Source organism: Acomys minous (assembly GCF_964271855.1).
Source record: "Acomys minous genome assembly, chromosome: 13".
Taxonomy (NCBI): Eukaryota; Metazoa; Chordata; class Mammalia; order Rodentia; family Muridae; genus Acomys; species Acomys minous.
Genome location: NC_140495.1, coordinates 34,259,942 through 34,404,120, shown reverse-complemented (window position 1 = coordinate 34,404,120; position 144,179 = coordinate 34,259,942). Strand labels below are relative to the sequence as shown.

At 43.3% G+C, this 144,179-nt stretch overlaps 2 protein-coding genes across 5 annotated transcripts; both read left to right on the top strand.

Annotated features, from left to right (window-relative positions):
* The first annotated feature begins 77,472 nt into the window (after positions 1–77,472).
* RIPPLY2 (ripply transcriptional repressor 2) lies at positions 77,473–82,993 on the top strand. Its single transcript, XM_084754969.1, is given in 4 exon segments — positions 77,473–78,411; positions 78,414–78,721; positions 79,006–79,070; positions 82,717–82,993. Coding segments are annotated over 4 exon segments (786 nt in total). The 5' UTR covers positions 77,473–78,155; the 3' UTR covers positions 82,874–82,993.
* On the top strand, positions 79,049–141,813 carry LOC311582165 (cytochrome b5 reductase 4). 4 transcript variants are annotated; one of them, XM_084754968.1, is made up of 16 exons: positions 79,049–79,070; positions 90,393–90,546; positions 96,020–96,120; positions 97,489–97,570; positions 103,201–103,233; positions 106,480–106,540; positions 108,074–108,131; positions 110,430–110,523; positions 113,432–113,464; positions 114,655–114,777; positions 125,599–125,739; positions 126,970–127,122; positions 128,848–128,998; positions 129,307–129,393; positions 136,991–137,155; positions 141,370–141,813. In XM_084754968.1, the coding sequence occupies exons 2-16, from the start codon at positions 90,420–90,422 to the stop codon at positions 141,422–141,424; spliced, it is 1,464 nt and encodes a 487-aa protein (XP_084611094.1). In that variant the 5' UTR covers positions 79,049–79,070; positions 90,393–90,419; the 3' UTR covers positions 141,425–141,813. The 4 variants fall into 4 exon arrangements, with proteins under 4 accessions (XP_084611094.1, XP_084611092.1, XP_084611091.1 ...); XM_084754966.1 differs by lacking the exon at positions 79,049–79,070 and adding an exon at positions 85,126–85,352 and having other exon boundaries at positions 103,204–103,233; XM_084754965.1 differs by lacking the exon at positions 79,049–79,070 and adding an exon at positions 85,126–85,352.
* Positions 141,814–144,179: the final 2,366 nt, after the last annotated feature.

Below are 144,179 nucleotides of genomic sequence, written 5' to 3'. Positions count from 1 at the left end.
TTCCCTAGTGGAAGGTTTAGAATATTATTCGCATAAATAAACAATACTAGGAGTCAAGAGAACGTGGCCAGATCGCCTCATGACAGGGGCCTTGGTTATTGCCTCTACGTGCTAATGGTTCTTAGAATTAGCTACATATTAGAATTTTAAAAGGGAAAACTCAGGCCTTGGTGAATTTCATGGATAGGGTGGTTTCCTAGTGCATGAATGTGTTGCTTAGTTTTTGTCAATTTGACACAAACTAGGGTCACCTAGGAAGGAGGGACCTCCACTGAGGAGCTGCCTCCGCTACTGTGGACTTGTGCAGTCTTGTATGTAGGCATTTTATTGATTAGTGATTGATGTGGGAAGGGCCAGCCCACACTCTTGGGCTTCCATTGGTGATGGACTAACCTGTAAACCAAATTATTAATTTTTCTCAAGTTGCTTTTGGTCGGAGTGTATTATTACAGCAACACAATCACAAAACTGCAATGCTCAGTGTAGGAATACAGTCTGCACTCTGTGTGCTAACTTTTTTTTAAAAAGATGTATTTATTTTATGTATATGAATGTTCTGTCTTCGTGTGCACTAGATGAGGCATTCAGATTCTATTACAGATGGTTGTGAGTCACCATGTGGTTGCTGGGAATTGAACTCAGGACCTCTGGAAGAGCAGCCACTGCTCTTAACCACTGAGCCATCTCTCCATCCCTGTTGTGTTAACTTTTGGGATCAATATAATTTCTATGAAATTATCTTTATGACATATGTCATAGTTTGTTTTTTTTCTTATTGTAAAAATCTCACCATATAACTATGTCATAATTATTCCATTCTGTTGACAGTTATTTGAGTTGCTTCTTGTTGGGGTTGCAACAGACATATGACGTGTAATCCTGTTGGAACATTTGGATCTGGTTTTCAGATGACAAGTGACCTTTCGTTGGGGTAAGTACCTAAAAGAGGAATTACTAGATCGCAGGGGCTTTTCACATTTAACTTGAACAGATTTCAAAAATTAACTTTCCCGCGTGCTTCTGCCAAACCTCGTTGTGTGTGAGCTCTAGTTGTTCTGTGTTCTTCTGACTCTTGATAATATCACATAAAAACCACATCAGCCGGTCTAGAAAAATCCATCAGGATATCATCAAGATGCTGATTTACACTTTCCTACTGGCTGTCAGTGTGGAAAACATCTTTAAAGCTTTTGTTTAACTTTTGTGTGTCCCCTTTTATATCTTTTCATGGCTTTTGCCTATTAAATGTTTGTTTACCTTTTGTCATTATGCAGCAATATTTTTGTTTTTACGTTTATTGATTTGTGGATGCAGGTGGGTACACATGCAAATAGAGGTCAAAGGGCAGCCTGCAGAGTAGGTCTCTCCTTCCCACGATGAGGGTCCCAGGGGCTGAGCTCAGGCCATCGGGCTTGGTGAGGAGTGCCTTTCTCCACTGAGCCATCTCGCTGACCTGCAGTTGTTCTTTATGTGTGTTTTGAGTAGGTCTGCGGAGGTTTGTGTATTGACTCAAATGGTATATTCTCACTTATATCTGCATATTAGCCCAAGGGGCATGTCCCATGAAAGCCTTCACTTACCAGGAAACTGAGACAGAGGGGAGGACATTCTAATGGGACTCTAGATGAGAGAAGCATGGGAGAATAGCAAAGTAGAAGGATCCAGAGGGTCCTAGAAACCTACAAGTAGAACATTATGATAGGCAGATTTGGGCCCAGGGGTCCCGCTCAAACTAAGGCACCAGCCAAGGACAATACAGGTGGTAAACCTTAAACCCCTACCCAGATCTAGACAATGGTTAGAACATTCTCCACAGTTGAGTTGAGAGTGGGATATGACTTTCTCATGTACTCTGGTGCCTCACATTTGACCATGTCCCCTGGAGGGGGAGACCTGGTGGCACTCAGAGGAAGGACAGCAGGTTACCAAGAAGAGACTTGATACCCTATGAGCATATACAGGGGGAGGTAATCCCCCTCAGGAACAGTCATAGGGGAGGGGAATAAGGGGAAAATGGGAGGGAGGGAAGAATGGGAGGATACAAGGGATGGGATAACCATTGAGATGTAACAAGAATAAATTAATAAAAAAAAGGAAAAAAAAGAAAAATTCTTCCTTTCTGTAACTTTTTTATTTTATTTTATTTTTGGTTTCTCATGACAGGGCTTCTCTGTGTAGCCTTGCCTATCCTGGATTCATTTTGTAGACCAGGCTAACATCAAACTCACAGAGATCTCTGTGCCTCTGCCTCCCTGAGTGCTGGGATTACAGGTGTGTGCCACCACGCCCAGCTGCTTTTCCTTTTCTTAATGCTATCTTACAAGCCTGCTTTATTTTATATAGTCTAATTTATTATTGTTTTCTTCTGTCCCTATTTCAATGTCTTATTTAAGAAATATTTGCCTTGCAACAATCAGTAAATGTTTTACATTCATGTTGCATAGCTTTATTATTCTTAATGCTTTTAGAGTTAAGTATGTACTTGGAATTAATGTGAATTAGGGACCAATATCATTTTTTCCCGTATGGTCCCTAACCGTTCCATTGTTTTTTGTTTTTGTATTTTGTTTTGTTTTTTATTGTATTTCTGTTCTTGAAACATATTATATATAATTTACTTTTAGTCAAATATTGCCAAGGGTTGTTATCTAGGTTATGCTGACCTCATGAGCACACTGGAAAGTGTTCCTGTCTCCCTGAATGAAGAATCTGAGTAAGACTGGCATCCATTCTTCCATCAGATGCTCAGAAGAATACACTAGTAAAGTCACCTAAGTAGCTCCCTGCAGCAGAGTCCTGCCGGGTCACCCCACCTGCCTTCTAGTCTTCCTCTAACTCACTGTGCCTCAAGGCTCCCCTGCCAAGCTCTCTCTCTTAAAAAAAAAAAAACCTTTATTACATTTTTCAAGCCACTTTAAAGCATCAAAATAAAATTAAGTATCATTATTGAAAAAACATTGGACTGTATTTATATTACTTTTCCCACATAAAATTCGCGTTATAATTTAACGTATCAGGAATCAGGTTATTCCTCCACGAAATACATTTACATGGATGCCGTGGAAACGTGTGCAGGTGTGATAATCATCCCTTCCTTTCCTATATGAACAGAATAGGAGTTCTGTGTCTGAGAGCCAAGGACAGATTTGCCTATTTGTCAGCTTTCTAAAAATTCCCTCTCCCTGATAGGCCCCTGGGTGTTGGTAAAAATAAGCATTGTAATTAAGCAAAGGAAAACAGTGTGGCTCTGCTGGAGTGTCAGGGTTTTGTTACAGACAGAGATGAGTTCCTTCTGCAAGGAAACAGAACAAACAGACTGGCGGTGTGTGCTTGTAACAAAGATGAACACCATCATCTTTCTACAGGAGGAAGAGAAAAGTGACTCCCGCCACCATCTCATCAATACAGTCAGAACCTGGAAGGGCTCAGCAGCTACAAAAATACCCTCTCCTCTTACACACACACACACACACACACACACACACACACACACACAAAGGGGGTGGGGTTTTAACCTTCTATGCTGTCTTTAGCTCCTGAGACTTCCCTGACTTTCATCTGTTCTGCCAACACAACTTAGAAGATTGCAAAATAACCACATACCTCTTGACAAAAGAAAATGAGTAGCCAGTTCGACAACTGAAGTTCTGAAGAGGCCCAGTGGCCATGTTTCACTCTGTGGGGTAGAGAATATAGCCCAAAGGAGGAATCAAAATATGGGCTCTCTGGGGGCTAAAGAGACTATAGGAGGTACGAAAACAAAACAAAACAAAACAGAAAAATCAGAGACAAATATAGAGGCTTTTAGGGAAAGTTTTAGAGCAGGAAGAAGTAGTTTCAACATGGACTGCTTTGGGATATATCATTGGGATACTTTTTATAAGCAAATTGACAGCTCATACGGACTGAAACAACTTGTGGCTGAAAAAGAAGGGATTCCACTCTCTCCCTAACCAGGAAGCTGACAGAAATAGCTACGGTTCACCTGAAGCTGATAGTATCCATAAATTAGGAGAGGGAGGGCCTGTGCAAATGCTGTGAAGTGCCTTTGCACTTGTCAACCTTTGCTAAAAAAGAAGGCACAGGCCCAAATCCATGTAGCTCTGACACCCCTGCATTAGGTGGAGTGCAGAGTTTGTGAATTCTATTAGAGCTGGCTGAATGAGTAGGTGGGGGTGGGGGTGGGGGTGGGGGATGGGGTGCACGGGAAAGCCTGTGGGGTGGGGGATGAGGTGCACGGGAAAGCCTGTGGGGTGGGGGATGAGGTGCACGGGAAAGCCTGTGGGGTGGGGGATGGGGTGCATGGGAAAGCCTGTGGGGTGGGGGTGGGGTGCACGGGAAAGCCTGTGGGGTGGGGGATGGGGTGCACGGGAAAGCCTGTGGGGTGGGGGTGGGGTGCACGGGAAAGCCTGTGGGGTGGGGGTGGGGTGGGGATGGGGTGCACGGGGAAAGCCTGTGGGGTGGGGGTGGGGTGCATGGGAAAGCCTGTGGGGTGAGGGTGGGGTGCACGGGAAAGCCTGTGGGGTGGGGGTGGGGTGCACGGGAAAGCCTGTGGGGTGGGGGTGGGGGTGGGGTGGGGATGGGGTGCACGGGAAAGCCTGTGGGGTGGGGGTGGGGTGCACGGGAAAGCCTGTGGGATCGTAATTCAAGCCTTCTGGCGGAAGCTAGGTGAAACTTCAGTTGCTCTTACAGTTGTCCGTGGCACAATATGTTGACTTGACGTAGCAGCCAAGATGGAGGCTGTCAATAAAACTGCCAAGGGAGACCTGTTTGACTGGCTTAAGGTTTCCATGTGGAACCTCATATCAGTTTGACCTGGCACGCAGGATATGTAGCTTTGCCTCTCTGTAGGTTTTGCATGTTCTAGCCTCAAGCTGACTCCACTCTATACACACACACACACACCACTCTCACTGAGAGAGAGAGAGACAGAGAGACAGAGAGAGAGAGAGAGAGGAGAGAGATAAAGAGTGACACACAGAGAAAGAGAATGACACATACACAGAGAGACAGAGAGAGGAGAGATAGAGTGACTCAGAGAAACAGAGTGAGGAGGGGAGGATGAGCTCTGACGCCACGTGCTGGGATTTTGTCAGGTGTTAGTGTACCTCAGCTGTTACCCATTATGTTAAGTTGTTCTCAACTGCGTTTCTAGACTTGCTGTGCTTCATCAAGCCTGGACTGCCTGCCCCAGGAGCCTCTCCAGTTTGTGTAAAGCCAGTGCTAAGGGGCTCTGCTACTCCTCCTCCTCCTCCTCCTGGGACTTGTTCATCATGTGACCTGAACATGCACAGGTTCCCTTCCTCTTAGAGACAGACCAGAACCTTACATGCTGCTCTTGAAGTGAAGTGCCTGGGAACACAGGTAGATGGAGTTTGATGATGTCACCCCCGAAGCTGGTCTAACATAGTCCTAACTCTTAGTGCTTCTTCTTGACCATTACAGTCAGACTAGAAACAAAAAGTCAGTTGGCATGAAGCTGTTAGGACTGAAGACTAAGCTGAGCTTGGAGCAAGCAGTAACCAGCTCTCTAGACTTCTTAGAGAGGTGGTTAGCAGACATCTACTTTTCAGCCCTAGATGCAAATTTTCTTTTCTGTTTACATAATGGGAAATGAAAACAGATTTTTAAGAGACTCTGCAGATGAGATGGGCTAAGAGACCCCCCGCAATAGCCAGAGGAGGACACCAGAGAAGGCAGAGGGGTCAGGCAGCGTCAAGAGCTTGCCCATACCCTTGCTATTGGTCATAGGCCACAAAATCAGGACGCCTGGAAAGATCTTGTTTTCTTTCTGCAGAGCGAGTGTGGGTAAAGCATGGGCCCACGTGCACGTCATTAGCCTTGCTGATGGGTCCACGTCCTGCTAGTCTCTTTACACCTATGTCCCTCCAACCTGCTCTGCTGTCTTGAAGATGCAAGTGCCCGTGGATTCCTGGAGAGATTCCTCTTTGATGGTTCCTCATCTCTGACCAAGGTAGGAAATGAGCAAATGTTGGCTGTTTAGAGGAGTCAGGGGACTATTAGTAGCTTCTGGTCCAAAGGATGGGGGAAGGTAGCAAAACAAGAGAGTGGCTGAGAGGTCAAATGACAAAGGAGTTAGTGATCTGAATATGGAAAGAGAGAGAGAGAGAGAGAGAGAGAGAGAGTAGAATTCTTAAAATATTCTCCATAGATGCTGAGATGCTGTGCGGGCTAGATTTATGTCAACTTGACACAAACTGTAGTCTTCTGGGATGAGGGAAGCTCAACTGAGAAAATGCTTCCATCAGATTGGGCTGAGGGACAACGGTAGAGTATTTTGCTTACTTAGTGATTGTCTTCCCCATCGTGGGTGGTGCCATCCCGGGGCTGGTGGTCCCGGCCTACACAAAAAAGCAGGCTGAGCACGCCATGGCTTCTGCATCAGCTCCTGCCTCCAGGTTTCTGCCCTGTTTGAGTTCCTGCCCTGACTTTCTTTGATGATGAACAGTGATTTGGAAGTGTAAGCAAAATAAACCTTTACCTCCCAACTTGCTTTTTTGGTCCTGGGGTTTTGTCTCAGCAATAGAAACTCTTAACACAGATGCTAAGCAGGAAGCCGAATGCCACCCCTGCTGCTTTTCATCCACTTGTGCATAGCAATGGGAAGATGCTAAAAGAAAGAGATGGATGGTTGTGTGGCCCTGTGTCTGGAGTAGAGGCATTCAAGGAGATGAGATGTAGGGGGGCTCTATGCCAGCTGGGGGTGGTGCACACTTTCAATTTCAGCACCCAGGAAGCAGAGGAAAGTAGATCTCTGTGAGTTTGAGGCCAACCTGGTTGGTCTACAGATGCAGTCCCAGGACAGACAGGGTTACACAAAGAAACCCTGTCTCAAAAAAAACAAACAAACAAACAAACAAACAAATGTAGAACCCTGGTCTCTCTCCCTTTAGGTCCCTTCCAAATTGTCTCAAGTCAACATTTCTCCACCTCAGTCATATGCCTCAGTTCCAGTCCTTTTTCATCTTTTGTGTTGAAGCCTTACTTAGTCTTTTACTTCTTTCCCAGACTCTAATTGAGTGTGTACAACCCACTACCAAAAGCGCTGCCAGTACCTCCCAGCCACTCCAACTTTAGTAACCACATTTTACTATTTTTATAAGATAAGCATGTTATTACACACATGTTGTGCCAGTTCGAATTGCAGTGCCTAGCTTATTCCACATACATTAAATCTTCCAGATTCTTCATGTTTTGGCAAGTAACAGTACTTTGTTTTTTTCTTATGGTTAATTGGTATTTCACTGTATGTAAGGACCAACCACATTCTCTTGGGCACTTGTCCACTAGTGGACATTTGGGGTGTGTCTGTGTCTGAGCAACTATGGATTTTGTCACAGTGGATATGAATATTGCTGCAGGAAACATAATTTCCTCTGGAGACACTCTAGTAGGGAAACTGCTGAATCTCGTATCTGCTCTAGTTTTACTTTTTAGTGGACGACCATAATGTGCTCCGCAATGGTGGTTTAGCACATTCACACTCCCACCAGTAGTGGGCAAGGGGTCTCTTTCTTCACACCTGCGCCAATACCTGCCATCTTTATAGCTTTAAAAATTAATAACCATCCCAAAAGGTAGAAGGGGATTATTATCCGAGTTTTAATTTGCACTTCCCTCATTCGCAATGCTGACAATTTTTAGTCATCTAGTTGTCTTTTGAGAAACGACTTACTTTATATCAATGACTCTAGATGGGCTTCTGTCCCTTCTAAGTAAAGGACTCAGCATCCAAACACAGAAGCTAATGGCAGGGAGGGATGTATAGGGAAAGAGAGGCAACAGATAAGACCTGCCTTCAGCTGCCAATCTCTGCTGGGCCTCTGTTTGCTTTAGTTTGTTCTTCATGCTCGGAAGGGCGCCTCTCCTCTCTGCTAACCCCAGCCTTCGGCAAAGTCCCATCAGGATCAAGGTCCCATCCTGGCCACTGCTCCATCGTACTGTCATTGCAAACTCTAGAGACATGAACAGAAGTCTGAGGAACCGCTACAAATCCTTGGTGCTAATATGAAAAATAAAACTAAGGAAGTGATAACTATGTCATTAGGATCCAGATATAGGTCATAAATGCCAAAATTCAAGAACAAGAAGATACATGCAGAAATAGTTTTTGGCTTTAGAAAATTGCATGCTAGGGATAGGAAGTGAGGCCTCATAGTGGAACTTGACTTGCTCAGCACGGGCAAGACCCTGGGTCTCACCCTCAGCAGCACTAAATAACAATAAAAGAAGTAGAAAGCTCCTCAGTGCAGGTTTGCAAACATGCATGGATTATGTAGCAATGCTGACAGAAAATATCATAAAATAGTAAAGAAAAGGCAGGTTGTTTTATTGATAATTCTGTGTTTGAACTATTTTTTTTTAATTAGTTGCTTATTTGGCTATGGACCTGACCCCCTCTTCTGACCTCTGCAGGCACATGCACTCACATGTGCGTACACACACTTAAAAATAAAAGTCCTTGGCATTTCATTATAGCAAATTGACAGAGTTTTTTTTTCAAAATAATTTTTTTTAGTAATTTATTCTTGTTATATCTCAATGGGACAGAGTTTTATAATGCCAAAAGAGAACACTCCTTGCTAGTTTCAAGAATTAACAAACGCAATTTCTTTAAAAAGATGTTCTACAAAAATTCTCAATACTTTCAGATAGTCCTTGGTAAACACGAACTAATATACTTATGTGAGACTCAAAATGTTGAGAAAGGGGAACATTTCCTTGTAGTTCGAAGCATGGATAATCCTCATATACATTTATAAGAAATAATTGAGAGTCCATGATGCTGCATCCCACTAGCTAGAGACTCATAGGGAAGAGTTTCCTGAAAAGAAGAAACAAGGTCTCTAAAATATTTTGGAAGTGACCAAAATTTCCAAAGCATAATTTTTTTCTTGTTAAATAAAAGGTAGATTTATATTCAGTTCTTGGACTTTCATATAAAATGCAGAAGTTTAGAAGTTGCTGTCTAAAATGACAGATAAATAATATAAATCTGCTGTTATTGGCAGGGGCAGGGGGAATTCCATACGCTTCTAAAAGTTTCTTTTAATGAGAAACAGATCAAAGTGATATTTCCCATTACACAGGAGTATGAACTCAACTCTTCCCAGGAACAAAAGCAGGAAGTTATTCTTTAAGAATGGAAAACATACCATCATCTCCTATAACTCTATGTATGTGTATATGTATGTGTATGCATGTGTGCATCTGTGTGTATCTGTGCACATTTGTGTACATGAGTGTGTGCATGGGTGTATGCATGCATGTGTGTATGTGTGCACATGTGTGCATGTTTGTATGTGAATATGTGCATGTGTATGCATGCATATGTGCATGTGTGTGTATGTGTGCATGTTGCACATGCATGTACATGTGTGTATGTGTGAAAGTTATCATAAAACTTTAGAAAATCAAGCCAATCATTGGAGTAGGGGTGTGGCAGAGCGTGTATTTAACATATTCAATCCCCAGTGTGCAAACAACACAAACCAAATAAAAAAATCTAAGAAAAGATGAAAGCTAAAACATATTGTACCCAAAGCATAAAATGTTAATTAGATATCTGAAAATTAATTGAGGCAATTCACCATATCAACAAGCTAAAGAAGGAAACCATCAAAACATACTAATAGGCATAGAAAAACACTTACACAATCCAACACTCCCAAAATTAGGAATAGATGGGAAAATTTTGATTGAGTAAAGAATTGCTACAAAACTCCTATAGCTAGCATTGTATGTAATGATGAGAAACTTGGGCTTTATATTTATTTATTTACTTACTTATTTATGCTAAGAATAGGGAAAAGACCAACTACCCCCCTTTACCATTGCTTTTTAGTCTTGTATTACAAGTCCTAGCAATGCAATCAGATGGGAAACGAAAGGTATACATATTGGTTAAAAAAATCTTTGTTTGCAGCTCATATAATGAATATGAAAAAATATCCATGTAGAAAAAATTGAAAGAATGGCCAGAAACACCCCTAAATCAAACCCTCAGAATTGATTAAACAACGATTTGGAAGATACGGGTGATAGAGAGCAGCCCTTTGCTGGGACTGGAGAGACGGCTCTACGGTTAATAGCAGCCAGTGCTTTTCCAGAGAGAGAACCAACTCCCAAAGACTGTTCGCTGATCTCCATGTAGGTGCGATGGCCCGCGCATGCCGACATTTACATGTACAACACCCCCCACTCTCATGTGCCTTAAAAATCATGTTTAAAAAAGAAGGAGCACACAGGATGTTACAGGGTAGGACTTTTTTTCTTTGATGCTCTATTGATGGGCTGATGTATGCCATTATACATCTGCAAAAAATCTAATACAAAAAGTGATATAGACCACGGCTTCTAGGTGTAATGCGTCGCAGTAGACTCATGGTAACAACTGTACACTCTGATGATGTTAGCATTGCCAGTGGAAGATGTGTGTGCTTGTCTTTGGGAGAGTATGTGGCAACTTGTGGTTTGTTTGTTTGTTTTTTCCACTGAGTTTGTCTGTAAGCACAAAATATCTCTAAAAATTTATTAATTCAAAATCTGATTAGAGATTTGTACTCAAGGAGTGTGGGAAATGTGGCATCACTCTAATAAATTACGAATTATAACAGACTCAGGGGGAAGCTGCCCCGTGTCACTGCTTCCCTTTGATTCATTGTCAAGGCTCTGACTGCCAAATCTTACACCACTCTCTGCTCCTCCCCTGGGTCAAAACCAACAACGATGATAACAATGCAAGACCAATGATACTAACAGAGCAAAAGCATGAGGAGGCGATTATACAACACGCACGCCAGTCCTGATGGTTAAATGACAAAACGCTGCTGCCCTTCGGAGATTTGCCTGGGAGGCCTCTGTAGGCCATATGGAATTCAACTGCTCAACAAACCAAATCATGCCTTCATGTTTTAGCGTCATGGGGCTGTTTGAATCTAGGAAAAGTTAATTTCCCCTGGCACTTACAGATCTCTAGATAGCTTTTAAGTTTTTGTTACCTTAATATATTTCACGTATATGGGCATTTTGCCTGCATGTATGTCTGTGCACTACATTTGTGCCTGGTGTCCATGGAGGCTGGAAGAAGGCATTGGATCCCTTGGAACTGGAGTTACAGACAGTTGTGAGCCTCTGTGCGGGTTCTGGGTATCGAACTCGGGTCCTCTGCAACAGCAACACATGCTCTTGGCTGCACAGCCATCTCTCCAGCCCACTGAAGAGTCTTAGTCCAAACCTGGTCCTAAGTCACGACTTACTTGTTAGTTTATGTGTCATGACAAACATACAAAATCACTAACTTACGGATGTTTGATTATTGCGTATGTGGCCCTCAGAAGAGAAAATGCTTCTTAAAGGTTCATGGTTGGGTGAGACTTTTGAAGTACGAAAAAAAAATTTAGATAACATTTGATAAAATACATTTTATGGATTAGAAAACCGGGTGAGGCAGATTTGAGCCCAGGGGTCCCGCTCAAACTATGGCTCCAGCCAAGGACAACACAGGCAGTAAACTTCAAACCCCTACCCAGATCTAGCCAATGGACAGGACATTCTCCACAGTTGAGTGGAGAGTGGGGTCTGACTTTCACATGTACTCTGGTGCCTCATATTTGACCACGTCCCCTGGATGGGGAGACCTGGTGGCACTCAGAGGAAGGATAGCAGGCTATCAAGAAGAGACTTTATACCCTATGAGCATATACAGGGGGAGGAGGTCCTCCTCAGTCACAGTCATAGGGGAGGGGAGTAAGGGGAAAATGGGAGGGAGGGAGGAATGGGAGGATACAAGGGATGGGATAACCATTGAGATGTAATAAGAATAAATTAATAAAAGAAAAGAAATGAAAAGAAAAGAAAAGAAAAGAAAAAAAGAAAACTGGGTGATAGCTCATTTGGTAACCTGATCAGCCATGGACAATTAAACTGACTCTGTAAATGACGAGTTCTGAGTCCACAAAAATATCTCATGGCGGTTTCAAAGAGGGCATGAGAAGGTTTGACGCTGTGTGATTTTGTCATTTACTGAGCGATATAAACTCCGACCTTGACTAGAAAGAGTTAACAGCGCCCCTCCTCCCCATCTCTGCTGGGCTTGGGTTTGCTTTGCTATAGCTTGCTTGCAAGAACAATCTACTGTAACAACACAAAGAGACAAGGAATTTATCGCAGGATATGACTTCAGTTTGGTCTCCCCTTTAAATAGAAACCAGTGCTATTTAGAGAGCAGGGGGTGTTACTGAAGAAAACACATCAACTTTACCCTCCAAGTATATTCCAATACTCAGTTGCTGATGAAATGAGAGAGTAAATGTGCTGAATATTTCATAATGCTGCTTTGTGGTTCCTCCCAAGCCTCAACATGACGGTGGTGGCATCTGTCTTGAGTGACAATTGTACTTGAAGCATCACGTTCTGTTTTGTGGGCAATCTGCACCATGCCAATATCCTTAATGCAGAGAGAAGAGGCACAAAACAAAGCCACCACTGACTTAAGATGCGCATTTGGCTTTGTGGTACCGGAGATGGATCTTACAGCTTCCTACCTGCACTGAGCTGCCTGATGTTTTTTGTTTTCTTTTTTTTTCTTTTTTTTTTTTTTTGAGACAGATCTCACTGAACGGCCCAGGTAGGATTCAAACTTAGGATCCTCCTGCCTCAGCCTGGAGTATAGGCCTGGTAAGACACATTATTTTTATTAGTGCATGAATCAGTTTTCAGAGATAGAATGAGTCTTTACCAGTCAGGCAGGTAAGAAATGACTGCCCTTGGGTGAACAAACCAAGGGGTCCTTTCCCTGAGAAAACTGTTCTTTCAGGTCAAAGAAAGATGGCGTCTCATTGTTTCTTCTGCTTTGCTCAGTCCATTCATTTACTTTCACCCTCTTGTTTCACTTTAGGCTTTGCTTTTATGACAGAGTCTTGCCTTGTGGTTCAAGCTGAATTTGACCCAGTGATCCCATGCTGGGATTACAAAGCATGTACTGCCCCTTCGCAGCACATGTTGTAATTTTATTCATGATTGAAGATGTTTTGGTACAATGTTTTTTTATTTCTCTCCATAATTTCCTTAAAACATTTGAAAGAAATTTCTTTCCACTCCCCAAAAGCCATTTTGATTTTACTCCGCCAAACTCCTCAAAGAAAGGATTTTTTTGTTGTTGTTGTTGTTAATGGGTAGTTTAAGAAAGGAGTGTATCGATTTTTTTTTCTCTAAGCACTCCTTGCTTCTTCTATTCAAGTTAATATTGGCATTTGGAGAGTGTACCATCACCTCTTAAAAACTCAGTGCTGAGAAAAATTTCTTTTGTCAGTTGTGATGAAGCATTAAAATACATTTTTCTTGTTAGCCTGGAATATTTGTTTATTTCCATAATGTATATTCTTTACACTTAAGTGTAAAGGATTTAGATGAGGCATGCAGATTGCTTTGCAAAACCATTAGATGGCAGAAAGTGTGTATTGATTGGCCACTCGTAACACTGACCGTTTCTTCTACACACTCCGGCATGTGCAGCAGTTTCTTATCGGTAGTGATGGCTATAGCAAGATGTTAGCAGAGCGGTTACGCCTAAATCAGGCACAGAATCTCAGGACCCAGCAAACCAAACCAGAAACCAGCATGGCTGTTCAATGAAAAGTGAGGTCATTTCTACAGGAGGAATTTGTCCTTGCATAATAAGAGGGTAAGGTGGCAAACTCAAAGCAATTACTATTCAGAACTGTTGAGGCAAGCACAGTGGACCGGCACAATTCATTCCTAGTCTCTTCTATGTGTCATTTTGAAGATCGGGCCATCACCAAACCTGTCATGTTACATAACTATTTGCCTATAGCTCTTTTCATACTGGTTAAAACTATACCCTTCATAGAGACAAAAGCCAGGCTGAGCACTCTTCCTCCATAACTCAGGCCTAGCCCATTACAGACACTAAGAAAGTATGGCTGATGAATATAAAACGTAACCAATCAGTGCACCTAAAATGCTATGCGATGTGCCATGGTTTATTCCCACGAGGCCTGTATGAACTTGTTGTTGAAGACCCTATGTACAAATCCCGCTGGGCGTTTCCACATCTGACTTAAAATAGGGTCTGGCTATGGAAGTGAGGTGTGGCATGGAGGATCCTTTGACACACAGGCCTCTGTGGAATGTTAAGAAGCAGCCCTGCTCAGGGGAGGCATTCCACAAGGTCTCTGTCAAAGTTTACACTCATCCCTGGGAAGCTACCAGCAAAGGGGGACTTGCATGTGTCAGAGTTTTCCAAAACAGAGCCTATTTCTGTCAGGTGACTCACCTCCCACGTGAAAACTGCCAGCAGTGACCGCACGGGCTGCTTCCTTAGCGTGCCGTGAGAGAATGCTTTCACGGTCTCCCTACTGCTGTGTCCATTCTTCACACCGAGATGTCACCTGAGTCAATGGCATTAGGTGGCTTGGCGCTCTGCTTAGAATCGTTTTGGATCCGTGTCTACATTCAGTAGAAGAGTATGCTCATGAGAGGATGCCGAACGTCTGCCCCTTTGTTGGCCGAGCTTGGTAGCAACAATGTCTACTAGTCATTAACCAGTGGCCCAGGCACTCCTACAAAGCACTTTACAGATGCTATTTCATTTGATAGTCTTCTGAGGTTGGGGGAACATCACTGTTTTACAGACTAGAAACCTCTGATGCCAGCAATCTACTTGTTCATGGCCACATGTTTGCTCAGTGGCTGGGATGCGACCTAAACACAAGCAGTCTTTTTACAGACCCAGAATCCTTGGCACTGTGGGTAATCCCTGATAGTTCCTTCTAGTAACAACCAAGATGACACCAACCTTTACGAGACTGCAGAGGCTCTCAGCTCTCCGCTTCATATTGTGGCCTTATCTAAAACTGACAGACCGATTGTAACGAAACAGGGGAGACTCTGCCTGCTTCCTGTGAGTAGGCTTCAAATGGTATGTCCCCGACAGGCTGTTTTTTGGAAATAGGGTTTATTAACTACAACTGGCCTAGAAGTTTCAGTTTGACCAGGATAGCTTCAAAGTCACATCTTTTTAAGGTTCAAGTGTGGAGGTTTTAAGAGGTGGTGGGCTAATTGAGGTCTCCAACAAAATCACTAGCTGTGATAATATATTATGAGTGTTTTAGCTTTGAATGTATTTTTAGTTTCTTTACCACAATGCTAGGTGTGGTGTGACTACGTTGTTCATTAACTGGGCAGCATGTCAGAATTTCTGGACTTGATATAATGTATGGAAAAGGACAGAATTTTGTCAAAAAAGAAAAAAAGCAAAGAAGATTGTTTTTTTTCTTTTTTTTTGTTTTTTGTTTTTTTGTTTTTTTTTTTCCTAATAAAATGCAACATAGAGCCATCCTGGAAATACCAAAGACATCCTGGAACAGCTAGACCACAACCTCAGACCAGGTTCTGATAAAACGAATGAGTGCTCAGACATTAAGACCAAGTCACTTGCTTAGCCCCCATGTTGCAGTTTTTACACATGTATTTGTTTCCCTGGAAAATAATGTTTTTATACTGGACTCTAGCAGAGAGAATACTTTCAAAAGCCTTGAATACTAAACTTCTTTTCAAAGATCTTACTGTCACATAATACACTTGCGTATGCTTATTTGAATAATATGCAGGGTGTTGTTGCTCGCCCCACCATCCCACGCTAGTCACTTTGGGATTAATCAGTTCTGTGACTCCCAGCAACTTGGTTTATATGCCAGTGTGTCCTCAGACCCTATGTTTAGTCCTTTGGTATCTTTGCTCTAGTCAGTCTCCCTGGGCCACTGGTTCTCAACCTGTGGGTTGTGACCCCTTCAGGGGTCAAATGACCTTTTTACAGACCATCATAAAACACAGATATTTACGTGACAATTCATAACAGCAGCAAAAACACAGTTATGAAGCAGCAATGAAAATAATTTCGTGGTTGGAGGTCACCACAGCACGAGAGGTTGTATGAAAGAGTCGCTGCATCAGCAAGGTTGGGAACCACTGCCCTAAACTCTCACCCTTTTCTTTGTAGCCTACGGATTGGAAAGCCTTTTCCCATCTTCCTCCTTCTCCCTTCGTTTCTAGTCTCATTGTGATGGTCTGAGTTCAGGCTTTTATTACATGTGCCTCAAACTAGTAAGGGCTATTCAAATTGGCCTTCTAAGTCTCTCTCATTTTCCTCTTTCAACAAGTGCTTCACACTGCCACAATTATTACCTGTCAAAGAGATCTTGTCATCACTTTATAGCTACGGACATTCAAGGACACCTCCTTATCCAGAGAGTAAAAACCCATGGTGCACGGGAGTCCTTACTGTCTCAACTGTACTCCACCTTCTGCCCCACCCAGTGACCTTCCCCACCAGCTCAGGCCTGGGATGGTATTGGCTGCTTTTCCTCTTGTCTTGGTGGAGTCATTCACTGCTTATGGACCATTCAGATGCTACTTCAATAACTCGTGGAGGGCAGGCTTTCCTGGGCCGAATGAACACCTCATTGCCTTTACCTGTCTTTCTCTGGCAAGCATTGCGTGGTTTTGATGTAGCAGTTCTAAGAGTCTATCACACGGGGACTTGTCTATTTGGCCTTCATATAGCCTGTGCATCCTATAGAATGTGAGCGCCTTCGCAAGAACAATAGCATCTCTCATGTTTACAGCACATATTAGTTTAGTCTGATGAATGGGATATAGACTTGGGATGCAGATAAATTGGCCCACATCCCAGATCTATCACTCAGTGGCTGGAGAACCTTGAGCAGAAATCCTTTCTGTTTTCCTGTCCCTATTTCTTTTTCTAAAAAGTAGAGGCTAATTGTATCGACTTCATAGGTTTGTTTTGACGATGAAAAGAGATGATGGTTGTCAATCACTGAAGATACATGAGCGATGGCCTCAGCCTAGCTGTCTCTGCAGCATCCTTTCTGCACTAAGGGAATAATAATGGTAGAAGGTTCAGGAAGGTGAGCCTCCTACATCTCAGTGAGCTGAGAATGGAGCTTCAGCCAGCCTATCCCAAGAACTCACCAGATGGCTCCAGAGTGGGTTTGCATTAGTCACACCTGGAAAAGAACAGCTTGTTATTAAAGGGGAAATGGAAGAATCTTCAAATGAAATAGCAACTTAATAAATAATGATATGAAACTGCGGGCAATGATGTTGAATTGAATTGTACTTCTGTCTCCAAACCATTTATGAAGAGAGGTTGCATCAAGCCATGGAGAAAGATTTCTCTTTACATCTGCTTCAAATAGCACAGCCCATAGGACATTAACGAAGCATAATCAAGTTGATAAGCAGACACATTTTTGAGGGTGTGATGATCTATATCTTCTTTGGGTCATTTATTTATTGTGTGTGGGGTGGTGGGGGTTACATACATGCTATGGTGTGCGTGTAGAGGTCAGAGGATGGCTTTGTGCATTTGGTTCCCCCCTTCTACCTTTATGTGCATTCTGAAGATAAACCTCAGTTCACCAGGCTTACACAGCAACCTCTATATCCTCTGACTCATTTCACTGGTCCAAGACCTTTGTCTATTGAAATCTGGAGAAGATATGAATTTTTAAAATCAATACACTGTACTTGTCAAATATGGAGTGTTAATCATTTTTGATGTGGCTAGAGTCACCTTACTCGTCTGGGGTACTTCATGTTGGTAGCCATTGCACTGATAGAGCTATTAATAGGACCACATTCTACTCTAAAATATCCCTGGTTTAGATGGCAGATTTAATGATTATCTAAGTATTAGCATGTATCAAAACACAATAGCTTGGCTCGTTACACTCGGTGACTGAACAGTAAGCTAATGTGGAATAAAGAAGAAACTCGGGATGGGAAGGGAAAGGAGAGGAAAGGGGTTTCGAGAAAATCCTTGGGTGGGATGCTTGGGCTATAAATGGTGTAATTCCAGAGCAAATACAGTAGATTGGACCAGCAATAATTGATGCTCAAAACCAGCCAAATGATTCAGGTTGGTTTTGGAGGAAAGCCCACATGGGTGACGTGCAGAGAAGAGTGGGTTGCTGTTGTCACGGTGGAGCCATACCAAAGGATCTGGCTGAGTCAGAGCTTGCAACGCTGCATTCCAGGTTTGAGACTGAGATTGGGGTAGCTTGCTGGGAAAAGGAGGTACAGACTTTTAGTGTGACATGAGCCATGGAGTAGCAAGAGGAGGCTGGAAGGCAGTGGTTCATTTCAAGTAGAGTACCAGAGAAAAACCAGCAACAAAACCAGCCTGTTCTTAGTGCTGCATTGGGCCAAGAGCTGGCTGTGACTGGATAGCAAGTGGGAACGTCACAGTGACTGTGCATGCAAGTGTCCCAGAAAAAGGCTAAACCTTTCTTTGGGGCAACTAGATCTCAAATCAGGGTGTTTGTCACAATTGGCTGACTCATGCGAGTTTACCCAGTGAAGAATACCCAAAAAGCATGAAGTTCACAACTGAGAAAAATCTTTGCTGAAAGGTGCTGTTGGGATACACGCAAGCCAGAGTCCCCACTGGGGAATAGAGGTGAGGTCCCTGAACTGAAACGTCTTGAGGTTGGAAATGCGATCTGAGACAACTGAAGGAAACAAGAGCTGATCCTAGAACATGTCAGAGGAGGGAGTGTGTGAGCTGGGCCTGCATGGTGATAAAGTGAGAATGCTTGTGTTACAGGTGATTGGTAGGCAAAAGCTGGTGGCTTTGTCTTCTGAAAACTGACCTTTGTCAAGAGGGACAGAAGGAGACCTTCTCTGTGCCAACTGAAGTCCAGTAACGTCGGACGTATTTCCCTGTGTACAATGATTTCCTAGTTTGTATGTTGGGCTTTTAGTAAAAATGTTGAGAGAGTTTTAAAAGCTTTAAATTGTGACTGCATTGTCTCCTATAGGACTCTTGTCTGTGAAGTGAAATTGGACAAGAATAAAACATCATTAGATACTAACATACATAATGTACTAACAGTCAATGGTAAAGAGTTCAACTGTAAAGCTGTAGAATACCGATCAGTTGGTTAGAAATAAAACAGACATCGTTTTATCAGAATACTAAGTTAAAATAGATTTTTTTTAAATATGGGGAAAGTAGTGAGTTTTTTGATAAGATACAGACTATGTTTTAGTCTATCCTGTGGATACTACATCCCAAATATTTTTCCAGATTAGATTACACACACATACACACACACACACACACACACACACACACACACTGGTTTCACGATCATTCTACAAGGTGACAATCACCGTTTTATAAGTGAGGGGACTGGGGATAACTCACCTAAGCCTAACATTGAGGTAGCAGTCCAGGACTTTACATCCCCTACCTGTCTCACAGTCTATTTTCATTTTTTACTCCAATGCCTCACTGTGCACTTCACTCTGATTATTTTACCACATGTCCTGACTCTATGGGTTTGCCAAGAATTCAGCCAGTCATATTAAGTTGTATAAATAGACATGAAATGCCACCAAAGTTCCATTCAATATACAAATCTATAAACCCATAAGAACATAAATTCTTATTTGTGCTTATGCCCTATATATTTAGCATGCATTAAGTACTCAATAAACACTTGATAGAGGAAAGAGAGAGGAGAAGAAGATGGGTGTGGGGCAGTGAATGCAGAAGCCAAGCATAGTAGTGCTCATCTCTGATCTCGGCACTTAGAAGGCTGAAGCAGGAGTCCAAGTGTCAGATCACCTGCTGTGCATTTTTTGGTTGACATATCTTTACAAGGAGCCACACACATCAAAAGCGATCTAAGGCGTCAAGGATCGATACTTAAGAGCATCAGAAGCCTAGAGGACTAGCACCAGGAAGACTCACGTGTAGGATGTGCTAAATCCTGTACAAATGGTGAACAACATTTTCAGAGAGTTCGGAGTGGTCCTTTTCTCAAGCTAAGTTCCGAATAAGAACAGCCCAGAAGCGGCATGGCAAGGCCTGGGGCAGATGGTGCAGTATTAACAGATGGCAGAAGGAAGGACTCAGCTGCCTTCTGTATTTCTTCTATCAAGAAAAACATTACTTAACCTGGAACTCATAAATTAAATGCTATTTAGAGGCACTTTCTGGCCCATATACATATCCATGGTATGTGAGGCAATCCTTGAAAATAATCAGCTGCTTCAGATGGCCTTAGGGCCCTTAGGAATTGTACCCAGAGTTCTTGGTTACAAGGCCTATGTTTGTTAACGTTCAAGCTCGTGGGGAAAGAGTTCAGACGGCAGAAGTAAAAAATACTGTGATTCTGAAACAGCCAGATTTTGAGGAGTGGATTCTTTCCTATGCAGATCAATGAGCTGAGGCCCAGCAAATGCTTGCATAAATTATTAAAAAGATGAGAGTGAATTTTAGGGAAATTCCATCACTAAGCCTCAGCCAGGCAGAATATTGACAGGAGGAGGCAGGGTTGAGGAGCTTTTCTGATTGTCAAGCCTAAGTGAAAAGAAGGAGGGGAGGTGGGAGAGGGGGAGAGGCAGAGAAAAAGAGAGGGGGGAGAGGGAGAGAGGCAGAGAGGGGGGGGGAGAGGGGGAGAGGGGGGAGAGGGAGGGAAAGAGGGAGAGAGGGAGAGAGAGAGGGGGGAAAGCGAGGGAGAAGAGAGAGGGAGAGAGGGATAAAGAGATAGAGATAGGGAGGGAGGGAAAGGAGAGAGAGAGAGAGAGAGAGAGAGAGAGAGAGAGAGAGAGAGAGAGAGAGAGAGAGAGAGTCAAAATCCCAGCAAAGAACAGTCATGGAAAGTCAAAGAGAAATCCATCAAAGGGAGCGGATATGACAGCGAGGGCAGGCATAGAGCTGAAAGATATTTGAGCCAGGCCAAGGCCAATGAAGACAGGGCAGTTTGGGCTGGCAAATCAAAGCAGAATTTACAGAGCTAAGCTGTCTCCTCATATTGTGAGACTTTGGAAGTTTCTGGGCTGCTAAGGACCACGTACCTTTGAAAACCCTGAACACCCCCCCCCCCCTTTCCTATTAGGCAATACCTTCCAGATGCTTTAATTTCATTCTGTAGAAGAAAGAGAGAGAGATGTTTGGTTGGAGGAAAAGAATTTCTTCTTAATGTACTGTGAGTTAAGAAGCTTGCTATGAATGTTGTATTTCATAAAACCTGTATAGTGTAAAGGTGATGATTGTAGGAAGTGGGATTTTTGATACTATAAGCCACATGGACATCAGTAGGACCTCTAAGAGAGCTCCACACAGACCCCTGAGAACTTCCACTACAGCCAAGAGAAGGTGCCCGTTAACAAGAAAGTGTACCTCACCGGTCAGTGAATTTGTTGGTGCCTTGGTTGCAGGCTTCCCGGGGTCCAGAACTGGGATAAACTTCCATTTCCAAGTTTGCTGACACAGAAGCTTGAGCATCCCAAACAGTCCTGCCTCAGGGAAGGTCCAAGCTTTTCATGGTCACCAAACATGAGGCCCCACAAAGAACAAAAAATGTTACAATAGGCAGAAGGTGAATGTTCTAGAGGAAGTCGTGACTGCCCATGTGCTTTGAATAAAAGATGTTAGAAAGAAATTGGCTCGTTTTTCCTGTATGCAGGCAACTCTCCATTAGTATAACCTCATTATACCATCAGTAAAATGCTACAAACATGTATAGATCCCTACGCATGGGCAGCGTACTTTATATTTATAAAAAATTTTTTTTCTTCTGACAGTTATGTGGCTCTTTCTATTCTTAGGTCACTGTTCTTCAGATTAAATTTCCTGTTGTGGCATCTTTGAGTATGTTCATGGTTAGGAATAAAATTGATTTTCTTTTCTCCACAGGAAATGGCTTTATTTATAGGACTTTTCATTTGTGAGCTTCTCAGGCTTGTAATCAACAATCAGAAAGGAAATATATATATGCTGTTGTGTTTACCACTGGGACTGAGAAGATGCTCATGATATATTTGCCACGAAGCATGATGACCTAGTTCAGCTCTCTAGCATGCAAATAGAAGCTGGGTGTGGCTATACCTCCAGAACTGGGGGACAGAAACAGGAGGCTCCCCAGTGCTTGCTAACAGTGACTTCTGGCTTCTAGATGTACACACACATGCCCACAAAGAAGTTATCTATTGTTAAGTTAAACGCCCTCCTGGATTTTATCAATTCGGTCTCAGCCTCTTTCCTCTATACATCTCTCCTCCCTGAGCCCCAATCTCTAATTTTATTAGTTAAGTTGTTGTTGTTGTTGTTATTGTTGTTGTAGTAGTAAAAACATGGAACATGTGCAGATAGGTCTTGCACGCATACAAGTCCCGGAAGTTGGCAGTCCGAGCACTTGGCAACTCGATTATTTCTTCAAGGAGCTCAGCTACTTCTTTCTCCCACATGATGCCATCTTTAGCATGCCAGCTTTCAGCCTCGTGATTACTGCCTCACAGCTGCTCCACCTCTTAGCACCAACAGCGAGAACGGCAAAAGTCGCCTGTTGCTGTCTGAAAAAGCCTTTCCTACTTCATGGAGCTTGAGCGAGTTACACTGCCGTCTCCACGTCAGTCACTGGAAGATGCCAGAGGGATGTTATGAGTGTGACTGGGAAAAAAGTATTCCCATGCTTTTCTAGGAAAGGCGTTGTGGTGATGATTCTTGACATACTTAGAGTATGCAAAGCATGCTTATATACATACATACAAACACACACGTGTATACACGCTCATAAATATATACACACATATGTTCATTTAAACCAAACAGGATTCCATGCAATAATCTGTATTCTTCTTGTTTTAAAGTTAAGAAAAGAGAGGCTTGAATAGTATAATTGCTTCTGAGTGGCTGAAAGCACAGACTTCACTATTGATTTGTCTGCCGTGCTGTGGAATACATTGTGAAGAGTCAGCGGGGACATTGTTTTCCTTGTGAAATTAGTAATACATAATCCTCTCTCATTAATGCACTTGGCCTGCCCCAATGCCTGAGCCTCTTAAAATTAAGTGAACCTCTAAGAAGAGATGTCAAGGAAGGAAAGAAAGCAACCGACAATAGTGTGCAACTAACACACCACCATGTGGCATCCCCATCCCAGAGATAAAATGGACGGAAATAACCTCAATCATAGAAAATGTAAAATAATCAGGATGTGGTGAGCTTTGAGTATCATTTTTTGCTTTCACTCTAATTTATTTACTAAGAGATGTATAAAAATCGCATTGTTAAAGGTTGTATTCAACAGCTGGCTCAAAGGATGTCTAAAAATGTAATAGCTGGTTCTGCAGGCAATGTGTATGAACACAAGGACCCAGGTAAACCATTTTGAGTCAGTTTCCTTAGCACAAAATGGAAATAAAAGTCTTTGCTTTGTCTAACTATGATTATGAGACTTATATAAAGCATTAAATTGGATGAACAGACTTTATAACTGATGAAGTGCTGTGTAAATGTAGGGAGAAAGATGAGAATTATGACCTGGAGAAATGTATATGTTTTTAAAGAGAATAAGTGAAAAATAACATTTCAAAATAAGGCAATATTTTATCAGTGAAGGTATCTTGGCAAACTATAAGCAGTAAGAGAAATGATTTGAAGACTCCTATGAACTTAAAAATACCCTCAGATTCCTCATGCCTCCTCCCCTCAAGTGCTTAAATGTGGACTGACCTTGGGACTTACTTTTATCAATAAAAGGGAGCCAGAAACTACCTAGGTACAAGCTCAGAGACTGGGCATGCTCCATCTGCTGCTGCTGAGCCCCTCTGGGAAGAAGCTTGGGCTAGCCTGATGGAGGAAGATAAGAGGCACGGAGAGAGGGCCCTAGGTACTGTACCCAGTAGTTGGCTAGCTTCCAGATGACTCAGCGGACATCTGGAGATGCTTGAGGGAGCCCCAGTCGAGATGAGTCAAACCTGCTCAAATCGCCGTAATGGCCCAGTTGTGTTCAGTCTAAATAACTGACCTTCAGGGCTGGTGGCTGTTGATAGTCAGTAGCAACTGAGGCCCTACCGCACATTCAGGGGGTTGTATTAGGTTCTTCCTCATTTTTTTTTTTTAATCTTAGTGAATCTTTATAAGGACCCTGTGATGCTCCTAATTATATTTTCATTTTTAAGAGACCCAAGGACTCTGGTTAGAGGAACGTGGTAAATATCAAACTGAAGAACGCACGAAAGGACAAACATGATTTGTGTAAAACTTCCCAGAAGGCGTGCTGGAGGACAAGCCTGGCACCTAGAAGGGAGAGACGAGACATAAGGGTGTCTGTTGGCTGAGTAACTAGCCGATGTTCATGCTTGTACTTCCAAAGCTTAGATGACTTGAATATGTGGAGACATCACTTTTGTAATTCCTATCCTTAAATTTCAAAATCAGGACAACAGGGGGACCTTTTCTCTTCATCAAGCTCCGAGCTTGTCTTTCATAGTCACAACTAGCTAATCTATAGCCGCCCTCCGTGGCTTTTAGAGTGTAAGATGCTTTCTGCACCTCGTGATGCTCTGTGTTCACAGCTCTTTGCTGGTCCTGTGACTATTAGTATTTACTGTCTTTAGCTAGGATACACTGTATCTTCTTCATTTGAACTGATGGATCAAGAGAGAAAGTTTAAATCACTCTAAATTACGTAGAAATGTAGAGATGTCTTAGTGATGAGTTATCATGTATGATGTTAATATTGGAATTTATAATGGCAAAATTCTGCAATGTCCTTACTCATAAAATGTACTTTTGTATCCAGAAGCTGAATATAAAAGTTTAGAATCCCCACCATTTTCTAAATTACCTTTCATTCTCCCTTTAAAATAATCCCCACTCACTCTTTAGCTTTGTAAATTTATTCATTTTTCATCTCTCTCTCTCTCTCTCTCTCTCTCTCTCTCTCTCTCTCTCTCTCTCTCTCATCCTCCCTCCGCCCCCCCCTCTGTGTGTGTGTGTGTGTGTGTGTGTGTGTGTGTGTGTGTGTGTGTGTGTGTGCATGTGTGCAGGGGCATATGTGTCATGATATACATAGAGGTCAGGGAAAACTCTGGAGTCTGTTGTCTTCTGCCTCCTTGTGAGTCTGGGGATGGAACTCAGCTCTTCAGGCTGGCATGGTTGCACCTCTATCCTCTCAGCCATCTCTCTGGCCCTCTTCTTAACTTGAGATCAGCTCTTAATGGTTATAGAGAAACCAACAGAATGGACAAAGGGGAGTGCAGACATCTCAAAGATTATTCTAAAAGTGCAGTATTGGCACAGAATAGGCTCTTTTGTCTTTGGTACCCCATCTCCTGAATGGCTCATTTCCTTCTGTCACTCCAGCTTTCCCAGCATCCTCATGTTCCCTTCTGGGTGTCTGGCTATATTGCTCTCTCTTGTTGCCTTGAGACAGAGTCTCTCAGTGAACGTGGTACCTGCTGCCTTTTAGCTAGGTTGGCTGGCCAGCAAAGGCCTAGCAGTCATCCTGCATTTGTCTCCTGCAGAGCCGGAGTCATAGGTGCAGATACACGTGGCCATGCCCAGCTTCTTCATGTTGATGGGGATCCAAACTCAGGTCCTCGTGTTTGCACAAGTACTCCTCTTACCCACTGAGCAATCTCTCCAGCCCATATTTCCTTCTCTTTGTAAGTCTAATTTAGTAGCTAGAGACTTTTTTATTTTAATTTTATTAATGCATTCAGATTACAACTCAATCGTTATCCCATCACTTGTATCCTCCCATTCCTCCCTCCCTCCTGCTTTCACCCTATTCCCCACCCCTAGGTCTATGACTGAGAGGGACCTTCTCCCCCACTATATGGTCACAGGCTATCAAGTCTCATCTTGGTAGCCTGCTTATTCTTTCTTTGAGTGCCACCAGGACTCCTTACCAAGGGGAGGTGGTCAGATATGGAGCATCAGAGTTAGCTAGAGACTTTAAAGACTTGATTTTATTGGCAGACATGCCACCCCAACGTTACTCTTACCCTGTCTAGCTTTCTGTATTACATACACCTTTAGATGACATCAATATGCCGTCTCTATCAGCCTGCTGGGAGAATTCCTAAAAGCCGGAATGTCTCCACACGAGGCCCACTGTGCTTGAGGCATAAAACACAGCTTTTCAAACAGGTATCCAGGCAAGGAGCTGTAATCCTTAGTTCTAACCCTCTTGTAAGACCCCCTCAAGAAATCTTCAGGAGGACTTTGGGTATAGTGGTCGTCTGGAAGACAAGCAAGCCAGCAGAAAGACACAAGCTTAGGCCCTCAGGAACCATAGAGGTGCCAAGATTAAAGGGAAGGATTAAAAAAAAGGAGATGATTAAGCAATGTGGGAGTCAAGACAAATTGTGTAGCGATAGAGCAAGACCCGGATACACAGAACAACTCATGCTGGAGGAACATTCCAACCCACGGGCTCCTGTGGACAGGTTGGGAGCCCCTGTGAGGACTGGGCAGGATGAGGAAAGAGCCTCGGGTGGTGTGTTCTGACTGCAGAGTCCCTCCAGTTTGCCTTCTGCCCCACTTCACACTGAGCAAAGTGGCCATTACTCAAACACACATACATACATCCTAACTTATACCAGGGACATGAACCTTATGGGCATTCTTGTTTAACTTATTGCAGAATAATTATAGAAGGTTAGGAAGGCACAAATAAGTAAAAAAGAAATAAGAATAATTCATGAATATACCACTTCGTTATAAGCGTAGTTAACCTGAACTAATTTTGCTGTGTCTGATTATCCTTGCACTGTGCACAAGGTCACTATACCTACCTATAGCTGTCTACTGATTTATCTATATCTATTAAAATATATAGGCCTAAGAAGCTGGGCATGGTGGTGCATGCCTTTAACCCCAGCACTCAGGAGGCAGAGGCAGGCAGTCGCTGTGAGTTCAAGGCAAGCCTGGTCTACAAAGCAAGTCCAGAGCAGCCAAGGCTACACAGAGAGATGCTGTCATGAAAAACCAAAATAATAATAATAATAATAATAATAATAATAATAATAATAATAATAATAATAAATATATAGACCTAGTGCATGTCCTGTTGGCAGGTTGCCCTTTTCCCTGCTGTGCTCTATCATAGATATAGATATATTCACTTTCAAGGAGTTCTTTTCTATTTTCCCTTTGTAGATTGACCAGACATCTCTTTAATTTTGTTTGTTTTATCGCTTTGATGCATCCAACAGAGTTTCGTTTTGTGGTGCTGCAGATAAAACCGAGGCCTTGGGCATGCATGGCAGACCCTCCATGACAGCAAAGGAAAGTGAGCAAGTGCTGACTTGAGAGAGAAGGTGAAATATCTTCATGTCTCCCCATTACTAATTTTATATGTGTGGGTGTTTTGCATGTATGCATGTATGTGCATCATGTGATACCTGGTATCCATGGAGATCAATCATAAAAGGGCTTCTTAGCATCCATAACTGTAGTTACAGATGCTTGGGAGGCACCATGTGGGTGGTAGGAAGCAAACTCAGGTTCTCTGAAAGAGTACCAAGTACTCTTAATCATCAAGCCCTTCTTCAGCTCCTGCTCTAGTTTTTAAATAAGACCAACAGTCCCTAACTTGTCTGAGAACTTTCATGACATCCACTTAAATGATCATGAACTGCCAGTGTTTGGCCTGGTGAGGTGGCTCAGCCGATAAAGTGCCTGCTATGCAAACATGAGGACTGGAGTTTGAATCCCCAACCCCCACGTAAAATATGGACAAACACGGTGATCCACTGAGAACCCCAGCACTCAGAAAGGAGGGGATCTCAGGGGCAAGCTGGCTAGCCAGACCAGCCCAATCTGTAAGCTCTGAGCTCAACAAGAAAGTCTATCTCATACGTAAAGTGAGGGGTCATCAAGAGAGACACTTGCCGGTCTTTGGCTTCTGCAAGCACATATGCCCACGCACACATGTGCCCCCACATATGTGAATGTGCATACACATGAAAGTAGAGGGCTACTATAATTGTATTCTTAGGGTGTATGACACTGGTCCAAGTCAAACAGTTCAATGTGATTTCTGGAAATGAGTCTGTGAGTCAGCATGGACTATAGTGTGTGATCTGTCCTACTGTGTGAATTATCACTGTGGGGTTCTTGCATGTGTCCCTACACAAGAGACTCCTCAGTTGTTTTTTATATGTACCCTGAGACATCGATCCCACCATGGGACCTCATGCCTCCCCTGAGAAATACTGTTTTTCCCAGTAGGCGACAGTGCTAAGGTGGGTGTATAGATAGCCTTTCAGCCAAATTTATAGACAACCTCCAGACTTTTTCAGAGTCTGTAGACTCCTATCTCTGTCACTACCTAGAGAGATAACCTTGAACTACCAGATAGTAAACATTTTCCTTACAAAATATAAGTCTGGCATCAGTGGCTTCAGAATCTTCAGTCTCATGCCCCACAGCCAACAATTTACACAGGATTATTTATTTCTTACAGTATCATGTCTAAGTCTAGGTCCCTTGTAAAAATAAGCACAGACATTTAATAATTCACTACTACTTCTTGGCTTGTGAGTTATGTGGCTCAGCCACTCGAGGATAAGGGCTAATTTTAAACTTGCAGGAGCATGTGCAGGTGTGCAGCTTACGTCTGTCTTCTTGAATAGTCTGTGCTGTTCGGCTCTTTGGTTCTCTTTGCAAATCCTTGGTATTTTTCACACATATGGTCCACTCAGCTGTTAAAGCCATGCGGCTGCAGAAGCATTTTATTTTTATGGTCCTTGACCACAAAACTTTGCAGAGTTCTGTGACCAGGAAACAGTCTGTACTGCCATCTCTTAGTCTTCTCCTGAACCTTAGCCAAGCTCTCTCCGCCCCTGAGGAGTGGTGCTCTCTCTCCTCCTGGGGGCAGGTCCTCAGGAGCCTGAACTGTCTCCTGGCCAGGTTTGGGTAACTGGGGCAAAGGTGAGTAGGAGCATAGCCTCTCCGATCCGGTTCATCAAACCCACTCCTCTTCTTTTTCTTCTTTTAAAAGCTCAACCATCTTTTCCCTGCTCTGGCCTGTTCTTCAGTATCAACCCTCTTTTTCCTCCTCCTCTTCCTCTTGCTGTTCTCCCTCCTCCTCTGTCTTTCTCTCCCCTCCTCATCCCCCCTTCATTTTGTTAGTATTTACAACACCCGCTCTCCAAGAGTTCATAGGGTGACATCCTGTTTCAGGGTTGTCACTTCCTTGTGCTTCCTGAGTCCTAGTATACTTTCCACTCTGATCTTGTTGGATCAGCTGAGCTTCCCATTTTCCTCATCTTTCCCATGGGCTCTGGGAGCACTCATCTTCTCGTGTAAGGTAACTTATAACTAGAACCAAGCTTGAGTTCCATATTTCTTCAGCCGACCTTGACTCCTGTCTCACCGTTCAATTTCTGATGCTGGGGTTTGCTTTCTTCCTTCACCCCGCATACACCTTTTCTTTTCGTTGGTATTCGGTCATTTGATGTCCAACAAGCCTTTAGTAAAAAATCTGCAGTATGTCACAGTCACTTCAGCAAATCTATGGTTCTTTATTATGTGACAGACCTGTTTGAATAATTTTTTTTCCTTTGAAAAGTAGTAATCCTTAGCCCAACTTGTTAGTGCAGAATGTTATATATTTAGCAAACATAAATCATGTGATCGTGTTCTTAAGAAGATTTCAAGTCACTGTTTTGTAATGTGAATGTTTAGTTAATATTCAGAAATTGCTCTCTGACCACCAGGTTTATGATTAATGTTTTCCTCTTGAGATTTTTTTTTAACTTGTTATATGGCTTTTGGGGTTACATGGTGCACTCTAGTGGGGTCTACTTGAATTACAAATTGTCTTGGCCCCAACTCTTTCCCACCATTTTTTAGGATTGGTCATGACTTACAGAAACAGAAATTGTTTAAAAATACAATGTCCCATAAAAACTGGAAAACTTTCATTGAGTAAAAGAAGCATGCATTTATAGAGGAGACTGGGCCGGATCCCTCTGTTGCCTCTGATAATCACTTTACTCGTGTTTGTCCAGAGGAGAGATTTCCACCCTACATATGTGTGTGAAGGAAAGAAATAAATTATGCAACACAACCCTGTTTATTTTGCTTGGGTTTCACATAGATATCAAACATCATGATCATCAAATATTTATGGAGTGTGGCTTGTATATTCGAAATTGTACTTGATGTTACCGTTTTTCCTGTGTTACTACATTATAATTACTGACTACTGCATAGAACTCTCTCTGTGTGTCTGCATACTTGTGTGTAGAGGGCAGAGGTTCACACTGGAGTTACTTCTATAACATTTTTTTTTTCACGCATGGTCTCTCACCTGAGCCTGAAGCTCACTGATTCACTAGATTGGCTGACCAACGAGCTTCAGGAATGGGTCTGTCTCCATGCCTAGCGCCCGCGTTACAGCAATTCACTGCCACATTTGGCTTTTACGTGGACTGTGTAGCTCTGAACGCAGGTCCTCATGCTTGTAAAGCAAATGCTTTTCCTACTGAGCCATCTTACTGGGCCATCTCTCTAGCCCTGGTTGTTTTGTTGTTGTTGTTGTTTGTTTGTTTGTTTTGTGTGTGTGTGTGTGTGTGTGTGTGTGTGTGTGTGTGTGTGTGTCTGCATTAGAACTCTTACATATGTGGCAACACCACTACCTTGTAAGACATAATCATACTCTTTTGTTAATGCTCAGGGACTGGAGACACCCAGGATGGGGATATAAAGTGCTGCACATCTGTCCAGGAAGCTAATTTAAGGGATCTGACTTTTAGCTTCTGTTGTTAGGAGACAGGATGAGCAAGCCAACGAACTGTCTGGGGCTCCCCTTTCTCATTTGTAAAATTAGAGGGCAGCCAAGCCTTTCTTCTTTGTTTGGTTCCCTTACTCGACACTATTTGTGATTCTGCATTGTTTGCAAGTGCAAAAAGTATTCATTAAAGTCCCTGAAAATCTACAAAAAAAAAAAAAAAACATATTCTAACCTCCATATTAAAGCTCCATCTGTACCTTGTCATTTCAACCCTACTAACACTAGATGTTTACTAAGGTGACTCAGGAAAACTAAGGCTGGCCAAATAATATTCTTTGAACATTTCTGTTTCCATTGTCTTGAACCATGGGCATGCAGTGGTCATGAAAGGCTGATAGACTTCTTACGATGTACTTGGATTGGGCATGAGACGTCATTGCTCACAGCCTTTTGTCATTATTGGCTATTGATTAAATCAATGCACACATTATAAAACTGGGCATTTTATAAGTGCCCAAAGTTTTGTATAGATCCATTCTAAAATGTACACAGATTCTGAGTAATAATTTCTAGTCCCTTCTTAAGAAATATTTTCTGCTGAATGAGGCAAAGTTCAGGTAAGAGTTGACAACATGGACGTTTCCTTGAGAACGATGAAGTCCCTTCTTTACCCACCACTAGGCTTTGTGTTGCAAAACTGAATCAGTTGGAGAATGCTGATACGATTTAAAAGTATCCATGCTTGTAGGTGCCTCGGTCCTCCAGCGTAGTCCTGCATCCCTGTGTCTAACTGCGTCTGCAGGCTCCACTCTCCTCTCTAGGGTACAGTGTTCAAAAGCATCATTGAAGGATGGGAAATTAAATGACATGTAATACATAATTTATGCTATAACGGAAATGACATTCTACGCTTGTGTTTCTATTTGATCTCGCTTTTCCTTTCGGCTGGCCTTGGCCTTCAAGTAGGTGTAGCTTCAAGAGTCAGCTCCGGGTTTAATAATAGTTATTAGCATCTGGTGAGCACTGGATAGCGTGTAAATGCCAGGGTGGGAATCTAGGGACTTGTAAGGTTTTAAGCGTGTGAAGTTTGCTCATTTCTTTTCCTACAGATTTAGCTGGCTGTGTGCCTGCTTCTCCTCATGTTCTCCCTTCCCAGAAAGTCTCTTTTGTGAGATATGCTTGTTTGGCCAAGTGTAAGCAGCAACCTGGACTTCCTGAGATGCCCAAGCATCTGGATGTAGCTAATTATGGATTCTTCCCCATCTTCCTTTTTTGATGAACCTTTGCCAATAAGGAGAATCCAAGCTTACTCTTTTTTTTTTTTTTGTAAAGATTTATTTTTTTATTATTATGTATACAGTGCTCCTGCAAGCCAGAAGAGGGCGCCATATCACATTTTAGATGGTTATGAGCCACCATGTGGTTGCTGGGAATTGAACTCAGGACCTTTGGAAGAGCAGCCAGTGCTCTTAACCACTGAGCCGTCTCTCCAGCCCCCCAAGCCTACTGTTGCCTTAGTGATAAAACAAAGGGACATCTTGGCCAGGTGTGCTTCTTTCTGCTATTCCTGGGTGGAACACTCTTAGCAAAAAGATTGCCTTACTGGGTAACTTTCACTTTGGTCATATGTTTTTTTGTAAAACACCAAAAATATTCCTTCTAACATCAGACCCAACCCTATCTTTTTTTTAAAAAAATTAATGTCCTAAGTTCATAAAATGAATTCTGATTAGTATCTTGATATTAAATAGCTGATCCAGTCAATATAGTGTTTGAAAATATGTGATCAAAATTTAAATAAATCTCAATTTGAGAACACAACCAGTTAAGGAATGATGTATCTTTTCATAAGAAATATTGTTTTTCTCTTCTTCTTTTGTCGTGAGATAGGACACCGTGGCTAAAGCTGGGATTGAGAGGATCCCAATCTTAACTCTGCCTTTTGAGCACAGACTGCACAGCCCTCAGCTTCTTACTCCATAACATTGTAATACTATTGAAAACCTCACAGAATCCCTCTAAGGAGTAAGTTAAATAATGTGTGTGAAACACTTAGCATAGTAATTGGCAAATAACTAAAGGTAACCTGTAGATAAATATTAGCTCAGGGGTGTGTTTAATGTGATTCTAAAATATCTTTATTAGTGGTTCATTCTCCCGCCCCCCAATGGTCCAGTCTTAAATATACTCTTTTTTTTTTTAATTTTTTTAAAATTTATTTTTTTAATTTTTATTTTTTTAAATTAATTTATTCATATTACATCTCAGTTGTTAGCCCATCCCATATATCCTCCCATTCCTCCCTTCCTCCCACTTCCCCCCTACTCCCCTCCCCTATGTCTGTGTCTGAGGGGGACCTCCTCCCCCTGTATATGCTCATAGGGTATCAAGTCTCTCCTTGGTGACCTATTATCTTTCCTCTGACTGCCACCAGGCATCTCCATCCAAGGGACATGTTCAAATATGGGGCACCAGAGTTTGTGTGAAAGTTAGATCTCCTTCTCCACTCACCAGTGGAGAATGTCCTGTCCATCGGCTAGTCTGGGTAGGGGTTCGAGGTTTACTGCCTATATTTTCCTTGGCTGTTGCCATAGTGTGCGGAGGACCCCAGGGCCCAGACTCGCCTGTAGTTTTCCAGGACCCGCTGGATCCTTCTATTTCCTCTTTCTCCCAGGCTTCTCACACCTAAAGTCTCAATAGGATGTCCTCCCCTCTTACCCACTATCCTGGTAGGTACAGTTTTTCATGGGGACAATATACTCTTAAAATAAAATTTCAAGGATTTTCAGCTTTAAAAAAAAAAAAGAAAAAAAAACAAATAAAACTGTATTTGGACTCATATCAAACCAAGTATATTATTACAGTGCAATGTAATTTGTATTATATTGTATATGAGAAAAAATATATATGTATGTATATGTATATATACATATATATCAAACTTTAAGTTGCTATAGTATTCAAATATTATTCACCTAAAATTAATAAAGTATTTCCAGTGACTTACTGAAGCCAAGAGGTGTATCTTAGGGCTGGCGAGATGGCTCAGAGAGTGAAGGTTCCTGTTGTCAAGTCTGATGACCTGGTTCTGCGCCCAGGTACCCACATGGTGGAAGGATAGTACAGTCTCCTGCAAGTTGTCCTTTGACCTCCACACATATGCATGGCATGTGCCATGCCCTGAATAAATGCATAAGTGTAATTTTTAAAAAATTTAAAGGTATGTGACTTAGACCATATTAGAACATTGCTGCTGTGGTAATGGGAAACCACAAATTAAGGAAAACAGTAAAAGTTATCTCATTATACTGGAAACTGATAAGGTCAAGGTCAAAGGGCTGATGTGGTGAGGGCCTTCTTGCCATCATAACGGCAGAAAGCATTATATATGAGCAGAGGAAACGTGTGCAGCTGGGAGAATTTCTTAATTTCTGTGTCTTGTATCCAATGTGAGTAACGTCTTTGGCAACAAGGTCTTACCATCTACTTCCAGTGGGAACCATAGCAACAGCAATTTCCTGTTTAGTTTGGATGGCCTCTGACATCCTCTTGGGCACTGGGGTTTTCATCTTAAAAGCTCTGATTTCTGAGAGGGGCATATTAGCCAGCCAAATGGGGATACTTGAATGGTAAATGCCCCTGTAGCCACTAGCATTTGAATAGTTGGACCCCAAATTAGTGTTGTTTGGGAAGGGTTAGGAGGCATGTCCCTTGTGGAAGAAGTATGTCAGTGGTCGAGGTGGGGGCTTTGGGAATTCAAAGACTCACATCATTCTGTGTTTGCTGTCTTCCTGGTGCTTTGGGTCACAGCTGTTCCTACTGCCACACCTCCCTGCTGGATGAGGAAGGGTTCTTGTCCTTCTGGAACCATCACCCACATAAGTCCTCCCTTCTATAAGTCGCCTTGGTCCTGGTGTTTTATCACTGCAATAGAAAAGGAACGAATACAGACATCTTGGTTCAAACTCTTCTTTTTTAAAAAAAAAATACTGTTATGATAGTAGTTAAATTTTAACATGAGTTTGGGGGAGAATGTTCAAGCTGTAGTGATATGCAGTGTCAACCCACTACAGAAGCTTTAATAAGCCGGGCTGCAATGCGGCATGAAAGAACAAGCCAAGTGTAATTGAAGAATTTCCCATATAGACACCCAGAACAAGTTTCTATATTTAATTAACTTCAAAAGACACTATATTTAGTTCTCATTTCTCAGGGTTCTTCAGTTATTATTATCTGTCTAACTAAAAATAATGGTGGAGATGAATAATTTTGATAATCTTTCAAAAATAGCCTAACGTGGCACACGCCTTCTAAAAATGGATAGCATGGTGATACGTAGGCTCACAGAGAAATTATGAAATACTAGAAGAGAATTTAGGTGCTGAGGAATTCATAGGCAGTCCATTTCAGGAAAAAAAAATTGTTCCAAGTCCAGTAGTAATTACCTCCAATAGAGTTCTTTTCTACCACAACCTATTTCCTTTCCTTGGGGTATATTCAAATGCTGTGAATAAAAGCATGCTTAGAAATGTCATATGTAGCATCCTCACTGGCGTTTGACCTTACTCAAACAATGAAATATAATCACAGACATTTAACTTTTCTATAAGCACTAAGCATCACAAGAAGGATAAAATCACATCCATGTTCATGAAATACTCTGCTGTCAGATATCCGTGGTGTCTTTATGGAGGTGGTAGCATTTACAGTAAGAAAGATCTTGGGGGAAATGCACTTACGCATGACAGAAGTTCTCGTTGCAAAGGAGCATGCATTTGCTCGAGTTGTTTTCTTCCTGTTACATAAGGACATGGGAGTCAGCCAATGGACATCTTGACACAAAGAATTGACAGATGTCTGCAGAATAAAACTGGAGAGAGGCCAGCAGTCTAAACTGGCACACTTCATATTGAATATGGACCAAACATTTGATTTAAGAAAAGATATTCAACTAGGTTTCCAGGTTTTGTCATAGGTCTTACGACCTTATGAACATATTTATTTTTCCATATCTTTGATATTTCTTAGTAATAATCCATACACTTGCATTTGTAAGCACAAAGCTGTATTTGTTGTATATAAAAATAAACTGCAATACGGTTTGTGGACTAAAATACAGTATCTTTGGGTTATAGGCATATACTGTTACTCTTTAATGTACATTGAGAGACCTATGTCCTCATGAGAATAAAGGGCAAGCAAAATTAGCAAAAGAAAAGGCATATTTTTTTGCGAATACCCCATCCCTCACAGTGTTCCATTTTATTGGAGCCCTGTGTGCTTACAGTCTCCACCTTGTTCTCATCAACAGCACATTTCCAGCTGCACATACGGTGTGATAGAAAGGGTCCAGGCTCTGACATCTGACAAATGTCTTCAGACTCACCTCTTTACTTACCATCTGGGTGACTTTGGGAAGTGACCGTCACTTCCATTATTACACAACAGGTATAATCAAGATAAAATCAAGATAAGCTTGTCACACTTATAGCCACCACTTCCCTTCAAATCCCCCTCCTGTCTTCATGAAACAAAACAATAAAGCCTGAGCTTGTTAGGGTGCAACCTACTTTTGGGTAGTGTTCTACTCAACAATACTAAGTCGTCTTTTAAAATACTCAGGTTTAAATGCATCCATAAATGTTATTTGCTAGAAATATGGTCCCTAATACAGCAAATGGCGGGGGTGGGGTTGGGAGGGGAGGCAGGTGTTTCAAGGAGGTGATAGTCCTGAGGCTCCTGCCCTGTTCATGGGTTAATCAGTTCATGAGCTAACAAGAATCAAGAAAATGGCTTTATTATAGACAAAAGCTTTCTTTGGAGTTCATGTTTATACCTCATGCCCTCCACCATGTCACGGTGGAAGCAGGAAGCTCCTCCCTGGATGCAAACAGGGATGCTCTTGGGATTCTTAGCTTCAAAATTGTGAGCCAAACAGACCTTTGTTGTTTATAAATTCTCTGGTCTGTGGTGTTCAGTTGTAGCAAGAATAAATGGAGTCATACAAACAAGAGCTGTTTATTTAAAAAGAAAGCATCAATCATGTTAAAGGTTTTTTTTTAACTAATTAAAAAAATCTAGAAGAAACATTACATTTTTGGATCACACAATCTGTCAACATTGTAATAATATGTTTTTATACCAAGAAAAGAAAAATAATTTATATTTCCTCCTCGCATAGTTAATGAAACATTAGTCATGTTAGATCTAGTTTGAGAAAAGCTTTTTCCTCAGAGTTATAATTCCACTATTACTACTGTTGAATTTGAGAATTGTTTCCAATTTTAGAAAAATTTTAAATCAAGTTTTTACAAAATAATTACAAATTTTAAGGAAATTTTCCTTTAAGTAAGAAGCTTAAATAATTGTAAACACTCGCTAAATCGGCAACAGTTGACCAATTTTTGGTTGATATTCTCATGTCGCAATGCTGGGCAGAATGGGCAGGTATTGATAGAAACTAGTTTGTATTTGGTTGGCAAGCATTTTGCCCATATTTTGTACTGCATAATTTCCAGGACATGCAAAGTTAATGTATCTCTAACTCACCTTCTCAGTACTTGCATCTCCTATCACTGGGGTGAAGTTAAAGAGGAAAGAGAATGGTCCTGTGCCCAGCTACGGGCAAGATGCTTTCCTCAGGCAAAGCTAGTAACCAGGTGAGCACAGAGCTGGGCCATGGATGCCAGGGGCCCTAAAGCCTAAACTGTAGAGTGTCAACTAAAATTCACCTTACCTTCTGATTTCTAGTCACCCCTTCTTCCCTTCCTTTCCCCTACTCTGACCACAGCTTTGGGTTTTGTTACTATGCTTGCTCCTTCCTTCCCAGCTTTCCCCTCTACCACAATATGGAAATCGCTGATTTGAATGTAAGCCAATCAACTTTCTTTCCATCCTCTCCAGACTTGATTTTTTCTCTTATCCCATTCCAGGCGAATATGGCCATACTTCTGTCATCTCTGCAGTTCTATTCACCTTCTACCTGCTACGCCCTGTGAGTGCCAGGAGCTCTTTCAGCTCTGCTGGCTGAGGCCTCTGCCTGGCTGTTCTCTAAGCCTGAGGCCCCATCTGACTCTTTCACTGTGGTCTAGTTTCATTTCCCCATCTTTCACAGCTTTCAAGTCAATGATTACACACCTCACAGTTGCTTGTCTTAAATTTACCCCCATTTGTGTCAAACTATTTGTAGACGCCTCCATTATCTACTGGAATGACATTGTGGTTTTTTTTTTTTCCTTAAAAGACTGTAAGCTTATGCCTCTTCCTCGACCCCTTCCTCTTCATTTTCCTATACATTCTGAAGCAGAGCTGATCACATGATGAACAACCTGTAAACTGGTGCCTTTAAATGATTTTATTGGAGACAAAAATTTTAAAAAGAGAGAAAACAATTTCAAAAATTAAATTAGGACTTTTCTTTAGAATATTAGGGTTGTACAATAGTCTGTTCCTGGTAGCTTTATTCATCTCTGTTTGCCTAATTGACTTTGCAAGCTTAATGTTTGTTAAACTTTCAGGAAATCTTGACATGTGGGGAGGTAACCACTAAGAATAGCAATGGCATCAGCCCAGTACTCAATGGGGTGGCCCTTCATTGTACGAGGATATCTGTCAAATGCTACCCTCTGCCTTCCAACAAACTGTAAAATTTAAAACCCCATTAAGGCGGTTCAATTGCTGACTCACAACAAGAAAACAACACGCTATATGATGAGTAATACAATATGAAACTACAGCATAGCTGGGGATAGAAGGGGAGGGCAAGGAGGCGGGGGAAGAAAGGAGGAGGGGAGCAGAGGTGGAGAACGGGGGGAGGAGGAGGAAAAGAAAAAGAGGAAGAGAGGGAGGAAGAAGATGGTGAAAGAAGGAGAGGAAAGAGTATGAGGAGGGGGAGAGGAGGAGGAAAGAGGAGCAGAGACAGTGGGGAGGGGAAGAGGGGGGAGGAAAGAGAGCAGAGACAGTGGGGAGGGGAAAGAGGGGGGAGGAAAGAGGAGAAGAGACAGTGGGGAGGGGGAGAGGGGGGAGGAAAGAGGAGAAGAGACAGTGGGGAGGGGGAGAGGGGGGAGGAAAGAGGAGAAGAGACAGTGGGGAGGGGAGAGGGGGGAGGAAAGAGGAGAAGAGACAGTGGGGAGGGGAGAGAGGGGGGAGGAAAGAGGAGAAGAGACAGTGGGGAGGGGGAGAGGGGGGAGGAAAGAGGAGGAGAGACAGTGGGGAGGGGGAGAGGGGGGAGGAAAGAGGAGAAGAGACAGTGGGGAGGGGGAAGAGGGGGGAGGAAAGAGGAGCAGAGACAGTGGGGAGGGAGAGAGGGGGAGGAAAGAGGAGGAGAGACAGTGGGGAGGGGGAAGAGGGGGGAGGAAAAAGGAGAAGAGACAGTGGGGAGGGGAAGAGGGGGAAGGGAAGAGGAGGGAGAGACGTGGGGAGGGGAAGAGGGGGAGGAAAGAGGAGGAGAGCCAGTGGGGAGGGGAGAGGGGGGAGGAAGAGGAGGAGAGACAATGGGGAGGGGAAGAGGGGGAAGGAAAGAGGAGCAGAGACAGTGGGGAGGGGGAAGAGGGGGGAGGAAGAGGAGGAGAGACAGTGGGGAGGGGGAAGAGGGGGAGGAAAGAGGAGGAGAGACAGTGGGGAGGGGAAGAGGGGGAAGGAAAGAGGAGCAGAGACAGTGGGGAGGGGGAAGAGGGGGAAGGAAAGAGGAGGAGAGACAGTGGGGAGGGGGAAGAGGGGGAAGGAAAGAGGAGGGAGAGACAGTGGGGAGGGGGAAGAGGGGGAGGAAAGAGGAGGAGAGACAGTGGGGAGGGGGAAGAGGGGAAGGAAAGAGGAGGAGAGACAGTGGGGAGGGGGAAGAGGGGGAAGGAAAGAGGAGGAAAGAGGAGGAGAGACAGTGGGGAGGGGGAAGAGGGGGGAGGAAAGAGGAGGAGAGACAGTGGGGAGGGGGAAGAGGGGGAAGGAAAGAGGAGGAGAGACAGTGGGGAGGGGGAAGAGGGGGAGGAAAGAGGAGGAAGAGACAGTGGGGAGGGGAAGAGGGGGGAGGAGGAAAGAGGAGGAGAGACAGTGGGGAGGGGAAGAGGGGGAGGAAAGAGGAGGAGAGACAGTGGGGAGGGGGAAGAGGGGGGAGGAAAAGAGGAGGAAAGAGGAGGAGAGACAGTGGGGAGGGGGAAGAGGGGGAGGAAAGAGGAGGAAAGAGGAGGAGAGACAGTGGGGAGGGGGAAGAGGGGGAGGAAAGAGGAGGAGAGACAGTGGGGAGGGGGAAGAGGGGGAGGAAAGAGGAGGAGAGACAGTGGGGAGGGGGAAGAGGGGGAGGGAAAGAGGAGGAGAGACAGTGGGGAGGGGGAAGAGGGGGGAGGAAAGAGGAGGAAAGAGGAGGAGAGACAGTGGGGAGGGGAAGAGGGGGGAGGAAAGAGGAGGAGAGACAGTGGGGAGGGGAAGAGGGGGGAGGAAAGAGGAGGAAAGAGGAGGAGAGACAGTGGGGAGGGGGAGGGGGGAGGAAAGAGGAGGAGAGACAGTGGGGAGGGGGAAGAGGGGGGAGGAAAGAGGAGGAGAGACAGTGGGGAGGGGGAAGAGGGGGGAGGAAAGAGAGAGGAGAGACAGTGGGGAGGGGAAGAGGGGGAGGAAAGAGGAGGAAAGAGGAGGAGAGGACAGTGGGGAGGGGGAAGGGGGAGGAAAGAGGAGAGACAGTGGGGAGGGGAAGAGGGGGGAGGAGAGGAGGAGAGACAGTGGGGAGGGGGAAGAGGGGGAAGGAAAGAGGAGAGAGACAGTGGGGAGGGGAAGAGGGGGAGGGAAAGAGGAAGACAGGGGGAGGGGAAGGGGGAGGAAAGAGGAGGAGAGACAGTGGGGAGGGGGAAGAGGGGGGAGGAAAGAGGAGAAGAGACGTGGGGAGGGGGAAGAGGGGGGAGGAAGAGGAGGAGAGACAGTGGGGAGGGGGAAGAGGGGGAGGAAAGAGGAGAAGAGACAGTGGGGAGGGGAAGAGGGGGAGGAAAGAGGAGGAGAGACAGTGGGGAGGGGGAAGAGGGGGAGGAAAGAGGAGGAGAGACAGTGGGGAGGGGGAAGAGGGGGGAGGAAAGAGGAGGAGAGACAGTGGGGGAGGGGAAGAGGGGGGAGGAAAGGGAGGAGAGACAGTGGGGAGGGGGAAGAGGGGGAGGAAAGAGGAGCAGAGACAGTGGGGAGGGGGAAGAGGGGGGAGGAAAGAGGAGGAGAGACAGTGGGGAGGGGGGAAGAGGGGGAAGGAAAGAGGAGGAGAGACAGTGGGGAGGGGAAGAGGGGGAGGAAAGAGGAGCAGAGACAGTGGGGAGGGGGAAGAGGGGGGAGGAAAGAGGAGGAGAGACAGTGGGGAGGGGGAAGAGGGGGAAGGAAAGAGGAGGAGAGACAGTGGGGAGGGAAGAGGGGGAGGAAAGAGGAGGAGAGACAGTGGGGAGGGGAAGAGGGAGGAAAGAGGAGGAGAGACAGTGGGAGGGGAAGAGGGGGGAAAGAGGAGCAGAACGTGGGGAGGGGAAGAGGGGGAGGAAAGAGGAGGCAGAGACAGTGGGGAGGGGGAAGAGGGGGGAGGAAAGAGGAGCAGAGACAGTGGGGAGGGGAAGGGGGAGGAAAGAGGAGAAGAGACAGTGGGGAGGGGGAAGAGGGGGAGGAAAGAGGAGGAAGAGACAGTGGGGAGGGGGAAGAGGGGGAGGAAAGAGGAAGAGACAGTGGGGAGGGGAAGAGGGAGGAAAGAGGAGCAGAGAAGTGGGGAGGGGGAAGAGGGGGGAGGAAAGAGGAGCAGAGACAGTGGGGAGGGGGAAGAGGGGGGAGGAAAGAGGAGCAGAGACAGTGGGGAGGGGGAAGAGGGGGGAGGAAAGGGAGAAGAGCAGTGGGGAGGGAAGAGGGGGGAGGAAAGAGAGAAGAGACAGTGGGGAGGGGAAGAGGGGGGAGGAAAGAGGAGAAGAGACAGTGGGGAGGGGAAGAGGGGGAGGAAAGAGGAGAAGAGACAGTGGGGAGGGGGAAGAGGGGAGGAAAGAGGAGAAGAGACAGTGGGGAGGGGGAAGAGGGAAGGAAAGAGGAGGAGAGAGTGGGAGGGGAAGAGGGGAGGAAAGAGAGGAAAGAGGAGAAGAGACAGTGGGGAGGGGAGAGGGGGAGAGAGAGGAGGAGAGACAGTGGGGAGGGGAAGAGGGGAGGAAAGAGGAGAAGAGACAGTGGGGAGGGGGAAGAGGGGGGAGGAAAGAGGAGCAGAGACAGTGGGGAGGGGGAAGAGGGGGGAGGAAAGAGGAGCAGAGACAGTGGGGAGGGGGAAGAGGGGGGAGGAAAGAGGAGGAGAGACAGTGGGGAGGGGGAAGAGGGGGGAGGAAAGAGGAGGAGAGACAGTGGGGAGGGGGAAGAGGGGGAAGGAAAGAGGAGGAGAGACAGTGGGGAGGGGGAAGAGGGGGGAGGAAAGAGGAGCAGAGACAGTGGGGAGGGGGAAGAGGGGGAGGAAAGAGGAGCAGAGACAGTGGGGAGGGGGAAGAGGGGGGAGAAAGAGGAGCAGAGACAGTGGGGAGGGGGAAGAGGGGGGAGGAAAGAGGAGGAGAGACAGTGGGGAGGGGGAAGAGGGGGGAGAAAGAGGAGCAGAGACAGTGGGGAGGGGGAAGAGGGGGGAGGAAAGAGGAGGAGAGACAGTGGGGAGGGGGAAGAGGGGGGAGGAAAGAGGAGGAGAGACAGTGGGGGAGGGGGAAGAGGGGGAAGGAAAGAGGAGGAGAGACAGTGGGGAGGGGGAAGAGGGGGGAGGAAAGAGGAGCAGAGACAGTGGGGAGGGGGAAGAGGGGGGAGGAAAGAGGAGCAGAGACAGTGGGGAGGGGGAAGAGGGGGGAGGAAAGAGGAGCAGAGACAGTGGGGAGGGGGAAGAGGGTGGAGGAAAGAGGAGGAGAGACAGTGGGGAGGGGGAAGAGGGGGGAGGAAAGAGGAGAAGAGACAGTGGGGAGGGGGAAAGAGGGGGGAGGAAAGAGGAGAAGAGACAGTGGGGAGGGGGAAGAGGGGGGAGGAAAGAGGAGAAGAGACAGTGGGGAGGGGGAAGAGGGGGGAGGAAAGAGGAGCAGAGACAGTGGGGAGGGGGAAGAGGGGGAAGGAAAGAGGAGGAGAGACAGTGGGGAGGGGAAGAGGGGGGAGGAAAGAGGAGCAGAGACAGTGGGGAGGGGAAGAGGGGGAAGGAAAGAGGAGGAGAGACAGTGGGGAGGGGAAGAGGGGGGAGGAAAGAGGAGCAGAGACAGTGGGGAGGGGGGAAGAGGGGGGAGGAAAGAGGAGAAGAGACAGTGGGGAGGGGGAAGAGGGGGAGGAAAGAGGAGGAGAGACAGTGGGGAGGGGGAAGAGGGGGGAGGAAAGAGGAGAAGAGACAGTGGGGAGGGGGAAGAGGGGGAAGGAAAGAGGAGGAGAGACAGTGGGGAGGGGGAAGAGGGGGGAGGAAAGAGGAGAAGAGACAGTGGGGAGGGGGAAGAGGGGGAGGAAAGAGGAGCAGAGACAGTGGGGAGGGGAAGAGGGGGAGGAAAGAGGAGAAGAGACAGTGGGGAGGGGGAAGAGGGGGAGGAAAGAGGAGCAGAGACAGTGGGGAGGGGGAAGAGGGGGAGGAAGAGGAAAGACAGTGGGGAGGGGAAGAGGGGGAGGAAAGAGGAGGAGAGACAGTGGGGAGGGGGAAGAGGGGGAGGAAAGAGGAGAAGAGACAGTGGGGAGGGGAAGAGGGGGAAGGAAAGAGGAGGAGAGACAGTGGGGAGGGGGAAGAGGGGGGAGGAAAGAGGAGACGAGACAGTGGGGAGGGGGAAGAGGGGGAAGGAAAGAGGAGGAGAGAGTGGGGAGGGGGAAGAGGGGGGAGGAAAGAGGAGGAGAGAGTGGGGGAGGGGGAAGAGGGGGGAGGAAAGAGGAGAGAGAGTGGGGAGGGGGAAGAGGGGGAAGGAAAGAGGAGGAGACAGTGGGGAGGGGGAAGAGGGGGGAGGAAAGAGGAGGAGAGAGTGGGGAGGGGGAAGAGGGGGGAGGAAAGAGGGAGGAGAGAGTGGGGAGGGGGAAGAGGGGGAGGAAAGAGGAGGAGAGACAGTGGGGAGGGGGAAGAGGGGGGAGGAAAGAGGAGGAGAGACAGTGGGGAGGGGGAAGAGGGGGGAGGAAAAGGAGAAGAGACAGTGGGGAGGGGAAGAGGGGGGAGGAAAGAGGAGAAGAGACAGTGGGGAGGGGGAAGAGGGGGAAGGATAGAGGAGGAGAGAGTGGGGGAGGGGGAAGAGGGGGGAGGAAAGAGAGGAGAGAGTGGGGAGGGGGAAGAGGGGGAGGAAAGAGGAGGAGAGACAGTGGGGAGGGGGAGAGGGGGAGGAAAGAGGAGGAGAGACAGTGGGGAGGGGGAAGAGGGGGAGGAAAGAGGAGGAGAGACAGTGGGGAGGGGGAAGAGGGGGAAGGAAAGAGGAGGAGAGACAGTGGGGAGGGGGAAGAGGGGGGAGGAAAGAGGAGCAGAGACAGTGGGGAGGGGAAGAGGGGGGAGGAAAGAGGAGGAGAGACAGTGGGGAGGGGGAAGAGGGGGAAGGAAAGAGGAGGAGAGAGTGGGGAGGGGAAGAGGGGGAGGAAAGAGGAGGAGAGAGTGGGGAGGGGGAAGAGGGGGGAGGAAAGAGGAGGAGAGACAGTGGGGAGGGGGAAGAGGGGGGAGGAAAGAGGAGGAGAGACAGTGGGGAGGGGGAAGAGGGGGAAGGAAAGAGGAGGAGAGGCAGTGGGGAGGGGGAAGAGGGGGGAGGAAAGAGGAGGAGAGAGTGGGGAGGGGAAGAGGGGGGAGGAAAGAGGAGGAGAGAGTGGGGAGGGGAAGAGGGGGAGGAAAGAGGGAGAAGAGACAGTGGGAGGGGAAGAGGGGGAAGGGAAAGAGGAGGAGAGAGTGGGGAGGGGGAAGAGGGGGGAGGAAGAGGAGGAGAGAGTGGGGAGGGGGAAGAGGGGGGAGGAAAGAGGAGGAGAGACAGTGGGGAGGGGGAAGAGGGGGAGGAAAGAGGAGGAGAGACAGTGGGGAGGGGGAAGAGGGGGAAGGAAGAGGGAGGAGAGGCAGTGGGGAGGGGGAAGAGGGGGGAGGAAAGAGGAGGAGAGACAGTGGGGAGGGGGAAGAGGGGGGAGGAAAGAGGAGCAGAGACAGTGGGGAGGGGGAAGAGGGGGGAGGAAAGAGGAGGAGAGAGTGGGGAGGGGAAGAGGGGGAGGAAAGAGGAGGAGAGACAGTGGGGAGGGGGAGAGGGGGGAGGAAAGAGGAGGAGAGACAGTGGGGAGGGGGAAGAGGGGGGAGGAAAGAGGAGACGAGACAGTGGGGAGGGGGAAGAGGGGGGAGGAAAGAGGAGGAGAGACAGTGGGGAGGGGGAAGAGGGGGGAGGAAAGAGGAGGAGAGACAGTGGGGAGGGGGAAGAGGGGAAGGAAAGAGGAGGAGAGACAGTGGGGAGGGGGAAGAGGGGGAAGGAAAGAGGAGGAGAGACAGTGGGGAGGGGAAGAGGGGGGAGGAAAGAAGAGCAGAGACAGTGGGAGGGGGAAGAGGGGGGAGGAAAGAGAGGAGAGACAGTGGGGAGGGGGAAGAGGGGGAAGGAAAGAGGAGAAGAGACAGTGGGGAGGGGGAGAGGGGGGAGGAAAGAGGAGAAGAGACAGTGGGGAGGGGGAAGAGGGGGGAGGAAAGAGGAGGAGAGACAGTGGGGAGGGGGAAGAGGGGGGAGGAAAGAGGAGGAGAGACAGTGGGGAGGGGGAAGAGGGGGAAGGAAAGAGGAGGAGAGACAGTGGGGAGGGGGAAGAGGGGGAAGGAAAGAGGAGGAGAGACAGTGGGGAGGGGAAGAGGGGGAGGAAAGAGGAGCAGAGACAGTGGGGAGGGGGAAGAGGGGGAAGGAAAGAGGAGGAGAGACAGTGGGGAGGGGGAAGAGGGGGGAGGAAAAAGGAGGAGACAGTGGGGAGGGGGAAGAGGGGGAAGGAAAGAGGAGGAGAGAGTGGGGAGGGGGAAGAGGGGGGAGGAAAGAGGAGGAGACAGTGGGGAGGGGGAAGAGGGGGGAGGAAAGAGGAGGAGAGAGTGGGGAGGGGGAAGAGGGGGGAGGAAAGAGGAGGAGAGACAGTGGGGAGGGGGAAGAGGGGGGAGGAAAAAGGAGGAGACAGTGGGGAGGGGGAAGAGGGGGGAGGAGGACAAAGGAGTGGGGAGGAGAAGGGAGGAAAGCTGGTGACTGCTGGGTTGCAATGTCCCTACAGAGCTAACTGCCAAGAAGATGAAGGGAAAATGACTAAACTTAGTGTCGCATATTTACACTTCAAGGAGTCTTCCTGTTTCGGTGGATGTGCTGACTCAGTGTGATTGATTGGGTTTCCTTTCTTGGTGAAGTGTGTGATCCACGGTGATCTAGGACAGGAGAAAGGGATGAAGTGTTGAGAAGCTGCAATGTCCTGTAGGAATGAGCTCTGCCCTAACAGGGCCTCCCATCCATGGCTGAGCCAGCTCTGGGCACTGGGGTAATTGTTCAGAGTTTCTTCACACAGAAGCCCCATGAGTTAGAAACAGCGCTGCAGAGTGCCAGCTTCACAGGTGAGGACACTTAGGCACACAGAGGTTACATAACTTGCCCAAGGTTTAAACAAATTGAAAAGAACAGAACCAGGGTCTGAAGCCGAGAAGCCTGCTTTCAGATTTCCTGCCCTAGTAAAGAAATTTTCAGCCTTGTTGCATAGTATACTGTAGTATGTTGTTGCACATTTTAGCGCATTTAGTTATCTCAGCAGCATAATGTGAATTAGTTTTATTGTTAAATATCTATAAATATCCATGAAGCTGAAGGTTCAGAGAAAGTGGATACAACTGTCACATAATTGCTTCTCTCTCTCTCTCTCTCTCTCTCTCTCTCTCTCTCTCTCTCTCTCTCTCTCTCTCTCGTGTTCATAGAGTTTTACAGTTAATTTGAAAATATTAGCAGGTACTTAGAGGTTTTTACTTTTGTTTTTGTTTTCATTTGGATGCATTGTTGAAGATGAAAGACTCCTATAGAAGCACTTGTTTCTTGGTCCTAAAGAGAATTAAAACAGACAAATTTTCTTTAGCCCCCTACCTCAAAGGGTTTGGAGAGGATTTTTGAGATTTCCATGTATAAAGTGTTTGAGAGTACCTGACACAAACCACATTTAAAAGGTTTCTTCTCGAATGAAACATACATTAAGTCAAATTTCTAATAAAAGCCTACCCTGTGGGACCACCCACAGAAGACAGGCTAAGATGATGATTCAAGTGCAGCTACTTTGGGAGAGGACCATGATCAAAGAAAGGGAGGGAGCAGCAGGGGGGAAAGGACACCCAAGAGGGATGCTGTGGAGCCTCAGCCCCCAGACCATGTGATCCAAGTAGACCAGACAGGCTGGAAGGGAAGGGCCACTGGGACATCTACCATTCACTCCCTTAGCTCATGCCTTCTGCGACTGCTCTGTGAGGGATACTAAGCCTGCCACTTGCCATACTTGTCATACTGGAGGCAGAAGAGCTCAACAGCAAGAGGAGTAGATGCTGCAACACCAAGTAGCAAGCCAGGAAGGCCTCCCCTGCCACCCATGCTGCTATCTTTCATGCTAAGGGGCATCCGTGTTCGCATAAATGCTTTCACCCAGACAGCACGCACTCTTGGAAACCACACGAAACTTAAACTATGGGATCTCAAGGTATGCGATGATTGAAACCCTTCAGCAAATTGCTGTGATGCCTTTGCTCCACCATACGGACTGTGACCCTCTCAAACTGTAAGCCAAATTAAACTCTTCTGTAGCTGTCTTGGCTTTGGTGTTTTGTCACAGCAAAGGAGAAGTAACTAATATGCTACTTAAGTTTGATTCCAGAACTCATGGTGCCAAATGCAGTCCTATGACATTCACGCTTGTGCTGTGGCACCTGTACATCCCTGCCCCCCAACACATACATTATATTCACACAATAATAATAATAAATTAAAATTTTAAATTAAAAAAAAAGAAAGTTGAGAACAATAAAGGAAGACACCTGATGTCAACCCCTGGCCTCCACATGCAACTGTATGCACATAAACGTGCAACCCTCCCCATACACACATGCACAAACACACATACCTACACCACCCATGCTGCTGTCTTTCATGCTAAGGGGCATCAGTGTTTGCATAAATGTCTGCATCCAAACAGCACGCACTCTTGGAAACCACACAAAACTAAAACTTTATGTACACATACAGAATACATTTACTCTTTTTCTAGAAATGTTCCCAACTCACTGTTAACCTTCAGTTTCTAACAGTGAATTATTTTCCCCATATTGGGAGCAAAAGCATTCAAGAAAGTACTGTTGCTCTCCTCCTTAAAAAAAAAAAAGATTAAAGGTAGGAAATTATTTTCTTAAATACATGTGATTTTTAACCCTCCTGCCCTCCTGTTGGATACTGGTGAGATTTCTTGGAAGAAGGGGTGAGTTAAGTATTTGATTTATATGCATGCACTTTGGAATTTGTCCCTAGCCTGAAATAGATCTCTGTGTCCATGCAGTCAGAAGAAAGGCTCACATTACTCACAGGGGACACTGGTTATTTTAAAAAAATAAGCAATAAGCATAGCACCCTCCTTGTGAGCATCCTGAACAGCAGGGTGCTAAGGGAAGGATGGAAAATGCCTTCCCCATGGTCCTCATGAAGCCCAGCAGAGGGCAGAAATGCTGACCAAACCCTGAAGCTGAGAGGATGCTGCTAGGCTTTCTATGGGCCTCGCCTTCAGGTTGGGTGTGCCTGTGTGGATGCGTGGGTGTATGTGAGAGGAGAGGACTGTCAAAATGGCTTGTAAAGAGTTGTAACTAGGTTCCTGTTTAGTTCTCTTTTATATGTCTAGAGAGAAAAACCACTAAGGTATGAAGTATATGAGCAGAGGTGGTGTGGAACAGAAAAGCATAGCACAACACCCCAGGGTTTTATTAAACCACCTTTTCCAGAGAGCATGCTTTCCTGTACAAATGTTCCTGGAGGGCAGCACGTGTGTACCACTGTGTTTTACATGAACAGAGCACTGATGGCAGTGAGCTCTTATTTAGGATTGCCAAGAGCATCCTGCTAGTCTTGGGCTTATTTATGCTTGCTTGGTTGGAAAGTATTTCCTTTATCTATCTAATGTTCTTTGAAATGTGTTCTCTAACACATGTCTCTGATTATACCCTAGTGCAAACACTGCCTTGGAGGCATGCATTTAGGACAGAGACTTTATTCATATCTATGCAACATGCTGTCTTCACGATAGAAGTAAATGCTCAAGTCAGACAAACAAAACAAATGCCAAGCCTTGCTTTCCTAGCAAATATTCATGGCTTTCTTTTCATGTCCTAAGCAGGAGCTTGGGAATTGAGGGATCTACATCTTAGATATGAATAAAATATTATGAAAAGATAAGAGCAAATTCATAGACATTTATAATTGTCAGAAACATCTGGGAATAGCTATTTCTAGTGGTAATTCACCAAGGTGAAAGTTTGAACGAGAACAAAAGAATAAAGGTGTGAGATTATTCAGGCATTACAGAGAGTCACTATAGTGTGCAGGCAGAAGACCGAGACCCACTGTTCTTTTTCTATGAAAACATACCCTCAAATCTGCAGAGCTTAAGGCTACCTATAGCCTTCCACCTGCTTTGACTGCTACACACAGTCACCTCCGGCCTCATGTGGCCCTTGGAATGTAGGCTGTAGAACAACAACAACAACAACAACAACAACAACAACAACAACAACAAACCAGATCTTTACATTTTGACTCATCCTAGGAAGCTTAACACGTCCACACATGGTAACACATGGTTACCATGGCTACCATATCGGACACTAGAGTTCTAGAGTGGAAAGAAACACACTTTTAACCCCCTAAAGAAAGTTGCAATGGAATGTTAGAGGAGAGCCAAGATCAGAGAGCTGAGAACCAATGAGTATAGTCTGGAAATATATATTTAATTTTAAAGCAGGATCTAATGTCAAAAGTTCAGAGACTCTATTGTTGGGAAAATATGAGGGGTTTTGGAGCTTCTGTTTTTAGGAAAGTAAACATTTTTCTGACCCTTTTGTCTCTCCCATAGGCTCTGTCAAACCTTCCCTCTCTTCTTTTAAGGTTTCTTGGCTTTTGGCTTTTACTTGGGCTCAGGTGATTCAAACTCAGACCCTAAGGCTTACACCACAATTGCTTTCCCCACCAAAGATTCTCTTTGGCACCGAGCAAAGATTCTTGAGTGGGCATCTCAGGGAGTGTCTGTCCGTTTTTTCCATCCTTTCTCTCAACTGTGGTTTCCTTGAAGGAAAAAAAAAACAAAACTACATCTTGAGCACACAGTAGTCTGAAGGACAGTGGCCCCTCAGTGAGAACTCATTTGATGCTTGCATCCTTAGCCCCTGGCTGAGCATCCCCCATAACTTCATCTGCATCTTAATTGCTGGTCCATTTCAGAGTCAGAACAAACTACTGTTCTGTAGGTAAGAAAGTTCACCAGCATACTGTGAAGTAGAAAGATGCGAATTTCACAAGCTTTGTATAGATTCCCACAGAAGCTTGGATACGAGTTTTGGGAAGTGGATTTGTTTTTTATGACTATCTGCCCGGATACACACATTCTATACTCTGCTAAAGGGACAGCCCTTTAATGATCTTTTTCAGGAATCCTTGATGAATGTGTAGATTCTAAAGTTACCAACCACAGCAGCCCCCTGCCAGGCATGGCTCTCCTAAACACGAGCTAACAGCAAACCACCATTCTCCTCCCCACACATAGTACTTTTCTCAACACACAGTAATTAACATGTCCATCAAGTTAAATCTCCAGTTGAATCATATGGTCCAAGCTACTCTCAGGCCACTCACCCATCTGGTTCATTATTTCTGCCATTTGCCAGCATGTGGGTCTGTGTGTGCGTGAGTGGCAAGGGGCAACCAGAGGCAGCAGGGTGTTTGGAGTAACACGTTACCACATGGGCACGGTCAGGTTTTAACTTGTAGCCATTCCCTCTGTCCTTCCAATGAAGAAGGACAGAGCAGCTGGCCCTGGTCACAGCACTCTGGGATCTCAACTATGAGCCAAGTCCTGCTCGGTGTCTCTGGAGGGCATCCCAGTATGGAAGAAATAAATGTCGGTCGTTAAATTAGGTGGAAAGTGAGGGCCTGCAAGTCTCTCAGCTGCAAAAGTAGATTCTAGAGATCAAGGAAATAATGGTGGTTCTGAATGAATGGCAGAAGTTTTTGAGCCATTGAAGCAAAAAAAAAAAAATATATATATATATATAGAAAAATAAATGTGAAATAGTCTCAACCTATGTGTGTATTCCAAAATTATGTGTATGCAGGTTAATTTGCACATAATATTCAAGCACTTACATCAAAGTTTAAACCTTTCAGGTGGTTTGGTTCTATGGCATTCTACATATAGGTATTTCCATCCAACTTTTCATTTTTCTTTAAATTGCTATGAAAGTGCATAAGTGTTACTTTAAAAAGTAAAGCTGTAAGGAGAAAGGATGGAATTCACACATCTGGTGCTGGATCCAGAAAATATTAATCCTAGAGTCTTGATTGTCTACAGTTACTATTTATCAAACTGATGTCCATAGACACCACTGGACCATGCCAGACACTTACTGTGATTTGTGAACAGCCATTATTATGCTGGTTGATCAATGGAATTGAATCAAAGACCTAGAAATAAACCCGCACACCTATGGACACTTGATTTTTAACAAAGAAGCCAAATCTATACAATGGGGAAAAGATAGCATCTTCAACAAAATGGTGCTGGTTTAACTGGATGTCTACATGTAGAAAAATACAAATAGATCCCTATTTATCACCCTGCACAAAACTCAAGTCCAAGTGGATTAAAGACCTCAACATAAAACCTGACACACTACATCTGTTAGAAGAAAAAGTCAGGAAGAGCCTTGAGCTTATTGGCACAGGAGACACTTTCCTGAACAGAACACCAACAGCCCAGGCTCTAAGATCAACAATTAATAAATAAGACCTCATGAAACTGTAAGGCAAAAGACACTGTCAATAGAACAAAATGACAGCCTGCAGACTGGGAAAAGATCTTCACCAACCCTACATCTGGCAAAGGGCTAATATCCAAAATATATAAAGAACAAGAAATTAAACACCACCAAACCAAATAATCCAATTAAGAAATGGGGTTCAGAGCTAAACAGAGAATTCTCAACAGAAGACTATTGAATGGCTGAGAAACACTTAAAGGAATGCTCAATGTCCTTGGTCATCAGGGAAATGCAAATAAAAATGACCCTGAGATTCCATCTTACACTTGTCAGAATGGCTAAGATCAAAATCTCAAGTGACAGCACATGCTGGCAAGGATATAGAGAAAAGGGAACACTCCTCCATTGCTGCTGGGAGTGCAGACTTGTACAACCACTTTGGAAATCCATCTGGCTCTTTCTCAGAAAATTGGGAATAGTCCTACCTCAAGACCCAGCTATACCACTCCTGGCCATATACCTGACAGATGCTCCATCATTCAAGGACAGTGTTATGTACTGAAAGAAAGAAAAGAGGAAGAAAGAAATAAAAGAGACAGCTACTCTGACACATGGTAATTATAACACTTTTGATGAATATCAGTATAGCTACACATTTTACTTGTCCTTGTTTCAGTGTACCACTTACATTAATTTCCATTAAGGAAAAATAAGAACCCAAACTAAAGTGAGCATTTGATACTGTCTTCTCACAGGGACTCCAGTGACCTTGTGTGGTGCTAATTGCGGCTGCTGAGCTAGGATGGGATGCCCAGTGACAGCGAGGCAGAAAGGAGAATGGTGTTCCACACATACAACATGTAGCTCAGCCTGCTATTGGCTCTGTCTCATTTGCTTCCATCTAACTAGACCTCTGTCCACTGAGGAGGATGGAGGGCATTACAACAAGTTCCAACGGGGATGTGGTAGCTCTGCAAGACTGGATTCTGCTCTACTAGACTGGGCAGCTTGGCCATATTGCTTCGTTTCTTTTTCCTTCTTTCTTTTTGATTTGCAAATTGTGGACAATAATGGAAAATATCTGATAGGCTTGTGAGCACACTGAATACAATAATCATAGGAAATATTACGTTTGCGAAGGTATTGGCTTTATTTTAGTTCTTGAGATGGCAGTAGATGGGAGATGGGGGCAAAGCTGCCAAGCCTACTCAGGACATCATCACTCCATCCATTTCTTCACTGATTGTCACACGCTGAGTGCCTGTTCTCTTAGTGGTACATAACTGCTATGGACAACTGTAAAGTCCTCAGGCATGAAACTGCCCTCTGGTGTTTTCTCACTTCCCTTTCGGCTGTTGTTGTTTAGTTTATTTCTCTCCTGCTGCTCCAGTGGATCAGGCCCATCCACTCAGGTCCTCAGAATCAGCCCAACTGTCACTTCAACTACCTCTCTTCAAAACGCTCCTGTGCAAAGCCAGATTGAGAAGGAATGAGTGATGAGTGACGCACTCACGCACATACGCACGCATGCATGCACGCGCGCGCGCACACACGGAAAGAGAGAGAGAGAGACAGAGAGACAGACACACAGAGAGACACAGAGACACAGAGACAGAGACCGTGTCTGTGGTGTTACTGACTTAACTCAAATTGTTGTGTTGGCACACACTCATAGCCTACAGTTCAAAGAGCTCCCATGGAGACACTGTGCCTGGTACAAAGAAATCTCTGAAAGGAGAGATTGTCAGACAAAAGGTAGGCTCACTGGGTGAAGAAAGGCCTGGGACAGACCAGGTATATTGCACCTGTCTAGTCACTTCCGGTAGGCAGCTCTGTCTACATGTGGGGACGGCCTGGCAGGAGGTAAGGTCTGTGGAGGGATCTAATGGTGTGACTGAGCATCCATCAATTAGATAATGACAGTACAAAGATAAATGCTTAATGACATTCTGAGAACACATAAAAAGGCCATAAGTCATTTATTAGTGATAACTGGTATTTGCTGAACACTTAAGAAGTGACAGAGTATCTTACTGTGGGAAAATATAGATGCTGTAAAACCGACCCTTAATATCATTGCATGGACTTGTCATGTAACAATTACCACTAGTCAGAGTTATTTCATCAAACCCAGAGGAACCTCCATGACAGTCCCCACTCTTCCCTTTAGTACCTGGGAACTACTTTCTACCTACACAGAGGCTGAATGACACAATACGTTCTTTAGCCTTGGCTTCTTATGCTTAGAAAGTATTTGTAAGGCCCATCCCTGTTGTAGCATATGTCAACACCTCATTTATTTTTATGGATGAATAGTATTCCACTTTATAGACATATTCCAACTTCTCTATCTGGTCATCAGTGGTGGACATTAGGATTGGTTCTGGTTTTTGTTTGTTTGTTTGTTTGTTTGTTTTGGTTTTGTTTGTTTCCTGTTGGGGATAGTGTTTCTCTGAACATTCATGCAACACTTTTCATATGAGTAACCTGTTTTCACTTCTTTGGGCTGTACATTCAGAACTAGAATCCTGGATCAGTTATAATTATTTAAGTTCAACTGAACCACCAAGCTCAAAAGTTTCCATTCAATTTATTATTACCACTGTATGAAAGCTTTAATATATCCACATCCTCTCCAAACTTGCTGTTCTTAATTTTTTCAAGATTTTAGCCATTGTAGGTGGAATGGAGTGATGCCTAATTATAACTTTCATTTTCCTTTCTTTGATGACACGGGACATGAAACATCTTTTTGTACGTGTTTAGTCTTGAGGTATAGTTTTAAAGATCCTTATTGTTTAATGGTTATCGTAGACTGGGCATGTCTTTTCTAGGTAAATGAACAGAGGCTTTGTAAGTAAGATCAAGTGTCAAGGGCCATGGCAGAATCGGGTTCACACTCTGGAAATATGGGAGCTTAGCCTGGAAAGTAAGGGAGTTGGGGAACTGGAGAAGGTTTGAACTGGTCAGATGAAGACGGGGCAGTAATGTAGCTGTAATGGTGATTGGCTGTGGGAAGTGTCTTCCCTATCAGGCAGTTACTTCCCACAGAGGTCAAGGGCAGCGCCCTCTCTGCACCTGTGCTTAAATAGGCTGCCCTGAGACATTCATCTTTCGTGGGGAAGATTCTGTGGGCCATCAGGAACTTTTGTCTTTATTATTTTTTAATTTTTTTATTTTAATTTTATTAATTTATTCAGATTACAACTCAATTCTTATCCCATCACTTGTATCCTTCCATTCCTCCCTCCCTCCCGCTTTCACCCTATTCCCCCTCCCCTAAGTCTATGACTGAGGGGGACCTCCTCCCCCACTATATGGTCACAGGCTATCAAGTCTCATCTTGGTAGCATTTGTCTTTATTTTTAAAAAAAGAAGTATTTTGTCCTAATTACACCAAGATCGAACAGCTTAACAGAAGACGTTGTTTTATTTGGTTAGCTAGCACACTGTGATCGGAATAGGAAAGATGAAGTTAGACACAAGTAACCCAACAGGAACGGAATCCAGGCAGTTTCACAGCGCTTCTACTCAGGTTCAGAGGCCATGGAGATAAGAGAACACAGGTCTGAGAGCCAGTGTTTCTCTATCCGTGGGCTGGCCCAGCCTGTGTCTGAGCACACCCCCGTGTCACCTGCATTATGTATGTGGATACCATGTGGCGGCACACAGTGGCCATAGTTCTCAGTAGGTGCTAAGACAGCACACATATCTTGAGATGATTCTCCCATTGATGATCATTGCTGGGGAATTCAGCAGGAATGCCATAAAAAGATGCCTGGAGGTATATGGGATGGTGTGAAATGTGAGACTGTTTTCAGTCTCAAGACTCTTTTGCTCCCAATACTGCATCCTCTGTGTTTTCTTTATGAGATAAAATTAAAGCGGTGGATGGGAGGCCTTTGTAAGGCAGGAGTAAAGAGAATAGAGACTCACAGGGATTAGGTAGGGAAAGCAAAGATTAAGATCCAGGTCACTTTAAAGTGTCTGGAGAAGCCAGTTTACTGGGACGCTAATTTGCTGCCCTGGCTCTGCAGCAGCCCTGCATTTTCTTGGGGACTGTGTGATTAACACTGGCCTGTCACATTGCCCTGGACCTGGTGGGTGTTTTCATTAGCACACAGAGGCAAGCCCCCAGCAACACCAGGGCTTTCTGTTTACATTAAAGGAAGTGCAAAATACAGATGTTTACCAACCTTAGCTTGTCTGTGATCTGTTACGAACTTAATGTGTTTCCCCATGAGTAGATCAATTCGGAGCAGAAACCTCCGAGGCTCAGTTCTACCACTTTTCTCCCATGATCTCCATGTCCCAAGGAATGCAGAAATCAGTGGGAATTTTTCCACGAGACCTGATGACTGTGACATGACCTTTAGTACGGAGCGTGATGCTTTTAAGAAATATATTTCAAAGAAAATGAGGTTTTTGTTGTCATTTTCTTTTTTCGGGCAACTGTGTTTTTAAAAAACATTTGCTCCAAGAATCTTCTCTCCTCTTATTTGAAAAAAAAAATTTCCCACAGCAAAAGCCACATTTGCACAAAGGCAGGCACTGGTGGAGACAACTGGGCAGCATTTGCTGATATCCTGACTGTATCTGCAGCATTTGTTGCCTGGAGAGCAGAGTGAGACAAAGTGAGATCTTCCAGGGACACCGCGAAAGCCTGTGCAGGGCTTTGTCTGCCGTGGATCTGACTTCCAAGGACACAAGCATTTCAGAACATGGTCTTTCTACTAAAGACTGGCTGGGACATAGAAGGGGCCCTCAGGTGACCCCACTGTGTGGATAGTGGTGGTGATGGTGGTGGTGGTGGTGGTGGTGGTGGTGGTGTGTGTGTGTGTGCACGCGCACACGTGTGAATCCACATTCAAAAGAATGCAGAGTATCCCACAGAAATGCATAGAGGAAGTTAGAAAAAGTGGACATTACTGGCTTTTTACATCTTCTTGCCCCTAAAGTATAGTTCACAAAGAGCATCACACTGAGCAAATGTGTCAAGCGCTTACCTGTATGATGTTAGGTGGAGATGTTTTTCACTTTCTAGGCTTTTGGTCATGGGGATTGGCCCCAAGTTTCTCTACCCACACAACGCAGGATTTCCCACAGACCTACATCTTCAGGATCTTCTGTAGCTTTTTATATTTTAGTTTAACTTCATTACTATTTTTGCTCTTCAGAGAAGAGAGGAACATGGTTGAAAAGTAGACCATTTTAAATTTAAAAAAAAAAAAAGAAAAAAAACACTGACAACTGCAACCCTAGTTACAGCGAATTTTTAATATTTTTCTAGTCTCCCGTCTATGGTTGTATGAATGCATATGTGTTAATATCTGGATATTGATTTACTTACAGGACTGAATTCATACCATTTGTATTTCTTGGTTATATTTTCATTAGAAGTTATAAAACTAAATTTTAGTCTTTCACTCAGTCTTCTTTGAGCATATGACTTGACTGTTTTGTTATTTTCCGTTTGGGGCATTGTGTTTTGGTTGCACTTAAGTCATATGAATATGTGAGCACTTGAGCGGGGGTCTGTTTGCCTGAGTGTGTACACATGGAGTGTGTACACATGGAGTGTGTGCACATGAGGACTAGAGGTCAATGTTTAGGATCTTCCTCTATCACACTTCATCTTAACTTTTTGAGATAAGGTCACCTCCTTAAACCAATTTGGCTGGGCTTGGTAGCCAGGAAGCTCCAGGGATTGTCATATCCCTGTGCCCACCCACCAGTTCTGTGGTTACACACGTGCACTGCTGTGCTGGAATTTTACACAGATGTTTGGGATCTGAACTTAGGCAGCCATGCTTGCATGTCAGGCACTTTCTTTACTGATCCATGTCCCCAACCCCCGGACACAGGGCTTTACGTGACTCGGGATCATTTGATGAGTATGATTTTTGTTTTTATGAATACTGAGAGTTTTAATGGATAAACTTTGACATAGGTCTTTGATTATTGCCTCCCTATAATTCCTTGGATGAAAAGTGATGAATAAAATATAAAAGTACGGTGTATAAGGGTGTGTACTAAATCCCGCTCTTGCTGAAGGAACACACCATTGACATTTGTGTAGATTCTCACATCACATTCTCTTGCATTCCATGCATGCTCAGCCTGGCTTTTAGTATTAAAAATGATTTCTAGTGATATGTACAAAACTAGAAAAGCAACTCAACATTCCTTTCATTTGCTCTTTTCACTTCTAGCTAAGTACACCATGGAATTGGTTTTTCGTCCGTAAATATACCATAGACTCACTGGATATCTTGGTGTATGCCTGTACTCCCAGAACTTGGAGAGTGGAGGCAGGGATTTGAGATGCTCATGTTGGCTTATGTGAAAACTTTAAATGCCAACTTGGGCTTCCTGAGAGTGTTAACAACAAAGGAACAATCCAAAAGAATACATTCTGTGTTCACTTGTCATCTCACTGGGAATCCTCGTTCATTTAAAAAGCTCTCAGTTCTGAAACTTCCATGTGATGTGGTTTGTTTCACTATTCGTGCACATCCTTGTCCATACATCTTATGCTTGTCACACATAAGGTTTTGATGTATTTCTGTGAATCTAAGTCAACGTAAAATGTGGACATAAATTTTTAATTTACTTCTTTTCTGTGGAAAGAGCTTCTGTATTTCAGCCTTCTGTATTGCACCAACTCTCTCACCAACTCGTTAGAAGAGCTAAAGGTAAGGGCTGCTGTAATATGTCTCTCTCTCTCTCTCTCTCTCTCTCTCTATATATATATATATATATATATATATATATATATATCATGACATCAGGGTTCCTGGAAAAGCTATGTGTGCATAATTGTGTGTGTTGGGAGGGAATGGCGAGAGGGGAGAGAGGGAGTGAGGAAGGGGGAGGGGGAGGAGTAACTTCTTTAGTTCCTTCTCACCTGAGCCAAGAAACATAAGCAGCGTGGTCACAGAGCTGGAGAGAGAGAGAGAGAGAGAGAGAGAGAGAGAGAGAGAGAGAGAGAGAGAGAGAGAGAGCGCTGAGGTTCAACTGCAGCCTGTCCTCTGCTGAGTTCATAGAACTAACTATCAAGCAGACTGTGCTGGCCACACATGGGACAAGGATGCCCCTGTTACTGATGTAAGAAACTCAAAACTCAGCATAGCTAGTAGGCTCTTGGTTTCTGCTCCCAGGAAACAGCTCCATGCCAAAAATCCTCAAGAGACCAAAGGATACAGAACTGTGCCCTCTCCTACTGTAAATACACCAGTTTGGTCTATCTCTGGGGAGACAGATACATGGACACATTAATGAATACATCTGCTCACTCACTAATTTCTTAAAGATGAGCATTACAATATAATACTTACTTACCTAGAGACTGGCACCTCTAGGTGTGAAGTCGGTGGTGGATGCAGAGGACCAAAAGTCCTTAGACATTTTGGTGGTCAGTTCTTTATACTGGTACTTTGAAAACAAATGAAAGATTTAAGAAAATTCACAAAAATTCTAATTTGAAATGTGAGTTTGACAATATGCACTATATATTCAACCATTAGACAGTGCCCAGATGTGGGTGAAATTATTTTAGTCCTCTGAATAGACATAATGACTTTCTATCAAATCTCAAGTAACTTAGAATAGTCTAAAATATCTCTCTAGCAGTTACTTAGAGAGAGGGGAGAGGGGGGGAGGGAATAAACATGTGTGGAGGCTGAGGGAGGAGTTGGGGAGAGGAAAGAATATGATTAAAATATTTTGTATAGAAAATTTAAAATGAAGAAGAAGAGGAGGGGAAGAAGAGGAAGAAAAGGAGGAGGAGGAAGAAGGACAAGGAGGAGGAGGAAGAAGGACAAGGAGGAGGAGGAAGAGGAGGAGGAGGAGGAGGAGGAAATGGCTGTCTCTATACTCTATGGCATGCCCACTCCATATGAACAAGCTGAAGGTCTGATAGAGTTCCTACAGTGTGAACTTTTGACCCTTTATGGAAAAAAAAAAAAAGGAGAGGAAATGGGAGAAAATGAAGATGATGGGAGGGAGAAAAGAATGGAGAGAAAGAATGAGAGATGATCTTTAATTGGTTTTTTAAGATATCTATTTATTTTATTCTTTATGTATATAAGTGCTTTGCCTGAACGTATCTATGTTCACCATATATAAACAGTGCGTAAGGAAGTCTGAGGAGAGCATTGAATTTCCTGGAAGCGCAGTTACAGATGGTTGCGAGTCACCATGAGGGAGCTGAGAATTGAACCCAGGTCCCCTGAAAGAGCAGGAAGTGCTCTCAATCACTGAGCAATCGCTACATCCCCTGAATTTTAGAACTCACTAATTTTCATAGTATAAACATTCCCCCATGTTGATTTTGAAGCTATCAGTGTCAGCTGTGGAAATTCCTGGAAAGTTGTCCATCGGTTCTTGAGCTAGAGGAGGCCAGAGATTCACAGCAAAACGCCAGCGGATTTTGATTTTGAAGCGGTCAAACTTCCCATGTTACCAAGGAGATGGATGTGATGCTGGGAAATTATTATCTTGTCATTAAAATTTACCTTTTCTATACCTGTGTATGGCTTATAAGCATGATATAACGGGCTTAGAAGTATTTTTAAGATGTTTAAAAGAGAGAGCAGGAATGCAGAGATAGTGTAGACAGTAAATTGCTTGCCTTGCTAACATGAGGACCCAAGTTTGATCTCCTGACCCACAAATAAAAAGCTAAGCATGTGGACACATGCCTGTACCCCCAGTGCTGGATATGAGGAGACAAAAGTGTCTCGGGGACTTCCTAGCTGGCCAGCATAGCTTAATCAGTGAACCCCAAGCTAGTGAGTGTCCTTATCTTAAAAGAAAAGTTGGAGTACACGTGAGGGGGCAACGACCAAGGTTGATCTCTGGCCTCTACACATGTGTGTACTCAGGTGTATGGGCACCCATACACACATGGATAGCTACACATGCACATACAGGACGGTCAACTAGCTTTCTGACACTGTCCCAAATTCCTGATGTAGACCATTGATGAAGATGAAGGCTAGGAAGGTGTGGTGGGGCAATTTTGTGGTGTTTGTGAAGCAGCGTGTGTGTGACTGGGAGGAGGTTGCCATCCAAACCACTATCCCTCTCAAAAGCAAGCCTCCACCTACGCCCCACCCTTTAAGTTTCCACCTTCTCCTGATAGCCTTTAAAACGTAGGCCTGAGGGTGGGAGGGCTGTATAGAAGTTTCTTCATAGTTAAAACCTTCCATCTTGAAGGGACGCTCTTTAAGGCATAGGATGTTAAGAGGGAGATCAAACAAAAGGGTGTGCCGAGAGGAGCCAAACATCCCATCCTCCTGGGAAGCTCATTAAGACAGGAAGTGAACAACTCAAAGGGTTCCGGAAATCCCTGAAACTGACCAGATTCACTAGCTCCCTCTCCAAGCATATATAAGCAGTAAGGAGTCAAGCTGCCTAGAAGAGGCTCTGGTCAGCTAAGCTACCCGAAGGAAACCGAGACCAGCCACACTGCTTGGAAGAAGCAGAGACCAGTTGAACTCCCTGGAAGAGGTTCAGACCAACTGAGCTACCTTGAAAGGATACCCTCTAACCTGTTATGCTGTCCTGTAGATTGTGCTCAGGGCTTCCAGGTTTCATGAGCTATCACCCTTACTGAGGTGGGTTTTGGAGATGCAAGTGGTCTATCTGCTCCTGTAACTAACCCTACACCTGTTCCTGTAAGTAACCCCACACCTGTTCCTGTAAGAAACCCCATCAATCATTGGTTCACCAAATTGAACTTTGGTGGTATCCATACTTTGGTCTGTTGTCACTTTCCTGTCTGGGGTCAGTAGACATTTGTTATACAACAGAGTGGCATTTAAGATTCAAACTATAGCAACAACAGACAATTTGAGGAATCTTTGACATAAAAATATTATAGTTGACTTTTTATAAACTTTCATTAGAATTTACATCTGTATGACAAAAATCCCCCCTCTGATTTTACTTATCTTTTTTTTTCTCATGAGCATTGGTGTTTTGCCTGCATGTATATCTGAGGCTGTTAGATCACTTAGAACAAGAGTGACCAACAGCTGTGAGATTCCATGTAGGTGCTGGGAATTGAGCCTGGGTCCTCTGGACGAGCATCCAGTGCTTTTTAACTGCTAAGGCATCTCCCTATCCCCTCACCTTCTGGTTTTAGTAATAGATAATTTCTGAGAAGATAAGGAGAACAAAATTAATATGTATTGCCATTTCGTTGTCTAAATGTATTTTGTAAAAGAGTAGCTTTTCCTTTACTCCATGGCCCCTTCCTCACTTTACTACAGCACTTATTTCTAGTATTAAATCTCCTCTTTTGAACCTGTTGACCTCTTCCAAGAATCTGTCATTATGAATCTATTCGGATAACCCAGGTTAATCTTCCAGCTGGACAACCCTTCACCACATCTGCATAGCCCATGGGACCATGTGGGTTTGGAAGGTTTGTATTTGGAGATCGTTTGTGGTAACCATGGGTACCATGCTGGTGGGGACTCCTGGGTCGTAGACTTCTAAGTGATGCAGAACTTGGAACAGTTTTCTCTGTTAGCAGATCACCCCTGCAGAATGAGAGAAGAGACTTGGGGAAGTCCAGATGAGAGATAGAAGACAACGAGGATGAGGGAGACTGACATTCAATTCTCAGCAGAATGTGGGTGTTTGGTCATTTTTGACTATGAAACATAGTTTTCTTCTTTCTTTCTTCTTTCTTTTCTGACCAAGAGGGCCAGAGTGTAATCATTTTCTTACTCTCTGGGAGTTTTCAAAGACTGAGCCCTCTGTGTCTTTGAAGAAAGGGGGCTGAATATTCCTGCAGCTTTGATCTAAGCTCCAGATTTAAGGAGCTGCTGGAGCCAGTTGGGAGGGGGCATGGAGAGGGATAAAGAGGTTGTGGGGTGAAGGAAGACAAAGGAAAGAAGGAGCCAAGCCAAGCAATATCAGAGAGGACCCTAAAGGCTGAGAAACTGAGCTGAGGGAGTTCCAACAGAGTGGGTCTAGGGAGTGGAGTCCTAGTCTGTGATGCCCCCATGACCACCTAGCAAAATCCTCCTACCACACAACACATGTATCCTTGGGCTCACCAAGCCATGTTCTTTTCCTTCTGTGCACTCAAGAGCTTCCTGCCCCCCAGATCTCTGTGTGACACTCTGACTGACATTACCAAATGGCCACAGGTTGGAGTAATGAGGGCCATTTCCAGGCCTGGAGCATGACATACTATTTGTTCTTCCTTTCTCTCTGGCTCTGCGTTTCACTTTGCCCAAGTCAAATCGACTTGGAATAGATCAAGCTACTGAGCTTGGGGATTTATTTGTGCATGTGGCATAGCTTAACTTGTTATGACTCCGAAGCCAAAGCTGAAGGCAGAGCTGAGGCTGGCGTGAGTGAGTCAGGGCCCTGCAGGTGTCAAATACACAGCCTCCCCCCTGACAGCAACCTGATCTCTTCCTGGAGAATTCTTAGAGGTCAGAATTCCTTGTTCTGATCTCCCATTTCCTAGAAGCTGAAACCAGAGGATGCAGATCTGCCTGACCTTGGCCCATCCTATTGGTGAGTGGATAACCCTGAGAGCCAAGCTGTGCACGCCTCAGAAGGTATACACATGACAGGATGAAGTCCAGTTTCATTGTGTATTGCTCATTTTTCCAGTTGCTGTGATAAGATACTCTGACAAATGCAAGCTAAGAAAGGAAAGATGTTTTGGTTGTTTTGTTGTTGTTTGTTTGGTTGGTTATTTGGTTGGTTGGTTGGTTTTGGCTTACAGTTTAAGGATGCAATCCATCATAGCGAAGATGTCACAGAGGCAGAAGGAGGAGCCTGGCAACATCCACAGCTAGGAAGTAAGAACCACGAATAATACTGCTAAAGGGCTTTCTCTGTTTTATACAGTCCAGTATGCCAACTCAAATCATATTCCTGCCCACACTTAAGATGTCTCCCAACACAACTTAACTTCCAGATAATCCCAAGAGACGTGTCCAGAGGCCCGTCTCCCAGGAGATCCCAGATCCCGCCAAGATGATAACTGGTACTAACCATCATACTATCCTAGAGCACAACTTGGTAATAGCCCCTTGTAGTGGCTGAGTTGAGGTGTAGGATGACTATCGGTTGTAAATCTTGAGGCTGTGTTGAGAAGCGGCCATCCCATCCGACAATGGGTCACGCATAGCAGTGCCCTCAGCAGCAGCGCTCTGACCTTTGGGTGGATGGTTATCTTTGCATCAGCCTTTCAAGTCTCCTTAGTCTTACCATTCTTTAACAAATTCTTCTCAGCCACCTTCAGTTTATCCATCTAGCAGATTCTTCTTCTGGTAAGTGATAGCTAAACTTTGTTCAAAGGCTTGGTGACAATACAGAAAGAGGGCCAGAAGTGGGACAGGAAGAAGTAATGGACTCACCCTCCAAAAAGAGAATCTCTTTTCAGGTGGCAGTTGCAGGGAGAGAATATTGGAAGAGACAACTGGAATTGGGGGGGGGGGCACTTGAGGAGCCAAGTAGAAACCTTGTGCAATGAAAATTCCATGGAATCTGTGATGGCGACAGTAACAAATATTCCTAGGAATGAGGGACATGGAGCCTGAACCAGCCATCTTCTCCATGGAATCTATGATGGCGACAGTAACAAATATTCCTAGGAATGAGGGACATGGAGCCTGAACCAGCCATCTTCTCCATGGAATCTATGATGGCGACAGTAACAAATATTCCTAGGAATGAGGGACATGGAGCCTGAACCAGCCATCTTCTGTAACCAGGCATGGCCTCAAGTGTAAGGATTGGGACACCAACCCAGCCCACAAAACTTCTAACCTACAGTTTGTCCTGCTTGCAGGATGCGCTGGGACTGGCGCCTAGTATAGCCATCATCAAAGAGACCAGAGAGACTTCATCCAGCAACTGATGGGAGCTGAGGCCCACAGCCAAACATCAGGCAGAGCCTGGAGAGTCTTCTAGAAGGGTGGGAAGAGTCTGAGGGATCAAGGACACCACAAGGACACGACCCACAAAATCAACTGACTAAAGTGGCCTCACAGAGAGCCTGTATGGGTTTGACCCAGGCCCTGTACATATGTTACGGTTGTGTAGCATGGCATTCCTGTCTCTGACTCTTTATTTGCCTCGGGGACCCTTTTTCCTCCTCCTGTGTTTCCCCATCCAGCCTTGATGTGACAGTATGCGCCTGGTCTTATTGTATGCAGCTTGTTATGCACAATTTGGCTGTTGTCCCTGGAAGGCCTGCTCTTTCCTGAAGGGAGGTGACGTGTGAGTGGATCCAGGGGGGAAAGGGAGGTCAGGGGGAGAGACTGGCGGTAGAGGGGGCGGAGACTGCAGTCAGGATGTAATATATAAGAGAAGAGAAAAGAAATCAGTTTTTGGCTCCACCTGTGATTCTTACCCATTTGTATAAGAACCCCCTGTAGTCAACCCCCCAGTAGGCATTGTGCATGCTGTGTGGCTGCATATAGTAAGCTTGCTGTGACATGTTTGTAAGTAGACTTGTGTATATATAGGAGCCAGCTCTTCTGCAATCTTGTTATAATTAACACGATTGGGGTGGGGGGGAGAGCTCTAATTTCTTCTTTGGCAGTCTGTCAGTGTACTCGGATTAGAACATCCAGTTCTGATTTTGTACTGATCTAGAGCCTTTCTTGATTCTACTTTAATATGGCTTAAGTTAATGATATAATAAGAGTCTAGAAATGCGAATTGAACAGACATATCTTTCTTTGTTCCCTAAGAAATGCTGCTCAAAGAACGGCAAGGAAACGAAAATAGGCCATGTGCACAGACACAAAGGGAAGAGGAGGAGATGGCGGGCCATGGCTGACTCATCAGTGTGAGGAAAGCTGACACCTGAGCCTGCAGTGGGAGACAGAAACAAGCTGACTCATGCTGCTGCAGAGCTCTGGGAAGACTAAAGAAGGGAGCTGTGGGTTTCCTGGGGAAATGGTAATTGGGGGGGGGCGACTGTCTAATGAGATGAGATGAAAGTGTACGTGCCCCACAAAAGAGGAGAACTCCCCACTGTCCATCTTCAAGGCCCACTCCCAACAACTCGCTCTGGCTAGCTAGGCTGTGTGGTCCTAGCTTTCCAACAGAAAGGGAAAGGGTGCTAGGTGTTCAAACACACGCGCCTGTCGGGGACATTTCACCCCCCGAGCGGTAACACTCTCAAAGAGAATCCTGTGACTCAGAGAACTGATTCAGAGTAGGGTCACGAGGTTGTTTGTGAACCTAGATACTAAAGGCCCACAGTGTTTTCTAATGTCCTAGGAGGAGTGGTGGGGCTACAGAGCGCCATCTTGAAACCATATTAAGAGGAGTGAATGTGGGAATTCCAAAACCAGAGGTAGGAGCCCCTTGGGAAATAGGGTGTTTACATAGTCTTGGGCATCTCCACGTACTTCGCTACGAGCCGCTAATGGAAAACCACTGTAGAGGCATCAGGTGAAGCAAGCGAGGGGAGTTTACTGTAACAACAATGGGGCAAATCCCCTCATGTGCCACCTCTGAGGAGACTTCAAGTGTAATATGTCACTGCTGAGTGAGTTCCTCCAAACTTTGCATAACCTGGATTAATCATGAGGCTATGTGTCACGAACTTAAATATTTAAAACTTACAAAATAATTCATTGGTACTCTTAAAGATGCTGAGGTCATGAGAGGCTGAGGAGCTGTCAAAGATCAAAAGGGAATAAGATTAATACATAAACTAAATCCAGTTTGTGGTTCCAGGTTGATCCCAGAGCAGAAAGAGAAGAAGTATAAAAAGACAGCACTGGGACCACTGGTGAGTATTTGATTATTGGCTGGCAATTAGGTAAGTTGTTATTAAGTTATTATTGTATGAAAGTAATTGTCCTTGATTTTGGAATACAGATTGTATTAGTCAGAGTTTTCTAAAGGAACAGAACTCAGAGAATGAATGAGTGTGTGTGTGTGTCTGTGTATCTCTGTGTGTGTATGTGTCTGTGTGTGTGTGTGTGTGTGTGTATGTGTGAGTGAGTGAGTGAGTGATACAATCAGAAAGGGACACAAGAGAGGGGAGGGAGAGGCTTTAAGAGGAGGAAAAAAGAGAAGACACTGGAGTTAGAAGAAGGGCCGGTATGGGGGAAGGACAGGGACGAGCCAGGGCAGGGAGGAAGCGGAGAGGAGTGGGGAGATGAATCAGAACAAAACGTGGCATGTAGACATGTAGCTGGGCAGTGGTGGTGCATGCCTTTGGTCCCAGCACTCGGGACGCAGAGGCAAGCGGATCTCTGTGAGTTCGAGGCCAGCCTGGTCTACAGAGTGAGTTCCAAGATAGCCATGGCTACAGGGAGAAACCTTGTCTTTAAAAAAAAAAAAAAAAAAGACATGTACGTATGAAAATGCCACAGTGAAGTATACCGTTTGCTTGGGTTTCATTCATTCTTAAACAGTCCTCATGCCTCGATGAATTCTATCTTAATGTTTATTTTCCCTCTTAATCACTTGATAGTAAGTTACAGAGTCCACATTCCTTTACTCCTAACTACTCCTTTATCTTTGTGACAGCTCATCATGTTTGTCAACTTGACTGCATCTGGAATCAACTAAAACTCACACTGCTGGCGCTTCTGTGAGGGATTTTCTTGATCACATAGTTCAAAGTAGGAAGACCCACCGCAAATGCGGCTGGCACCTCTGGTGGCAGCCCAGACAAAAGAATATGAATGAAGAAAATGTGTGCACTCAAATGCACATGCGTGTGCACAAACACACACATGGGTGCACAACATACATACGTACACACACATGTACACACACATTTATGTAATTTTACCTCTAGGTCTTCCTGAGTTCAGTTTCCTGCAAGTGTGTGATTACTTTATATGAGAGAAAAAGAAACAATGTTTCTTAAGTCACTCTAAGTTTCAGTTACACAATTTATCACCAGACAAGTAACACTTAAAGAAACCAGGCCTGACCTAGCCTTATAATCTCTGTGACGCTCAGGAGCCCGCTCACTCCTTGAGGGTAGTTGCCATCAGTGTGTCCTTCTGAGTTCATTGTCTTCATAGAGTTTCAACTGAGGAGCATTTTTGGAATTAACAAGGATTCTTTTTATAAAAAACAACTTCAGGATGTTCCCTGTAACAGCTATGGAAATTCAACCTAAACTTTTATTCATTGTTCTTTGCTTAAAAAAAAAAATCACAGTAAATGTTTTTCAGTTCCAATAGATATTTGATTTAAAAAGACAAAACACAAACAAACACCAACAACAAAACCATTACATTCTTCTTCTGGTCTTGCAACTTACTGAAATTATAAATTTTCCTATTATATTTTTACTTCCATAATTTCTTAATGAGGACGACAAAGTATTATGACTCAGTAGGAGAGGATAGGTTGGGCCCAGAGGTAAATCCCCAAGTCCTATTGGCTTATGAAGAAAAAGATTTGTGGCAAGAGAGATGGCTGTGCAAGTGTGACGCCCTGAGTTCACTCCCTAGCACCCATGTGAAAAGGTCAATACGCTGCTGTGACTCAGGCCTGCGCAGCACCAAAGAGGCAGAGATAGGACAATCCCTGGAGCTCTCTGCGTAGATGCCTAGACAGTGGGTAAGCTCCAGAGTCACTGAGAGATCCTGTCTCAGAAAATGAGGTGAATAGTGATGAGACACTTGACCTGGCATTGGCTGACAGCCTGCACACACACACACACACACACACACACACACACACACACCCCAAAAGATTTATTTCAATTTAGTAGGGGCATCTGTTCCACATCATCTTTATTGAAGTTGCTGTCTCCTCCATCTAGACAGGGAAGGGAACATGGCATATTGCCCACTCTTGTTCTCTCCCTCTCCCTGTCTCTGTGTCTGTCTGTTTGTCTGTCTGTCTGTCTGTCTCTCTCTTTCTCTCTGTATGTTTGTGTGCGTGTGCCTTTTTCTCTGTCTTTCTTTGTCTCTCCTGCCCTCCTGTGTGTGTGTGTGTGTTACACGAATGTGAGTTGATAGGTGCTTATGTCCGTGTGCACACATGTGAATGGTCTCTCACTGAACCAGAAGCTCACTACTTTGGCTAGGCTGTTCAGTGGGTTTCTGGAATCCACCTGTCTTCACTTCCTAATCCTGAGATTGTAGGTATGCGTGGCCACGCCTACATTTTTACACGGGTGCTGATGATTCGGGTCAGGTGTCTCCAATCACTCCTCACCTTATATTTTTGAGACAGGGGCTCTCAGTGCTCGCTGAAACATTAGGTCCAACCTTTTATGGCCTCCAGAAGAATGCTCCCCATGCTAGCCCAGCAAGCACTCTCCCCCGGTTACTATCTCTCTGGCCCCATGCCCATTGGCTCTTAGCACTTCAAGCTGGGAGTGAGACATATCACTTCTGCTTATATTTTGTTAGCTAAAATTAGACAGCCACATGCCTAACCTGAGAGGCCAGGAAGTCATTCTGCAGCTCATACACAGGGTGAAGATGGCAGACCATGAAGAATGCCTCTCCTCTCCACAGGCAGCTCTTCACAATAATGTTGAACTCACGATTTTCCACTTTCGTCTTTCTCTGAAATTGTGATCAGTTTTTTGTTTTGTTTTTGTTTGTTTGTTTTTTAGTTTTCTGTTTCTGCCCTTTTTTCCCACTTTATTGATTAGGTTATTTATTTACTTTACATCCTGATTGCAGCTTCCTCTCCCTTCTCTCCTTCCAGTCCCCCTCCCTCTCACCCAGCATCCCCCCCCCTCCTCCCGCTCCTCCCCTTCTCCTCAGGAAAGGAGAGGCACCCCATGGATATCAGCCATCTTTGGCACATCAAGTTGCAATAAGGACTAGGGAGCCATTTTTTTTTTTAAGCTAAACGATTTCTTGGTTAATAGTTAGCCAGCTGTGTTTTGTTATGGTTCCTGGAAGGGTATGTGGCTTGAGGTGACAGCAGACTGGACAGAAGGCTCCTGTTTGGCTACATTTGCTTGTGAATTATCTGATGAAAAGGCAGAGTTTCCTCAATGTTCGGAGTCTCACTGCTGTAGTCTGATGTGTTATCTTAGGTCTGTGGGAGAAGGAGGCAGGATTCTTGGGGGTTCTCCAGAACACAATTAAGGAGTCCACAAAAACTTCTTTTTCAGCCATATTCATTTGTTTTTCTCCCTGTAACAGGCCACATACAAAGAAGACATGGCAAACCAGGCATCTTCTTCATCCAAAAGTTAAAGGGATCTACAAAAGAAATTAGTTCTGAAAAAATGTCTTTGTTATATATTAAGCATTTTTATGCCAATCTACAACAAATAGTTATTATTTTATGGGAAGTAGAAAGTAACTATACTTTAAACTTTTCTCCCTTTTGATTAAGTAACCCACATTAATCTTTGGAGTTTGGATACCCTCATTAGGTTTTTGTTTGTTTGTTTGTTTGTTTAGGTTTGAAATAATTATCTCCATTTTTTTTTTTTTAAGAATTTAAAAGGTTTGGGAACCATAATCTCAGATGGTAACTTCTTTGGTCAATTCCAGCTTAATCTTTCAAAAGAGAAAATATTAGGTAACATTGTCTCTGTTGAGATTACAGAGATAAGTGAGGGGGGTAAAGCCTTGTATTTATGAACACACACCCCATTGGTGGGAAGATGGTTTGACCATCTGTGTCGAAACACCAAACCAATTGCATTTCCCGACTGTAAGAGGTATGCTCATTTAATCTTCTGAATAATACTTAGCTAAAACTAGCTGCGGATTGGGATATATAAAGCAGCAAATAGCAAATCCACTAAAGATGCAAAATTAAAACAAGCAAATTCATATTCTCATCTACTTAGAAGGAAGGGTGCCAGATAGCTCCACAGATGGCAATTCCACAGGCTCAGTAGCATCAGCACAGTCTCCTGACTTTTGCTTCCTCCCCATCTATTAGTTGTAACAAGTCTGCTCAGGAAGCTGGCTCTTCTCCTCAGCCCCACTCCTGCTATCAAAAGTAGCCCAAATGAAAGCTGCCCATGGCTCGGAAGGCACTGGGAACCCAAAGCATGCCTCAGCACATTACAGTGTACAGTCATGTTTTCTTAAATTCTCTCTGCTTATTGACAGCTCGCTGCTAACACACACTGTTCAGCAAGAAGGCGTGGTTCCCCTCAGCCTCACACCACCACACTTTTGTTTACTTCCTTACATCGTCATCTTCTTGTTGCGGCTGACACATCCTGTCTTTTAAAGTTAATGCTTTCAGCTACAAACTGGGGCTCATTTACTCATTTTTACTCATTTAAGGAATATAGATTTTATTCTGTAACCCAAATAATTCTCTAGTTTAGGTCACTAATAAAAGTCAGAGGCAAACACAGAAATATTATCCGATACAACTTTGTTTTTGTTTTTTTTTTTCTGAAATAGCCCCCATAATATCTGTCTCATCTACTAATATGAGCCAACAGAAAAGGCACATATTTTCTATGATGATTTTCGCTATAGTTGCAATAATGTATAGATCATTTAGGAAATGGTCCTTGGTCAGTTTCCTTTAGGCCTCAGCTAAAATCCCTTTGGGGACCTTCCCTGACTACTCTATGTAGAAGAAGGCTCCTCTGGTGAATTCCTACCAAATCTCACCTAATCTGCCTACAGAACTCTTGCAGGTCTGTAATGGCCGGTGTGCATTTGTGAACCTTCCATCCTCTCCCTAGATCGGTGGTTCTCAACCCCTTTGGTGGTCACATATCTGACTTCCTGCATATCAGATATTTGCACTACAATTCATAACAATATCAAAATTACAGTTTTGAAAGTAGCAGTGAAAAATAATTTTATGGTTGGGGATCACCACAACATGAGGAACTGTATTGAAGTGTCGCAGCGCAGGGAAGGTTGAGAACCAGTGCTCTAGAGGGATGTAAGGACCAGGCGACATGTTGGCCTTCTTCTCTGCTGTGCGTTCTGCACTTACTCAGTGCCATGCTCATCATGGCTGATCAATAAGTGTTTGGGAATTGAATTTACTTTTCTGAGTCATCTCTCATTGAAACATCTTATGTTGTGTGCTGAAAGCAAACTTTAAAATAAAAATATCATGGTATCATTGGTTAAGGATACTTAGTGGCATTGGGTTTTAAATGTCTACCATCAATAGACATTTAACAGAAAATATCAGATGTAGCAAAAACAACAAAATATTATTTTAGGAAAGTTTCTTTGTAGGTCTTTGGGTAGTATTTTTTAAAAGATGTGTTTTTTTCTAAATAATTTATTAGTAGGGAAAAATTAATCTGCTTGAGACAGACTAACAGAGAGGTTGAAAACTATCTGGACGTAAAGCCTTCAGGAGCCCTCTGTTATTTGTCTGTTCAAAACTGAACGTCTGCAATTTGTTTTTTGTCTTCATTAACTTTGGGTTGTAAGCACCTCTCATGAACTGTCTCTTTGTCTTAAAGGTTTGAATAATGTACACTCGGTTGTAAATGTTGTATGAAGCGTGAGATATTTCAGGCCTTCAAATATTACTCATTCTTGTAGTTATTAACTGACTAAGAACCCCCCCATCCCCCCTACCCCCTCCCAGGGGAGCCCAGGGAAGCGTGGCTGGCTTTGGTGGAGGCATTCCCATGCTTGAGTGTGACTAGCACAGACTTGCTAAATCTCTCCCTGAGCCATCTGCGAGCACCTTCTTGCTTTAAAACAACACACGCCAGCCCTGCTCAGCTCTGAGTCAGTTTCTGTCACAACTGTTATCTTCATCTTAAACCTGAGAACATTTTCCAGTGTCTCAAGCTTGTAAACGCCACCTTCAGTGAAGAATGTGACCCTCCGACTGAATAGAGATCTTCATTAAATCAGTTATCTCAAACGAAATGTTACCGCCGTAAAATGCTCATATGTCTCTCTCTCTCTCTCTCTCTCTCTCTCTCTCTCTCTCTCTCTCTCTCTCTCTCTCTCTCTCTCTCTCTCTCTCTCTCACACACACACACACACACACAAATTGTAAATGGGGAGGAAAAGGGTTGGTTGGACAAGTGGGTTTCAAACATGTCCATGTGTTATTAACCCCCCTAGCAATCTAACAAGAAAGTTCACTTGCTCTTTATCCTCAACTTCCAGGCTGATATAAAGGCTTCTTTCATGAGGGTAGCCTTGGGGTGAGGTCCTGGGCTGCTGAGTCAGCAATAGTGGAGACCTGACTGACAAGACTTGGCAGTGAATAATGAGCTGCTCACTTCAGAGACCAAGGTCTTTGTTACAGCCCCAAGATCCTCAGAACTGAAGGACTTGCTCTGACCACCACGACGAATCAGGTGATCCGTGTGGCGCCTCCAGACAGCTGTGGCAGTGAAGGCACCTAGACCTGCCTGGAGACCAGCACAAACACAGCCTGTGCTTTGAAACAAAAACTAATATACAAATACTATAGCCGTGCTCGTTACCAAAGATGCACCGGGTCACTTCAGCATTTATTTGTGTGCATATTTGTGGGTATGCCCAGGTGCCTGAAGAGGCCAGGAAGGGGCATAGGATTCCCTGGAGATGGAGTTAGAGGTGCTTGTGAGCCACCAATCGTGGGTGCTAGGGTGTAGAACTTGGGTCCTCTGGAAGAGCAGCAAGTGCTCTAACTACTGAGCTATCTCTCCAGCTCCCAAGCTGCATGCTGTTAAAAATCTTGCAAATCAGCATCATTTAATACAGACTTGATTGTTTAGTTCAGCAGGCCCAACCTGAGAACAGCCAAGTGAGAAAGAATCCATCCTTTAAGGTTTACCATTTGTAACTAACTAGATTATATGATACAAGTTAACAACATTGAACTAACTCACAGAACTGTGCAACCCTCACCACAGTTCAGCTTTACACCATGCCAATCATATCCCAGAGACCCCTCAGACACCTTAGGTTTAGGGGTTTGTATTCAATTTCTCATCAGTTTTCAGGGGAGACATAACTTGGGGACCATTACCTAGCACTTTGCTTCTGGGATCTACTCCCTTTCTCTCTCATATTAGTCTTGAAAGAGACAAGAAAATGTATTAAGCACACATCTGTAAGGTAAGTTTATAATTTTTCTCTAGTAGAGCATAAAGCTCGGTGGCTTGGAGGTCTGCAAAAATGTTGCTCCCTGAAATGTGGTGGTCATGGCATTTTTCTTTGCAAATGGAGCCTAAATTGTAGGAATTGCATCCGATGCACAGTGGGTGCTCAATAAATGCTGAATAGGTGAGGTTTTTAACATTTCAATCCTAACAGATTATGGATGTTGGTCTGTAGCTCATGGGTGTGTTTTGAAGAACATATTTAATATGTTATGGAAAGCACGAACTGCAAGCACACTGGTGGGGCTCAACATGAAATTCTAATACTTAACCTGTACCCAGGTGTACGTTAGACCACAGATCATATTATAAATCTGTATTTCTTTATAATGTACTTCAAATCTTATTACATTTTAGTTAAATGTATGTGGGCATGCATATGCATACACGCTTGCATGTTTGTGCCATAGTGCACATTGTGGAGGTCACAGGATAACTTGCTTGCAGAAATGGGTGTTCTGGCTTCCACCCTGTGAGTCTAAGGGATTGAAGTCACTGAACTCAGCCTTTGCCTGTGCCTTCTCAGCAGCTCTCTGTCTAGCGGTGTTATGAGACTTCACATCCCCATGCTGAGTCAAGCTTAAAAAGCATGTGCATCCATTCTAAAACACTGAATGTGCTGTTCCTGAAAAGCAGACACATGGTTTTGTCTCCTGGGACAGCTTAAAATCAAGGCTCCCCCTTCGTGATTTATCTGGCTTGTCTGTGTGAACCTATCTTTGATGAAAAGGATGAGCTGTGCAGGAAAACAAAAGCCATGTCATAAAAAGAAAAAATAGTATTTTGTCCCCAGTACCAGGCAAATAGATAGTTTAAATGAAATCAGTGTAGAAATGGAAGGTTTGGGATTTTTTGTAGTTCGGGTAATTTACATTTTTACTTCTCAGTTAAGGAACTTGACCAAGCATTATTCTTATTATGTGGCTCCCTCCTTTCCTTCTCGGTATGCAGTGTTCTCTCTGGCTTCTGTATGGCAGTGCCACACTGCCCCCTCCTTCTCTCTGCCAGATCTATTCGTTTTGTCAACTTCTTGGGTGTTTGATTGCTATCAACACTTATTTCCAACCTCGGGAGGGTCTTTTCCCAGAGTTACTGGCCTCATTTCTACCTTCCTCCTTTGGAGACTGTCGCCATCGCTTAGACCCTTCTCCCCAGAGGACCCTCCTTTCCTGATCTGCATTCCACCCTTCAGCCTTTTCTCCTCAGAGGGTGTCCTCAACATTTTCCTTTCCTTCAGCTTGAGTCTATAAACCAAATTTCAGGGGGGAAAGCATCCATCCCTATGGCTTCAGATGAAATTCTCTAAAGGCATACAGAACCTGTTAGTTGCCAGATTCAATGGATATCTGTCATTTTTTGTTCTGCTCTCTTCTTCCTTGTTGGAAGTCTCTCACCTCATTGGCCCATAACGTGTGAACCCAGATTCACTTTTGCCCACCGCCGTTCCTCTGTTCCTCTTCTGTGGTTTTGGTTTTGTTGTTTTGTTTTCTTTTTGTTTTTTTGGTTTTTGTGTGTGTGGTTTTTTTTGTTTTGTTTTGTTTTGTTTTTTGTTTTTGTTTTTGTTTTGTTTTGTTTTGTTTTTGCATGCTGACTTATTTAAAAACGCTCTGGCCTTGCTTTATTCTCATGAGCGACAGCATTTCCTTAGGAAACAAATCAGTTCCTACCATTGAGCCCTCCTTTGGCTGGTGCCCCCACATTTAAGTCTTTCGCCTGAAGTTCTCTGCTGCACCCCAGTACTCGTATTGTATCTCTGGTTGCCCCCTGGGTGTCTTCATCTTTGTCCATCAAGACTTCTCAGAAGCCCCGTCTGAGTTCTGTACTGTACTGCGTGTGACTGGTTTTGGTTTGTTTGCACACAGAAAGTGAACGGAGTAACCATTTAGCAGCAGCAACAGTGAGAGCTGGTGCTCCCTTGTTTGGGCTATTTTCTCTTCTTTGGGGGAATAGGATGAAAACGTGTTTCCCTTCTCCTTTGAGATGAATGTGCCATTTCACTAGTTTTGGCCCAAGGAATGTTTTGGAGGTGACGTGTGTCACTTTAGGCACACGAGTTTACTTGCGTCTCCTTGTTGAAATAGCTGGCAACAGTCTAGAGATATGAAGTGTCACCAGTTTGCCTCCAAGAGGCAAGCTTCAAAGCCAGCCTTCCACTAGATGAAACAGGATGCACACAGGGCGACTGAGAAACTTGCTTCTGCCACGTGAAGCTACGTTAAGCCACATTAAGCCTGTAAGTTTTAAGGATTGTTTCTTACTGCCAATGTTGCCCAGTCTATCCTGATTGATTAAAGAACCAATATACAATTCATTATTTTGCCCCTCTCTGGGTGGTTTTAAAAACTGAAACATGGAAGTATCTCCTGTGGTCTAGTTCTGCTATGATCTTGGCTTTGCTTGAGCCAGCATCACCCACCCCTGCTAACTGGGCTAGGCATCTTGGTACATATCTCAGCTCCACTTTCATGAACACTTCATCTTCAAGACTGGGGAAGTTCTATTAGCTATTTCCTAACTACCCTTCAAATCTATTCTTTGTGAATATACATCTTGCTTTGGCTTGCATAGGCAATTAGTGAGCCTTTCAGTGAATTCCTTGTTTTCACCACCAGCTTTCAGTAACTTTAACCTTCCACAGTTGTGTTAAAAGACTTTTAAAAAAATGCAAACTTAAGCCATCCCACTCTCCTGCTTATAGTCGGTCTTCCACCAGTACTTACTAGACAAAGTCAAAATGTCCGGGCACAGCATATTAGATTCTGAGCATCCCAAGCCTGCACTGTCTCCTTAGCCACATCTCTGTGTCAGCAATACATCATCCCTTCTCCTCTGCCCAGTCACCACACAGAGACAGTGACACTCTTTAACTGATCCTTCTAGAAATCTGCAACATAGGTTTCACTTACTCTACGCAGGTTTTCCTTGCTGTACCTAAAAGACACACTAAGTCCTCCCCACTGTCATTTCTAAATGTAAAATGTTCTTTAGTAATTAAATGTTCTTTAAAAAAAAGTAATCGTGGCCATTGCAATGACCATAGATTGCAATCTTCCTGAGTAAGAAGGGAGCATTTAATTCATCATTTGTAAAAATGTACTATTTAGTATATTTTGGCCACATCAAAGAAATTTATGCAGCTGGAAAAGTTCCCTTCATCAAATAGGTCACATCTGTAAGACTGTAATATTTTTGTTATGTTTATTTATGTAGCAGCAGCAGCAGCAGCAGTAGTGTGTGTGTGTGCCTGTGTGCATCTGTGTGTATGTGTGTGTGTATGTGTGCACTTTGGAGTGGATGTGGTGAATTCTCATGCAACTGCTGTGTGTGGTCAAAGGCCAACTTGTGGGCCTGTTTCATCCTTCCATTGTGCAGGCTCTGAGGATCAAGCTCAGGCTGTCAGGCCTGGCAGCAAGCATCTTAACCTGCTGAGCCTTCTTGACAGCTGGCATAATGTTTTAAAATCACTTTTATCTTCTGTCAAGAAAAGGCTTACTGTGTGCCAGACATGCAACACACATTTAATAAGCATCCTACTCTAAGCCATTGACAGAAGCAATAGGCCGCTGATTCCATTATCTGAAGAAAATGATATCTCATCCTTCTGGCAGTTACATCATTGTAGCCCCCTAGGTAATAATTAAGTGGATTCTTTTCTTATGAAGTAACAGTAAATGGGAGTGCTACTCTAGAGGACACTCAAGGCTTTCAATCTGCAGTGTTTGAGGAAATTCATTTCCATTATTTAAAATGTATTGGAAAGAAATGATAACATTTACGGATCATATTTAGCTTGAAACAGAACATTTTTTCTTGGCCAGGTTTAATGAACTTCTTCAGATAAACGGGGAGTAACGCCCGTGAGAGAGAGTACAGGAAGAACAAATAATTTCTCTCATATCATAACCTTCCAAGATCCACTGTCATCCACATCTTCCCCAAGCCACGAAAGGATAGTCTAACCACCATCAACTGATAGACTACCAAGCGATGGCAGAGGTGTAAAGGTAGTGTGCTCAGACCTTAGCGGAGAGCAGAGCGCGATACTGATGAGCGGTTGAAAGTCATGAGGCTCTGAAACCTCATGACAACTGTCTCTGCCTCTCTTGGCTCTAACAGTCAGATTTTCACTGTTCCTCTCCTGTTGCCGAAGATTTTCTATCCCCTTCAAATAACAGGCAGATTATGGACAGAACTTATCAATACATTTATTATTCATTCATATTTCCACATACAGAGACACTTCGTTTATTCGTGTCTTTGTTTGTTTGTTGTTCCAGAGGGGGGAAATTAAGGCTATTGTTTTTTTTTTTTTCTTCCTATTCCATATCCAGGTTTTGGAACACAGGCTGCTGCAGAGCCAGCTGCGTCTGCTGAAGGCCAAAAAGCCAAGTCAAGAGTCAGGAAATTACCAGCCCTTGGCATTTTTTTTTGCAGAAATACACAAAATGTGTAGAATCGCTTAATTTCATCCCCTCCTAACCTTTTCACTTGGAAATTGGCTGCTTGGGCGCCTGCTGTTTTTCTCCCAGGCCGTGTGTCAGGGGGCTGTTAACACTCGCTCCTGCAGCCGGTACCCGGGCCATTTGGGATGTGCACGCGTTCACACCCGCGCACGGCCCGCGGCGCCTTCACGCGCTGCCGTTTTGTTTATGCGGAGCGAGGGCGGCCGGGTGCGAAGGTCTGCAAGCTCAGCCCGCCTGGAGGGCTAGATAAAGCCAGGCTGCGACACCGAAGCGGTCGCCCAGCCATGGACACCACCGAGAGCGCAGAGCGCGCGCACAGCCCAGCGCGCTCACCCTCGCGCAGCCGCCGCTCGCCGCCCGCGCAGCCCCGGTACCTAGCAGCTCTATCCATCCCCGCGTACTCTCCACCCTCGCCCCGTGCCCGCTGCCCACGGAGCCCGGGGACTGCCCGGCCCCGGCTCATCCTCAGGCTCCCTCCACCTCAGCCCTCGCCCTATGCCCGCCGCCCTTGCCCTCGCCCTTGCCCGTGCCCGCTGCCCTTTCTTGGTCGGAGTTGTTTTCCGTGGCCAAGCTCACGTTCTTTGTGCGCGGCTTGCACTTGCCATCCTGCAGATCCGAGGGCTTCTGGAGACCTTGGCTTCGAACTCCTGGCGCGAGAGAGGAGCGGGAGGAGCCCCATGCAGCAGAGGCGGTGAGTGACAGTGTAGCCCACTGCGGTTCCGCTACAGAGCATCCCTACCTCCAATCCCGGCCTGGGGAGTAAGGGCCCGGGTGGCTTGTGCTCCGAGTCTGTTCAGTGCTTAACAGCGTACCTGTCCCAGGCCCAGTGGGCATGAATGCAGGCTGGGACAATCGCTGCAGAGGTGCAACGACTTACAGCTGAAGAGCTGGGTTTCAGAGAGGCACTGGGTCACGCACCTTCCCAATTTCTACAATGAGATGCGTGGTGACTGCGATTACTCCTTTCCTTCCTAGTTGCCAAGTGGCCCAGGAATGACTGAAGCTTCGGGGAAGCTCTCTCAGTACCGACACCCTGTCAGGTGAGTGCCAGGCCTTCCTGAAGGTCTCCGTCAACTCCAGCCCTAGGGAGGAGAAGAGAGACCATCAGGAAGCTTAGTAAAGTAGCTGGCGCTGCAGTCTGTCTCGGAAAATCTGCCTTTAGTTACTCCGTGTTCTCATCCCGAGGATTCTGTTACTCACAGAACGGGAAAATACAGGATTTATCACATTTAAAAAAGAAGAAGACGAAGAAGAAAAGAAAAAAAAATCCTGTCAATTGGTGCAGAGTGAGTAAATGCTAACAAAACGGGCTAAGAAGAGAGCAAGCAAATTAGAGAAAGGGGTGAGGCTGGGCTGGAGCTCAGTGGCAAGGCGCTTACCTGCCTTCAAAGAGGCTCTGCTTTATGAGATGGGAGACATCCTATGCGTGAAAAGTTGTTTTGAGTTTTTATTTTATTTTATTGTTTTTAATCCTAAAAAGGCACTGAGAAACTGGCTTCCCAGCGCGCAGAGAGTATGTATTATTTTCTTGCAAGCCGAAAAGAAGAACGGGGTGGACAGTTACAGGCTTGTAGCAGGTCAGGCTTGACACTTAAGAGAAACTAGCAGTGGAAGGAACACTGGGCAGATTACCAAGGACTAGGCTAAGGGGGTCAAGGGTGGCTCAAGGCGACTCCAGCTGTTTTTTTTTTTTAATACATTTTTATTAATTTATACATATTACATCTCAGTTGTTAGCCCATCCCATGTATCCTCCCATTCCTCCCTTCCTCCCAACCAGCTGTTTTTGATTGTTTTATTTATTTATTTTTGCCACAGGAAGTCAGCTGTTCTATAAGATTCTTTTTACTTTTTAAAAAAATATTTATTTATTTATTACGTATACAGTGTTTTGCTTGCATGTGCGCCTGCACACCAAAAGTGGGCACCAGATCTCATTAGAGATGGTTGTGAGCCACCATGTGGTTGATGGGAATTGAACTCAGGACCTTTGGAAGAGCGGCCAGTGCTCTTAACCTCTGAGCCATAGTTTTTATTTCAGATGAAATATGTATTATTGTACAGTGTTCTCAAGACTGTTAAGAGAAGGCCCCCGTGCCTGTGTTAAAGAAAGCCCTGTCTATGTCTGTGCCTTTTTAAGTGGTGTCCAATAGTTGATGTGTGTTGATTATCCACGTATGCTGAAAATAGTTGAAGGATACAGGGAGAACAAACGATAAATGGAGTTTACTGTGGTCAGAATTATTATTTTTCTTAAGTTTTTATTTTTCTGTGTCTGAGTATGTTGCCTGCATGTATGTATGTGAACCATGTGTCCACAGAGGTCAGAAGGGAGAGTAGGAGTCCCCTGGCACTGGAGTTGCTAATGGTTATAAGCTGTTGTGTAGGTGCTGGGACCTGAACCTGGGTCCCCTGGAAGACCAGCCAGTGCTCTCAACTGCTAAGCCTTGTCTCCAGCCTTACTTTGGTCAGTTGTGAAGTGAGCTCAGGGCATGACATATGTAGCTTCTGAGGGGTTGGAGAAAGCTCACAAAGGCTGTGTTATAAATTAGTAAATTAGTTATAGTTACTATGATGATTCTCAAGAGTCAAGCGAATGGACATTTTTGGCAAAAGAAATGACATCGGAAAAGAGGTCCTAGGTCAGCATGGCTCCTGCTGGAGCTCCAAGGACCAGAAACTTGGGTTTGTATAGCCACAGTGGGGGCAGCAGGGCTTCCACGCAGAGCTTCGTCCAGAACCCGTGGGCTTCACTCTGTAGGAGGCGGCGATGGTTATGGATTTTAGCTGGAAGACTGATGTTTCAGGAAAGTCACTAAGATACTGGAATAAAGACTCAAAATACCCAGAGCACAACTGTTAAGTAGTTACAAGCAAGAAATGAGGGAGAGCCTTTCTAAGACATCAGAAATGAGGTGGACTCAGTGGACGTAGGAAATACTTAGGGGGCGAAGCTGGGCTTTATAATGTGCTGGGAAGGCAGGTGACGAACAGTTAAAAAGCCAGACCACTTCCCAAATTTGTGCCTGCTGTCCAGGTGAGTGTCTGTCCCGTGACAATGCCGATGTGGGGAATGAGGAAATGGGTCTGAACTGTTTGTTCCTTGTGTGTACCCAAGCAGAGCAATTAGGGAGAGAGTTGCGTGAACGTCAGGGCCAGGCTGAGAACCTTCACTGCCAGCACAAGTGTGAGTATGAAAGGCTGGGGAACACGTGACGGTGGGTGAGGTCATCCTAAAGGAGTGCAGAGGGAAGAGGTGATTGTTCTGGAAGAAGGTGTGCACATCCTGGAAGGCAGCCGTGGAGTAAGGGAGGAGGAGACAGAAGAAGCAGAGCAGGGAAAACAGCGAGAAATTCTGACCAGAGCATGATGGCACCAAGCAAACTATGTTTTGGGCGGGGAGCGGGGCATTGGCAATTCCAGTTACATATTAGAAAACAATCCCTCACGTTGCTGAACAATTTAGTTATAGTTTTCTTAGTTATTTTCTGTTCATTTCTATCATGACTAATATTGTGTGTCATGCTGCTAGTTCACTGGTCGGTTCTTTGAGGGTAGGATTCATGACGTATTCCCTTTTGATTGGTGGATTATGTTGGTTCAAGGGCTCGCTGCTACATTTAGTGGATGCATAGTTGATAGGTACTTGTTTAAGCATCGGAATTATAAGCTTTTAATGTGCTCTGCTAGAAAGGCATGTAGACTCTGTTGCCTAACTTTCTGCCTTTTAAAATTGAGCACACTGAATGTAATATAATCTTTTCCTTGGTTAGACTCACTCAATTATATGTAGACAAAGTTCTTTGTCCTCCACGAAAGTGACTTCACAAGAGTTGACAGACCAACCTTATCTATTAGTTCTTTGCCCTACACGCGAAAGTGGCTTCACAAGAGTTGACAGTTCAATGTTACCTATTTATTTTCTTTGGATGAAAAATGAAAGAGGGTAACCAGGCCAGATTAATAATGGTCAATTTTTAAAAATTCTGAGACGATGGTGCTTCATGTAAATTGTTTGTATAAAACCTATATCATTCCCAACACATTGGTATAGTGTCCCAGACTTGGTTGGGTGGGAGAGAAGAGGGATTGGAATACAGATTGGTGTTGGAGCAGCTTTTCCACAAGTTGTGAAGACGTAGACTTTAATGCTACCATTCTTGTACATTCCGGATCAAGCATATTGGCTATATCTATAACTGAGAGCTACATCTAGAGTTTTTATGCTGGACAATGGGTGATTTGATGCCTGGTCAGGGACCAAACATTCTGCCATCTTTGTAAAGTTGGCTATCATCCATGTGATTGATGGAGTAGTGGGATTTACTTGCCTTCTAAAGAAATTTAGAGAGTGGAAGTCTAACCTGCATCATGTAAGAATAAATACATCCATAGGTCATGAAGATAAGCATTCATCTTCTGCTTATAGAGTGTGTAGTCTGCTTTAAAATCTAATGTACAGCTTGGATAAAGATGTCAAAGGGTCAATCATTTATTTGTACATTGGCCAGCAGACTCTGTGATGGCTGAGACCATAGCCTCTTCAAATCCTCCATCTTAAGGCTGTTTCTAAAGCAAGTAAGCTAAACTATTAAGCATAGAGAGCTTATGGGAATCAATCATTTGGTAACTATTAGGATTCTGAATGTGAAAACCCATGGAAAGTATGTTGTCTGCTTCTTTCAGACTGTTCTGGCCCAAGTCCAAGTGTTACGACTACTTATACCAAGAAGCAGAAACTCTTCTGAAAAATTTCCCAATTCAAGCTACAATTTCATTTTATGAAGATTCTGATAGTGAAGATGAAATAGAGGGTCTGGCCTGTGAAAATCAATCTAACTAGTTGCTTCTGTTGATAGTTGAGCTGTGTAGGAGTGTAATTTTGTATATAAATGTATCATAAACGTTTAAAACTAATTTATTTGTGTATAAATTATTAATAAAATATTTTGTATTTGCTGTAGTATTTTGGCATCTCTTTGTCCCTACACCTGAATTAAATGCTGGGATTTAAGATAAGCATCAGGTACAAATGTCCTGGTTCACAAAGGATACATTTGGCCCCTTTATTAAATTGCAAGTTTATCTTTAGTTATAATTTTTTCAAGAAACAATAGTATTTCTTTTTAAAGATTGGCTCTTGTAATGTCTGCTATTTGACATTGATCTCAATTTGGATATCTAGTTACAGATTATATAATCTTGTTAATGTTAGTAAAGGAAACTGTGTAATGCTACTAATCTCACATATATTAACATATGTTTGCTAGCTCATGGTGAAAATGCTACAAGAATAATGTATCGTTGAGAGAGAAAAACAATTTCAGGTCTCTTAAATCTTTTTTTAAGGTATCTTAAATCTTAAGGAGTGTAATTAAGTGTCTAGTAGCAAGACTTTCACTCTAATATTGTCCTGTTGTCCTTGATCTGGTGTTGAATACTTACTGTCCTTGTTGAGGGAGTCTTATAATTTAAGGAATGTTTAAATTTGAATTACCTGTATGGACTCTAAAAAAGTTCAGACCATGAAAGCGTTTTTTTTTTCTTGTCCTGGATAAAGCTAAGATTTGGAAGACATGAAATTCATCATTATCAATTTTCTTTTGCTATAGTTTCCTGCTCATGATATTCTCACATAAACAGTTTCTTATGGGAAGTAAAATAAATTTTCATTGATTTTTTTTTATATATAGCCATCACAGAAGAAAAAACTTACTTCATCATTTAATGAGACAGAAACTGGGTAATCCGCATGGTTAGGGTGACATAGTAAACTATAACCATGAGGTTCTTTCAGTTCATATACACTCATCTGATCAACAGTTCAACTGCAAATAAACATATTTTTATTAACTGATAATCTAAACTACTTGTGAGGATGAGGCAGGAAACCTGCAAGTTCGATGCTTGCCTGGCAATATCTCAAAAAATATTTTCCTGCAATATTCCAGAATAAAAATGGGTAGAGGTAGTAATGAGAGGTGATTAGCCAGCCAAGAAATGCCTCGTGATTGGATGACTAAGCATAGCCACAGATTTTCTCTTACAACATTGAACCATAGTATCACAACTTTAACTCCCAGGAACTCTGGAGAGTACACAGTTAAAATAATTTTGTGTTCAGAGACAGGAAAAATTAGTACCTAGCAGAGAATGGATGGGGTTATTCAGAACTGCTCTTTGGGAAAATATTCTCTTTCTAGTAGATTGCACTCTGTGTATCTGTGTATTCTCCCAGAGACATGAAACAGAAAGCCCCGTGCAAAAACATGGGTCCACGATATTAGATGCATCTCTTGTTAACAAATTAGGATAGGGTAAGAGGCTCTGTCTTTTGTTACATACCTATTGGTAACTATATATGCAGTGTATAGTTTAGAAATGGCCATTTATTTCTTACAGAAACCAAAGCCCATGCAAATTGACAAAATGCTGCTTTGAGAAACTAAAAGTAACTTGCACAGACAATTAAGTACTAGGAGGACACCAAAAGCAAATCACTCCATTGAGGGGTGAGCTCCTTGAAGATTTCAGGGAAGGTGAAAAGTACAGGAGGAGGAGGACGAACGTGTGTGTGTGTGTGTGTGTGTGTGTGTGTGTGTGTGTGTGTGTAGAGCAGGAAGCCAGAAACTTCTTTTACTCTGTTTTAGATAGAGGTTGCTGAAAAGTGAAGTTTTCTTCCTTACCCATAGAGAGGCTGCTTGCGTTTGGCTTCTTAGCTCATGAAGTTATAAAATCCTCTTTCCTAGAGCTTAATATTTTACAGGAGAGAAATATTTGATAGTGATATTTTCTTCCATATTTCAAGCAGTCCGGTGGCGTTGTATATGAAGGGACAGGCACTGGTGTTCTGGATGAACGGTGCCCTACAAGAAATTACCTTCTGACTCGGTCAGCACCAGGGCTGAGGAACAGCTTCACCCTCTAATCTTTCAGCAGAAAGCTGTCGTTTCCCTGTGGTGCTGAAATTTGGGACCAGAGAGTAACTGAGCATGCGCTACTCCCGCAAGTCACCAATAACCTCCCCCCTCTCCCCGAGCGCCTTCCCTCTGACTCCGCCCCCACCCCGCCTACCGTGGGCGTGCTTACGTCATGGCGCGCCTGCGACCCCGGAAGTGGGTCGGGGGCTTGGCCTCTGCCCGGCCGCTGAGCCGGAGGCCGGAGCAGGCGGTGGAGCCTGCGGGGATCCCGCCCGGCGAGCCTGTCCGGTGGCGGAGCCCGGACACGGCCCAAGCCGGGGGCCCAGGATGCTGAACGTCCCTTCCCAGGCTTTCCCGGCCCCCGGCTCCCAGCAGCGGGTCGCCTCCCAGGGGCGCAGTAAGGTAAGTGGGGACGCCGTCCGTCTACTGACTTAAGTGGCCCTAGTCTGTTCTGAAGTTGGCCTCCTTAGGCCTATTTGACACCCTTTTCCGGCACGGTCGCTTTGCTCCCTCAAGTCGCCCTCTCCAGTCTTTTGTTCTTTACGGTCAGAAGGACTGGCCTGAGCCGCGGCAGACAGAGAGACTTCACTGCAGGGTTGGTGGCTGGGGAAAACCGGAGTCTGCAAACTACCCGTCAGATTTACCGCCACCTGTACAACTCACACTCTGTACATGATAGGCAATTGTCCCAAGCCCGCGCCTCGTCTATGGACACCCCTGGTTGATTTTGAACCCAGTACCCTATTTGTTGAACCTGGTTACTGTTAGCTGCCGGTGGAATACAGATAATCTATTTACACAACTCAATAAAATTTGTGCCCCGTGTTTACTGCAAGGCGTATGCTGTTGCTTATGTTATTTTTGGTCGTTTCTTATTCTGTAACCACACCTTGGTATGTTCTTTAGAGATTTCTACCTTCCTGGGCCACTTGATTTTTTTCTCCCCCACCCCCCACCCCCCGAGTTTTACCTTTATATGACTTTGGGACTTTCACTGAATGTTTCTATTTTCCTGCGCTTAGACCTGGCGTTCTAACCTTAGATCAGAAAGTGAGTTGAGGTTTTTTTAAAATTTGTTTTTCAGCAGTCTCTGTCCCCGGCTTTAATCATACATAGTACTGAGATATTTTGTGTGGTCACTGATGGCCACGCGTGTCTTGAGCGCTTTTCCGGTGTCCATTGAACCTCCACAGTTATACTGTGAGATAGGGCGTTGACTATCTCCGTGCCTGGTAAAGAGAAGTCGGCTAACAAAGGTCTGGCATCAGTCACAGAGGTCTGTGCTATGCTTATGACACTTCCTTCATTGCTGGGTGTGCATCTGCTGTATCTCTTCCTGTTGCTCTCTGTAACCTAAGTGCCTGGCTCCACAGTCCAAGGCCACCCTTTACAGAATGAGCAAGCCTCTTACTGTCTTTTTCCGTTAAAACGGCTATGTTTTCAGCACTTATTTAAAGGGGAAAACTTCTAGGCAAAGGCAAGAAGTCACACAGATGTGGTAGCAGAAGTGAGTTTTGTTGTTCCGAAAGAGGACAACATTTGACTTTTGTGTAATTTAAATAGGAACCTCAGATTGGATTAACTTCTTTGTTATGAAGTGAGACAGTCTTGAACCTGTGAGAAGCCAAGTTGGGAGTGGATGAAACAATCAGATAAGTTTGAAAAACATGGGCCACAGCCAGAGAGAGGTAGACTATTAAGTTGTTAAAAGCCTGGACTTTGAGGTAGGAAAGGAATGTCTTTCCAAGTCCACCACTTAGTCTCATCCACATTTGCTCAGGTGTTTATAGGGATGACCAGTTTTTATTGTTATTTGTTGGTGTTGTCTTACTCATAGGATTAAGTGAGATGATATTTTTCATAGCACAGCATTGTTAACCACTCGCCAGATGCTACTTACCAGAAGTCAGATTCATTATGTGATAGCTGTCCTTATTTCTACTAGAACTTTCCTAAGTCAGTATTTACTGAGAAGCTGTGTAAGGTTTGAGTTGAGCAATGGCTTCCGCGGGCATTTGAGCACGTGGTGCTGTTTGCAGATGTTATAGGACCTCTAAGAGGTTTGGCTTCGTTGGAAGCGGTATATCACTTTGGGCAGGCTTTGAGGGTTTCTAGCCATACCCCACTTCCAGTCTGTTCTCTCTGATTCATTTCTGTGTGCAGTTGACATGTGATTGATTAGTCAGCTTCCTGCCCTGGCGGCCTGTTGCCATGCCACCCTTGCTATATGGATTCCACGTCTTGAACCATAAGCCAAAATAAACTCTTCCATAAGTTGATTTTAGTCATAGCGTTTTTTTTCACAGTGGCAAAAAAAAATGTAACTAATACAGTATGATGTATGGGAGATGTGGTCTGTGATTTCCAGGAACTTAGTCTCACAGGCAGCACAGGTAAGTAAACAATTATAATCAGTACTTCAGTTGGGTGTTATCACCAAAAAAAAAAAAGGGGGGGGGTGGAGTTAGATTGGAGAAAATACTGTGAGCAAGTGCTTGATAGCAATGGGGAATCTATTCCCATTAGGCCAAAGCATTTGATAGAAGGTTGAGGCTAAAACATGGATAGTAATGCAAACTGTGACCAGATTATGAAGGGTCTGACTAATAGACCTTAGTATAAGGAGCCAACGTAGAAGGGAAACCTATGATCTGAGTGACATTTCCGAAAGATTAACTGCCCTGGGGGATTACAGAATGGTCAGAACAGTGCAGAGGGAGATAGATGATGGGGCGTGCCCCAGAGATACTGACCTGTTTATTTTGGGGGTAAATGAATGCCTAAAACAGATGTGACTCCAGGAAGTGAGTTATACAGACGTCCTCGAGTGTGCACGCATGTGCAGTGCTAGTCTCTTGGTACTTGATAGTGAGCCAGATGGACAGACGTAAGGAGTGGCCCTGTTCAATACAAGTCGTCTTGGAAATTTCCACTAGAGTATCTTAACTAACTAAAATACTAGTGCACCTTTGTGTTAGGACACTTTGAGCCACTGGAAGAGAATACCTGAGCGTGGACACTGAATAAAGGACAGATTTGTTTATTATAAGGGGAGTGTAAAGAAGCTCATATCTGGCCAGGGCTTATTTGGTAGAACGTGGTGGAAGGCATCATAGGGCACTAGAGAACACAACAGAACTTACAGCTTTAAACCCATTTGAAAACATATGGAATAATTGGAGGGGGTGGGGAGCGGCCTTTCTATTTACTCATTCTAGCTGCCAAATAAATGACACAGAGATCTACTAGTTTTATTAACAAGCTTCAGGCTCTACAACTGGGCTGATAATGATCTATTCTAACCCTTGTATGCTAGTCTTGCTATTTCCCATCCATGTGCTCACAGTTACTTGCCATGTTGGTCCTGCCTGGTCTGCTTCTCCCGTAGGTCAATCCTCATGGCCACATTCTTTCTCTCTACTTCTTTCTTCCCCCGTTTCTTCTCCTCTCTCTCATGGTCCCTACCTGAGACACCCAGACTGGGAATAGAAGCCCTGCCTCCTGTCCTCTCTGACCCAGCTATATGATTTCGTCAACTTTATTCACCAATCAGAGATAATTGGAGAGCAGGTTTACACAGCATTGATAATTGAAATGACAATGCCCAGGGCCAGATTGCAACCAGATCTGGGTCACAGAAATCAGCATCTGAATGCGCAGTGCACCAGACCAACTGCCAGCACCCATTTATAATTAACATTAGCTCTCATGCCTGAAACACCTCCCAGTGGGCCCCACCTTGGAGAGTGAGTTTATTACATGTATTTTTGGGGGGGAGCACATTTTGACCATCCACTCTCTCACATTAAAACCTTGAAAATGTATTTGTAAAAGAAAACAGAGCTCACAGCATGCTGTTATTAAATCCTGTAGGAAGTTGTAGATTATTTTATGCAAGGTACGCAATTTTGAACACGGTAGTCTTCCCCCAGTTCATGGTTTCATGTCCCATGTTTTCTGTTACCCATAGTCAACAGTGTGAGTTCCCTTATCCTGTGTCTGAGGTGACCATACTGCCCCGTCCCTTAATTACCCAATAGCCACCTTTTTCATCACCAAATAGGTAGTTAAAAATGCAAATGCTTGTCTTTAAGCCACCATTAATTTACTTAGTAATGGCCCAGGTGCTGGAGTAACAATACTGGAAATTCTCCAATTCCAAAGAGAAGCCATGAAATACTACTTCCTGTAAGTGGAAATGAGAGAGTTCTTAGTAAGAAAAAAAAATCATGCTGCAGACACTAATACCTTAGTAAACCCAACTTCCTATGAATTGTGAAGGAAAAAATAAAATACATGCATTAAACAAGAAGAACAACAATGGTGCCCATTGACTGTGCTTGGTTTCAGGCAACCACTGAGACGGGTTTAGCTTACCTTAGTAGAAGGTCTCTGTAGGGAGCAGTCGTCCAGAAGAGGAAGCTGTGGTTGACAGTTTCTACATGCACTGTCAGTGTTCACACTCAAGACTAGAAGAAGGCTTAACCAAGTCCTTGACATGGCTGCACTGTGCTTGTGTCATCTGAGGGCTTCCTCTGCCTGCACACCCTTGCGAGCAGGGCTAGTATTTTCCTGTGCTTGATGTACTTTATCAGTGGGGTTGTAGAAATGTGGTTGCACAGTAATTTCTGATTTCTTGTTTGTATTGATAATTCAGAAAAGGCTCAATTTGGTTCAAATTGGCAACAATAACATAATTAGCAACAGAGCTAGGACCTGGACGTTCTAGCTTTTGGACTTTAGATTCAGCACTGTGCCGCTATACCATAATACCCTCATGAGGAAAATTTGTGAGACAAAGTTTCTGAGTCCTATCTCATAGTCAGGGATCTTAAATATTTTGTTTAAAATTCTAGGCATCTGAATTTCCTGGACACCTTGAACTAGATGAAAAGGTCCCCTCCCTGTAATAAAAAAAAAAACAAAAATTAACTAAATTAACTAAAAGTTAAAAAAAAAAGTCAAAGAAAATAAACATTTTAAAAACAAATTAAAGAAAGAAAAAGCCAGGTATGCCAGCTTACTTTTATAATTCTTGTACCAGGGAGGATTGATGGCTGCCAGTTCTGTGACCAGCCTGAGCTGCTGCATGGCAGGACCTTCCTTGTTGAAAACAGTATATAAAGCAAACATCTAATACATTAGAACACTTTTGTTATCCCTCCCACCCCCAACACACAAAGATGAGAGAATTGGTAAAGTTGTTGGGTTTCATTTTTTTAATTCATTTAATTCATTTTTTTATTCATTTTATTCATTTATTTTTCTTTGAGATGGGATCTTACTGTGCGGTCCAGGATGGCCTCAAACTTGCCATGTTTCTATCTCAGCCTCCCAGGATTTCTCTTAAAGGGAGAATAAAAGGACTAAACTTGTCCAACATCAAATAGAAGGAGGAGGCCAAGTTGGAATCAGATGTAATTCCTGTTTTCCATTCTTTAGGTACCTTTAAAACAGGGCAGAAGTCTTATGGATTGGATCCGACTGACCAAAAGTGGAAAGGACTTAACAGGATTGAAAGGCGGGATAATTGAAGTAACTGAAGAAGAACTTAAGAAACACAACAAGAAAGATGACTGTTGGATATGCATAAGAGGTATATGCTAAATATTTCAGAAATATTTCCTCACCTGGGGAAATGCACGCAGGCTCTGAGTCAGGTTGCATTTCAGACTCAGGTAACAAAAATTGCCTTACTGGATCATAAGTAATATTGTTCTTGATTTGGAGAGTATTCTTCCTTATAACCTCTTACATTTTGATGCAGAAGACAGGGAGTTTCTGGAATGGAAATCTTTTTGTAGCATCCCTATGTTGCATTCCTTTGGAAAGGAAGCACATGTTTGCCAAGAAATTTAACACCAAAGTGATACAGTTTAAATTTTCAGGGGCACCCAGTATATGCAATAATTGCCCATCCCAGAGCCTTGTGATTGAATCCTGTTAGAAAAATGGTCTCTGAGACTCTAAAGGAAACCGTGTGTGTGTGTGTGTGTGTGTTGTATGCATGTGTGCATATTTATGTGTATATACATGTGCATGTCTAGAGTTGATGAGCTTTAGATTCAATGAGAGACACTGTCTCAAAGCATAAGGAGACAGCTGAAGTCAACCTGGCATCTACACACATGTACATGCATGCACATGCACATGCTTCCATGTACGCACTCTTGCTAACAACTGCATACATCACACACATTAGGAACACCATGTTGATGTGTGGTAACAAAACTTCAAAGCACATAGCAGACATTAGGAGAACTAGATAAGCAATTGTAGGCAAGGAAAAGGAAAGTGTAGTGCAGTTTCTTTAGTGAACACAAGATGGCGAAGTCGCCACAGGCCTTAGACTCTAAAGCTTAGAGAAACTCTAATCTGTGTAGTTGAAAAATGGTGAATTACGCCATGTGAACATATCTTTTCCCGTTATAGGTTTTAGGGCCAACATAATTAACAATGGTAAAAATTTTAAGTAAGTGAAAATGTTATCTATAATAGCATATAATACTTGCTACATACATGACAGATATTAAAAGATATTAAATACGTTTATTGAATTAATATAATAATAATAATAATTTATTTGAATGTTAAAACAAAAAATTAGTTTTTAATATATTTAATTTTACTTACCTGAGTGCTTTGAGACTTTTTTGGGGTTTTGAAATCCCCTTGATCTTTTAACAACTACTGAGAATATTAAAAGGGTTTGTGCATGAGCTCTTAACATTACCATGAATTAAAATTAGGAAACATAAAGAATATTTAAAATTAACATAATAAAGGTAATAGAACTGGTATATGTTATAAGTAGCACCTGTGTTTATGAAAAGAACTTCTAAGTAAAAAATATATACAAGTACATAAGTTTCTACTTTGGTAACTATCTCTAATGTATAGCTTAATAGATGACAGCTCATGTATATTGTTGTGTTCCGGTCTCATATCACATGTCCACATAGCTTCCAGAAAACTCCACATTTATGAAAGAACAAGAATTTTAAACAAGCATAGTATTTCAGTTTTACTTGGAAAAGTTTTCCCTGGGACCACCAGAAGTGTCTGACTTGAGCTTGCTCTACAACCCTTGGCTCCACCAAGAGACTCTGTGACTTAAGGAGAGAATGCAGAAGACGCAAAAATCTCCAGTCATGGACATGTGCCCCAGCACGTGGTGCTGAGCCACTGGGCCCCATGTGCATGGTTAGTTATCAACCCGAGACACTGCAGCAGCTTCAGCTGGGAGGTGGGCGAATAGACATAGGTGTCACTTGGGTGTGACATGGGACTGTCTGAAGACACTGTCACATAGATCTGGGTGTGAGATTGTGGAGGAGTGTGCAGCAGTCTGGAATCTATCATCTGAGATAGGGTGGCCTGATTCAGGTTCTGCAGGTTGCTAAAGGCACTTCCTGTCTCTAGAGAGTTTGAGATATGACTACAAACCAAGCTTTGAACACTAGGACATTCAAAATTGCCATTGAGAGGGGGGGAATGACATAATACTTGGTATATACGTGATAGACAGTAAATACATTGTTTGAATATTTAAACCAAAATTCAGTTTTTAATATGTTTCCTTTTACTTATGTGAGTAGTGTCAGACTTTTTGGTCTTAAAAATCCCTCCAATATTCAAATCACCAAGCATAGAAAACTGTGTGTATGAATAACTACTCTCACTAGCAAACTATCCAAGATAAACAACTTTTAAGAAAGATTTCATTCGGCCAGTGCTTTCAAAGGTTTCAGGCTCGGAGGCTTTGGTGCCTGTGGCAAGGCGTTATGTGATGGTGAGAGTACATGGCAGGGGAAACTGCTCACCTCATAGCCAAGAGGTAGACAGACAGACAGACAGGAGGGGCTGGGTCTTCCTTAAAGAGCTAGTTCCTTCCACTAGGCCCAGCCGACTGAAAGAGCATACACTACCTGCCAGGAGCACCATGGGCTAGTGCCAGGCATTCCACACAGATCTTTAAGGGACATTCAGAATCCAAAGTATAACACCACATGACCTATTGCATTTTCTCCTAGATGTGTATGTCTATGGTTAGTGAAATCATGTGTGTCCACATGACTCATACATAGAATACAATCTGCATGCGCATCTAGTGATGAGTGGGTAAACCAAATGTGAATTATCCACATGGCGTATTCTGTAGCCATAACACCAAAACATTTCTACGGTTGCAATAGTGTGGATGAACCTTGCAGACATGATAAGTAGAAGAAAGAAGTCATAAGAAACTCTGTTTCATATGACTGCACTGGAGTGAAATGTCCAGAATAAGCAAGCCTATCAGACAGAATGGTTTTTGTTGTCTGCGGAGGAGAAATGGGACTGCTACTGAAAGAATGTTTTTGTATATTGCTAAATTATGATACCCATTATGTAGGCAGTGTCATCTTACAAGGATTCCTCATTCTTGACAGAATGAGGAGAGCATCTTCCTTTTATAGAATAATGTCTCCTGGTTTTAGTTTATCTTTTTTAATTGAAAGTATTATTTTCCATATAATATATTTATCCTGCCATAACTCCTTCCAGATCCTCTCTATTTCCCTACCTACCCAAATCCGTGCTCTTTCTCTTATTAGAATATAAACAGGCATCTAACATAATAATAAACATAAACAACAACAATAAGAACAAGATAAAGTAAAAACAGAATAGGACAAAACAAACAAACAAAGAACCAAAGGAAAAGCATTAAATACATATAGACCTTGAGACACACACATTCCCACATTTCCACATAAACAAACTTATAAACCATAATATATAAACAAAGATCTTTAAAGTTTAAAAAAAAAGTGCCCAGACAAAGCAGTGTGAGACAAAAACTGCCAAAAATACCATTGAGTTCATTTTGTGTTGGCATCTACTGCTGGGCATGGGGCCTGCCTGTAAGTGTGGTTTGTGTACCCAGTGAGACTGCATTAGAGATTGCGTTTTTCCTTTGTAGGTCGTTATCAGTTAGAGATAGTCTCTGGGTTAGAGATGGGGGTTTGTGGTAACTTCCCCTCGCAGCACTGGGACCGCATCTGGCTTAGACTTATGCAGGCCCTGTGCATGCTGCCACCGTCTCTGTGAGTTCATATGTGGATCAGTCCTCTTGTGTCTAGAAGGCCTTGATTCTGTGGTGTCTGCTACCTCACTGGATTGTCTATCATTCTGCATCCTCTTCTCCTGGGTTCCCTAAGCCCTGAGGAGAGGATTTGATGGAGACATCCCACTTAAGGGGATGATGTCCCCTCTAAGATGTCTTACTCTCTGCCCATTGTCCAGCTGTGGGTCTCCGTTTGTTTCTATTTACTGCAGGAGGAAGGCTCTCTAGTGATGGCTGAGCAGGTTGCTGATCTATGAGTATAACAGAATGCCATCAGGCATTTTATTGCTACATCCCTTTAGCGGAATAATAGTATTGGTTTTCCGGTAGGTCCATGGCCTATCTAGTATCAGGTTCTTGGCTACCTGGGCAGTGTTGAGGGTGGTTTCTGTCTCTGAACCTGGGTCCCCTGCAAGAGCAACATGTGCTCCTAATTGATAACTCATCTCTCCAGGCTCTTGGTAGTTTTGATTGTTGACTTGGCACGATATAGAATTCCCTGGGAAGGGAGTCTCAATGATGAGTTGTCTAGATTAGGTTGGCCTCGTGTATGTGTGTGTGTGTGTGTGTGTGTGTGTGTGTGTGTGTGTGTGTGTGTGTGTCTGTCTGTCTGTCTGTCTGTCTGTCTGTCTGTCTGTCTGTCTGTCTTAATAGGTTAATTGAGTTGAGAAGAACCACCCTGAAAGTGGGAAGCACCATTTTGTGGGCTGAGCCCTGAACTGAGTTTACAGGGGAGAGCAAGCTGAGCACAGGCCTCCATGCGTCAGCCCGCTGCTCTCTGCTCCTGACTGATGTGACATGACCGTTTGCATCGGGGCCTTGCTGTCTTGCCTTCCCTGCAGCGATGGGCTGTAACTTGGAATTGTGAGCCAGATTTAACTTTCTCTCTTGAGTTGCTTTTGTCAGGGTATTTTATCAGAGCAACAGAAAAGGAGACTCAGGCTGTCCACAAACAGCATTTATTTCTATGTAATAGGCAATGGGGTACCCAGATCTGCTGCTATTTTCTCAGTCAAGACAGGTTGGGCGTAAGTCTCTGTATCAAAGGAGACTGACTGGTTTCCTTCCTAATTAGTAACTAATCTTCCCTCCAAGATTAGTATATCGATTGAACATTTTTCATCCTGTGGAGTTATTTAAATGTAGGGAAGTCTTCCTAAATGAGGAATCAGTTTGAGATTAAAAAAAAAAAATCAGTTCTTGTTGCTTGTTGCGCCTTTGAGTTATTTTTACAGATGCAGAAAGCTTGCTTCCTTGAGGAAGCCTCCAGTCAGCATTTTCTGCTTTGTTCCCTTTTCCTCTTTTTTTTTTTTTTTTAAGATGAAAATGAACTTGAATGAATGAATAGATTAAACAAATGTTTGGGGAAGATGAAAAGACAAAGGTCTGAAAGCCTCTATTCCTCAGACAACTGCAGAGATGAGGCAGGCCTTCTGTACAGAGCAGGCCTGGGTGCTCCTCGTTGCTCGGCCTTACTGGACATCTAACTCAGCAAGAAGAGATCTGCCCTTCTCATCAGGAGGCACTCTCACTGGCTTTTAGGAGGGACCCGAGTTTCCTAAGGCTAAGGCTCCTCTCCTGGAGGAACAGGAGTGTGCAGGTCTCAGTGGGCCCCTTCACATAGCTCTGCCGGACTCGGGAGCCAAGGAGCTGATGCAAACGCTGCTTTTCTAGTTACAGCTACTGATGTAAGCATTGAAACGTTCTTGTCTTAACCAAAAAGTCCCATGTTATTTATAAGAGACCAGGAAACTGACAGGGTAATTAGCTAGCTTGCAAGAACAGTACATTTCAGTCTTTACAGGTCTTGATATTTGGGGGCGGGGGGTGGTGGGTGGGGATGGGGGGCAGGTAAAGAACACCTAAATGGAATGTTGGGAGCGATTTATTGGAACTTATATTTATAGGTCTCCTAATTCTTAGGAAGTTCATTTTATTGTTTCTCCTTGCTTTGGGACAGGGCTTGTTTACAATGTCAGCCCATATATGGAGTATCATCCTGGTGGGGAGGACGAACTCATGAGAGCAGCAGGAGCGGATGGAACGGACCTTTTTAATGAGGTAAGTTGCTGTAAGTTGTCAGAGCATTGCGTGCCTGGATTTAGCAGTGAAACCTTTGAAGGAAGAAAATGCTTGCATTCGCTTGAGGTGGGTGGGCTTGGACTATGAAATGTAGGCAGGTGTTCACAGGTAGCAGCTGTTCCTGTGGTTTCTTAAATCACTTTATTAAAATTCCAGAGATGGCTTCAAGTACGTGGTATGCACTTTGTCTCCTCGGCTAACAAGACTTGCATTCATCTTGATTTATTTTAGTAATGATGGTAATTGACTTGGGGAAAACGCTGTCAGTGGGAGAAGGAACAATCTGCTGTTACAAATTACTTAGTTTTTAAATTAAATTAATTTTTTTTAGTTAGCATATAGTGTTCTTGCTCTTTCTTCTTGGGGAGGTAGTTGTACATCCGGTCTTTGTTACTGTGTGGAACCATACCTCTTGGAGGCAGTTAGATAAGGCATTCTTAAGTGCCTGCTGGTTTAGAGTACTGTGGTTGACAAACCCTATACCCTTGCCTCCTTGAATATCTGTTTTTTTTTTTAATCTGTTTGCTTAAATTACCCCCATTTTCACACTTCCAAAGGCAGGGATTTGCACAGCAGTGGGTGCACTGTAAGTAATTACAAATAAAATTTCAGTTTCTATTAATATTAGTACATGTCCATTTTGTAATGTATTTGCTATTTAGTGTTATTTAGTTCCTCAGGATTATTAAGATCTGACCTAATTATTTTAATGTTTGGGTAATGTACTGTGACTGATAATGAGTCATATAAATGGTTTTCCTTTACTGATGCTTTGGAACGTTGTGGTTTTCTTTACTGATCTTTTTACAATTGAACATTTACATTGTTTTAGGACTTTGCCAATTTAAACAGTGTTATGCTGCTGGCATAGTGATGCACACCTGTAATGCCATCACTCAGGAAGTTGAGGCAGGAGGATGGCTGTGAGTTAAAGTGCAGTTTGAGTTTTAGACCAGCCTGAGTTAGAATTTTCTGTTTTATCACACAGGAAGAAAATGACAGTAATTCTCACACATTGTGAAGGATATTCTTAAATACTAATCCCTCTCCCCCAGGCTGGGAGGCCTTTAATTGCACAGCACATGCAAAGGAATAAAAATGGTGAATTAGATCTGAGTGTTCTGTTGGAATTGTTGGCATCTCATGGCCACCTGACAGTGTCAGAAACACCCAGAGGTCTGTGGCTAACACATGGAGAGTACTGTTCTAAACAGTCTCTGCCTGTTTCTGGCTAATTGAATCTGCTTCAGAGCAGGGCATGAAGTGTTAGCTCTGCTCATGGTAAGGTAAGACTGCTCTGTGGAGGTAGAGCCATGATGTCTGTCGGCCATTCGTCTCCCCTGCTAGGTTCACCGTTGGGTCAATTATGAATCCATGCTGAAAGAATGCCTGGTTGGCAGGATGGCTGTGAAGCCTACTGTTTCTAAAGGTATGTGAAACACAGGGTGCTTTTTAAAAATAAAATTGGATCTTAATGAATAGGAATTAAGAAATCACTGTATTTCTCCCAGTTTTACTGGCCTCCACATGCATGCACACACAGTGTCCCCCCATACCCACACATGCAAGAATGTGCATACACATACACACTAAAATGTAGAAAAGAAAAATAGAATATTTGATATTGACTGCTGAGGGCCTTCCTGGGGGGCCTTCTAGGCCCAGGGTCCGAGGGTCCTTGCTGACAATGCGGTCCTCAGAGCTGGTAAAGGAATCAGCAAGAGGAGGGAGGAGTCAGGCATGGTCAGGGGAATCTCGAAGCTCTGACCAACTAGCAATCAGGCTTTGGCGGTGCTGACTGACTTGCAACCAGGTGCTTCTTTATTTATTCAGATTTCACAGAACAAAGGCAGACTAATGTTTATCCCAGTGGTACAGATTATGTGTTTGATTTTTTCATTACATGTCCAAGTGTTTCTCAGCCATTCTATTCCTCTGTTGAGAATTCTCTGTTTAGATCTGAAACCCATTTCTTAATTGGGTTTGGTTTTTTTGTTGTTTTGAGGCAGGCTTTCTCTGTGTAGCCTTGGCTGTCCTGGACTTCCTTTTTAGACCAGGCTGGCCTTGAACTCACAAAGATCTGCTTGCCTCTGTCTCCCAGAGTGCTGGGATTACAGGTGTGCACCACTGCACCCGGCTTTTTGACATTTTAAATAAAGTGATGAAGGAGAAGAAAGAATTTTCCTCTGAGTCTGGCCACAGCCCTTATAGCAGTGAGGGCATGTCTTCTGGTGTGTGTTGAAGCCAATATTGTGAAACTTGGTTTTTATTAAAAGAAAATCTTTATTGTACTTACAGCTCAGCAAGGAAGGCAGGAGCTCTTCTGCCTAGATTTCTCTCCCACTCAGGTGGTAGCAGAGGATTCTTAGCAGATGGAGGGAAGAAGCAGGTTGTTGACTGGATGGCTAGAAAAGAGGGTTTTAGGCTTCTTAGTGGAGAGCAGTGTGTCTCTTTACAGATTACATGTCTTTTTTCTTCTTTTGGTTTCATTTTAGAGACAGGGGCCTGCTATGTAGAGTAGGCTTACCTCAGATTTGTAGCTATTCTTCAGGGTCTGTCTCCTGAGTGCTGGGATTACATGTGTGCACCACCATGGCTGCCTATGCGGACTGTATTTTATTTTATTGCAGTACTGAGGATTGAGCCCAGGGCCTTGCGTATGCTAGACAAGCATTCTACTACCTCTAGGAAACATTTACTTTTGAGGGTAGTTAGTAAGTTATCCATTGGGGATTTTGAGCTCATATTAAAAGGACATTGGCCAGCTATGTCTATGCGTGTTCATGCCTGAAAGCCAGCCTCAGACCATGCTTGCGTGGGTGCTGGAGGTTTTTCCTGAGACAGCTCGGGTTCCATATTACTTAGCTATGTATTAGTGTTGTCAGGCCTTTTCTAACCATTCAGTCTGTCCCACCTGGGAATTCAGATAGGCTGCTTACCAATTCAAATCAAGATGAGAACTTTAGCATATTACTTGTGTGATCCCAGAAACCTCAAACCAAGAACTAGTCTCTCACTACTGATTTCCCAGCCTGCCTAGCAAATGCCCATGCGAATCTCTAATAGAAAAACATGAACTCAGTCTGAAACACTCTTCTCACAGACGCAGGCCAGTTGCTAGGCCACCCAAGGAAATAAGTCAGAAGTAAACAGCAGGTGTGCTGTTGAGCTTCGGTATGCTTGTCCAGAGTCACGGCCGTTGTAGCTTAAATGTGTAGGGAGATGAGATTGAATTTTTAAGATGGCACTGTTAAAAGAAGTCATGCAGAACTGAGAATAAACCAATTAGAACTGATTTATGGAAAGGAAACAATGGAGCAGGTGAAATTAAAAGCTCATCAGGTGATTAGCTCAGTAGGTTGGACCTAGTGGAAAACTTTAGTGAACACAAGATTGAAGAGCAGAGCTGACACAGAACACGGCACTAGGAGCTGAGAGGATGGAAAGAAATGCAGGAGACGTGGCGTCTCCGAAGCCCTCGGCTTGTAATCAGATTTTTAGGAGGAAGTTATAGTGAGAATGAGGGAGACGCAATGCATGAAAGGGATAAGGCCTGAAAATGTCAGAATTAATAAAAGCAGATACCTACAGTCCAGCAAGGCCAGCAAACCCCAGACAAGATTGATACTGAGAGCGTACCATGTGAGCAGTGTTGGAAGTGTGTACAGAAAAGCTGATGAGAAGATAGCAGGGGTAGCCCAGGGGGACGCAGCAACAGCCACTAGCAGCTGAATTCCCAAACAGCTGCTAAAGGAAGGGCTAAAAACTAGAATAAATAGCACTGAAAGTGTTAAAGAAAGCAGCTGTCCTTAAATCACTCTGTGGAACAGTCAAAACACAGGTGCATTCGACCATCAAAAAACCCAAAACTCCTCCCCATGAGGGTGGAAGCCAGGGGATAGGGAAACTGAGGTGCTAAGCCCTAATCGTGACAACTAAATTATGAGCACTGTGCTTTCTCTCACCTGGTTTAGGGAAAGGCAGCCTGTTTCTTAGGAAAGGAAAGCATGGACTTTGAAACAAGATTAAAAGCCTCCTTCTCTGCGCCATCTCTATTCCTGATACCGATACTGAGGCAGCGTAACCTTTGGAAAGAGCAGGCTTTCAAAGACAAGATTTCGGTCCAAGTCTTATCTCTGCTTCTTAGACCTTGTTCTCTTAGATACCAGTTGTACATCTTAATGTTGTGAGTTGTTGTTGTTGTTGTTTTCATTAATCAGTTGAAGAATAAGATTTAGCACCTGGAGCTGGGAAAGTGACTCTGTGGGCAAGTGTGCTTGCCACACAAGCCTGACAACCTGAGTACAGACTCCCAGACCCCAGGTAGAAGCAGCACATGGCAGAGCCGCATCTGTAGTCCCAGTGTGCCCCTACAGGGAGATGGGCGGTCGAGACAGGAGCTGGGCTGCCTAGCCTGCACGCAGCTAGACTGCTCGTACAGGAAGACCAATACTCAAAAGCATGGCCTGTGTCCTCTGCCTTTGTGCCATGGGCACATACCAACAAGCACACATGTACATGCTTCATACATTTACACACATGAATGAACATATTAACATTATTGTGAGAATTAACTGAAGCAAAATTTGTAAACAGTGCAGGTATGTGTGTGTGAGGGTGTGTGAGTGTGTGAGTGTGTGTGTGTATGTGAGTGTGTGTGAGGGTGTGTGTGTGTGTGTGAGTGTGTGTGTGTGTGTGTGTGAGTGTGTGTGAGGGTGTGTGTGTGTGTGTGTGTGTGTGAGTGTGTGTGAGGGTGTGTGTGTGTGTGAGGGTGTGAGGGTGTGTGTGTGTGAGTGTGTGTGTGTGTCCATGTGTTATGGTTGATGGTAGTGTGGCTAGAAATGCCATTGGTGTTTCTCTGGCCCCCTTTGCTTCACTACTTATTATACTGAGGCCATTCTTAATTTTTTCAGTTTATTTCTACAATTGTTAGATATAAACTAGCATGTGTTGCTATGTTTCACCATGAAAAGATTGTTCTGTTCCAGTGAAAGAGAGCATTCTTGTAATTGACAGGACCTGTGAGGGTGTGGGGGAGCCAACCTGTTCGGATCATGAGCATTTTGTGGTTTAGTACCAGTGATTTGAAATCACTCTCAAGGCATTAGGAAGCAAAAACAAAAAATTATTTACAGAGCAAAAAAAGCAATGTTAGTGAGCCAAAGGATTTTTTCCTTACAAAAAATATTTTATACAATATGTTTTGCTTATTCTTTGATCCTTGTATTCTCCCCACCTCCCTCCCTACCCACTAATCTTTGTGTGTCCTTCCATTTCTCTCTCTCAAAACAAAAAAACAAACAAAAAAGACCAAAGGTTAAGTATGTATAAGATCACAAAAAGTTCATACAAGCAAAACAAACAAAGTGTGGAGATTGTTTTGTGTTGGACAGCTACTCCTGGGCATGGAGTCTGTCCTGGAGTGTGTGTGATGTACCTAGTGATACTACATTGGAGAAAACTGATTTTCCCCCTTAGTCTGTGTCTGTCATTTGCAGATAGCTTCTTGGTTAGGGTAGGATTCCTATGTCTACTTCCCTCTCTCGGTGCTGGAACCCTGTCTGGCCTGAACTTGTGCAGGTCCTTTGTGTTCTGCCACAGTCTCCATGAGTTCACGTGTACCTGTACTGTTGTGTTTGGAAGACATTGTCTCTTTGGAGTCATGTATCACCTTTGGCTCCTATGATCTATGATCTATCCACCTCCTCTCTGTAGAGATCCATGAGCCTTTAGGGGAGGAGCTTAACGCAGGCATCCCGCTCAGGATTGAGTGCTCCAAAGTCTTTGGCCTCCTACCTTCATTCTTGAGGAAGAAGATGGCAGTAGTTTGTTGCCTATTGCAAGAGTCCTTTCAGTTATATAATTATTTTGCTTAGGAGGGGGAAGAGATGATAATTTGGCTTTCTTAGTCATGATCTCTTTGTGTTGGGCGAGTGAGTTAAAGGTGCTTATGGGATTTTAGATTTTTGAAATTAGAAGACAAAGAATTTGAAATCAGAGCACAGCACACCTTTAACTTCAGCACCTGGGAGACTAAGAAAGGACACAAGTTTGAGAGACCCTGAGGGTAGGGGGAAGGGGCCTCATCTTGTGACATCTTTCAGCTTGACATTTGGATATGTTATTTTAGTTTATCATCCTTTAAAACTTTTTAAGCTTGGTTGTAAAACTATACTATCTTGTCTTCAATATGCAGATGGCCAAGTCACTATGAATGTAACATGTATAGAACTCATTATTCTCATGATTGTCACATGGTTCTCCCTGCTGTATGTAGTTTGTCTTATACATGTGTAATAAAATAAAATAAAAATAAATAAATAAATACTGAAAAAAAAACTTTTTAAGCTCCCAACAACTTGCTGAGGGGATTATTTTGGCCATGCCTGTGTAGCACATGTGGTTATTAAGACATATTAGACTTTGGTGAGTTGCTGCCTTCCCTGAAGGAAAATGCCTGTCAAGATTGTTCTGGGTTGCAACTCTAATAACTAATATATGTGTATATGAAAATCTTAAAATATTTGCCTCATTTTGGCAACTTTATGCTTATAACAATATAGACATAGTTATAGACAGACCGACTCATAATCTCTTTGGAGTGTTAACATTTCTATTTTATAGAATATGACCTAATAAATTCAGTTTTCTTTATACTAATTTAGAATATGACATCTCAGACTAAACTTGGGTGTATGTGCTCTTAGGAGAAATAAACTGGGGCTCAAAGGTAGAACCCATGCTTAGCATTTTCAGATCCACAGGCTGATTACCAGCTCTTGAGAGTAGGAGTCAAGAAATTAACTTACCAAGAGACTGAGGCAGGGAACACACACACACACACACACACACACACACACACACACACACCACACACCACACACACACCAGAAGAAGTATAGTCTGACTTACTTGAAACAAAGGCCTTCCATGTCATAGCTGTCTCTGTCCTCGGGCGTAGTTTAACAATAGTGTAGTTGATCAATAAAAATGACCTGATATTCCCTTTAAAGTTATATTATTCTTATCTGACTTCTTCCTTTCCAAATCATCATGCAGCAGACTGTCATGAAGGGAAGAGAGTCTTAAATGGTAAGTCATATACATTAACAATAAAATGACTCAGTCACATGTTTATATGTTATATTGCTTCATAGAATTGTTGGGTATTTAGGTTTTTTTTTTTTTTTTAATGCAAAGGCTGTCTCTGCTTATCCATAGTTAAGGGATTTACTATAACTTTTTTGGAGGCTCCTTATTTCAACTATTACTCCTAAAATAATGGTTTCCATGAAATCTCTGAGCCCAATGCATAAGTGCTTACAGTGACTAAAACAAGAGTAAAGTGGTCTCTTAGGCATGTGAGTTCACGTCTGGTGTTAGGACACAGATTGAAATAGCTTTTAGTCTGCACTGTTCTTGACTGAGCAGCACGGACGTCCTCATGGTTGGCACTGCCCCTTTCACACTCAAGTGTGGTGTGGCGATCAATACTGATTCATGAAATGCATGGGACTCCTCTGGCTGAATTATATCTGTAGATTCATATTTTTTTCCCTCTCTGTTTTCAAAACAAAGATACAGAAATAGAGTTAGCAAGCTAAGTTTTCAGTAGAATTACCTTTTTTTTTTTAAGTGAGAAAGCATCTGTGATTTGCCATTTATGGTATTTGATGTTGTGGTGTATCACTGCAGTAAATGCAGGGCTGATCCTGGTCTTCATCTGATGCTTTACTTTTCTGTGATGCTACAGAAACTACCATCTTCTTGCCTACCACATCTTTACTCACTGTATTTAACATTTTAAGTAAAGATAGCCTTGAATGTGACACAGCACTCTCCAGTATGAAACCATCGTGTGTTCTGACTTGGATTCTGTATAGCAGTGGGGTGTATGTGTATCTGGTATGTGTGTGTGTGTTTCTCACATTTGACTCAACTAAGTCTATGTGGTAAGTCTGTATATGTCCAAATGTAATCTGCCTGCTTTCTGTGCCATTATTCCAACAGCTCATTAGAATCCTGAGTGGGATAGATGAGGTTTGTTTTGCAGTAAGGCTCAGATCCCTTAAACATCATTCTGCTCCCTAGCACTTTGAGAGGAGGAATGCTCTTTTGGACCACCTTGCTTATTTACTCTGCTCTAAGTGGGTTTACCCCACCCCACACCATGTTCCCAGAAGGATATCATGTATGATTTGTTTTGTGCTTTCCTTTGCCCGTGTTGAAATCAGGATAGAGTCTGTAACATTCAGCATTGCTCTCCTCTCATAAGCTGGATCTCTGTGCTGCTCTCCTGTTTTTGAAAAGGTTAGCTGGAAAGGGTCCCTGTTACTCTTTCCTGTGGTTTGTGTCAGGTCCCAGTGCTGACACCTGCCTTACGTCCAGCCTTTTTCTGATCTTACTCAAACCATACAAGATCAAAAAGGACTGGAAATTTAGGAATTCTGTTGATGCATTTTCCTCACAGAGAATTTTAAATTCCAATGCATTTTTTTAAGAGACCACCAAAAGCACAATCTTTTAATAAAATATCTTTCAGTACTTCTCAAATAATGTAATAATGACAATAATTTAATTAATCTTTTTGGTGTTTTCGTTTTAGAAAAAATTAATTCTTTTAGCTCTGGCTTTTGACAAAAGGCCTTGTGGTCACATCTCTGAGGCTTCCTTGGTGGGAAAAGTGTACTCTGTAGAGTTACAGTGGAAGAGACAAGCAAGGCAGGCCTCACCAGCAGTCTAAGTCCAAAAAGTATAGCTGGTTTTCATCTGTGGTTTGTCTTAAGCCTGTGAATACAGGGGAGTTCTGCAAACCTAGCCCAGCTTACCTGGAAGGTGCTTCCCACACCCGCCTCCTGTAATGACTGCTCCTACTCTGGCAGCTCTAAGGCTAACTGTTGACTGTGTTTTCCTGTAGTCACCACGTTGTAGGGTATTTCCTGAGTTACCGTTGTGAGAAAGGGTAGCACAGTTGATGCATTTATTTTCAGAGGTTACTGACAGCAGTCCAGGTTCAAACAAAGCACTGCTCTTGAGGGAGGAAACACTTGCTGCTTGCAGACTTTACAGAGCGCTTCCCTATCGCTGAGCGTTCTGAAATGACTTGACAACCAGTTTCTGTGGCCCTTTAAAAGGCTGTGTTGATGTAGACCCACATGAATGAGTAAAGTGGAAAAAGAACACCATGTTGGTGAGCGGATACTGCACTATTCAAGTACTGTAGTAAAAGGTGTCCTCGGTTTGTACAGCTGTGCTGGCTAGTTTTAAGTCGGCATGACACAGCTAGCTAGAGCCATCTGAGAGAAGAAATCTCAATAGAGAAAATGCTTCCATAAGATCTGCCTGGACGCAGGCCTGCAGGGCATTTTCTTAATTAGTGATTGATTTAAGAGGGCCCAGCTGATTGTGAGTGTGCTGTGCCTGGGCTCGTGGTCCTGGGCGCTGTAAGACTTGTTAGCCTGCGACCATAGAGTCGGGGAGGAGATCCCCTCAGACATGGACATGGGGGTAATAGGGTGGGGGTGGGAGGGTAGGAGGAACGGAAGGATACGAGTGATGGGAGAACAATTGAGTTGTAATCTGAATAAATTAATTTTTAAAAAGGAAAGAAAAAAAAAAAGGAAAGGAAGCTGGATTGAGTGAGCCAGGAACAGCACTGCTGCCTGGCCTTTGCACCGGCCCCTCCCTCCAGGTTCCTGCCCTGACTTTCCTCAATGATACACTGTGCTATGGGACTGAAAGCTGAAATAAACTCCCAAGTTGATTTTGGTTTTAGTGTTTTATCACAGATATAGAACCCCTAACTAAGACAATACCCATTTTGACTAAGGCTAAACATGCATGCATACTATATGGGCATCAGAAATGTAGCCTTTTGTTTAAGAATATACATGGCGGTCTGCAATAATATTTGTAACTGCACTCCCATAATATCTTCAGACCAGGAGTGACCAGAATGCCTGTCGATAAAAGAGCGAATGGATTGTGATAGAGTCATAAAACATAAGACTTTTCAGTATGGAAAGGAACACCTGCTTTATGCACTTAACAGAATGGTTAAAAATCTCAGGAAGTCCCAGCTTTGACTTGCTAGAACTGTGATGTGTAGAAGGATGGACAAAAAAAGCCAAACCAGAAGAAACCATACCTTATGATCCTTTCTGTATAGTATATAGTGCCATTAATACCTGTCCATCAATTTAGAGCTAGTCTGATGTCATAGGTCACGATAAAGAACATGCTGGTGACAGGGTCTCTTGCTTTAGTAGCACATTTATTACTTATGTTTTATATGTATGTGTGTAATGATTAGATAAAATACTGTTTTTCTTTGTGAAGGCATGCTTCCCAAGAGCCAAGGCAAAGATGCACTGCCCAGGGAAGGCCCTAGTTTTCCAAGGTATGCACGCTTTTTTACATTTCAAAGTGAGAGCAGTTCTAAGCAAGCTGGTGAACATTACAGCAAAGAGCCTGGCTCAGGGGTTGGTTTGCCACTCACTGCCGAGCAGTCTGGCTTAGCACACAGACAGCAGCACCTCATTTATCAGATGTTAGTTCCAAAAGTGAATTTTAAATAACTGAAGTCTGATCCATTTTAAACACTTTAAAACTATTTTAAACTATCCTAAAATTTTTTTTCCCTGGTGATAAAATGTATATTCAGAGTAGAAAGTTTAGAAAACGTAGAAAAAGGAAAACCAGTTGTAACCCCATTAACTTTAGACATAGGTGTTTAACCCTGGAGCTCACTGATTCACACAGTGCCTTCCCACACTGCTTTTATAGTACTGGAATTACAGTCTTGTCTTTGCAATATCTTTTGTTGTTAAAATTCTGTGAAAACATTTTTTTATTCCATCACATAACCTTGCCATCATTTATCTCATTATTCAATCTATATACTTATTTTGGTGGAGTTTTTAAAAGTAAATTTTGATGGAAATAATTTAAAATCTCTTAGACACTACTTTCTTTTTGAACAGTTAATGCCACATTTTTGTTCTTGGCACCTTAAATGCACTCAGGGTTCTTTTTTGTTGTTCTTTCTCTCTTCTTCTAGTGTGTGCTGCTCTAACAGCAGCATCCTGCTACACATTTAAATAAGTTTGTGGACAGTTTTGTTAAGGGACCGAGAATGCCTCCATCTAGTTGTCTTTACATAGTTAACCAGTGCTGACTTGATCCACTTTACCTTAACTTCTGTACCAACCCAGTCACCTTGAAGCATTTCTTTTTTTCTTCTTTTTTCTTTTTTTTTTAAACTGGGTGCACACCCGCCACTATGTACGTGTGAAGAGTTTGGCAACCTTGAACATGGGCCCTCACCTTCCACCTCTTTGAAACGGGACCTTTTTTTGCTGTGGTTTGCTGCCACATATGCCAAAGGTAACTGGCCTGTAAGCTTTCAGGGACTGTCCTGCCTCCGCCTTCCGTCTTGGCTCAGGAACACTGGTGTTGTAGACGTACACTCCCACATTAGGCTTTATGTCGGTTGTATGGATTTGAACTCATGTCCTCACATTTATTTAGCAAGCATATTACCACTGGGCTATAGCCCCAGCTTAAGAATGGTTTTCCTTAGCTAGTGATATTTTTATTGTAGAGAAGAAAGGCAATGGGCATGCAGAGTTCTTCCTGCTCCTTAAGACACCTGTGTATTCTGTTACTGCTCTGGGAAAATTTTGGTAGAAAAATATGTAACCTTTATTTTGCCCATTTTGGTGGTTTTAATCAAATACATGCAGGTATAGATATTTTAAAGTTGGAAGTAGATGTCAGCTACATCATGATAACTGTAGTATGTTAAGACCACCATTTAGAACAGAGTTTTACCTGGGGAAATATATTTCCCACTGGATTTTAAACATTGATGGATTTCATGTGTTGTTGTACATCGTTCTGAATATTTTTCATTTCTATTATTGTCTTACAGCTATGACTGGTTCCAGACAGAGTCTTCAGTCACCGTTGTTATATACACCAAACAAAAGGTAAACATGCTGTGGAAAACGAACAGTAAGAACTAGCCGAATCTATTTATATGTGGGTCCCTCTCTTCCTTTCCTGTATTAACTTACTCGTTCTCTACAAGAACTCTGAGGTAGAAAGCACTGTTCCCTACTTTATAAAAAAGGGTTAATTTGTTTGGAACCTAGGTATTCTGGCTCCTGCCTGGCAGATATGCTGTGTAGCCTTTAACACTATTAAGTATTGTGTGTGGTTTCCAGTTAACTCCGCCATAAGAATACATCTTTTGAGGCTTAATATGCTTGAACTGCTGCTGGCCTTCAGGTGCCCCATGTAACAAAGGTTGGGGAGCGCATTCTTTTATGGGGTCTTCAGGTGGCACTTCTTCTGTATGAGGCACTATTAGATGTTTCCAGCTGCATCTCCAATTCCTGCTGAACTTCCACATTTGAGAAACCTTGTGGTTTTAAAAGCGAGTTCTAACAGCTAGAGATTTCCGAGAGTTCAAGCTGCCTTTATAGAAGTGCAGAGCCGGAGCCGAGCGTGGTGGTGCACGCCTTTAATCCCAGCACTCGGGAGGCAGAGGCAGGTGGATGGCTGTGAGTTCGAGGCCAGCCTGGTCTACAAAGTGAGTTCAGGATAGCCAAGGCTACACAGAGAAACCCTGTCTCGAAAAACCAAAAAAAAAAAAAAAAGAAGAAGAAGAAGAAGAAGAAGAAGAAGAAGAAGAAGAAGAAGAAGAAGAAGAAGAAGAAGAAGAAGAAGAAGAAGAAGTGCAGAGCCTCATCTGAGCTGGGGCCTTGCCTCTCCTGCAGCAGTGATTTGACCACTGTGCTAGAGTGGCCAGCCTCTGCCTGATAACAGCTCAGCACACCACTAGTCCTACCTTCTCCTCCCTCAGGCTGTTGTTTCCTTATCCCACAGTCCAAAACCAAGAGATAGGCCCGGAACATCTGCAGGAATCTCAGTGGGGTTTGAAATGCAGTAACTGGGCAAAGGGGAGACTAGTGATGGATGATGCATGTATTCAGTGCATGGTAAAGTGCTAAGTACTACACACTTTTCACTAAGTCTGCATAGAAATTAAAGACTATAGGGAAATGTTAACTCAGAACCCCCCTGTTCTAGCAAGAAATCACACCCAAAGACCTTCAAGGTCTGTGTGATCCTGCTGGAATACAAACACGCCTTTAATTCAGGAGCCAGAGGCAAACAGATTTGAGTTCAAGACCAGCCTGATATAGAGCAAGTATCAAGTAAAGAAAAGCTTAGATCTAGGCATGGTGGTACATGCTTTTAATGCCTTTAATCCCAAACAAAGGTAAAGTTAGTTTGTAGAATCACCCATGTTTGAAAATGATGTCTAGTTGAGTGGCAGAAAAGATTATGAATCAGAGAAGATTTGACAGAATGGGATATGCCCAACTCTCATGAGAAGAGAGGAAAGGGAAGCTACTTAGGCAATTTTACAGAGAGAGGAGGCAGTTTTGCCAGGACAGTAATAGAGAGTTGAGTTGTAGAGAGAGAACTCAGGTGAAGACGGAACGAGCCAGAGGATGAGAAGAAGCCAGAAGATTAGAACAGGTTGCTGAGTTAGTTTGAGGCCAAGCAGAGCAATTCTGGGCTGAGAGGAGCCAGATCAAATAAGTCAGCTGGGAGAGGAGTTTGAGGCAGAACAGCTGAGTAAACCAGCCAGCCCAGAGCTCAGAAAGAACAAGTAAGGTGAGCTCATTAAGCAGTAAGTCTCAGAGGCTGAAAACATTCGAGGCCTGGGTTAGATTGTAAGGAGGCTAGAAGCTTCCAGGACTAGGCCTGGGCCAGCAGAAGGAGATAGTAAGCTTCCCAGACAATTGAGCCAGAAGAATAAAAGTTACTTTTACAAGAGATATCTAAGAAATTCATTTAGTAAATTTTGCATGGGCCAAGATTAGTAGGTGCTGTACTTTTCCAGCATTACACAGTAGTGAAAAAACTAAAATGAAAACAACTAAAGATTTTGATTTCTGGGTCATATGCTTAATTTTTGCTACATTGTTTCTCAAAAAAAAAAAATTCTCCAGCAACTAATAGGTGCTGACCAGCGAATGCTCTATGGATAGTTTGTGGGGTTTCTGACTTCAAGACAGTGACCATGCTATATATTACACAGAGGAGATGTGTCTTAGGGTTACAGTGGTGTTCCTAGAAGGAAGGGAAGAACTGAGAACCGGAAGTGATATTTAGGTTGCTGTGAAGTAGTACATGAAAACTTCACTCATCACCTCACAGATGGGCTTGTTTGGGGCCAGTTCTTTATCCTTCTATTTTTGTTTCCTTTTAAGAATATCAGCTCGGACTCAGTAATCGTTGACCTTCAGGATAACTCCCTGAGAGCAGAGACTGTTATCAAGGACCACTGCTACCTTGTACATATTGGTGAGTGCCTTGTTCCCTTTCACTATAGCAATAGCACGCTCTGCAGTCTAGAAGCCTGTAATACTTATCTGCTGTTGTCACTTTGGGTTGTCATTTCTGATCCTTTTATAGTTATTGTTTCTCCTTCATGCTAATAAAAATGGCAGCATGATCCTCTTTCCAAGTTTAAACAATTAGGAGTCAAATGCCATGTCCATTTTATGACAGAGCCCCTAACCAATCAGATGTGGTCAGAATCCATCATAAAAGGTCGGCCCACCTTTGAAGTCTCTCTTACTCACTATCTATAAATAAGTCCCTGGAGGCGTTTGGTCACCGTCCGAGCATTCCTCATCTTGTCTATCTGTGCTTGGTGTGTATGTGCGCATGCCATGACGTAACACGTGTGGAGGTGAGAGAGCAGTTCTGTGGATTTGGTCCTCTCCTTTCTACCCTTCTGTGGGTTCCAGGGAAGGAACTCAGGGTGTCAGGCTTGCAAGGCAAGCACCTTTACCCACTGAGCCATCTTACCAGCTCTGGCAGCAATGTGTTAAACATAAGAACATGCAGTTGGTTGAACAAAATACAGGTTAAAATTCTCATCACTTCAGAAGTCTGCTCACTACTTTGTTTTATTAATGAGGAGAAGAACCTTTAATTCTGAATTTGGTCAAAATTTACTTCTTTGTTTCTTTACCAGCTCCCTCCTTCCACCCCTCCGTTCTTCCCACCCCCTGTAGCCTCATCCAATAGATGACTAATGTAAAAACTCTAAAGCAGCGTTCACAACCTGTGGCTCGATCTATCTATCTCTGTTCTCACTGTAGTCAAGGAAGGATTTTCCTTCCAGCTGAGTTGTAACTAGAGCTGTTCCCAAAAGGACATGTGATTTTTCAGAGAAGGAGTCCCTAACCATCATAGTTTCCATATAGACACACATTAGGAAACGTAGTTCAGGGGGGCTGTAGCACATCGCGGGGTGACTGTTAAAGGAAGGGGTTTTATACCTCATTGTTACTATAGTGATGCAGAGGAGAAGTAAAACTGGGGAGCTTATATAAGGATTTGGGGAACTTGGCTCAGGTCTATAGCTACTTTCTTAAGATGTTTTTGGACCATTGGACAGCAGCGTCTTTCAGAGTGTGAGACTATTCATAGCCTCTGGTTGGCCTCATGCCCACAGAGGAAAACATACACCTGGCTGGATTCCATGGGCGTCAAGACACTTTGTATGCCACAGGACAGATGAGGTTGGAGAAAGTGGGTATACATTGCGGTGGGGAGGTGTCTCACCTATACATATATAAAAAAGCAAAAATTCCAATAAAAATATACAATTCTACTTATGTACTCAAGCTGTAATTGAGCTGAAAACCTCTTCCCTGCTTTCTAGATTTCATAGGACTAGTAGTGCTGTGCAGGCTGCTGAGGGAGGTGCTCTCTATGACCTACACCTTCAACGTGCCAGGGACTAGTGGCACGGCTGCTGGAGGGGTAATCAGCCGCTCCCTGCTTAGCTTTTAGCATGCACCACAGAAGGGATCCCATGACTGGTGCTGTAAATCTGGCTCAAAACCACACATGCCATAGACTCTATGAAGAAAATTACTACCAATTTTAGCTAAGTAGATATAAAATCAAACTGCTTTCTAAATATCTATGTTCATACTCTACAGACAAGCGACTCTGACCAGAGAAGCTTCTAGTCACAATTAGTGGTGGTGAGTACAGAGACTCATGGCTACCTCAGATGATTAGAAGGACTGACAGATGAGGCCTTAGCCCTAGAGAAGCCATTTTTATTACTCCTCCTAGGGCTCAGGGAACCTTGTGGAAGAGGGAACAGAAGTATTTTAAGAAGAAGCAGAATGAAATTTTATTCTTGAGATGGCATAACCAATGGAATTATAAACTCACAGCCACTGCAGCTACTTGGTCTGGATCTACACAACGTAGGCTTTCTCAGCAGTCATTCCTAGAAGGGGGTTGAAGGTGTGGTAGGGGCTGTGAGACCCTACCCCTTGCTGCTGCAGTATTGCCTTCTGACGGAATGTGAGCAGGTTGTGTACACACTGGTTAACTGATGCATAGTGCCAACACAAAGATCACACAGACAACCGTGGTCTAACCCAGAACGACAGACAAAACGAAAGCCATGATATGTGAGAAAGAGATTCGCAGGGAAGAGGACAGATGGACAGGGGAGGGGGAAAGGGAGAGACGGTAGGGTTGTAAGCAGATTACATTTATATACATATGAAAATGTCAAAGAACAAAACTAATAAAAAAGAAATGACTCCTGGATGTCAGTGCTGCAGTGGAAAGACTGAAACAGTGTGGATTCAGAGACTGGATAATCATGTCGTTACAGTGAGATTTGGAGCAGAGAGTGGTAAAGCTGCATCTTGCATTTTCCTATTCTAGAATAGATAGATGTTACTAAGTACAAACATCCGTCTCCTGTTAATCATGTGTCATAATACCTGGAAAGTGCTTGGTTGCATATAGATTCTCAAAATAAGGCTTTGAGGCGCTGAGTGGTGATTCAACTAAGAGGGATGAAAGCGGGGAAGTGGGGTGGGGTGGGGTGGGGAGCTAAGTTGACTCTGTCTGACCTGTGTGAACAGGGCCCAGGCTGACAATGGGGCCTATGTCCCAGGTGTCGCTGGCTCCCTCTCTTGTCTGCATACTTCTTACTCTGTAATATTGTCAGTCTGGAACGGAAGTAGGTTGACTATTACGCCTCAGCTAACAGGGAGCGATAAGGAAAAATTGAAGAACTGTAAGTAATTTGGAGCATTCATTTTCTTTTAGTCTCGTTTTTCTAGTCTTAAGCAGTTTGAAATGGTACATTTTGAACTTAAAGGTGTAAGATTGATTTTTGTGAATTGAATTTTGGTGGTAATGAAGAACTTTTTTTTTTCCTCAGGGCTAAGCCACGAAGTTCAAGAAAAATTTTCTGGTAAGTACCCAAAAGAAGAAGCAAATTATGCCTATACATAAATATATATACACATACACATATGCATAGGAAGGAAGAAGAAAAAAAGCCAGGCGTTTGTCTTATTTTTTCTTACATGTATTTATTTTCATGTCATAAAATACATTACTTTAAAGTATACTCTGCTTTCTGTCTTTTCCTATTTTCTTTTTCTGTGCTCTTCTTAGTACTTTATTTTTTCCCTTTTCTCTCCTTTGAAAATACTCCTGTCTCCTTTCTGTTACTTCTCTCTGCCCTGCTGCTCACATGCAGGCACACAGAAAGGACACCTTTCTCACAGGATCATGTACACAGGTGGTTGCCGGGGCAGAGCGCACTGAGTGGTGCTTACTGTGCTTGCTCGTGTGCAGTGTGGGTTCCTTGGCAGTTTCTGGTGTCCAGGCTTCTCACACAGGTTACCATGTACCGTGGTCAGCTCTAGACAGTCAAGGAGCTTGATTCTGCTCTGGTGGAGTCTGAAATCAGTGGTCATCTGATTGAATTCTCGCTGCTTGTCTGTTTTAGAGTTCACAGGTTCACTGTGTGGAAGAATAGACTGAGCTGCTGAGCAAAAGTAGAGTTTGTGTATTTTGGCTTTAAAAGCATGTTTACCTCATCACATTTAAATCAGTGGCTAGAGTCTAGGTTTTATTATTGGGCCTGTGTGTGGAGCTGTTCTAGTCACCGAGAGAGGAAGAAGAGCATCTGGAACAACAGAGATCAGCCTTTTGTGTACTCTTCCTGGGTACTGACTCTTCTGAGAGGCCCAGTATTGTTCTAAATTCACTAACATAGACTTCTCAGATTTAACTAAAGATATTAAAAGGGAATACATCAAACTTGGTTTTGTGGGTCCATTCACTGTGACAGTGTTTTTCACGCTGTGGCTAGATCTGTATCTGTGACTGTATCTGGGCCCCTTTGAAAGCCACACATGTGGTATCTGGCCTTGATAAATTGGCTTGAAAGAAGGCAATGTGAATCTAAAATGAACTGGATTTAACATCATATAAAACAAGGACCAATTTTACTAGTGAACAAATCTTACATCTTTGTTAATTGCCAGCATCATTATATTATATAAAACTGGCATAGTGTGACTATAAAAAAATTGGTTCTAAAAATCTTACATTTAGTATTAGTGAAACAAGTGGAATTTCTCTTCTTTTCAGTACAGGTCATTGAGAATATTGGAAAAATAGAGATTGTTCTACAAAAGAGAGAAAACGTTTCTTGGAAATGTCTTGGTCTTCCCCTGGAGAAACTTGATTCCTTTATTCCAAAGAAAGATGCAGGTATGCAGAGCTCTTGTATCTTATAGTTTCTTTAAAGGCTCAAATGGCATCTTATCTATTTTATTTATTTGTGTGTGTGTGTGTTACACACATAATGGCCTGATATGGAAGTCAGGGGACAGTTTGTAGGAGTTGGTTCTCTTCTGCCACGCGGGTCCTGTGGATCAAACTGAGGTTGTCAAGCTTGGCTGCAAGTGCCTTTACCCACGGAGCCATCTCCATTTTTAGAAGAATAACTGATGTTTTTTCCTCCCTGTGTGACCGCTGACTCACAGTACTGTTTGCTGTTTGTTTTGCTGTTTCATACCAGATGCTGTCCTTGATATTTCTGATTCTCAAGTGTCAGCTCATGTTTCAGCTGATTAACAGCTGTGCATGAAGGGCTGGCTGGTTGCCAGTATATTTATTCCCTGTACAGCTGAGTGTTTTCTCTAAGGAAAGTCTGATGCCAATATTTGCAAGTCTCTGGAGAGAACGATATTCTCTCTTGCTCACCATCTTTTTTCCAAAAGCTTTATATGTAAGAAAAGATGCAGTTTTATAAATGTGATTTAGTCTTATCCTTCTGCTCCCCCGTTTTGTTTTTGTTTGTTTGTTTGTTTGTTTTGTTTTGTTTTCCTAGAATACTATGTTAGTTAGCTAAGGTACTATAATGACTACTGACCATGTGGCTTTAAGAACAGCAATGTACATCGAACCCCTACTCTGATCTAGGCAATGGACAGGACATTCTCCACAGTTATGTGGAGAGCAGGGGCTGACTCTGACATGAACTGTGGTGCTCCATATTTGACCACCTCCCCTTGGTGGGGAGGCCTGGTGTCACTCAGAGAAAGAATAAGCAGGGTACCAAGATGAGACTTGATAGCCTATGACCATATAGTGGGGGAGGAGGTCCCCCTCAGTCATAGACATAAGGCAGGGGAATAGGGTGAAAGTCAGAGGGAGGGAGGAATGGGAGGATACAAGCGATGGGATAATAATTGAGATGTAATCTGAATAAATTAGTAAAATTAAATTAAAAATAATAAATCTTTTAAAATGCTAAAAAATAAAAAGAGAACAGAAATGTTTTCTCTTGATTGTGGAGTTTATTGTAAGTCCATTCACAGTATTGGATGGATTAGACACTTCTGAGGCCTCTCTCCTTGGCCTGTGTGGCCTCTCTTGTATGTACGTGTCTCTAGCTTTTCTCTTCTTAAAAGGGAAGCACTCTATACACCTATTTCCCTCACTTTAACTTAAGTACCTTTTAAGTACTTGGACCCCTGTCTCGAATCCTTCCAAGGCTGTGGGTGTTATGGTTCCATTGCTCTAATGGAGAGCACGCAGGCTAATCTAGAGCATGCCTGACCCACAGACCCTGTGCTGCTTTTCTAGAGAGCAGTTTGTACTATCTTGTTCAGACTAGAGAAGTCCATTGCATGACTGTGCTAAGTAGGAGAGAGCTTAAGTGGGGTGGCAGAGCATCTGAGCCTCTTAAACATGCTTAATCAGAAACTTTCCAGTCTTCCTTGACTCTGATGTTAGCTGTGGTAGATCCTGCTAGCCTCAAGGTGTTAAAGGGATTTTTCTATTAAAAGACTGCCATTGCTGCTTTGATTGCTGGCTTAGGATTTCCCTTTCTCAGATCTGCTAACGCAGTCACCTGTTTGCCTTGTTGGTTCCCAAAATTTGTTACTTTCATCTCTCCTGTTTTTTGTCCCTTTGGGATAATACCATAAACAACCCAGCATACACACACAGCCTATTACAGTCATTTAGTGGGTTCAGATAGTAATTCCTAGTATTCATCTAACCATATTTTAATATTTAAAGTTATTGCAAACTATGGAAAACCAAATTAGTTTTTCTGCTGTCATGGTTCAATACAGAACACTTCTGGTCACTAAAAATATGTGGGAATTTCTCCTTACCAACAATTGCCTAGTGGTTATGGTCTAGATCAATTCTTTTTTAAAATATATTTTATTAATTTATTCATATTACATCTCAGTTGTTAGCCCATCTCTTGTATCCTCCCATTCCTCCCTCCTTCCCACTGTCCCCTTACTCCCCTCCCTTATGACTGTGACTGAGGGGGACCTCCTCCCCCTGTATATGCTCATAGGGTATCAAGTCTCTTCTTGGTAGCCTGCTATCCTTCCTCTGAGTGCCACCAGGCCTCCCCCTCCAGGGGATGTGGTCAAATATGGGGCATCAGAGTTCGTGTGAAAGTCAGACCCCACTCTCCACTCAACTGTGGAGAATGTCCTGTCCATTGGCTAGATCTGGGTAGGGGTTCGAAGTTTACTGCACGTATTGTCCTTGGCTGGTGCCGTAGTTTGAGAAGGACTCCTGGGCCCAGATCTGCCCCTAGATCAATTTTTATACTGAAATGAAACTGGTGTAGACCCCACAGTTTAAGGGCTTAGTCCCACAAACCTCCCCAACTTCATGTGCCCGTTTTAGGCCCCAGCTGTACCTTTAACAAACTGACATCAGAGTTTTCATTTTCCCCACCTTGGATTAAAAAAAAAAAGTGCTAAAGCATTTCACAGAACAAGCATTTATATCTAAGCACTTGTTTTAAAGGCTACAAAGGCTTGTGAGAAGAGGCGTGGAGCCTATGCATAGCCACACTTCCTCCAGCCACCTGGGTTTCCAGCAATCTTTTTAGGCTTCCCCTTTTTAGGATAGAACTCTCTCCTAGAGTTCACCTGTAGAGACTTCATTACATAAGTCTGATGGGCTGTGTGATTGGCCATTGTTGGTCAATTCAGCACCCAGGCCCTCATCCAGAATCAGCGCAGAATCTACTAAGAGTTGCCTCTTTAGAACAAAAGGTCCCATAGCCCAGGGCATTCCAAGCAATTTGGAGTTCTGTCTCAGCCATGCCCATCACTAGGGAGTTACAAAGAGTTGGCTCCAACTTAATGACTGTAGGAGCTCTGTGTCAGAAACTAGAGGCAATGGTATTTTTTTTATTATTCCTCAATTTTAAATATGCATTCATAGGTAATTTGTTTGTATCAGACATCCAGATTTTGAGTGATGTCTTACATTGAAGGCTGATTTAGCCATTGTGCTGTGAAACAGTAGCAGAAACTATATTCCCAGGAAGGAACGGGAACATACACAAGAATAAGATGAGACAAGCCAGCAAGGGTGAGTTATGTAATCCAAACAGCACACTTTAAGGGAGCCTCAAGTGAACAGACAGGCGAATTCGACCTTGAGTGAAGGTGGTCTTCAAGTGGTTTAAAAGTGGGATCCGTAGTGTCCACAAAAGCAGCAGTCTTCGGAGGGCTTTTGATGGAGAGCTCACATCATCACTAGCTATTTGTTCCAGGCATTGTACAAGTTGTTGGGGAAATAAAATGTAGGCATACATGGGGACATTTGACCCCATTGAGTTTGCCATAGCAGGAGGTGTGAGGGGAGCCTTGTGGTGTTAGCTGGAAAGAGAACACAGAGGGCATGGCCTGATCCAGCAAACCAGCAGCGACTAGGAATTGGACATGGCAGGTAAAATGAGCTACTAAGAGGATGGAGCCTGTTGCCCAGGATTATCTGACTACCTCATGATTGAAAAGGCCTAGCCAGCCAGATAAAAACCAAGTCAAAAATCAGTGATACTGAAAACCAAGTCAAAATCAATGATACTGAAAACATAGCTGGCCTCTGTTTGGAGGTGAATGACCAATGAACTGTTTTCCTGAGGCTTTCTGTTAGCTCTTTTATCCTTGCTATGTTTCTTTGAGTCCCAAGCCACCATTAAAAAGAGAAAGAAACAGAAAGGAAAGAAAAACTAAGCAGGAAAGTTCCTGCATGACATTGGAGCCAGGCCTGGTGTAAGGTAGCTTCCTGCTTTGGAAATAGCTCAGCGTTTTCGCTGACAAATGAGCAAAGACAATTTCTCCTGCCATCATCCCCTTTCTTACACCATGACCCAGCTGTACTGAGGCTCATTTTTATCTTGCCGATGTATTACTGACTTGCTGTCAGTCCACCTCGCATTGACAAGGCAACCACCATTTGACTCCTAGGTTTTGATATGTATTAATAAAATTACTGACTTTTTAAGATCAATACATTTCTTAAGTAAAGGAATTTTAGTTTGAAAACAATAATCTAAGTTGAAAACCTATAGTACAGTGTGGCAGTTATTTATGGCCATCAAAGATTGGGATACAGTCAAACACATGAATCAGAAAAGGGAAAGTATTCTGTTGTTTACCTTGACTCCAAATGCAGTTGTTAATAGTTTCAATTGTGTGGCACTTCTGACTGTATTTTCTCCTCCAGAATGAAGGTGATGAATGAACGGTTGTGTGTACGTGTGTGTACATGGACACATCGGGAGCCATTTTATTTATTTACTTTTTCCTGTAATATTGAGACTTTGATTACCAGATAAGGGAAAATTTAAAGAACTGACAATAAACAACTCAGAAAATTGGTCTTAAGGTTTTTTTGTTTTTGGTTTTGGTTTTTTGAAGCAGGGCTTCCCCATGTAGCCTTGGCTGTTCTGGAACTCACTCTGTAGACCAGGCTGGCCTTGAACTCAAAGATCTACCTGCCTCTGCCTTGCAAATGCTGGGATTAAAGGTGTGCACACCAACTTAATTCAGGGGGGCTGTAGCACATCATGAGGTGACTGTTAAAGGGGTTTTATACCTCATTGTTACTATAGTGATGTAGAGGAGAAGTAAAATTGGGGAGCTTATATAAAGATTTGGGGAACTTGGCTCAGGTCTATAGCTACTTTCTTAAGATGTTTTGGACCATTGGACAGCAGTGTCTTTCGGAGTCTAAGACTATTCATAGCCTCTGGTTGGCCTCATGCCCACAGAGAAAACATACACCTGGCTGGATTCCATGGGCATCAAGGCACTTTATATGCCACAGGACAGATGAGGTTGGAGAAAGTGGGTATATGTTAGGGGATGGGGAGGTGTCTCACCTGTACATATATAAAAAAGCAAAAATTCCAGTAAAAGATATGCAATTCAACATATGTACTCAAGCTGTAGTTGAGCTGGAAACCTCTTCCCTGCTTTCTAGTTTTCTTAGTATCAGAAGTGGTGTGCAGGCTGCTGAGGAAGAAAAGCAACAAGAGAAAATGTTTTTTAATCATGTCATAATTTTGATATTTCAATAGCCTTGTGTGAGCCTTTGGGTTAACAGATGCATGTACAGGCATGCTCATGTGTACATACCTTAAATTCAGGTTGAGCTGTATGAAATTTCTCATATTTAATGATAGTTTTACCAGAGCTTCTTAGTTGCTGACACAGGTGTATAGTGGAGTGGACGTCTATAAGGATGCTCACTGGAGCACAATGAGCAGTCATTTCTCTCAAGCCTGGAACCTGCATCTGCAGAAAGAACCATTGTCACCTACCCTAGCCTTTGCCTGTACACCCATGTTTCTGTGACTAACCGTAAATGTTCCACATGTTTTACTCTCTAAGTTGTATTTGCTCAGTTTAGCTGGCAAAAAATCTGTTTTTCGCGAGATAACTTAAATATGGTTTTCTGTCTTGCTATCCTGTTTCCCAGTGGTTAAGAGCACTGACTGCTCTTCCAGAGGTCCTGAGTTCAATTCCCAGCACCCACATGGTGGCTCACAACCACCTATAGTGTGATCTGATGCCCATTTCTGGCCTGCAGGTATGCATGCAGGCAGAGCACTGTGTACATAATAAATAAATAAATAAATAAATAAATAAATAAATATTTTAAAAAGAATTGCCTGAATATGAAATCAGAACAATACAAACTGATGAGGCAATGCAGAAGTTAGAAATTCTGCTATGTTTCAGTGTGAATCAGGAGTTCCAACAGTCAGGACTGGAAGGAGTTAGGCACTTAATTAAGTGCTTACTTGAGTACGGCAGTGTTGGCATGGGAGGGCATAGAAGGACTCAGATGAGTGCCAGTCTTGCCACAGAGTTCTGTTTTCTGAAATTCTGTTGAATCTAGCCTTTGAGAAAGATTTTTTTTCCTCATGGTTTAAGGCCAGTTTTTAAATATATAGCCATAACCAAAAGAATCAGTTCTCAATCCATCCATTTGCAGTACTAAAACATTTTATTTTAGTAGGCTTTAGGAATAATTTTTAAAACCTAGCTTGTCACTGCTATTTAAAAAACCACACAAGTATATTTTTTAACAATACTAGTTAAAAGAAAGAGGGATCAACTTAATAATACTAATTTTAAAATCTATGAAAATTATCGCTGTCTTGAACATTCTTTTTCATCATGGTCTACCCCCATGTGTTAATTGCTATGTGCCTTTAGCATTTGTCATTCTTAGTGCTTAAAGATGCGTTGTCATTATAGTCCTAGTATTTTTGAGTGATTTGATTTAGAGTAATGACACTGTACTATGAGAAGTTAAATTAAGCCTTTTTAGAATTAGTGGAGAGGCTGAATATATTCAGTAATTTAATTCTTGTTTAAGTATATACAAAGACTTCAGACTTGGTTTCAATGCAGTAATAAGCTAATGACATCATGAATGAGTTATTTTATCAGTCTCCAAATTCTAATAAACAGTTGTGACATGTGTGAGGAGTTGACTCTCGTATGCTCAGAACGCTTTGCCTGCAGTCAGGCCCACAGCTCGTTGGTCCCTGCCTCAGACACAGACATACCAAGGCGAAGGTAGCCTGACCACTGCTGTAGAATGGGACAAATTCTAGCAGAAGAGTCTTGTGCTGAGTGCTGTATGATATGGGTGTTTGGGGCATGGACATGTGTGGGTACGTATATCTATATATTTTTTTTAAATAGTTTGTGTTAGTATGTTTTGAGTTATTTTCTATAAACTTCATTTTTAAATGCATAACTATTAGAAGTCCTACATTGGTTCAGGAAGTTCTTTTGAGGAATGAATGATTAAAAATTATAAATTAGGAGATGAGGAAATATTTATTTAGGTAACTGAACAAAACAACACTATGGGGCAATGTCGTTAGAATAGGATGGAGTTGCAAAGGTTGAAGATACAATCTACAGATCTGTACCTTGTTAAACTGAGTGGCAAGACACGAAGAACCATCTGCTCTGGTCCTCAAGCATCTTGCAAGGGCCTTTCAAGTGGGGAAAAGTAACTAATAATTTCATGTCTCGTCTCATGTCTCCCATCTTCCCTGTTGCCCAGTGATCTTACGCAAACTTTTAAACTTCTATTGGGTTTCATTTCCACCAGGGAAAAGAAGACCTTGTTGTTTAAAAGTATGCTAAGGGTGAGAGGCTGGCCTTGACTAATGTAGTACAGACCTTTAGTTCAAAGTTGCTTCTGTTCTTTTTCTTCTTTTTAAAAAATTTTTTAAGCTTTTACATATACATTTATGTTCTTATACATATATAAAATGAACTACATACAGCAAGAAGGAATATAAAACAATCAGGAATTATATTATTGTTACATGCATAGTGTTTTGCCTATTTGTATTTGGCAACCTTGGAGAAAACATCTCTTCTATCTTGGCGAGTCTACAATTCTGAATGTAAATCAATATCTATAGTATCTCATCTCTAGCAACCTAAAAACATTTATCTAGACCTAAAAACAATTTAACCCTTAAACAACTAAGCTTCATTGTAAAACTAAACTGTCTGATGTTCAACCCCATCAGAGACTCAAGAAGGAATAAAATTAATTATTTGAGTAAACAGGAAGTACAAGTTAGCAGCTTCCAAAATGAGAAGATGACAGAGACAGTTTGCTGCCTAGACAGTCACCCAACACCCTCTATAGTGTTGGAGCATCATCTTCAGCCTTCTGCCCCATTTTATCTGGCATACATATATGTGTGAAGCAGGAACTATTGAGGACTTGCTTATCCTGTCTTGGCAGAGGTTAGCTGTTGACACTGCCTGTGTCCAAGCTTGCCAGCTTTTAGGCAGAATTCTGTCTGTAGCAGAAATGAAGACATTTTGCCCAGAAGCTGGTTTGGTGCATTTGAAGCCATCTCTATAAGGAGGTTCTTTCATGCTCATCATCTTCTCTGAGGTATTCTGGTTGTTACAAAGAGTTAACTTGTCTTATTGTCAAAAGATCCCTAAAATCATAAAAACATCTTTAAATGCCATATGCTATAGGTCTCTGAAGTTTTTGAAGACCTTATCTAAATATTTTACCTTATCTATCTATAGAATCATATCTGTTTGTTAAACCTAGGGTGTATATTTTTGGGATGAAAATAGACTAGTAATTGACATGACTGTGAGTTGATCAAATAACAATTAACTTATATTACTTAATTATTCTAAACAGCCTGTAATAGCACCTTCAAAGTATTGGAAGTAAACCTTGTATTATAAATGAGTTGTATGGGTACAATAACTCATATTAGAGTAGAAATACATATAATGTGTGTGAAAAATAATCTTAAACTTGAATTCTATACCAATATATCAAAATTAAACTTATTTTGTATCAATATGCAAAATTCTATAGCAGGTAATTAAAAATAACCTTGTTTTGTGAGTAATATTTAAGGCCTTAAGTTGAGGAGTAGGTTCAATAATCTACTTTTTGTCCTGTCATCCCCATATTTCTATATTCCCCTTCTTTCTTTTCAAACCCAATCTCCAAACTTAAGAATGTAAGATAAAGGAAAAGAGAGAAATCCCTGAGTCCAATTCCTTTTCTCTCTGAATAAGACCAATAAAAACTTATAACCAACTCCTAATGAAAATAGACATCCATATCCCAAGAAAACACCCAAAACCCTACTTAGCTCCTCTTAAGGGAAATGGGACATCATTCTCTTTTTAAGACTTCTTCCTGCTGATTTGGGATGAATAATCTTATATTGGAGGCTTGCTGGTGTTTTCCATTTTAGCCTTGCAAAATCCCATTTTTAAGAATGAAGAATACACTTTTCAGTGTTCAGGGACAAAAAGTTCAGTTATCAGCTTATCTTTGCTATTTTAGTGTTACCTTGAGTATGCCATTATTATATGTATTTATAAAAAGACGTTAGGCACTTGGAACCAAAGTTTTTGTTTTACCATCTCGTGTTCATTTTAGCTGCTCATTTTCTTAAGTCATCATCTAGTCTTATGAGGCCAAGAGCTTGACAGGTGAGAAATGCTTTTGTCCCCACAGCAGTAGTTTGTGCCATCTGCTCTACAGTGCATGTTCATCCTGTCTGGCCCCACAGGACTACTGCAAGATGGAGTCTTAATTTTTTTTAAAGCTGTAGGACCTATATTGAGGACATTCATGTGAAATTGTGCCTGCTGTTTGTAGGTTAAAGGATGAAGTTATCATAATCGTGTTGAATGGTAAGAATACTGTGTCCATGCTCTTAACATGGCAAGTCTGTAAGACACGCTATCCCAGATTCCCTAGTGGGTTTAGTAGAATTGAAGAAAGGTAAACTTACTCTAGCAAATCCACTGTGGCAAGTGTAGAAATTGTCAAGTCAAAGATGAGTTTTCACCAAGCAGTAAAGTCAAGTGACATGTACAGTATGTCATTAGAGGGAAGCATTGTGGCCCTTAGGCCTGAGCAAGAGAGGAAGGCACCTGCCCCAGGGTTCCTTCCTTGGGGAGCCCACAGGGCTGTCTTCCATTTCCTCATACCTTTCTAACATAAGGGGAATGTTTAAGACTAAGATGTGGGTACCTGGGCTTTGCTTTCTTCAACACCATTCTCCCAGGATCTGAAACTTCAAAATGCCCTGGTAAATGGCCCCAAATCCAGTTGTATCCAGGGAGTACCTAGGACTGTTGATGGAAGAGCTTGGGTGAGCTTGAGCATACGGGTTCATTCACCCATCTCTGTGTAAACCTCACTTGGTGACAGGTGAGGATGAAGAAAGAAGAGGGTAGACGGGGACTGTAGGCCTCAGCTGTCTCACTGTGATGCTCTGAGCAGCTGAAGAAGCTGACCTGGAGCACAGCCTTCTTGGACACCACAAAGGCATGTGTTTTCAAAATGCAACACAACATATTACATGCGACAGGCTTTATTTTCCTGATATATAATTCTTAACTATTTAGGCATACAGCATCTGAGCCTTTGGTTGTAGACTCTATTTGGGGTCCAAAAAAGGTCTAGAGCACTGGTTCTCAACTATTGGGGTGCACTGTATGAAGGTTGTCTCTGCTTATTCAGTTGTTGATTGCTGTATAGGCAGAGTGCTGAGGACTGGCCAGATGTTGCTAATGTTATTCTTACGGCTCATCACCAGCACCATATACTTTATTTCTTTTACTGAAATCAGTGTGTGTTATAAACCTATTGCCTTCACCTGTCACTTCATAAAAGCTTATTTTTTGTTTAATCACCTAGATAGCTAAGATGTTTTATTATTCATATATACAAGCATAGACATAACATATTTTCCTTTCTTTTATCAGAGTGTGTTGCTTAGTCTGTTTAACAGTGGTAGTATTGTTAAATTCTGGTACTCAACTTTCAAATTTTTTTCATTAGGAAAGAAGAAACTTTAGAATGTGGGCATCTTTATCAAATATTTTTCATATGTACATTTAATATCATTGTAAATGTAAAGACTAAAATATAGAGTTATTTACAAAGTAAGTTTAAGAAGAAATTGGGATTTATTGTCTTGAGACATGTTTTTAGCAGAAATGAAGAAATAATACTCGTATTAAATTATAATATTAATTCTTTCTTCAAATTACAGATGTGGTGATATGTTTATAAAATAACTTAGAAAATGAAATAAAAATAGCCCTGTAAAATTAATGACTTTTAGAAGTATAGAGGCATTTTAGTGAAGCTGAAATTCTAACGAGCAGAAGTGGAGTGTGGGTTTTTCCTTAGTGACCTAGTTGTATTGCCTTCCAGGCTTGTACTACAGAAAGTGCCAGTTAATTTCCAAGGAAGATGTTACTCATGATACAAGGCGTTTCTGTGTGATGCTGCCTCCAAGTACTCACCTTCAGGTGCCAGTTGGGCAACATGTTTACCTCAAGCTCAGTGTCACAGGTAAGGGAAATAGAGGCTGGCGTGGGGCGGGGGGCATGCTCTCCTGTGCAGCCATCTGAGTGCTCTTTGTGGGCACCTGGCTTAATGTCAGGAAGCTTCTGAGTTTGCGGACGTGGAGGTGTGTCGAACCATGTCTGTGCAACTGACCACATGGAGCAGCCTCCAGTGTAAAAGAAGTAAACACCCAGTGATCCTCCACAGGTGGTACCACAGGGAGTGCTGCTAGAAACAGACATGCGTTGTCGGTATCTCCAAGGAGCTGCCACCACGTATGAGACTGAGTCAATAAAATTCAAAACAAGTGAATAATTGTACATGGTTTCCTTATGTATGGTGCTAGTGCAAGAAGTTCAAAATTGGATCCTTGCTGTGTGAATTCTTTTTGCATTATTTCCTCCCAAGTCTCTTCATTTACTTGTTAAATTGCCCCTATTCTTACTGATATCCAATGTTTTCTTGGTTTCTTGGAGCTGCAGAATCCTTACTTCAGCCTGCGTTTGCAGTGGTCCATCTTGTAGACTTCATTCTGAGATTTGGTGGATGGTGCTGTTAGATTTTTCTCTTTTTCATCACTAATACAAGATTGCTATTCGTGAGCCCCTGTCTTCCTTAGCATAGTTTTAACCAATGAGCCTTAAGTTACATATAAAGTAATTAGCCATTTTTAAAATTTTAGTCTTTCAAATATTTGATGACTTCTCTTTGGAATATGGTAAAATATATACATACAAAAATAATACATCCCATGAGATAAGAGGATTATCCCTTCATTCAACTGCAAAAATAATAATTTAGAACATTAAAATAATTCAAAATATATAAAATTAAAAATGAAATATGTCCCTTTCTTTCCCTAGTGATCTCATTGGTAACCACTTACTGTTGCTAAATATGTGGATTATAATTAGAATTGTTCTGCCTTTATTATTACATTTCCATGGAGAAATTTTTGTGCCATTTTATTGTGGCCCATTACAAAGCTTTTATGATTATCTAGATTCATTGTTATAAACCATACTTAATAAATAGAAGGACTGTCTATATAATGATTAAGCATTGGTTTGTTAAAAGATACATGTAAATTAAGTAAAACATGCATGTAGAACATCTCATTAGTGGTATGTATACATTATTCTAAGTACACACTGAGAGCATCATAAGATTTGTCTGTTGTGTCTTTATTAAAAGCTTTTTAAATATTATAGTTTTCTTTGTTTTGATTTTTTCCAGGTGCAGAAATAGTAAAGCCATATACACCCGTGTCTGATTCCTTACTCTCAGATTTTAAAGAACCAGTTCTTCCCCCAAATAAATACATCTACTTTTTGATCAAAATCTATCCTGATGGACTCTTCACACCAGAGCTTGATCGTCTTCAGATTGGTTAGTAATGCTTGGTTGGTAGCCGTGTTTGTGCTGTGGATTGGGTCAGAGGCCCTTTATTAGCTCCATGTAGGAGCCTATCGAGCATCTTACACTCAGCATGTCTGCAGCGGAAGTCATCTCCTCTTGTCTTGTACTCCATGTACTCCATCTTTATCATTTTGCAGCATCTCTGTTCACTTCCGCCCTTCTCTGGGGACTTGCTCATTCCCACAATCCAGTCAGCCACAAAGTCAGCCCGCGCTCTGAAAACAAGCCTTCATCTTTTCTCTTTTCCCCTCTAACTGCTCTCTCACACATGACTCAGCTGGTGTCTTTCTCTTCATCTGCATTTTCCAGTAACTTCTCCAAGCTCCTTGTTGCTCCCCAGCTCAGCAGCGTCTGGTGGATCTGCCTTACCTGTACTGTCCACTTCCCCCACAAGGCTTACTACAAGGACCTGGTGGGCTCTCTGGCTCTTGTGTTCCTTGCAAGCCCAGTTTGTTATCCTTGTTCTTAGGTCCCTATGGGAACCTCATCTAGAGCGCCCATCAGCCCGCCCTTTGCCATAGTCCTTCTTCTAAAGACTCAGCAAATGGCACTTCCATTACGAAGCCCTGCTTCTCCTCAGAATGATTTAATAGCAGCTGCGTGTGCCCTGTTGCAAGCGTAAGCACACAGCTTGTTTGTAAGATTGGCATTTGCAGGTAGGAACTGCCTTACTTGTCTTATTTCCAGGACCTAGCATGACAGTTGGCACTTGCTGGTTTTATCAGGAAATGGACCTTGAAAGACTGGATAACAAATTATAGTCTCTGAAGATGCAAGCGCTTTTCTTCTTGTTTCTGATCCTTTCTCTGTGTTTTCTCATTTTTCTCCATCTCATTTTGATCCTTTTTTCCTTAATGGCAGAAAGGTCCTTCCTCTCTGTGTCAGCATCAGCTCACTGGGCAACAAGCAGCCTGTCACTGAAGTCTTTATGTTACTTCTGAAAGGTGACCTAGAAATCCATCTGTAGTACGATTTTCCTTTAGGCCTTCATTACTATCCTGTGGTGGAAAACACAGGAAATTACAAGCACTCAAACATTTTAAAATACAGTATTTAAAATAACTTGAAAATAATGAACAGTTTTGGTTTTTATTTTTCAAGTTACGTTTTGGATTTCTGAATGTGGCCCTGGTGGCAGTGTTCTTATGTGAGGGCTGTGTACTGTCCTGTCAGCCGGCCACCACAAAAACAGGCCACTCATTCTGTGAGAGGTGTGTACTGTCCTGTCAGCCGGCCACCACAAGAATGGGCCACTCATTTTGCAACTGCCCAAGTGCAGCTGGTTTCTGATCTTGCTATTTTCCTAGGATTAAACCCCCAGTGGCTCTTCTTGTTGCAGTTGATCCGACTTTTCAGATATTACAGGAGAAGCTAATGCTACTTCCCAATGTAAGGCTTTACAATACATTGTTTCCAGTTTCTCTCCTGCTAAGCTTGACCCTGCGGTTACTCACTGTGTCTACCTCTACCTACCTTGTGTTAGTTACTGTTCTCTGACTGTGCTGAGAGAATCCCAACACAGTTGGGTATCTGATGACTACCTCCAAAACTCGTCATGCTGTAGAGACTGATGTGGCATTCACAGGTCCATCCTGTCACTCACCAGAGCTCTGTCCCTGGCTTCCTACTAGGTTTCTTGCTTTATGGTTTGTTTTTTTTTTTTTCTGATTTTGTTTATTTACTTATTTTGTTTAGGAGATTTTATTTCTGTAAGCAATCCTGAGGGCAATTTTAAAGTATCCAAACTCCAGGAAGTAGAAGATCTCTTTTTATTGGCAGCTGGAACAGGCTTCACACCAATGGTCAATGTCCTGAAATACGCTTTGACTTACACATCCAGTCTCAGGTATGGTCCCTTGTCTCTGGCTACTGTTAGTTGGGACACTTTTTAATGCGAGGCATTCATTGTGCATGGGCAGTTCACTGAATGTGAGGAGCCTTGCTTTCATTGCCCCATTCGTCATTTCCTGTTCTACCCGCTCCTCTCCTACTGAGTATATTATTAATGCTTCTATCTCATTTCATGTTTTGATAGTTTATGTTACCTAAAAGCATTCACCAGGCTCACTTCGGACATTTCCACTTGTGCGTATTTTAAATGTAATAGTGACCTAAATAATTTGAGGTTTCCTTTTTTGTTTGTTTCCTTTGAAGGAAGGTGAAGTTGATGTTCTTCAATAAAACAGAGGATGATATAATTTGGAGAAGCCAACTAGAGAAATTGGCACTTAAAGATAAAAGGTATTGCACCTATTAACTCATATTGACATGTTTGTACTTACCAGGGGCAGTTCCGGTAAACACATTGAGGCCAGCGGAAGCCCAGTTGAATGTCGAGGGTTTCTCAGGCCTCTAGTAAGCCCCGTCTGTGTGCTGCCCAGGAGAGGCATGATTCACATTGTTGCACTGACTGTCCTCATTGTTAGTTGATTGAGTTAATGCATATCAACAGCCCTATCGCTGATTTTCTTCTTCCACTGATATTATCAATAGAAATTAGATCTTGTCAAGCTGAGCTCAGGGAGAAAGAGCAGCACAGTAAGAGCGTATGTCATTAAGGAAAGGAAAAAAACAAAACAAAACAACAGTGGCAGTCAGCTGAAAGCAGTGCAAATGCAAGAACGTTGAGTTAGATGAGCCACCTACTTTCCGGAGCATCTCAGCAGTCAAATATTTCTAAGACTGTCATGGTGTTCTAAGTTGCACAGAATATCTTCAGTGATTATTTATGTTTATATAGTCTCATCAAAATAAGCTTTTCAGTCCTTGAGAAGCCTGACCACCCTTAGATGCCGCCACCCTAGGGCTCAGGATACAGGACCTTGACTGTCAGTGGTATGGTAATAGTGCAGGGCTCTGTGCTCTTTGCTCCCACAATCCTGTCTACTTTAGTGAACGGTTCACAGTTAAGGCTAGGACCTGACCATGCTTACCTTTGAAGCACTGCTGTTCTTACTGGCTAAAGCCCCCAGCTGGGCACACTTACTTCCATGAAGCAGCTGAGAGTGAGTTCAGCAAGTGCCAATTTCCAAGCTTTCCCACTGGGAAACATTGACCAGGAAGAAGTAGACCACACCCTAGTTCCCATGTCCTCGGCTTTAAGCCTTACTGCTTCAGGAGGCAGGAGAGATGTCTCACGGACGCACATGGTGGCTTACAACTGTCCACAACTCCAGTTCCAAGGGATCGAGTGCCCTCTTCTGTCCTCCCCAGGCACCAGAAACGCACATCATAGTCATATGTACATGCATGCAAAACACTCATTTATATAAAATAAACTTTTAAATTTTTTTTAATTAAAAAAAAAAAAACCTTATTGCTTTGCTTCCTGGGCCTGAGTCTTTATCCTCAGAGTCAAGCAGCGGTGCCCATCCTGCTCGCTTTGCTGTACTGCTGTGAGGTGTGGGGAAGACCTTGTAAATGTTTGGGCACTGGGAAACCCTCTCCAGGGTGATTAGAGTGTGCTAGAGCTCACCAAAGGAGAGACTGCTTCATCTTATTAGAGCTCCTGCTTCCCAAACATTGAAAAGAGTTTAAACAGACAGAAGTAGGCTTTACATTTAATTGATAAATGCTTCTAGTAAATTTTTGTCGCAAGTGTTAAATTCCTTAAAGAGAAATTTTATAAAAATTTAAGAGATTTATTTTAATGACTAGATATTAACTTAGTCGTTAATAGGAGTTAATTTTGATAAACTATTATGAAAAAACAGTGTACCCGTGCACATGAAGTGCCTTGCTTTTTGTTTTATTCTTCATGGTTGGGTTGTTGGTTGCTTAGGCTACAGTTCTGAGTATGTGTTTTTATTCCTACCTATACCTTCAGCAGCTGAGTGATCCTCACGGCTGACTCAAAAGTCAGTGCTGGTGTGGCAGGTGTGGCTGCTTTGACCTGCCCCTGTCCCTCTTCTGCCCATCTATACCCCTCTTGCCTAATGTGCTTCTTTCTCCAAGGCTTCAGCATCCTCTGAGAGGTGGCCTTCCTTGCTGTTCTCCCATCTCATTGTTTCTTTGTTTGTTTGTTTGTATGTATGTATGTATGCATGCATGGATCTCCAAGACCTTTTATAAAAATGTGATCAAGTCTAGCCCTCCTAGAGAACAAAATGACCACACTCTATAGTTGGATTTGGAACATTTATCATCAGTTTTACTATAGTCTGAGACTTTACAGAGAAGTAGCAGGCCCCTCACCTTTAGGGCTTCTGGGTGGATTTGGCTGATAAAATCCAATACAGAAAGTGGGAGTTGAGGTGCAGTGTAGTTAATGCCTGTTACACTTTCCCACAGTTTGACTTCCCTGCGTCAGGTTTTGGAGGACAAAATGGATTCCCTGAATATTTTCCTTTGTTTAACTTATTGTTGTATTATGAGTATCTTTAAATTCTCTGAAATTGTATAGTTTAAACAGTTAAACATACTGTAGACTTGGGTTTTAAATTTCCATTCAGTCTTCGGTGGAATAAGGAAGCAAGGGAAGGCTGGACGGGGCTGGCGTAGGATCTAGCATGTGTTCTTCAGGGCCGTGCTCTTATGCTCTGGTTTCTCTAGATGACATCACTAATGAAGAAACAGCACTTGCTCACCCTGTGACCTCTGGCCAGTTACTCTGCCTGGGCTTCAGTTTTTCCATCTATAGAACAAAGAGAGTTTACCATCCACAGCAATGGGTATAGCCTTGCATTGAGATGCCTTCATTCACTCAATGAGTATGTGCCAGAATCTGCTACATGCCTGTACCAGGTCACACCAGAACAAAGCATTGTATGGCCTTGCTTTTCATGCAGTCTAGAAAAACAAGTGTCTTTACTTTCCTTGATTTCCTTGACTTAGAATTTCTCTTTTCTTTTTCAATACAGTTTGCATGATACAAATGAGATTTGAACAAAAATTATGTTATCTTACCCAGATGTATGATTTCAATTAATTACAATCTCCAAAAAAAAAAAAAAGTCAGGATTTCATTAATGACATTTTGAACATAGCAAAATTTTGCACATTCTTGTTTTTCTTTAACTTTTTTTTTTTTTTAGCACAATGGTAGGCAAATAAGAGAAGTAAATTAGCTGGTTACTGTGTAGAACTGAAATCCAAGTTGAATTTCGTTGTTTCTCAAGTGAGCAGCATTGTGAACTCATGTGCCTCTGCTTAAGCGTTGCCCCACCCTCCCCATCAGTAGTGGGATGCAGTGGCCCTGGGTGTTCTTTTGCTACTTTCATACAGTGAGGTGTAAGGAGTAGGGCAGTACTGATGGCAGTGTTAGTTCTGAATACCCCGTTGTAATGACTTGATAGTACAAGTATTTTCTTCCCCTTCAAAGCACTCATGTCTGGTGTCAGTACTCTCCTTCAGATCAGTGGTCTTGACCTCTTGGAGGATTAAAGGACCCTTTCACAGTGGTCGCTTAAGACCATCCCGCCTATCACATATGCAGGATTACGTTACGATTCATAACAGTAGAGATTACTGCTATGAAGGGTCACAGCATGAGGAAGGTTGAGAACCATGCTCTAGATAGAAGAGTGAGTGATGCATTATTTCCAAGAGTGCCACTTGTGGTTTTCCTTACATTTATGCAATTAGTACATGCTTACACAGAAAGAGCAGCAGAGAATAAAGAAGAAAGTTGCTGAAATTTCTACTCCCCAACAAGCAATCAACATTATGACCCATATTTTTATACACACACTTCTTATTCTCTCTCTCTCTCTCTCTCTCTCTCTCTCTCTCTCTCTCTCTCTCTCTCTCTCTCACCTTTTTTATTTTGAAGGCAATATAGTCATGCTGACTGTCCTTTTTATAATTGTATTTTCTGCTTATTGTACCTGATCATAGAATATATTCTGTCAACCTGAGTCTCCCTCAACATTTGACCACATGGATGCTTCCATTTGGAAATGGGTTTTATTGTTGCTGTTTTAAAGATTTATTCATTTTTATATTGTTTGTATGAGTGTTTTCATTGCATATATTTAAGTGAACCACATGCATCCCTGGTGCCCAAAGAGACCAGAAGGCATTTGAGTTCCTAGAATTAGGTTTACAGATGGTTGTGAACTACCATGCAGGTGCTGGAGGAAGAACGAGCTCTGCTGTGAGAGCAAAAAGCAGTTGTTAACTACTGAGCAATCTCTCTAGCTCCTGAAGACTTTTTTCTTGATGGTCACAATTAGAGAAGGGTATATGTGTGCTACTGGCCTGTAGTTATTAAAGGCCAAGAGTAGCTCAAAATTCTAGGACTGTGGCCTGAGAAGGCCTGTATTGTACCATGATTTTTTTTAATAAAAACAGCATTGTGCTCTGTATGTGAACATCCCATAATTTATCTAACCAGCCCCTGCTGTATGTGGTGAGAAAGAAGGTCTTTTGTACTCCCGTAACTACTTAGGGTTAAAGTGCTGAAGAGGCACAGGTGAAAGTGTTCTCAGGCCCTGAATGCTTTTTGACAAAAGTCCTCAGCACAGAGCGCTGTCCCACCCAGCAGCAGCATGCGATATTGTTGGTGTCCTTAGTTTTCCATTGGAATAGAGAAAGAAAGAAAAGAGTCCCACTGTGTCACAAATGACAGGTTTTTGCATTGCTGTGCTGTCTGAAATTGCACTAGCACACAGCCAGTGGTCCCATTCTTATAAGAGAGGATGTCAGGGCTTTCTTGAAAAAGAGGATTCTGACCTGGATTTTAGGAAACAAATTAGCATTTCTGTGAACAGGAGAAGAAACAAGAGTAATTGGATTCTCCAAGGCCAGAATGTTCTGGTACTTCCATGAAGAAATATAGTTTTGCTCTCCTATTTTTCTGTACCTAGAAAAACCTGAAGGCTGGGACTGCAAGGACTCTGAATTGCCAATCTGTAAGCAATAGAGACCCTCCTGGGGTTCAGGAGAATTAATGTGGCTGTGTATAGTGTATCAGACAGACCTAAGATCTGAGGGCCCCACCTGGGAAAGCGTGGTGGACATGTGTGAGAAACAGGAAGGAAGGGGAAGGTTTTGAAAGCTGATTGGGCAAGAGAGAGAAATAAGTTGCTAGATCAACAAATTATATATGTTAGAATAAACACTGTTGGCCCACTTTAAATTTTTCAATAGACTTATTTATTCCTGGTGAGTTTTTAGCCTACTGTTAATCCTCCTGGTTAAGAATAAGGCCACTACCACAATCTTAAGCCATATTTGAAGCAAGCTTTAATTAAATACTGGCCAAGAGGATGGATCTCTGACTACGTCCAGCTCTGCAGTCCCAGAAAATGGCCATATATCATGTTTTGCAGAGGCTTATAAAGACAAACCCACAATCCACTGCATTTCCCATAATGTCCAGTCAGGAATAAGCATACATCCTGATGTGTTTCCTGCCCATGTACCTCCCAACCACATGCGCTCAAGCACATCCAGTGCAGATGGGTCAAGGAACTTATTCTTAACTGTGCACATAGTTCTTAACCTGTAAGGTATATTTTTTCCTGTTTTCGTCTCATACCATACACACATTCACAAGGAGCTAGTCTGGGGGCCCACCCCATCCTTTTCTATCCTTGTCACTTTGTGTTTTGTGGGTTATCTGAATTTGTTTTCAAGTAAACCTTTCAAGAATCCTTGTCTTTCCTGGCTCTGTGGAACAAGGAGGAATTTAAAGATGGACCTCTCAGGTCTCCATTGGCTTAGTGCAATAATTGTGTCAGAAGATTCCCAAAGAAGACACCACAGTGATGCTGGTGTGATTTGAGACATGACATCATTCATGGGACTTGCTCCCACTCTGGTTGAAGCACTTTTCTCATCCAGGACAGCAGCACCTTCATGGTGACTTTAAATGATCTGTGTTGCCTTTTTATTTTATCCATTGAATACCAGACTGCAGGCAGGGAAGCATTATGTGACTAAGTACAAAAGGCATGAAAAATGTATGTTTTTTACATAGAGAGAACTAAGTATCTATCTCATCATTGTCTAAGTAGATGCTTGTAGAAATGATGGCACTGATTGGTTAGCTTTCTTTAAAAAGCATTAGTAAAGGAAGGTTATCAATGGCTATCCATTGCAGATTATAGCCAATTTACCCCAAATTTATATCTTAGCAGTTAAAGGTTCACTGGAAATAAAGCCATCAAAGGCCATCTTTGGCTTTTAATTCATCCTGGCAAAAAGACATTTGGATAAAAGGTAGTTATAGGGATTTAATGAAACAAGGTGCAGGTTTTAAGTGTCCTTATCCAGAATGCCTGGAGCCAGAAGTACTTGCAGTTTTGGAGTTTGAGAGTTCCCCAGTGTTGCATAGACTGGGTGTCTCTAATCTGAACTCCTCAGTGTTCCAGAGTGCTGTTTGAGCATCTGAATTGGGGTTTTCAGGTGCCTGTGCTCACCCTGTGTTTAGGGAGGCAGTTTTCAGTAGCGTGGGTTAGCATTGCTGTATACACTAAATGGGAACCTTGCTGGGAAGAACGATTCTGAGGTGTTTTGAGAATTGTGGTTGATTGCGAGTTTCCTCAGTGTGTCTAGTGAATGCCCTCGGAAGCCCTTGAGGGGAGTCCTGTGCGGAGAACTGGGCTGGTTCTCGGACCTCTGCCTTGTGCACTTACTTAGTCTACAGCTGCACCTGGCCTGTTGGTTCTTAGGAGTCTGGACCAGCCACCACCGCAACATTAAAGGCAGCAGTGCTAGCCACAGTCTATTCCCACATTCAGTTTCTTGACCTCTCACCCAAGAAGCCTCCCAGAACATACCCCACCTCCCAGGCTTAGGCTAATGTGTGAACAGCGGCCACTGCTCCTCAGAAAGGAGTAGGCTATGTACAGTGAGCTGGTGTGTCCAGGTGGTAAACAAAGTAGGTGTGGCAAGACTTGGGTTTTCTAGCTTTTGACAAACAGTTCACTTGGTGTCTCATTAAATTCCATGCCCTTTCTTTCATTTCTGTGAATCCGATTCCATAATGTTTAGGTGCATCTATATTTTGACCAATAGGGATAGAGTAGCCAAAACTGACATGCTCCCTGCTTTCATGGAGTTTGGGGTCTGAAGGTGAAGGCGGACAGTGGGGTAAGTTCCCCTGGGGACTACATGCTTGCATCCTGAAGTAAGGGCTGTGAAGAAGAGGCAAAGGCCGCTGTTTCTACAGCACAGAGAGTGAAGGAGCCAAGACCAGTGAGACCATAGCATTTGCTGATGGGCATGAAGCTTGAGCTAGGACCGGAAGAGAGGGCCTCCTAGGAGCATCACAGAAGCATGACTGAGTAGCCAGTGTTGCATTGTGACGGCTGAGGGAAGAAGGCAGAAGCCAGAGCTGCTCCTAGGCTGTACATGAAGGTTGGAAGGCGAGGCTTCCAAGAGGACCATGCGTAGGTTCTGGCTCAGAAAGGTTCGGGCTCGGACGAGCAAGTGAACAAGTGCCACTCACAGGGTCAGTCCTAGAGAGACTACAGGTCTGCCTGGTGGACTTTGAACGTCCAGGGCTAAGTCAAGTAGGCTTCCTAGCTAAACTGTCCCAGGGTCTGGAATTCATGGTGCACATTTAAGTGGGGATTAAAATACTAGTCTCTGGTAATCAAACTTCTCTGTGACTCACACAGGCATTATTAGTAACAGTGTAACAGCCTCTGAGATCCATGGAGGTGTCTTGCTGATGAGTTCAAGAAAATAAAACAGCCAAATCTCTGCCCTTATCCATAGCAAGGCCAGGCTTTAGTGAGTTTGCACTCACATACGTGTCTTTGTTGAATGCTTACTTAGGACCTATCCACTCTTCTTAAGCTGTCCTTAGGGAAAGGAGCCCTACCGGCCTTGAAATGTGACAGTAGTGGGTTTGAAATGACAGACTTTGAAAACTCTTTTCTTGTCCTAGATTTGAAGTTGAATTTGTTCTCTCGGCACCTTCTTCAGAATGGAATGGCAAACAGGGACACGTGTCACGACCTCTTCTCTCTGAATTTTTGCAAAGAAGTTTAGAAAACTCTAGAGTCTTCGTTTGCATCTGTGGACCACCGCCATTTACAGATGAGGGGATACGGTGAGTGGCGGTGTGGTGAGACGGACGCTGAAACAGTAGCTATATAGAGCCCGGGCAAGCCGTGTGGCTCCTCCTGCCATGCCGCCATACATAGAGCCCGGGCAAGCCGTGTGGCTCCTCCTGCCATGCCGCCATACATAGAGCCCGGGCAAGCCGTGTGGCTCTTCCTGCCATGCCGCCATACATAGAGCCCGGGCAAGCCGTGTGGCTCTTCCTGCCATGCCGCCATACATAGAGCCCGGGCAAGCCGTGTGGCTCCTCCTGCCATGCCGCCATACATAGAGCCCGGGCAAGCCGTGTGGCTCTTCCTGCCATGCCGCCATACACTTCAAAATCTGTGGCAGCCGTGAAAACAGTTGGTCTTCATACGAGGGACAGAGTTTGGGGCCTGCATTGTGCTTAGTGTTAGATACAGCAGCTGTGTCATCTACCTGTGGCCATCATGATGAACAGTCACAAGACCAGGGAGTGCTACAACCCTTTTGAGGACATTGGGCTCTTGATCTCATCTTCTGCCAACTTTAACGTAAATAGTTATGAGCAAGCCGTTTCATTTCAGTGTGGCCCTGTCTTTATTCTCTAGCTTTATAGGAGTTGGTAAGACAAACAAACACACAAAAAACAGTGATCCCAAGCCAGGCAGCAAGTCAAAGCGAAGACACTATATTATATTGTACAACATAACGAAGCAAGACCCATGGCTAGACTACACAGTGAAAACCACCTATGTGATCTAATTGTAAAATGACACCTTAAAAGATTTGGTTAAATGCAGTCAGTACTGGATTTCTAGGTTTTAAGTTCTGGCTCCTTTAATTTGTTTTGCATGAACCTGACATTCTCTAGATAATTTGAGTCTAATTGTATTGTAAAATTTATTTACAAAGCCCCTGACTCCGATTTTTAAAGAAGCATTTCCTTGTGTAGGAATGGAGGCTAAGTGCATCACACTGTGGGCTTGGTGTCGCAGAGCACTCTAGGCTGCAGTGATGCAGTTAGGTGATGGAAACCTCAAACCTTCGGCATGGTGAGCCTGGCTGCAGAGCCATCTGCACACCGGTGCCTCCTAGCAGAATGCCACCCTCACACGTGATTGGTGGTGTGTTAGAGCTTGGGCCATGTCTTCCTCATTTTCATTTATTTGGTTCTACACATCATAGCTACTCCCTTGCAGACTAGAGCCCCAGATATGTGCTTCAAAGAGTATGTTGTCATGACTATAGGATTTTTGCATGCTGGAAAACAACTGTAATTGCTACAACTCTTTTCTAAAATTTGCCTCAAAACTAATCCTCCTATGCTGAACTGGCTTACCTAGGAAGCTCAGCAGGGCTATTAACCATTCCTGTAGCTCCCTGAGATCACCTACCCTAGTGTTGGGACTGAAAATGAGATGCCGTGCCACTGATACGATATGGAGAGATTTATTATAGAAGCATGGGGAGAGAAGTGGAAAGGAGTTAGGGCCTGAGAGTACAGAGACAGGAAGATAGTGGGGGAGAGAAAGGGGAGAGAGAGAGAGAGAGAGAGAGAGAGAGAGAGAGAGAGAGAGAGAGAGAGAGAGGGAGAGTGTCCCCCCTTAGGAAGAAAAGTGCAAGAGAGAGATGACAGGGCAGGTTTGTCTTTTTATCCTGGGCCCCTGCCAGCTGTGGCAAGTGATGACATCAGAGGTTGCTAAGCAACCTAGAGGCAGGCTGCTAACACTGAGCAAGCTACACCAAGGCTGCCTGTCAAGGTGACTTGAGCCAGATCGGTATTTGCATGTCATAGCATCTCCTGTTGTGGTTAATTTAAATGGTATGCCTAATAAATGTTTATTAGTAGGCTATAATTATTATGGCAGAATTCTCTAACTTGTTATCAATCAAATAAAGACACAGACAGCTGCTGTATTTTTTTAGAACAAGCATTTACCTGGGGCATGGCAAATATTAACCTTCTAAATTAACTTTACCTCCCAGCCCCATCTCAGGCTGCCTCCCATCCATGGTCCCCAAATACTTGCTAATGTTCTCCGTCTCCTCCATCCACGCTGGCCCAGCCATGTGCTCCTTCCCCACACTAACCCACGGTGCCGCTCCACTTCCCTTTTGTCTCTGATCCTGTCCAGCATCCCCCTCCTTCTCCTCTCCCTCATGATCCTTCAGCCCCAGCCTGGGAACCCTAAACTCCAACTCCCTTTCTTCTGCCTAATCCCAAGCTTCAGCACTTTTTTATTAACCAGTTACTTTAGATTAGGTGAGGCAAGGTTTACACAAGGACAGGTGTACGTGAGAATGTGCTCACCTGAGCAGGGACAGGTTCTGGAGGCCAGGATGTAGCATTAAAATACATAGCAACAGACCAACCCCCACCAGTCTCCCTTGTGACTCAGTTCAGACTCATTTCCTGACTTCTTGTCCTTAGCATCTTACAAGAACGTGTCTTTCTTGTGTTTGAGCCCAGGTCTCAGCAGGTACCATGCCAACTCCCTTTGTAAACGTCACTCTGGCTTAGAACTGGACCCCTGGCACTAGCTGGACAACTAGCTGTTTCTCAAGCATACCCTCTGCATCCCATGAGCACCTGCCAATATGTATAATAAATATTTAGAAGCCGGTACTTTTAAACAAACAACTTAGGATTTCTTTGCCAGAACCCTTTGATCCACTCACTACCTTGACTTGAAGACATGGATAGGTGGACTCAACTTCAGAGGCTCACATTGTCCTTTGATGAGACAAATATCACAGAAATACAGCTTGGAGTACCGTAGATATATCAGGTCTGTCACCTAGGGGGGTGTGTATTTTGAGGAGACCAGAACCATGTGATCATAAAAGACCTGCTATGAAGGTAGGTGGCTGTGGTTAGAGAGCTGGGCGTGGAGTGCATAGCTATAACCCTAGTATTCTGGCGGTAAAGGCAGGAAGATGGGCAGGTCCAGGATAGCCTGAGCATGGCCCTGTCTCAAAAAAGAAATTGTAATAATAATCAAATCAGAAGTGGGTAGGGATGTAGCTCAGTGTTTAGAACGTCTGCCTATCATATACAACCCTGGATTCATTCACAGCATCACAAATGCATGCGCATGCATGTGTACACACACACACACACACACACACCAGTCAGAAAGAGTAGGAGAAGGGCGGAGAATGGATTTGTTAAAGGTATTCAAATGAGGAGACTGTGGTTGCAGTGAAGACCTTCCCTGGGGGAGACAGTATACATGTCTAGAAAAGTAATATGGTCTCCCAGAGTGCGAGGCTTGTCTGCGGTGTGGTAACCCTGTGCCACACGAGCCCTTCGTGTGCATGTTCCCACTCTGGACAGAAAGTGCTGAATAGCAATCACTTTAAGCAGTCAGCTCTGTGGCCCCAGTCTCTATTTGTGTGATTTCCCAAGCTGACGTGTGTTTGAGCAGTACTTTTTCCTATTCCTCAGCTTGAAAACTGGTGAATAAAGATGGGAAAACAAAGCATTTATTCTGCCCTTTGCAAATGAACTGGATTCATTTATTCTGCCTTTTCCGGTGTGAGCATGATGCATTGCTGGATAGCCACGTGGCCATGGAGCACGTTTTCTTTATAGAAACCTTCAGGGCGTCAGGGAAGAAAGAATGATGAAGTAGAATCTTAGTTTTTCTAGGCTGCTGGTGGCCGCTAGCATCTACTAAGAGGCAGCCATGTATTATGCCTCTTAGAGTAATAACATTCCGCATGAAGTACACAAAAAGAACTGAGCCGGTACGTGATGAAGCCCTAGGCTCCATCCGCTTGCTACGTGTGAGGAATGAGAGGGCACTGGCCCGTGCTACTGGAGACGCCTCAGGAGTGCAGCCGAGAGGACTGTGGAAGAATCCACAGTAAAAATGTGGTTTTCAGCAAGGAAAGTGGGGAACATGGCAGAGGTGGGAGCAAAGGGAAAGAAGGTTCTTAGATTACGTTCTAGACATTTAACGTGTCCAGAAGCTTGTCCACCGTTTGCAAAGAGTGAATTATAATCGAATCTTGACTCAGATCATTTAAAATTAGTGGCATTGTGGAATTGTTAAAATTGAACCCTGATTAAGTCGCCAGTGCTGTATAGGAATTGTTAAGTTTCCGGGGTGATCACTGTGTTTTTAAAAAGCTAACGTGACTTGAGAGAATGAGGAGGCTGTGCTGGTCAGCTCTGATCTCATGTCCTTATTTCTAAACACTTTCCCTAAAAGTCCTGCACTTTTTGTTTTTCAGGTTGCTGCATGATCTTAGCTTTTCCGATGACGAGATCCACGGTTTTACTGCATAACGAAGAGCTGCCATTGTCTTTTAGTCACCTAGTTTATATTTGTGATTGCCTAGGATTTTTTAAAAAAGAATTTTTGTATGTATGAAAGGTTAACCAGAATCCAGGCTTCCGTTTCTGGAAAGAAGTCATGTCTCTTTGGTACAGGTTTAATTTTTACCATGACTTATTTTACTACTGATGCCTGACTCAGAATGTCAATCATGACAGCAGATGTATACAAGAGCCTTTGTTATGAACTGCAAGTTTCTTTACCACTGAAATGGTATCACTGTTCTGCAATAAACACTTGTAATTTATGACATGATAAAGTAAGCAACCATTTTGATCACTTTCTATGCTGCAAGATGTCTTCCGAGCAATACAGATTAAATGTTACACTGCACTGTTTACTCAGGAATTGATGGTGTATGTCCTTATTAATCTTAAAACATGGAATGGTGTAGCTATTGGTGATCTGGTTCTGTGGGTGTCCACAGCATTGATTCACAGTAGAATAAAATTATACCTCTATACTTTTCGTCCCGGTGGTGGACATGTGGCTGAATGTAACAAATGGAATGGCTGTCTTACGGGGACTTTTATTTATCTATTGTTTATTTTTTCAGAGTCTTACTTTTGTAGCTTTGATTAGGCTGAAATTTGCTATATGTACCAGACTGGTCTGAAACTTGCAGCAATCCTCCTGCTTCTGCCTCCAGGTGCTGGGGTTGCAGGTGTGTGCTACCAGGGCTGAGTTTAAAGACACTAGGAGAGTTGAAGCTCCAAGACCCAGATGGTGGGACAAGAGAACGGTGACAATGCACCAACACATATACAGGCACTGAATAAATATAATTTAAATACCAATAAAAATAATGGAAGTGCTTCACACTTACAGTTTGGGATTGGGTGTGTGTTTAAAGAGCTTACAAGAACACTAACTACTATCTCTAAGCCCAGACCAAAGGTATCTGCAAAGACTGAAGTGTGGCATCCAGCCATAGCCTGAGATGATCTATTCCTCCTGCAGCCCATCCACACAGGTTGGGAAAAGAGGAACATTCTGTACCGAGGCTTCTTCCTATGCTGGCTGCTTCCCCAGCAGCTGGCAGGTCATTGGGGAGCCCTCCCTGACTCTGCTGTAGGCAGCCTTCAAATCCCTTTAAGCCTAGAATTTAGTAGACAGTATCAAGAGCTTTTCAGGAGGATGTTCTAAAAGCATAGGTGGCTGTAGCATCCCAGGATCACTCCATCCTAATCCAGCAGTGTTTACACAGACGGTGGAAGGAGTCCTAGTTTTCCATGAATGGCTTTGTGAATAGCTACCATCACTGAAAGAGTGGCCAACTAATAGTAATACAGCGTTAACACTTCCCAAAGGGCCAGCATGCACCTTCTGAAGCCTCTGCTGGCTAATGGCTGGTTCAACACCCATTATTCATTCCTGTGTCTCCCTTTTCCAAGGCAGGAATCCTGCTGCCCTGCTGCCCACAGGGACTTCAGCACCATGTCACCCTGCCATCTTTTTCCCTGGAAGGAGGTGTGTGCCATCTTTTTTATTTAATTCAGTAATTCTTTGGTTAGTTATTAACCTTCTTTTATTTTTCATCTTTTCTAACCTTTCTCTTTCTCCTCCAGTCCTGTCCCAGAATCAGTCCAGCATCAGATTTCTATGACCATGTTGGTTTTTTTGGGGGGGAGGGGTTGCCCATTTGTTGATGAAATAATTTGTTCTCCAGGTGCTTTTCTTTTTTATATTCCTTGTACATTCTAGACATTAACCTCTGTCAGCTAAGTAGTTGGCAAAGATTTCCCCCCATTCTGTAGGCTGTCTCATCACTGTTGATTGTTTTGTTTGCTATGCAGAATCTTTTTAATTCCATGCAATCCATTTGCCAGTGATTTCTTATTCTGGAAAGTCATTGCCTGTACCATCAGTGGTTTCCTCTAGTAGTTTTGAGTGTTAAAGCGACCCATTTAGAGTTGATTTTGTACATTTTTTTCTACTTGTAGATACCAGTTTCTCCTTCGCCACTTGTTCAGGAGGCTACCTTTCTTCTAGAGTGTGTTTGTGGCACCTTTATTATAAATCAGATACCTATAGCTGTCTGGGACTTTGTTCTCTTCCACTGGTTTACGTGTCTGTTTTCATGCTAGTAAAGGCTGGGCTCGTTACTCACATGTTGTAGTATAGTGTTAAGTCAGGTGCTAAGATATCCTTGGCTATTTGGGTGTGATGGTTTGAGTGAGAAATGTCTCCAGAGCCTCCGACATTTGAATGCATGGCTCCAGCTGATGGAACTGCTTGGGGAGGTCTAGGAGGTGTGGCCTTAATGGACAAAGTACTGGCTATGAGAGTATACAGCCTTACTCTGCTTCCAGTTCATTCTCTGCTTCATGCTTGTGGTTGAGGATTTGCGAGCTAAATTCTCTCCTCCCGCTGCCATGCCAACCCTGCCATGATGGACTCCAGCCCTCTGAAACCATAAGCCAAAATGAGCCCTTCTTTCATAAATTGCTTCTAGACATGTTGTTATCACAGCAACAGAAAAGTAGCCAATGCATTGGGTACCTGTTGTGGTACCTTATGGTTTTAGGGTTGTATTGTCTTGTTGTGAATAATTTATAAGTATGGCCTAATAATTGTTTATTATTAGGCTTAGTTATTATGGCAGTATTGTCTAACCCACAATTAAAGACACAGACACCTGTTGTATTTAGAATAGTCTTGAGTTACCTGGGGCAGGGCAGATATTAATCCCCTCAGCTACTTTCC

Excerpts from the sequence above, each read along its gene's own strand:
- LOC311582165 (XM_084754965.1), top strand. The coding sequence starts at position 85,278 with ATGCTGAACGTCCCTTCCCAGGCTTTCCCGGCCCCCGGCTCCCAGCAG. Across the intron at positions 110,524-113,431 it reads CTGCTACCTTGTACATATTG|GGCTAAGCCACGAAGTTCAA; the intron begins GTGAGTGCCTTG and ends TTTTTTCCTCAG. Across the intron at positions 125,740-126,969 it reads CCTCAAGCTCAGTGTCACAG|GTGCAGAAATAGTAAAGCCA; the intron begins GTAAGGGAAATA and ends GATTTTTTCCAG.